This window comes from Meles meles, chromosome 7 (assembly GCF_922984935.1).
Source record: "Meles meles chromosome 7, mMelMel3.1 paternal haplotype, whole genome shotgun sequence".
Classification (NCBI taxonomy): Eukaryota; Metazoa; Chordata; class Mammalia; order Carnivora; family Mustelidae; genus Meles; species Meles meles.
In genome coordinates, this window is record NC_060072.1 from 116,351,657 (window position 1) to 116,474,729 (window position 123,073).

General features: G+C 36.0%; 1 protein-coding gene across 4 annotated transcripts; it reads left to right on the top strand.

Annotated features, from left to right (window-relative positions):
* The first annotated feature begins 11,177 nt into the window (after nt 1-11,177).
* CUL2 (cullin 2) lies at nt 11,178-119,600 on the top strand. 4 transcript variants are annotated; one of them, XM_046013326.1, is made up of 21 exons: nt 11,178-11,317; nt 34,985-35,125; nt 45,900-46,002; nt 49,172-49,266; nt 55,774-55,879; nt 61,710-61,792; nt 94,044-94,140; nt 94,234-94,344; nt 97,206-97,368; nt 100,838-100,962; nt 102,610-102,717; nt 103,522-103,581; nt 104,312-104,440; nt 104,545-104,631; nt 105,631-105,783; nt 106,104-106,181; nt 111,104-111,170; nt 113,937-114,139; nt 116,048-116,149; nt 117,303-117,419; nt 118,442-119,600. In XM_046013326.1, exons 2-21 carry the CDS (start codon nt 35,007-35,009, stop codon nt 118,571-118,573), a joined length of 2,238 nt encoding a protein of 745 aa, XP_045869282.1. In that variant the 5' UTR covers nt 11,178-11,317; nt 34,985-35,006; the 3' UTR covers nt 118,574-119,600. The 4 variants fall into 4 exon arrangements, with proteins under 4 accessions (XP_045869282.1, XP_045869283.1, XP_045869280.1 ...); XM_046013327.1 differs by having other exon boundaries at nt 11,178-11,313; XM_046013324.1 differs by lacking the exon at nt 11,178-11,317 and adding an exon at nt 11,396-11,565 and having other exon boundaries at nt 118,442-119,599.
* Nucleotides 119,601-123,073: the final 3,473 nt, after the last annotated feature.

A 123,073-nucleotide genomic window follows, 5' to 3' on the forward strand; every position in this document is an offset into this window, starting at 1 on the left:
GCTAATCTAATCCAACTTAATCATGTCACATGAAATTGTATAGCAAACTGAAGAAAGAAAATGGGTAAGGTTGAAGCTTTAGATATACCCAGAGGACACATAAAAGTTATACAAAATCCAAACCTACCCTAAAATCCTCACTGGGAGTCAGGGGCATGGGTGGGATCCTTTGTTTCCAAAGCAGGTAGATGATAACAACAAGAAGGGCTAGTGTGTTACTGTGAACTAAAGCAGAATCATCCTGGGAATAGTCTTCTGAACCCACGAGTCCAGAGTCTCTGATTATAAGCTAACTCTCCACCTGTGGCACAATTCTGAATCACAGACAGGATGACCTTAGCAAGACAGACAATGCTACTGCTCTTCTAAGCTGAGAAAGTGACTTTGCAAGCCCAGGAAGAGGTAGAAATAAAGTTAGAAATGTAGAAAAAGTAAAAGTAAATTAATGCCATGGTGTTAATACTTTATTGCTTGGTTTAAGAATAAGCTTTATTACAATTGTAACTTGTCTGTGTAATTTTCATACTTTAAAATATTTAAAACTGAGGGAATATAGTTTTAATTTGACATATTGAAGAGAATGTGATCATAAGGATCTGATTTAGTTAACTGCTATGTTTAGAATAGGTTTGTAAAAGTATTCATGTCCTAATGAAGATCTGTCATTATTGTTGTAAAGTTGGCATTGCTTTGGTTACTGTGTGAAACACCTGAACAATTTTGTGAACAAACACTGAACAATTTTGATATATGGAATTTGTGATGGTGGTTTAAAAAGTTAATAAATTATTAAGAGAAATTATTATAAATAATGATTTTTAAGAGAAATAAATTATTTATTAAGAGAAATTACTTAATAAACCTTGTATATGTTTGGGAAAGATTTAGAGAACTTTAGTCTGTCAAAATTATCAACTAATTGAGCACTAATAATAAGTGAGGGTCAGTATTTTTAAATTTTTAATACAAAGTATACTTGATTTATAAATGAACTAAAATTTATAAGTTGAGCGTAAAGCCTTCTGACAAACTCTGCTGTTGATTTCAAGGTTAGTAAATTGAATATGAAGTTAAACACAAATAGCATAATGTCTTCTCCATTTGCCTGGTTAATGTCTATTTAGTTTTTGACTTTCAGGTTATGTATTTTTCCATAAGGAAAGCATCTGTGTTGGTTAGAAATGCATTTGGCTGGGAGTAAAATAAAATCAACAGCAACTTAAGATGTAATTAGTTTATTTGTCTCACAAAATAACCAATACAGGGATGGCATAGTTGCTTAAGATTTTTATAAGGACCCTGGGTTCTCTCTTTCTGCTCTGCCATCCTTGGGGTGTGCCTTTTGTCCTTAAAATCACTAGTGGGAAGCTGCAGCGGGTGTCTAAAAGCATTGTGCCCCACTTCAGGCAGAAAGAAAATGATAAGAGACAAAGGGCAAAGAACAAAAGCCTCTTGTGAGACTTTGTCTTTTTTATTCAGGAAAGATAATGTTTCCCTTGGGACTTTTGCCTGCCTCCTCATTGGCCAGAAATGTGTCACATGGTCTTCCGGAGCTGCTAGAAGAAGGCAAAGGGGGGGAAGAGATTTGGAGTGGGTGCTGACTGCCTCTGTATCTCTGATCTCTGAGACTTGCTTAGATGCCCCCTTTTTTATTTTCCTCATAGCACTCAAGTAAACGAAGAGACCAATTAGAATACCTTTGAATGCTATAATCAGTGCAGATTTGAAGAGTGGTGGATAAAATAATACAAAGAGTATATTCTGTCTATTATATTTTTATCAACTTAGGCGCTGTTCATATGTATTAATAACAGTGACTAGATTGAAAACTCCTCGAGAGCAATATATTGCATATATGATGGTTGCCTAGCCCCTTTTCTTTTTTGTTGCATTTTTTGAGGTATAATTGACATATAACATTATATCAGTTTCAGATACACAACAGAATGATTTGATTTTTTTTTTTTTTGTGATGAGAGGATTTCTAACATTTACTTACTTCATGACTATCCCAGCACCGCACCTTTCCTTTTCTTTCCTTTCCCTTCCTTTCCTTTCCTTTTCTTTCTTTCTTTTACATTTGTTTCTTTGAGAGAGAGTGCACATGCTTGAGCCAGAGGTGGAGAAGGGAGGGGCAAAGGAAGAGAGAGATCTCAGCCAGCCTTCACGGGCTCAGCATGGAACCAGCACCGGGCAGGAGTCCAACACGGGGCTGGAGCCCAACATGGGGCTCCATCACATGACCCTCCAGTCACGACCTGAGCCAAAATCAAGAGTCAGATGCTTAACTGATTGAGCTGCCCAGCACCTTTTCCAGCACTTTTTTTTTTTTTTAAGGTTTTATTTATTTATTTGGCAGAGAGATAGAACCGGAGAGCACAAAGCGGGGAATGGTAGAGGGAGAAGGAGAAGCAGGCTTCCCGTTGAGCAGGGAGCCCGACATGGGACCAGTCCCAGGACCCTGGACTTATGACCTGAGCCCAAAGGCAGACGCCCAAAGGACTGAGCCACAGGGGCCCCACACCTTTTTTTTTTTTTTTTTTAAATAAAGACTTTATTTATTTGTCAGAGAGAGAGAGAGTAAGTGAGAGTGAGCAGAAGCAGGGGCAGGGGGAGAGGGAGAAGCAGACTCCCCTGCTGAGAAGGGAGCTTGACATGGGACTCAATCTCAGGACTGTAGCATCATGACCCAAGCCAGAGGCTGCTGCTTAACCGACTGAGCTACCCTGCCACTCCTTTAGCACCTTTTCTTGAGGAGCTTGCTACTCAAAGTGTGGTCATGGACCAGTAGTGTCAACATCAGGGGCTTGTTAGAAATGAGGGGCCTGTTGGAAATGTAGAATATCTGGCCCTTCTCACATCTATAAATCAAAATCTGTATTTTAGAAGATCTCTAGGTCATTTGTTTGGACATTTGCTCTCTGGACTTCAAGTTACATAAGCCAATACATTCCTTTTGTGCTTAAACTTGTTTCTTCCATTTGCAGTTGAAAGAATCCTGAGTGATCTAGACAGTTACAGTATATACCAGTAGGTGCTTTATTCTTTACTGTGATTCATACATTATTGTTGATTATATAATGGAATCAATCATTTATATGCTCTTGATCACAAAACAGATACATAAAGAATAGCAAACGCATTTTAATACTCATGCTAACCTTGGTCAATTGTCCATGGCTCCCTGGCCACACTCATTGTGTTTGCATAAAGGGACATTGATGCCACCTTTCTTTTTTTAAAAGATTTTATTTATTTATTTGACAGAAAGAGATCCAAAGTAGATAGAGAGGCAGGCAGAGAGAGAGAGAGAGAGGGAAGCAGGCTCCCTGCTGAGCAGAGACCCCCGATGCGGGACTCGATCTCAGGACCCCGAGATCATGACCTGAGCCGAAGGCAGCGGCTTAACCCACTGAGCCACCCAGGTGCCCCCACCTTTTTTTTTTTAAGGTTTTATTTTTATTTATTTGACAGAGAGAGCACAAGCAGGCAGAGCAGCAGGCAGAGGGAGAGGGAGAAGCAGGCTCTCTGCTGAGCAGGGAGCCCAAGGTGGGGTTCAATTCCAGAACCCCAGGATCATGACCCGAGTTGAAAGCAGTTGCCTAACCGACTGAGCCACCTAGGCGCCCCTGATTCCACCCTTTATCTCAGGGGCAGATTCGTATTTCATAGTGTAGTGAGGGGTGGTAGTGATAGGTTGGCTTCAATGTTGCTCCTCATTCATGGATTCATTCAACAGTTCATATATTCTTGTCCTGCACAGACAGGTAAAGCCTGTGTGTAGAATTGTAAAATGTGAAATCTGGAAGTAAACTTGGGACTCTTCTAGTCTAGTATTCTTCTGCTACCTGGACTTAAGTGTTCTACCACTAAAAGTAAAAAATAATTGTCATAATAAAAAGCATTAAGCTAGTAGTCATCATCTTTCAATTTTATGTTTTTCTTCCTCCAAATGTTTACACAATTTGTGCTTCCTATTTAAATAAAATAGAATCTAGATAAGAGAACATCTGAATTAGAATAAAATTACATATTAACTGTTAAAATTATAAAAGAATTCTTTTGGTGTTCCGGTAGGAACATCTTGATTTCCAGGTGCCGTGTCTCTTACATAAGTTTTAGCTCTCCAATTCCTGACTTTCATGGGTAAGGAGGCTGAGACTTCCTTGGTTATGGGACTTGTCCAGATGGAAGTCTGTAAACTTGTTCTGAATATGTTTCCTGCTTTTCCACTCCCAGAGGGCTTCCTCTCCAACCCTCTTTTTCTTTCTTTTACTGCCAGATACACATCCCCAGATACAGACGTTGTCCTTTACCATATTCTTTGCTAGGGTCAAGTGGTCAGAAAACAGAGATGAGAGAAAAACTTAATTGAGAAAAGACTTGGATGAGAACCCAGGATGACATGGAAAGAAAACAAAGTGATGTAAAGGAATAACATGAAAGCTTGTTGGGGGTGATGGAACTCTTCTAAGTTCCGATTGTGTTGTGGCTACACAGATACTACAGGTGCTAAAATTATTAGAACTGTATACCCCTCCCCCAGTTTTACTGTATGATAATTTAAGATAGAAATAAATAAATAAAATCAGAAAACAAAGTGTTGGGGCACCTGGGTTGCTCAGTTGGTTAAGCATCGGCCTCTTGTTTTCAGCTCAGGTCATGAGATGGAACCTGCTTAAGATTCTCTGTCTCCCTCTTCCTCTCCCCCTACCCAGCTCTCTCTCTAAAAACAAAAAAGAAAAGGAAACAAAGTGTCAAATAGTGCAAAGAGGCCATGCCTTCAGTCTTTCCTATCTTCCTAAATAGTCATAAAGGAAACGTGATGAGGATCTAGGCTACAAGATGAGTAACTAATTATAAATAGTATAGGTTACAAGGCCTACTAAATTTACACACATGCTGATTTCTAAGACTATATATTGTGAATGTTTCACTTTGTTTTTTTCTTTTTTTTACTACATTTTTTTGTACCAAAAGTACATCTTTTTGGTAGAGAGAGATTGGTAACTTTTTTTTAGTTTGGTGTGATACATGAATTGTTTTTACAGCATGTTTTATTAAATAGTAAACTATTGTGCAATTCTTTTTTTTTTTTTTTTTTTAGATTTTATTTATTTACTTGACAGAGAGAGATCACAAGCAGACAGAGAGGCAGGCAGAGAGAGAGAGAGGGAAGCAGGCTCGCTGCTGAGCAGAGAGCCCGATGCGGGACTCGATCCCAGGACCCTGAGATCATGACCTGAGCCGAAGGCAGCGGCTTAACCCACTGAGCCACCCAGGCGCCCCTATTGTGCAATTCTTACTATAGTATTACTCTCATTTGCTTTCCACAGAGATCTAGCCAAGTAAATAATATGTTAATAAGGGGTTTTTTTTGGTTTGTTTGTGTCTTTGCTTACTTGACTCATGTATGCTATTTATTGGAAAAGGCATTGATGCCCAGCTAAGGCTCTTAATCTTGCCATACCTAAATACTCTATTTTAGAAATCTGGTTGCATAATCTTGTATCGTTCCTATTTCCAACATTGATGCTGAGCATGCTTCAAGATTTAGGACCCACTTGCACAAGTTAACACTACTGATAAACCACCTTCCTTTGCCTGAAGGCTGTGTCGTTTAGCCCGTCTCCGCTTTCTCTAAATTAGCTTGCTTCCAGACTTGCCACCTTTGATTTTCTCTGCTTTCTTTGTCCCTTTGTCCTCAAATGGGATGGCCTACATTACTTATTTTTATTACGTTGCAAGTTCTCTCATCTCCATCTCACTTTTTTGGGGCGGATCATGATTCATGTTCTACTCTTAGTGACATACGTATTTTTGATATGAGCTAACACTTGAGGAAAATGTCACCTTTCCTTCTTTCACCTATCACATATTATTTACTGTTATCCATTACTCAGATTCACTCTCCAATTCTGAGAAATCACCTTCTTAAATGTACTATCTCAAATCATGATATTGAGTATTTCTTTAAAATGAGCTCTCTTTTAACACAGCTTTGTTCCTATTAAATTACTTGTCCTAATGTGACTGCAAAGAAAATATAAAGGATTTAAGGGCATTTTTTTTAAATTTAAAAGAGAATGTTTTTCTTTTTTCTTTTAATAGCTTTCAACCAGAATCATCTAAGAAAGACAAAGATATAACCTGTTCATCTGGATCCATCCTCCCATACAGAAAAATCTTACAGGCTCCTAGCTTTTCTGATTAGAAACCCTGTACCTTTTTTTTTTTTTAAGTGTACAGTTGTATGAGGTTTTTTCAATTGACAGGCTTTAAAAAAAAGATTTTATTTATTTATTTGACAGAGAGAGTGTGCACAAGCGGGGGAGAGGCAGAGGGAGAGGAAGAACCAGGCTCCCCGCAAAGCAGGAGAAGCCCAATATTGGGACTCAATCCCAGGACTCCGGGATCACGACTGGAACCAAAGGCAGTGGCTCAACCAACTAAGCCATCCAGGAGCCCCATAGGCTTTTTTTTTTTTTAAAGAATAGTTTTAGATTTACAGAGAAACTGAGCAGATAATAGAGAATGCCTATATAACCTCTTCCCCTTCAGTGTTCCCTGTGAACATCTTACATTGGTATGGTATGTTTGTGACAATTAATGGATCTATTCTGATAGACTGTAATTAACTAAAAATCCATATGATTCTGATTTCCTTAGATTTTCCCTAATGTATTCTTCTGTTTGAGGATCATATGCATGATACCACATTACATTCAGTGGTCATGTCAACTCTTGGCTGACAATTTCTCAGCCCTAATTTTTTTTTTTTTTATAACCTTAACAGTTTTGAGGAGTACTGGTCAGGTATCTTGCAGAGTGCCCCTCTAATGAAATTTCTTATAATTTTCTCATGATTAAACTAGAATTCTGCATTTTGTGGAAGAAAATCACAGAAGTGTAGTGCCATTCTCATCACGTCACTCCAAGGGAACATACTACCCACAATAAGTTATCTTGTTAATGTTGACTTTAATCATGTGGCTATGTGACATTTGTCAGGTTTCTCTACTGTAAAGCCATTCTTTATTTTTTGGAAGGAAGTCACTTTTAAGGTGCACAGCCAAAAAGTGGGGAGTCATGCTCTCTTTCTTTTAGGTGGAGTATCTGCATAATTTATTTGGAATTCCTGTATGAGGTAAGATTGTTTCTTCTCACCCACTTATTACTTTATTCCATCATTTTTTATATTAGTATGAATCCATGGATATTTATTTTATACTTTGTGTTATAATCCACTAATACTTTACTTTCTTGCTCAAATTGTTCAGGCTTTGGCCATTGGAAATTCTTTCACTTGGCTCTTGTGCCTTTGACATACTCCAGTCAATGTGGATGTTTTTATTTTTGAGTACTTCCTTACTTTCTGACATGACACGGTGCTCCAGGCTCATCTTGTGTATTTTCTACCCCAGTCCTCCAGTCAGATATTTCTCCAAAGGAGAGCCTTGCACTTTGTAAGCACAAAGTAGCTCCTTAATCAGCTACTCCAAACTTGAAAACTGTTCTCCAAGATCTCATTTTTTCTTATTTACTAAAAACAAAAGGTGTAAAAATATTTAATAAATTATATAACCAGGAAATGCAAATTCCCAGTAAAGATTTAAGGAGGGATGATTCAGATTGAGTTTATAGAATGTAAAAATGAGAAAAATTGTTTGAAATAATAAATGTCCAGGATAATAAGGCCTCTTCGGGTTTTATGTTATAAAGGAAGCTTATAAAGATAGAAGATGATTCTGATTGGGCTCCTCAAATACTAGGCGCAGAGGGATTAGGAAATGAACTTGGAAAAAAAATTTTTTTTTTTTAAAGATTTTATTTATCTATCTGACAGACAGAGATGACAAGCAGGCAGAGAGACAGGCACAGAGAGAGAGAAGGAAACAGGCTCCCCGCAGAGCAGAGAACCCGATGCGGGGCTCGATCCCAGGACCCTGGGATCATGACCTGAGCCGAAGGCAGAGGCTTTAACCCACTGAGCCACCCAGGCGCCCCGGAAAAAAAATTTTTTTAATATTTTATTTATTTATTAGAGAGAGAGAGAGCACAAGCAGGCAGAGCAGTAGGCAGAAGGAGAGGGAGATGCAGTCTCTTCACCAAGCAGAGAGCCCAATGTGAGGCTTGATCCCAGGACTCTGGGATCATGACCTGAGCCTAAGGCAGCAGCTTAACCGACTGAGCCACCCAGATGTCCCAGAACTTGGGAAATTTTGAAAGAGAAAATTATGTACACTCACAATTGGGAATTGAAATAGACATACTTTTTTTTAAACTGATTTATGCAATGACATTTTAAGATATTCTACCTAAAATATTTTTCATTAATTTTCCTCTTTAAATACTAATTTATAAATCACTTTGTCCAAGAATTATTTAATGTTCTCAGACCAAAATCACAAAGATTTTGAAGTGAAATAGCTGTCTACAAAATAGCACATCTATAATATCTAATTTGCATAAACATTTTACATTATATTCATGGAAAACATTTTGAAGAGTATTTGTCAACTTAAATATGGTCCTCTATTTCTGCAGTATTGATAGGGCTTTTTCCTTTCTCTCTCTCTCTTTTTAAACATTTTCTAAAAATTTTTAGAAATCAAGAAAAAAATAAATGAATTCAACAAACATTTTACAAAGCCAAAATACATTTTTAGTGATATATGTAATTTCTGTTAAAAATTAAAACAGAGGGGCACCTGGGTGGTTCAGTGGTTTAAGCCTCTGCCTTCTGCTCAGATCATGGTCTCAGGGTCCTGGGATCGAGCCCCACATCCGGCTCTCTGTTTTGCAGGAAGCCTGCTTCCCACCACCCCCCTCTCTTGCCTGCTTGTGATCTCTGTCTGTCAAATAAATAAATAAAATCTTAAAAAGAAAAAAAAAACACTAACCTTTAAAAAAAATTAAAACAGAGAAAGGATTCACAGATGAACTAGGGTTTGAGTTAGGTTTGAAGGTAAAGACCAACCATTGGTTGGCCAGAAACAATATCTTTTTTCTGGAAGGAAGAACTAATCTCAATTTAGTATTAAAGGGTTTAGGTACTATAAGTTTTTTTCAAAATGTATTTCCCTATTATATAGGTTGGAAAGCTCTAAAGGATTGAGAGGTCTCGGAATTCAGAAATTGGGAATGTTAGGGGTGCCTGGGTGACTCAGTTGGCTAAGCATCTGCCTTCAGCTCAGGTCATGATCCAAGGGTACTGGGATCGGGCCCTGTAGGGAGCCTGTTCTTCCTCTCCTTCTGCTGCTCCCTCTGTTTCTGCTCTCTCTCTGTCAAATAAGTAAATAAAATCTTAAAAAAAAAAAAAAGAAATGGGGGTGTTATAGTGATTCGTGTTTGGCACTCTTCATGATAATTCATATCTCCAGCTAGAGTTTAAAAGGAAAGTGGCAGGACGGGGAAGTTCATAACTTAGGGAATCTGTTCTCCATCTTTTTGGTCTCTGGACCTCTTAACACTCTTCAAATTATTGAGGAACTCAAAGAGCTTATATTTATGTGGTTTATATCTGGCACTAGTTACCATGTAAGAAGAAATTTTAAAACCCCAGTTATTAACTTAAAAAGTAGTAAATGCAAACAGTTTTACATACATCATATGTTTATATGAAAAATAACTATTTTGGGGCACTGGGTGGCTCAGTCATTAAGCATCTGCCTTCAGCTCAGGTCATGATCCCAGGGTCCTGGGATGAGCCCCACATGGGGCTCCCTGCTCCCTGGGAAGCCTGCTTCTCCCTCTCCACTTCCCCTGCTTGTGTTCCCTCTCTTGCTGTGTCTCTCTCTATCAAATAAATAAATTAAATCTTAAAAAAAAAAAAACAGAAAAAGAACTACTTTAAGATATTCTACTTATCTTGACATGGCTTTACATTTTTTGCATATGTCTTTAATATCTGACTTAATAAAAACTTCCCTATGATTCAAGAATATGAAAAAAGTAGGAGGCCTTTAATAGTCTTTCCTGTTAAATGTGGATATTCTTCTCTGATGTTACAGAACATTTGTTAAGTGGTAATTTCTTAAAGGTTATTTGCAATGAAGAATCTGAATCATATAAGGGAATCTTTTGTACTTTGTTTCTATGTGTGTGCAATACGCATACACACATGCATATATTGATCTATCCATTGGTCTACCTGGCATTTTGAATAAATCTTTTATCCATGCATGACTTTTTAATGGCCTGCATTGGTCATTTGGAAAATATTGGTTCACTGTGTCATGTAGACCTTTCGTATGGTGACATATCTCATCATACATTATCAAAAAGTCCCATTTATTAATAGCACTAAAGTCTTTAAGCGATTGTTTATCTTACAACTCAAACTGCCAGTTATTTTACCAGTAAAAGATAGGTTTATTTGAGAATATCAGAGAGATGCAGTCATGGACAAGCAAGCAAACAGGATTTTTAATGGACCTTAAAGGGTTGGTACAAATAGTTTTTAAAAAGAGGGTTGGAAGGGAGAAGGTTTGTTGAATAACAAGATTCTTTCACATCTTGTGGATGTGAAAGGCAAATAAGGAATAAATCCAGGCTTTTGTTCTCTGTGGCTCTGTGTATATGAGGAGGAGATAGGTGAACCTACATTTTTGTGAACATTACCTGTTAAAATTAAGGAATTAACACCTTTTAGACTGATGTGGTGGGGGCTTTGGAGAGGTGGGGACTCAGTGGTGAAGACTGTGAAGAGAAGTTCCTTTATTTAAAATATATTTATGTCTCAGTATTTATCTATAGAGAAAAACCCACTAGAAAAGATGTATGTCAGAGGGGAACATAGTTTTGCTAACATATTTTTGACAATTTGAAAAGCCCATGGTAGTGTTGGCAAGAAGATTGTAAGTCTCAGAATATTCACATGGATTTCAAACAACTCAAAGGGAACGTACTTTTGTTGAAAACACCTTTCTGACATATTGTTACTAGTAGTGCCAAAACTTGGTAGGTACTGAGTCTCTTGGGCTCAGCGAACCCTGATTGTCTCCTCAACTGGGAATACCGCAAGGAGTCACTTTGAATACTGATTTCCGCGGCCCTTCGCAATTACACTAAATCGGGCTCTCTGCGCTTGCCGTAACGCGGACTCTACCATTGCTTTCTGAGGGGGGATTTGGAGGTAGCGGAAGAAGGAGCCCGAAGGGTGTGAGTGTGGGGGGGAAAAGCCGGGTCCAGAGGCCGGTTGTTTTACGGATTCCGTAACCAGCCCGTCCTACTCCCCTTTCCCCTCTCCCCGCCGCCCCTGTCCCGTCCGGGAACGGCGGCGGCCTTGAGCTTTGCTGTATTCCCGCTGTGGTAGGTGAGCGTCCGGCGCGCGGGCTCCCCGGGCTTCGCTCCCCACCCCCCCGTGTCTCCTGGGCCGGTGGCGGCGGCCGGCCGGGGAGGCGGCCTCGGCGCACAGTAATGGCAGCGCTGTGAGCAGGGGAACGCGAGCTGACAGCCGCCGCCGCCGCCGCCCACCTTCCTCGCCGGGGGCTTCGTCCTTCACTCCTTCGGGCTGCCTCCCCCTCCCCTTATCCCCTGTCCCTTGTCCCGCTTCTGCAGAAGGTAACCCCGCTGAGGGTCGGGGAGCCGGGCTGCAGGCTCCGGGAAACTTCCCTTCCCGGTTAATGGGTGGCGGGGATGGGGCGGAGGAAAGGAGTTGGGGGCGAAGAGGGGGGAGGGGAGAGGGATGGAAGGGGGAGGCGGGGGAAGATGGTGTCCCGTAAGTGACCCCGGCTCCCCGGAGCGCTGACCCCTAAGCCCAGCACCCCCTGGACTGGATCCCGGGCCTCCCCTACCCGGCCTTGGCCGCCCCTCCCTCGGCCCCATTTTCTTCTGAAGGAGGGAAGGTGAGAGTGCGTGTACTCTTCTGCTTGTTTACGAGCTCACACGCATACACAACTCTGTGTTTGGGGGTGTGTGTGGGGGCATCAGTCTCTTACATCCTTGCCACGAGTATTTTCACTTTTGTTTCCGCAGACAGCGAAGATTGATAGCTATGGGGAGGAGTAACCTACGTGCACTCCAGACCTGTCTCTACACTTAGGGTCTGGTGAAATAAGATCCTTAGACTTCTCAGAGCACTTACACACTAGGGAGTCTGGACCATTCCCTACAACCTCACCGATATGGGCATGTAAATAAAATATCCGTGAATTGCACACTGTTACTGTCAAATCATCTCCTTTCCCTCAGGGATTACTATCACCAGTTGATGGGTGGTACCCTGTAAGTTTACATTTTGAACATAGTTAGATTAGGTAACTAGAATAGATAAGATTTGAAGATATTAACTAACATTCACTGTGGGAGCTTTGACTAGACAGTATAAAATTCTTTGAACTAGATCTGTCCCAAATGTACATTCAGAGTAAAATATGGTAAATAATCACTTTGTTCTCATTGACTACTGACTACCTAATAGGTATTTAAAACACTCAAAAGGCTATACCCTATCCTTTAGAATCTCAGATTCCTTTCCAGGGCAGACAGATTGATTATACTTTGCCTCTTTTACCCAAATACAGTGTTTGAAAGATCCTTCGGAAAGACTCAGAGGTGAAATTACAGATGTACACAGTGTTTTGAGTTACCCTTTTTTTCTTTTCAGATGCTGTGTATAATTTAGGGAAACAGTGGTACAGTGTGCATGCACATAGTGTGTGGAAAATACCTTTTCTATGTATTTGAATGTTCAGAAGCATCTGAAATAATCTTACTTTACTCTTCAGCCTCTGTTGATTTTCGGTATTTTATGGAAGCTAAGATGGTTTATCCATGTCTTTTATCCTCACCAGTTTGTTATTAAATTACATATTGTGGACCTTCTTTAAAGTCAGTTTTGCCTTCTTTGTCAGTTAAATATTTAAGTACCTGATTCATATATCAAGTATTATTGTGGGCATTAGGGATACAACAATAAGCAAGACGTGTGAAGTTTCTGTCCTTGTAGAGCTTCAATTCTGGTGGAGGAGGGAGAGACTGATAAGACATAGGAATAAAAATAATTTCAGAGAATCATTAAGTGCAATGAAAAATAAAATGGGAAATTGTGGTGGTGACTGAGAGAAGACTACTTCAGATGCTGTGGTTGGGAAAGACCTGTCTGAGGTGAGCTTTGACCTGATACCTGACAAGTCAGAAGGGTTTAGCCTTTGGAAGTCTGAGGGGAGAGTATTCCTTTCTGAGGGAACAGCACAGGGAAGTTCTCAGAGGTGGTGTCAAGCTTGGGGTCAGTAAACTGAAGAAGCTCAGTGCATGTGGACCCAATGGGGGGATAAGAAGTTAGGTCATAGCCAAGGGCCAGATCTGGTGAGGTCTTATTGTCCAAAGGAGTTTGGATTTTATTCTTAAAGTACATGGAAAAGCTATTGGAATTTTTGTGAAACTGAAATTGCTCTGGTCTGATTGACAATCTGACTGCAGGGAAGACTGGATAAGAGGAGAAAAGAAGCAGAGAGACAGTTAGAAGGCTATGGTAGATTAGTGACTAGCGTATTAGATCAGGTTAAAGATTTTTCAGGTACGTTTTGGAGCTAACGGCATTGATTGAACTTGAGGCTTGCATGAAAGTGCAGTTGGTTGGGACGGGTGATTCCTCAGGTTTGGACTTCAGCTGGTGGGTGGTGATGCTTTGTATGGAGATGAGAAAGCAGCGAGGGAAGCATGTTATATGGGGAAAAGGTTAGATAAGATATGTTAAGTAGGACATGTTAGATGTTCAAGTGGAGGTAAGAAGTAGGCAGTTGGGTATACCATCTGGAGTTTACTGAAGAGATTAAGAAGTCGTTCATTCAACAAATGTTTTTCAAGCACCAGCAGTGGACCTGGCAATGGGAATATAGTAGTGAAAACATAGACAAAATCTCTGTCTTCATGGGACTTAAATTCTGATGAGGAAAGGAAAAAGAGATGCATCATCAGCACTTATCTGTTGGTTTATTTATATTTTGAATAAAAACTACATTCACATGATTCAAAACTTAAAATGTTTGATGAAGTACAGAGTGAAAATCTCTTGTTTCGTGTATCCTGTAACACCCAGTTTCTGTGGTGCTGAACAGGGTTCATGTTTTCTTACATACCTTTCCAAAGATATATTTTATGCACATATAAAGCAAATATGTGTATATTCTTCTCCCCACTTTGTCAGAATGGTAGCATACTTCACCTGCCTTGACCCCTTGTATTTTTTAGAGTATGAAATGGTGTTTAAGTTATGAAACAGGTTGAGACCACCTAAGAAAAGAATGTAGAGAACAGTGGAGAAAGCCCTGGAATATGCAGCATTTTCTAAGTTGATCCCTGCTGAGTTTTGGACCTACAGATGTGGTGGTGTTTAAAGAGCTGTTACTTTTTATGAGACTTTTTACAAAAGTTTGCACTGTTTCTTTTGTGTTCCACCTTTCTTATCTGCCTGTTCTCTTTATACACTGGAAAATGTCTGATTATAATTGAAGGCAGTGTTTTCATGTATCTACTGTCAATTAAATTCAAGAAAATCGATGACAGGATCAGCCCTGGAATCTTAATATTATAAAGACTTTTAACTGGCTGTTGTTATATCTAGGAAAAACAGGCAGAAATTTAGAATGTTAGGAGATTTATAACAAGTTATTGATACTTGAGATGTATGACTGAATCCTTGCTCAGTAATCAGTTAATCATAGTATCTGTTCAGAGTGATCTGGCTCTTTGCCTGGGTTTGAATCTTAACAGTAATGTTTCTATTATATTGCAGATGTTAGCATAATCCTTGTATTATTATCTTTAAGAATATTTAGAGTCATCCTCTTGTTACCACTTTGTGTTTGGGAAGGCTTATTGGAGAGACTAAAACAGTGTAGGTCTTTTGATCCTTAGAAGTTTTGAGACTGATAGTGTTAAGATCATTAGCGTCTGCTATAACTTTTGGGGTGCAGTTGAACCCTCTTGATTGACCTACCCAGAGGAGGAGAGAGGGAACATTTTTTAATGAATATAATTATAATGCTTCATATATTGGCTGACATTTTGATTTTCAGTTAGCTGTCTTTATTAGCCAGTCACTTGGTATATAAATATATCTGTTTTTTTCTGAGTTTTTTTTTTTTTTTTTTAAGATTTTCTTTATTTACTTGAGAGAGAAAGAGCACAGAGAGGGAGGGAGAAGCAGGCTCCCCTTTGAGCAGGGACCCGCTCATGCAGGGCTTGATCCCAGGACCCTGGGATTATGACCTGAGTCAAAGGCAGGTGCTTAACTGACTGAGTCACCCAGGCGCCGCTGAGATTGTGCTTGATTTAAGAATTGTTTTGTTCAGTTTGATTTTTGTGGTCATTTTTGTTATCTTTACTTCTCTTGTATTCTTATTTGGTGGAGATTAAAGTAAGCTACTAGCTTTTTAGGTTGAAGAAATATAATCTTTAATGGAAAATATTTAATAGTACTTTTTGAAGCATTAGACACTAATTACATATAAGACTACCATTTGAAATATGTGTAGTGAGTGTGTTAGGCTAACTTAAATTCTGTAAATGTATAGGTGTTAATGTTTTATTTGAAGATTTTAGTTATCTAAATGATTTTCATTTATATACTTTAACATCATAAATGATGTTACTCTTGTTATTTAATCATTGGATTGTAGCCTGATTGTGTGTCAGAATTTTTTTATCAACGAAGTTGACAATTTTTTTTTCTCTTACCAGCTATAAGTTTCTTGAAGATAGCATCTCTAGCACCTATAAATACCTAAATATCTCTTAATGACTAAAGTCTTGTTTCAACATAGGTTGCTTTTCAGATATTGAAATGTTGGATTTACTTACTCTATGTAAATACTTCTTGAGTTTCTCAACTTTGTTTTAACTCACTTGAGGGAGAAAATGTATAAGATACTTCAACAATTTTTTAAAAAAATTTTCAAATCTGTACCTTCACTCAGGTACTTTTCACCCAGCTTTCCCTAATGTTAATAACTTATGCAACCAGAGCACAGTGATTAAAACTGGAAATTAATATTGGTACAATAGTGTTAACTAAACTACAGACCTTATATGAATTTTACTAGTTTTTCCAATAATGTCCTTTTTCTGTTTCAGGATTCAGTCCATTGCATTTAATTATTGTGTCTCCTTAGTCTTATCTATCATAGTCTTTTTTAGACCTTCACACTAGTGATGAGTGTGTGGTCATTTATTTTGTAGAATGTCTCTCAGTTTGGTTTTGTCTGATGTTTTCTTGATTTATTGAAGTTTTGCATTTTTGACAAAAATACTATAGAAGTAATGTGCAGTGTAATGTTGAGTCCTACATTCAACATTATTGATGTTGAGTACAGGATGTCAGTATATCCTATTTGAGGTGATGTTAATTCTCATATGGTGGATGTCATGTCTGTCAAATTTCTCTACTTGTAAAGTCACCATTTTTGTCTTTGTAATTACAAGGTATCTTGGAGAGATTCTTTGAAACTGTGCGTTTATCCCTTTTCTCCTCAAACCTTTGCCCGTTTATTTTCAGTATTCTTTGGTAGATCTTGCCTGTAACAATTACTATAATGGTGTTCACCTGATAGTGATTTTGTTTTTCTCATTTCCTTCTACATTTATTAATTGGAATTTTTCTGTAGGGAAGACCTGACCCTTCTTGTTTATTTAGTAATTTGTTTATATTGGTATTGAGTCATAGATACTTGTTTTATTCTATGGTTTATAATTTAATGCTGTCATTATTTTGTTGTCAGATCATTCCAGGTATGGTCTTCAGGTTGACTCTTTGTTTTTTCACCATGTCCCCATTCTCTTTTCTTTAGGAAAGCATTTTTTTCTGGCATGATATCATTTTCTAGGTTTATCTTCCATTTCTCTGCTGAGACCGAGATCAGTCATTTGTCCTAGGAGCTCTGGTTCTTTCTATTGGAGATGATATTTAGAAACCAAGATCTGGATGTGATGTGTGCTTATTGCTACTGAGGTGTCATTGCTCCTGTTAGGCCTTCTTAGCAGACAGAGCTAGAAATATATGTATATACGCACATTAACTCACACATACATAAACATCCATGTTTATTTGTGTATCCTTTTAATCCATGTGTGCATTTATTAAAAACTATGAGTTCATACCGATAACTCTGATTCCAAGCACTATAGAGTTTATGCTAGCTGTCCCCTTTTGTTTATAATTACTATTTTCTGGCAGTGAGAAATAGAGCATACTTTGGTATGAAGTTACTAGAATAATGAATTATAGTGATGTTCAGGAAGATCTCCAAATAGTCCTGAACCTTAAAAAACATGTTAAGCTATCTTTCAGAATATTTCTTTTATTTGATAAAAGTCTGTATAAACCAAAAGTAATCATATTTTATCTTTGTAGTTCTAAGTATTGTTTAATTACATTTAAAAAATTTTTAGAGATCACTTTGCACTGAGATTTAGATATTTCTTTTCATCAGAACTTTGTTGTCCATATGATCTGGATTTTAAACACTGAGAAGGATGATACTTTTTTTTTTTTAAAGATTTTATTTCTTTATTTGACAGAGAGAGATCACAAATAGGCAGAGAGGCAGCCAGAGAGAAGAGGGGGGAAGCAGGCTCCCCGCTGAGCAGAGAACCCAATGCGGGGCTCAATCCCAGGACCCTGAGATCATTACCTGAGCCGAAGGCAGAGGCTTAACCCACTGAGCCACCCAGGTGCCCCAGGACAGTACCTTTTTTTGTATTATTTTTTTTTATTGTGGCAAGATATACATAAGAAAATTTCCCATTTTAACCATTTTTAAGTGTACAGTTCACTAGCAGTAATTGTACTCACAGTGTCTTCACAATGATCACCACTATCTGTTTCTAAAACTTTTTCATTATCCCAAATAGAAACTGCAACCATTGAGCAATAATTCACCATTGCCTCTCCTGCCAGCACCTGGTAATCTGTAGTCTGCTTTTTGTCTTTATGAATTTGTCTCCTTTGTTACCATATAAAGGGAAGATCATATAGTATTTGTTCTTTTTTGTTTGGTTTATTTTATTTGACATACTGTTTTTGGGGTTCATCCATGTTGTACTATGTACCAGAATTTACTCCTTTATTATGAATTATTAATACTCCTTTTATGTGTATTGCATTTTGCTTATCCATTCTTCTGTTAATGGGCATTTGAGTTTTGTCCATCTTTGACTATTGTGAATAATGCTGCCGTGAATGTTGTAACACAAGTATCTTTCCCATTCCCTGCTTTTTGTTTCCTTTGGGTAAATACCTGGAAGAGCAGTTGGTGCTCATATGGTAATTCTGTAGTTAGTGTTTTGAGCCTACTGAAATGTTTTCCATGGTGGCTGCACCATTTTACATTTCCTACCAGCATTACACAAGGATTCCAATTTCTTCACATCCTCACCAACATTAGTTACTTTCCATTTTTGGCTTGTTTGATTGCTGTGATAATAGACATCTTACTAGGTGTGAAGTGGCATCTCATTGTATTTTGGATTTACATTTCCCTAATGACTTGTGATGTTGAAGATCTTTTTATGTGCTTGTTGGCTATTTTTGTATCTTTCAGGGGAAATGTCTATTCAGGATCTTTGCCCATTTCAAAATTTGTTATTGTTGTTAAGATAATCTTTATATAGGATATTAATCTCTTTTCAGACATATGAGATTAAATGTTTTCTCTCATTCTGTGGACTTTCTCACTCTTGATAGTGTCTTCTAATACATGAAAGTTAAATTTTGATGAAGACCGATATCTGTGTTTTGTTTATGTTTTTGGTATCATATCCAAGAAATCATTCCCAAATCCGATGCCAAAGCTTTCCCACTGTGTTTTCTTCTATGAATTTTCTATTTTTATATGTTTAGATCTTAAGTATAGGCCTTTGTTCCATTTTGAGTTAAGGTTTGCATGTAAGTAAGGACAGTGTATTTTGTGTGGATTATCAATAGATGGCTTTATGTTGGCACTTAGTTATGTCCAAACTTTGGCTAGTTTGGAAGTTAAATTTTAGAGAGCTAAAAATTAGTTATAAAGAGGTTAATAGAGGAAAAGGAAATGGTATGGCATTATGATGAAAGGAATTGCATTTTTTCCTGTGTGAAATAGGTGAACATTAAAATGAACTGCTTATAAGAAAAATGGAATGAAAGAAAGCCTTTTTAATTGATATATGGGAATAAAGTATGGGAAAGAGTAAAGGCATAAAGATATCAGTAATGGTACAGTTTTGGTCTTCATTAGATTCAAAAATATGGATGGAAAACTTAAATTACAGAAAACAGTAGAGAATAATACTACCTAAACTTAGCATTACCCAGCAAACTTGGAAAGTATTTATAAATATTGTCTATTTATGTTGTGCAGATGGAGAAAATGAAATAGCAACTAGCCTGGGATCACACTGTGATTGACAGAGCCAGTTTAGAATACTAGTTTCTTGATTCACACTTTTTCATTTTTGAGACCAGTGTTTTCCTTCCTTCCTTCCTTCCCCTCTTTCTTTCTCATGGATGGCGTGTTTGTTTTGTTTTGTTTTTTTTAAGTAAACTCTACTCCCAATGTGAGGCTTAAACTCTCAGCCTGAGATCATGAATTGACCCTGAGATCAAGAGTCACATGCTCTACTGACTGAGCCACCCAGGTGCCCCTCTTTCTTAATGTTTTGATATCTGGCAGAAACTTCCTCCGCCATCTTAAGACATTCAGCCTTTTAGATGGGACTTGCCTACTTCTAGAAGGCTGAACTATCATCTCATCCGCTTCCTCTGAGCCAACTCTAGTTTCTACAATGGCAAATAATAAATGCAGTAGAGGACAGGGGTAAGAGCTTCATCTTAAAGCCAGATGGATCTGGATTCAGATTCGGGGGTTGCTAGTTAATAGTTATGTATGTATTTTACCCAAATTTTCTAAATCTCTGTCTCTTCATTTTTAAAACAGAGAATAATAGTCATTTTAGAGTTATTCTGAGGAATTGATGAGATAATGTATAAAATGTGTTTAGCATGGCTTCTGGAATATATGCAAGCCAATAAAGATTTGCTATTATTATTATAATAATTATTATTATTAACAACTCTGTAGTTAGATGCTGTTATGATGATTATAAGTCATGGGCAAAGTACATCCTGCTCCAGGTCTCTCCTGTAGGAGAATTGGTGTCAATTTTATTTCTTTTTTTATAATTTGTGTGTTGGGTTGTCTTTATTTTTTTTTAATATTTATTTATTTGAGAGAGAGAGAGCAAGCATGAGCAGGGGGAGGGGCAGTGGGAGAGGGAGAGAGAGAGAGAGAGAGAAGCAGACTGCCCACTGAGCACAGAACCCGAAATGGGGGGCATGGGCATGGGACTGAGTCTCACGACCCTGCAATCACAACCTGAGACCTGGGTGCAACTGACTGAGCCATCCCGGTGCCCCTGGATTGCCTTTATTCTTTACCTTAATGGACAGTTAAGTGAAAGAATGGGATTGTAAGAGGTTGTGGTGTCCATGCTGTTTTTGGAATTTTAAACAGGAGGTAGTCAGCAAAGTTGATGTGTACCAGCTGTAGCTGTATCGCCTTTTGTTATTCTCTCATGCCTGTGTCTTCTAGAGCTGTCAGGATTTAAGTGGGAATTAATATATAGCAGCTCCCAGGTATATTAATTTGAATGGAAAAAAGGACCAGTTGATAAATAGTGATAAAGTTGGTAGGAATTGGAAGAGAAGCAAGGAATCTGAATTTTATTACAGCCAATAATAAACCAGTAGAAACTGCTTAGTATGTGATTCCATCCTCCATAAAAACTATGTAACTCATAACAAACAACTCAGAAAAGCAAATTACTATCAATCTTAAAATCTTAGCCTGTATTTGTGAGAAGAGATTTAAATCCAAGATTTTTAAATGTATGTGATTTAATTTAGCTCTCGAAGAATAGGATAACAAATATTGCAGTTCTTTGGGTAGTGCAAAGACAATGATTAGGGTAACCCTTTTTAATGTTTGGGTAGAAGGTCAGGCCTAGGAAAAATTGTGCCCTGGATCATTTAATTATTTGTGAAAAGGCTGGTTGGTCACAGCTTTGTCTAGCATGCATGGCAGTGTGTGAGCTTGCCTGCCTTTGAGGGAGTTAGACAAATTCAAGTTCTGTAACTCATTTGAGATAGGTATATGAGAATGGTTTTCTTTCCCTTTTTTTTTTTTTAAGGCTGGTTGGTGTCTTAAATTCCTTGCCTGAATATTAAGAAAAAAGAGAAAGCAGGTAAAAGGGACATTAAACTGCATACTAATGAGAGCAATGTGAAAACTTGAGAAGTACAGTCTGTAGAGACTTGGGAGAGAATCTCAAGTTTGAAGAGAGAATGGTCTTTAATTTTGGTCAGGTGGGTTTATTTTGGAAGCATTTGCCTTCCCCAATTTACATGTTGTAGTATAAATACATTCCTTACTCCCCACTGTCCTTCCTTTTCTTTGAGACTTAAGGGTTTTCTTCCTGCAATATACTTTTTGCCAACTGAGATTGATGAGAGTCTACTGTATTTCTCTTTACTGTTTTTCCCCTACTTCTGTCTTGTCTTTTTCTTTTTTAACATATGATGGAAATGACATTTGTGGAGTATTAAGAGCTCCATGGATCAAATCTTGTTGCAACAAGCATTGTACCCCATGCCTCATCAGATAACAAAGATATCTTTTGACTCTATTGGTTCACTCATTTGAATACAGTAAGATGAAATTGTTTAGATGCAACCTTGGAGCTTATTTTTATATGAAATGACAGAAGCGTTTTCAGTCAGTGTGTAGTAGAGGTAGCGTTTCCTATGCAAATGGAAAATACTGCAAGTTAATAATGTCCTGTATGGGGTCTTAATATTTTCTTTCAAATTGTATTAATTATAATGATATTAATTAGAATATAACCTGCTCTAAGCCCACTAAATGTCATTTGAAAAGCTAATTGTGATATATTGAGTACCTGAAATTAATTGAGGTCCAAGAATTTTTGGACTGGCCAAATTTTTGGACTGGCCAAATTTTTGGCAGTAGTGATCAATACTGAAATAAAAAGTCATCATTTGGTAGTTTCATTTCTCTCTCTCTCTCTCTTTTTTTTTTTCTTTTTTTGCTGAAAAGAGAGTTACAGGGCGCCTTCGTGACTTAGTTGGTTAAGCATCGACTGTTGCTTTTCACTCAGGTCATGATCTGACGGTGGTGACCTCGAGTCCTGCATGGAGCTCTGCTCTCAGTGCAGAGTCTGCTTGAGACTCTCTACCTCTCCCTCTGCCCCCTTCCCCCCCTGTATGTGTGCACGCACGTGTGGACTCTCTCTCAAATACATCTTTAAAAAAGAATCAGAATATTAAGTGTTTAGCCTTTTACATTATTCATAAATCATACTTCAGGAAGTCAACTGAAATGTGGCATACTAAAGCATTTATCAGTAATTAAGGTGTAGTTACCTTCATCAACATGTTAAACATGGTTATATGTTTTACTAAAATAGTTTATACTTCAGGTAAAATATTTATCTAATTATGTATATCAATTCTCTACCTAAAATGGAAAGTTGAGAATCTGTTACTGCTTTACCTGCTGAAATGTGATTATCCAAATGAGTTCTTTATATGAAAATGGTCATGGGTGCCTGAGTGGCTTGATTAAGTGTCTCTTTGGCTCAGGTCATGATCCCAGGGTCCTGGCACCAAGCCCTACATCAGGCTTTCTGCTCAGTGGGGAGCCTACTTCTCTCTCTCCCTCTGCCTGACATTCTGCCTACTTGTGCCCTCTCTCATCAAATAAATAAGTAAAATCTTAAAAAAAAAAAAAAGAAAGAAAAATGTCCAAATGAAGAACAGTATTGCTTCAAATTAAGATCCACCCATCTTGGCAAAGTTATGTTTTTTATTTCTGCTGTTATTTGTAAATTTGTTTTTAAAACAGTTTCATCAGGCTGTGTTAACACATCATACTTTTGATAGTAACATGTTCTTTTGGAGCCCTCTTTTAGCCTCAGAAACCTAAAACTCACTGGAAAGTTAAGTGACAGGTCAGCTTTTAGTGTTCTGAGGAATGAGGTACGTGTAGTGAGGAGAAAAACTTAAAAGAGATTTAGAACATTTTTTTTTTCCTTTTAAGATTTTATTTATCTGATAGAGAGATGGAGAGTGAGCACAAGTAGGCACAGCGGTGGGGAGAGGGAGAAGCAGACTCTCTGCTGAGCAGGGAGCCTGATGTGGGGCTCGATCCCAAGATTCTGGGATCATGACCCAAGCTGAAGGCAGACACTTAACTGACTGAGCCACCCAGGTACCCTGAGATTTTAGAACATTTCGATTGGAAATCTAGACAGATTAACAGTTTGATTTTCCTGATTACTTTTTTATTCTCATTTTTACCATAGGCTACTTAGCTTTTCTCTTAAAACTGATAACTTTGGGGGCACCTGGGTGGCTCGGTGGGTTAAAGCCTCTGCTTTTGGCTCAGGTCATGATCCCAGGGTCCTGGGATCGAGCCCCACATCTGGCTCTCTGCTCAGTGGGGAGCCTGCTTCCCTTCCTCTCTCTGGCTGCCTCTCTGCCTACCTGTGATCTCTGTCAAATAAATAAATAAAATCTTTAAAAAAAAACTGATAACTTTGTCATCAGAATATTATTAAAATATTTACCAACTTTTATGGGAAAGATGACAGAGTGATAAATTAGAGAATTTTTTTGTTAAACAATAAAATATAAGATACATGCTAAAGATTATAAATTAGAGTCTTTGAAGGATTTTAAGCCGAGTGTATGAAATAATCAGATTTGTGTTTTGGAAACTTTACATTGGTCATGGTATGTGACATGTATCAAGGGATAGAAAGAGGATACGGGCAGGTCACTTAGGAAGCTATGGCAGTGATCAGGCAAGAGGTCGTGGGTTGGATTAGGGTGATGTCAGTGGAAATGGGAAGAAGTGCATGAATTCAAGAATTGGCTAGAAGATAAAGGACTTATTGATTGGATTGATTTGTAGAGGAGAGTCAGAGAAATCAGAAAGAATAAAATTTCTGGCTTGAGGAACTCTGGATGTTGATATTTGCTGAGATGTGGGATACTGTGGAAGGATGAACATCTTGAGTTTGAGGGGTTGGGTTTATGGAAGAATAACAGACATAGAAAAATGTTCTTTGAATTTTGTGTGTGTGTGTTTTTTGAATTTTGACAAATTTTTATGGTCCTATAAGTAGCATCACAATTAATATCACCCCAGAAGTTTTCTAATGCTCTTCCGTAGTCTTTCCTGAGCCTCTGACAATCAGTGATCTGATGTATGTCCATGTGTTTTGCCTTTCCCAGAATGTAATGTAAATTGAATAATATAATAGTTAGTCAAATGAATCCTCCTTTCACTTAGCTAAAGCTTTTGAGAATCATCTATTGTCCATATATCAGTAATTTATTCCATTTTGTTGGTGAATAATATATCACAGCGTGGAGGTGTACCGTATTTTGTTTTTCCATTCACCAGTTGCTGGGCAGTTGGATTGTTACAGTTTTGCACAGTTATGAATTAAGATGCTATAAAAATTTGTGTTTATGTGGGGTTTTTTTGGTAAATTTATATCTTTATTTCTAATGTATAAATACTCAGAAAGGGGATTACTGGTTAAATGAAAGGTGTATATTTAAGAGAAATTGCCTAAGTCGTTTTTTATTTTAAATTTCCACTTGCACAAATGAGAGTTTTTGTTGCTCCACATCCTCATCAGCTTTTGATTCTGTCGGATTTTTGATCCATTCCAATAGTTATGTAGTAGTATCTTGTTGAAGTTTTAATATGCATTTTTCTAATGACTAATAAAGTTGAACATCTTTTATGTACTCATTTGCTATCAGTATTTCTCAACTCTGGCTCTTTTGGCTACTTTTTATTTGGATTGTGTGTTTTGTTATTACTGAGCTTTGAGCATTCTTTATAGAGTTCTTTGAGAGTTCTGGGTAGTAATCCTGTGTGTGTGTATTGTGTATCTGTCCTGTATCAGATCTGTATCTCACAAATATTTTCTCCCAGGCTGTAGCTTTTCATTCATTTTTTTTTTTCTGTTGAGGTATAATTGCCATATAACATATTAGTTTCAGCCTTACAACATAATGATTTCAGTATTTGTATATATTGCCAAGTGATTATCACAGTATGTATAGTTAATATCTGTTATGTAAGCAGAAAATTTTTTTTCTTGTGATGAGAACTTTAAGATTTACTCTCTTAGCAACTTTCAAATATGTAACATTTGGTATTATTAACTGTGGTCCTCATGCTGCATATCACATCCCCAGGACTTATTTATATTATAACTGGAAGGGTGTACCTTTTGAGCCCCGTCAGTCATATGCTCACTCTTTACTCCCCATTTCTAGTAGCCACCAGTCTGTTCTCTGTATCTATGAGTTTGTGTTATTTTGTCCATACAGATTTTAGCATTGTTTTTCCTATTTCTGTGGGGAAAAAAATGCTGTTGGAATTTTGATAGGGATTGCATCAACTCAGTAGAGTGCGTTAGGTAGTATGGACGTTTTAACACTATATATATATATATTTTTAAGATTTTATTTATTTGACAGAGAGAGACACAACAAGAGAGGTTAGTAAGGGGAGTGGGAGAGGGAGAAGCAGGCTTCCCACTGAGCAGGGAGCCTATTGCAGGGCTCCATCCCAGGACCCTGGGATCATGACCCTATCTGAAGGCAGACACCTAACGACTGAACCTTATCCTTATTCCTAGGTGTTCTTTTTGATGCAGTTGTAAATGGGATTGTTTTCTTAATTTCGATTTCTGGTAGTTATTGATGTATAGAAATACAGCAGATTTTTGTATACTGATTTTGTGTCCTACAACACTACTGAATTAGTTTATTCCTTCAAATGGGTTTTTGGTGGAGCCTTTAGGATTTTCTGTATATAATATTGTTACCTGCAAATACTGACAGTTTTACTTCTTTTCTAATTTGGATGCTTTTTACTTATTTTTCTTGTTAAATTGCTGTGGTTTGAAATTTCAATAGTATGTTGAATAAAAGTAGTAAGAGTAGATATCCTTGTCTTAAAGCTTTTAGCTTTTCACTCTTGGTTACAATGTTAGCCATAGGCTTTTAATATACGGCTTTTATTGTGCTGAGGTTCATTCCCTTTAAGCTCACTTTGTTGAGAATATTTTATCATAAATGGATGTTAAATTTTGTCAGATGCTTTTTCTGCATCTATTTTGATGATCATATAATATTTATCGTTGATTTTGTTAATGTGGTTTATCACATTGATTGAGTTGAGAATGTTGAATAAATTCCACTTGATCTTGGTGTATGATCCTTTTGTATTGTTGAATTTTGTTTGCTAATATTTTGTTGAGGATTTTTGCATCCATGTTCATCAGGGATATCAGCTATAATTTTCTGTTCTTCTGGCATCCTTGTCTCATTTTGGTATCAGAATAATACTGGCCATATAAAATGAGTTTGGAAGGTTTTCCAAACTTCCTCTTTTGTTTTTTGAAAGATTTTGAGAACAATTGGTATTAATTATTTGAATGTTTAGTAGAATTTACCAGTGAAGCTGTTTGGTCCTGGGCATTTGTTTGCTGGGAGGTTTTTGATTACTCATTCTACCTCTTAACTAGTAATCAGTCTGGTTAAATTTTCTATTTCTTCATAATTCAGTTTTGGTAAGTATTATGTTTCTAGGAATTTATCCATTTTTTTAATATGTTGTCAAATTTGTTTACATATTATTTGTTCATAATCATTTCTTCAAAATCCTTTATGTGTCCATGGTATCAGTTGTAATATCTTCTCTTTCATTTCTGATTTTGAGTTTTTTTCTTGGTGAGTCTAACTAAAGACTTGTCACTTTAGTTTATTTTTTCCAAGAATCAGGTCTTAGTTTCATTGATCTTTTCTATTATCTTTTTAGTCTTTATTTCACTTTTTTCCACTCTGATTTTTTCTGTTTTCTTTCTTCCACTAACTTTGGGCTTCCTTTGCTCTTTTTTTCTTAGTTGCTTGAGGTGTGAAGGTAGTGTTTGAGATTTTTCTTGTCTCTTGGGGTAGGCATTTGTTGCAGACTTCCATTTTAGAATTGCTTTTGCTGTATCCCACAAGTTCTGGTATGTTGTATGTTCTGTTTTCCATACCTTTCAGTCTCTTTTTATTTCACTTTTGATTTCTTCTTTGACTCTGGTTGTTCAATAGCATGTTGTTAAATTTGTGAATTTTCCAGTTTTCTTCCAGTTACTGATCTCTAGTTTTATGCCATTGTGGTCAGAAATAATGCTTGATAGGATTTCAGTCTTCTTAAATTTATTAAGATTTATTTTTTGGCCTAATATATGATCTGTCCTGGAGAATGTTCCATGTGCACTTCAGAAGAATGGATTCTGTTGTGTTTGGGTGGAATGTTATGTATATATCTATTAAGTCCACCTGGTCTAACATGTGTAAGGTTGATATTTGCTTATTGATTTTTTTTCTGAATTTAACTATCCCAGCTTTCTTTTTGTTTCCATTTGCAAGGAGTATCTTCCATCCCTTCACCTTCAGTTTGTGTGTATCCTTAAATCTGAAGTGAGACTCTTGTAGGCAGCATATAGATGGGCCTTGTTTTTAAATCCATTTTGTCACTCTTTGTCTTTTGGTTGGAGAGTTGTGTCCATTTACGTTGATAGGTATGCACTTACTGCCATTTTTTGGTAAATTGTATTCCAGCTATTTTGCAGCTCCTCTTTGTTCCTTTTTTTCCTTGCTCTCTTCCTTTGTGGTTTGAGAATTTATTTACTGGTGCACTTAAATTCCTTTTCCTTTATCTTTGTGTATCTTTACCATTTGTGTATCTTTTGTTTTGCTTTGTGGTTACCATGAGGCTTACATATAACAACTGTATTTGTAACTGTTTAAGTTGATAACAGCTTAAGGTTGAGTGCATTCTAAAAAGCTTTACATTTTTACTCTCCCTCACATTTTATATTTTTGAAGTCATGTTTTACATCCTTTTATTTTGTGTATTCCTTAACTAATTATTGTATTTATAGTTATTCTTACTACTTTTGTTTTCTACCCTTTGTAACTAGGTTTATATATATTTATTATATTTACCATTTTCTTGCCAGTATTATTCCAAGACCAGAAGTTGTTAATTTTGAGGAAGTCCAGTTTTTTCTTTTATGATTCAGGCTTTTTGTGTTATAACTAGGAAATATTTTCTTAGTTTTTAATTTAATCTACCTAAATTATTCCCTGATTCTCCACCAGAGCTGCTAACTCCAAGCAGTGTCCAAACATGTTATGCAGTGAGAGGAGGGGTGAGGAAGGAAGGAGTCAAGGCAAAATATGGCCCAGGGGCCAAATCTTTTCCTCTCCCTGTTTTTGTAAGTAAAGTTTTATTGGAACACAACCATGCTCATTCATTTGTTATTGTCTGTGGCTGCTCTTGTGTTCAAGAGTTAGTTGTAACAGAGGCTGAATGGGTTTCAAAGCCTAAAGTATTTATTATCTCCTCCTTTACAAGAAAAGTTGCCACCTGAGACAATCTATTAGTTCCTCCTTCCCCTTTTCTTGGGGCAACTCTCCTGCAGCCCTTTATTCTTAAGTGTCTTTCTGGACAAATTGTTTTTAAGCTCTATATAGTAACTATTCTGAAAAATTCCTATTTCTCCTTTGTTAGATCCTTCTGTTTCTGGGATCCCAAGTCTTTCTTAATTTGTTTCATTCCCTCCTGATAGAATATATCTTCTATTTCCCTGTTTAAAAAGGCTGCATGGGAATAAATTGATATCACTCTTAATAGAGAATTCTAGGTGGTTAGTCAGTTTCCTTGAGAATTTTGAAGGCGTAGCTTTATATTACCTTCCACCTTCCAGTGTTGCTCTTGATAAATCTAAAGACTTTCCAACTAAGGTTTGCTGTAACCTGTTCTTCTTTTCTGAAAACTTTTGGAATCTTTTCTTTTTCCTCAATGTTTTAATATGGCAAAAGAGGTGCCTGTTATTTATTTATTTATTATTTAATTTTAAAAAGATTTTTATTTATTTATTTGGCAGACAGATCACAAGTGGGCAGAGAGGCAGACAGAGAGAGAGATGGGGAAGCAGGCTCCCTGGCAAGCAGAGAGCCCGATGTGGGGCTCGATCCCAGGACCCTGGGATCACGACCTGAGCTGAAGGCAGAGGCTTTAACCCACTGAGCCACCCAGGTGTCCCGCCTGTTATTTATTTTTAAAATCAAATATTCTGGGTATTGTGTAGACCCCTTTTAATTGGAAAACTCATGTTCTAAAATTAAAAACTGAATTAAAAACTGAAGTTTTAGGGTGGTTTTTTTTCCCCTTTGATAATTACTCTCCTTCTGATTTTCTTTCTTTTTTTTTTTTTTTAAAGATCTTTTATTTATTTGACAGAGAGAGACCACAAGTAGGCAGAGAGGCAGGCAGAGAGAGAGAGGGTGGAAGCAGTCTCCTTCCCTGCTGAGCAGAGAGCCCGATGAGGTGCTCGATCCCAGGATCCTGGGATCATGACCTGAGCCGAAGGCAGAGGCTTTAAGCCACTAAGCCACCCAAGTGCTGCTTGTTCTGATTTTCTTAGGATGCATATTGATTACATGTTGGATCTCTTAGATTAGTATCTCTCAGAAACTGAGTTTTCTTATTTCTTTTATGTATTCCTCTCACCCCATGTTTATGTTGAGGAGGAGAAGGATTTTTACCCCCCTTCCTTTGGAAAATTGCAAATATATATAGAAAAAAATGAATAGTATAATAAACCTGCTTGTACTTGTCACTCATCCTAAATATTCATAAACAAGCTGTTAATTTTTTAATTTTTTATTTAAATTTTTTTTTGTTTAAAGATTTTATTTCTTGTTAGAGGGTGCATGCAAGCAGCAGGTAGAGGGAGAAGCAGACTCCCCGTTGAGCAAGGAGCTTGATGTGGAACTCCATCCCAGGACCCTGGGATCATGACAGGAGCTGAAGGCAAATGCTTAACCGGGCGAGCCACCCAGGTGTCCCACAAGCTGTTAATTTTGAAGCCTATCTCAGATAGCATTTCATTATATTCATAAATATTTTGGAATATGACCTAATAGGGACTCTCAATTTAAAAAAAACCTCATTTTATAATTATCATTATAAAAAGTTAAAAATTGCTTATTTAAGGTTATCAAATATCCCATCATTGTCCAAGTGTCCAGGGGTGTCATAATTTAATACAAAAGATCATCTGCATCCAAACAAGTTCATTCATACTGTAATTGATTAATGTGCTTTTTAGTCTGATTTAAATTCCTCCTCTGTATCTCTTTCCCTCTCTCTTTTTCTTTTCTTTCTTATATGTGTGCATATTTATTGAGAAATCTGATTATCCAGTAGTTTCCTACAGTCTGGATTTTGCTGACTTGTAGCTTGAATAATGCTTGAATATATAATATATATAGCATAGAATGCATTCAGATGACCTCTTTTTTTGAGCAACTTCATTCACTAAGTCTGGTTTTGATGTTCATCCATTTTGTAACATCTGTCAGTAGTTCATTCTCTTACATTTTGGAATAATAATCCATTGTGTGGATATACTTTATCCATTTATCTGTTGATAGACATTTGAGTTAATTTCTTCTTTTTGGCCTTTATGAATAATGTTGCTGTGAACATTCGTGTACAAGTTTTTGTGTGGCCATGTTTTCTCTTGGGTATATATGTGGGAGTGGAATTTCTGGGTCATATGATAATTCTTTTTATGTAAATTACTTTTGTAATTATTTAATTTACTGTTGATAATCATACATATTTACAAATGGTTCTGAGAAAATCTAGTCTAAATTGTTTTTAAATGTAATAAAAATTTTGTAGGTATTAAAATTAATGTTGACATAATGTTATTTGGAAATGTAATAACACATGAATATTTTTTGCAATGTTTTCTTTCTTTCTTTCTTTTTTTTGGTATTTAGAGCCTGTGATTTGTTTTTAGGGTTCATAACACTCATGTGTCTTAGGCATAGTACCTGTGTACTGCCTAAGTGTTAAAAGTCCTAAGATTGGGGTACCTGAGGGGCTTACTCGGTTAGACATCTGCCTTCGACTCAGGTCATATCTCAGGGTTCTGGGATTGAGTCCCACATCAGGCTCTTTGCTTAGTGGGGACCTTCTTCTCCCTCTGCCTGCCACTTACCCTGCTTATGTTCTCTCTCTCCTGTATCTCTCAAATAGATAAACAAAATCTTTAAAACAAAACAAAACCCCAAATCCCTAATATTGCCTGGGTGAAACTCAGGAAAAAGTTAAGGTGGTAATAGAGAACTTTGTGGACACTCAGTGGGAAGTAATCTAAGTGGGAATGGAAATTGGCTTGGCAGAATGTCAGGCATAGGACCATGATGGGGTCTTTAGTAAAGCACAGGGATGAAGAAGACTCGTTTATTTTTACGAATTATCAGACAGCTTGGGAGATGTAGAAGAATAGTGAGGTGATCATGGTCTTGTTTCTTTACTTGCTCTGTATCATTCTTATATAAATTCTTCATGAATAATTACATTAAACAATTTTAATAAGACAGAGGAACTTAGATTTTTAATTATATGAGCTTTCTGTTTTGTAAGCAGAGAATTAAGTAGACAGTTTCAGCATACTTTCAGCTCTTGGTTCATTAAATTCTAGTATGTTTCACTAAGCTAATGTTTTTCTCACCTTGACTTCCATATTTTCCATCCATCTAAAAATGGATTATCACTGCATATATACCCACTCTACCATAAACCTGTTGTTTTTAGCAAAGAAGTCAGTGTCACTCTAATTCTGTCAAAATTTGAATAAAGGTAAAAGGTAATCATGTAGCCGCTAAATAATTTACAGGTAGTGGGCATAATACCATTTTTATAAAGGGAAAAAACTGTTAAAAAGGGGACATTGACAACTTTTTAGTATACAGTACCAAAATAGGCCTTATCTTTTTTTTTTTTTTTAAGGATTTTATTATTTATTTGACAGACAGATCACAAGTAGGCAGAGAGGCAGGCAGAGAGAGAGGAGGAAGCAGGCTCCCTGCTGAGCAGAGAGCCCAGTGCGGGGCTTGATCCCAGGACCCTGAGATCATGACCTGAGCCGAAGGCAGAGAATTTAACCCACTGAGCCACCCAGGCGCCCCAAATAGGCCTTATCTTTAAGAAACACTCCAATAGGGGTGCCTGGGTGGCTCAGTGGGTTAAAGCCTCTGCCTTTGGCTCAGGTCATGATCTCAGTGTACTGGGATGGAGCCCCGCATCGGACTCTGTTCAGCAGGGAGCCTGCTAACCTTCCTCTCTCTGCCTGCCTCTCTGCCTACCTCTCTGCCTACTTGTGATCTCTCTCTGTCAAATAAATAAATAAAATCTTTAAAAAAAAAAGAAAGAAAAAGAAAAACACTCCAACAATTACAGTTCAGGTTGGGTAATGCTCTAAGAGTGGTAAGTCAGAATTTTCTCAAGTACTACATAAAATAGGGCACCTAACCTGGTTTAACTGGGCCCAGGGGAAGTTTTTATTTATTTATTTATATGTTTAAGAGAGATAGGAGAGAGTTGAGCACAGAGGGAGAGTGAGAACGAGAAGCAGACTCCCCGCCAAGCGAAGGGCCTGATATGGGGCTCGATCTCAGGATCCTGAGATCATGACCTGAGTTGAAGGCAGATGCCTAACCAACTGAGCCACCCACGTGCCCCCCAGGGAAAGTTTTTTAAAGGCAGGTATACTACACCAAGACTGTGATATCAGTAAGAGTTAGGTGAATGGCTAGAAAGAGGGAGGAAGAAAAAGAGAAGAATTTTAGGTAAAGAAAACAAAGAGTAAAGGCTGGGTATGTGAATCAGCCTGCCCGAGTTCACTAACCTCAAAGCAGAGAGAAGTTACTGGATTATGATGTCAAGGAAGGGAGTCCCATGAGAAGAGGAAGCTGAAAAGATGCTTATACTAATAAGGACAAATCATAGAAGCTTAGTATGCCAGGTTGTCAGTGAGTTTAAACCTTGTGTTATCTATAGTGGAAAATATCAAATGGCTTTTAAGTATAAGAGTGACGGGTTAACTTTTTGGTTTAGGTAGGTTATTTTTGTCTTTGAGTGCCTGTTCTGAGATTGTAACTTTGAAGGTCACGAATTTTATTAATTGACTGCTGTATCCTCAGAGGCTAGAATGGTGCCTTGCAAGTATTTAAGATTCACCAAAGATGCTAGTAAGGCAGTATAGTTGCATATAGTAATTAAGAGGAAGCGATCCAGCACAGGTGTGAATCCTTTTGAGGCCACCATTAAATAGTGCTGTGACCTTAAGCAGGTTCCTTAATCACCCTATGACTCAGTTTTCTTATGTGGAAAATGGAGAGAATAGTTGGACCTACCTAGTCAGATAGTTCTGAGAATTAAATGGGTTTGTATAAAGTACTTCGAATAGTGCTTGGCTCATAGTAAGTACTATATAAATATTATAGGAATAGATAAATTTAAGAAGTAATTCAGGAACACAGTTGGATAGGATGTGGTGAATAGGGTGTGAAGTGGTTAACGTTGATTCCCTTTGTAGAGCTAGCGCTTTAGGTCCTCCCTATTTCTCCCCTACACCTACTCACAACATACATACACTCAAACTCACTCACTCTTACTCTCACAGATAACTGCTCATCCGTTCTAGTTAGTACTGGAAGTGTACATAAATCCTGGTGGTTAGTCTCTGGTATTTTGAGGAAAGACTGTTGATTCAGGGTGGCACATCCTCTTGGATTTTATTTGGTTTCTCTCTGATTCCTTTTCTTTCTCTTTCTTGAAATCTCTTCCTTGGACTCCTTGAGTTCTTTACTTCTCAGAACAAAAATGTAAGCAGGGCTTCAAGCCACTTCCAGTTGGTGGGCTGGTGGTGTGTAGCCACTTTCTTCCCCTTGTCTCCTTTTTTTCTTTATGCTTCTTCCCTTCTCCCAATTGTTTTCCTACTCCTTATTTTCCTACACAGTAGGAGACAAGAGAAAGGATTTCCTCCTTATTTGGCCTTGCCTACAGGCTAGCTTGGTGTTCACAGTTCTGGTAATTATGGAAAGCTTTGGGGAGAATGTTAAAACACATGTCAGAAAAGTACTCCCTTCTTCAGTTAAATTTAACTTTAAAAGAGTTCTCTTTTAGTCTGTTTTTCTGATGTGATATTGTGAAGCATTTGGAATCTAGCACTTAAGCCAAGTTTCTCTACCCTTTTGTTTCAGAAACTGGCTGACTTCTAGAATATAGCTTGTCTGCTAGGCAAAGAAATCTTTGAGCTCACTTCTGGGCCGGTCAGGGTCACCAGAATCAGAGGTTTCATGCAAGAGCCTTGCTTTCATTAGGTGCATGGGACTGGATACTCTGAGAATCTAAGATGGAGCCTTAGCTCTCTGCTGCAACCCTGATGGTCTTTGAAATCTATACATTGTTTTAATCTTTTTAGGTTCAAGTGGATTTTGTGTTCTACTCTATGGTTCATTTGTTTTGATAGAAATGTAAATTTCCTCCCTAATCTTTTACTTAAACTGAGGCTCTGGGAAGATAAACCCTTTAACTTTCTCGTGTCTTCTCATATTCCCACCTATCTCATTCCCTAGTTTAAAGAGTACATACAAGGATTGGGAGCCAAAACCTTTTTATTGAATGTCTCTTGCATACTTCTCATGATGGGAGTTGGGTTTTTGGCTAATGGGGCCCCAGCTTTTTTCCCTCGACACACTGAGTCTTCTAAATACTTGGAACAACACTCTTGATCATAAATAACTTGTAGTAAAATCTTTCCATTTCCTAGAGTTTGTAGTGAATGTAAATATTCTGTGTAATTCCTTGTCTGGATAGCCATGAAAAGATGGTGGCCAGTGTCTATTGTGTTTTTACTGTGCGCCAGGTTCTGTTCTCACCCCTTTTGTCTATTGTGCTGGTGAATTTTGTGATGCTTTAAAAACAAGTAACTTGTTTGTAGAATTCTTGCTAATGTTACTGTTGTTTTTAATTAACAGATTTCAACACTAAACTTGCACAATGTCTTTGAAACCAAGAGTAGTAGATTTTGATGAAACATGGAACAAACTTTTAACGACAATCAAAGCTGTTGTCATGTTGGAATACGTCGAAAGAGCAACATGGAATGATCGCTTCTCGTATCCTTTTAGTGGCACTGATAAATGTTCTTGTATTGATAGTGATATTGTATTAGTAACTCTGTCAGTGAACATTGGTAAATGTCCTAAAACTGATAAACTTGTTGAAAAGTGAAAACAGTTTTATGCTTATGTAAATGGAAGAGAATGCTGTGTGACTGCTTTCACATATATTGTTTACATTTCCAAGTTCACCTATATGTGTCAATCAACAATTTGAGAACCTTTCATTTGACCGAACTAATTGAGCACTTCTGTATATATCAGGTACTACTGAAGGCTTTGGGAATACAGTGTATACAAAACCACTTTCCTTTCATTCTACTAAGGGAAACAGACAATAAACAGGTATTTTTAAAAAATCTAATGCCAGTGCTTCTACTAGCAGGTAGTGATGGACTTTCTAGGGAAAAATAAAGCAGGGTAAGGACATGGAGAATGGTTAGAGTATGTATGTATGCAACTATCTTTGGTGGGACGGTCATGGAAGATTTCTCTGAGGAAGGTGGTGATACTTGAACAGAGACTGGATCAAAGCGAGGGAGCAAATCCTACAAATATCTGGGGGAAGAATGTTTCAGGTAGAGAGTTTAATGACTTGACAGCTAGAAATATGTTTTTTAATTAAGTTTTCTATATTCGTGAATTAGCAGTTTTATATGAAAATACAAATTTGTGGTTTGTCTAGAACAATCTGAATCGTGGTGTTCTGCATTCCCATATGACAGCAACCCTTTTTCAAGCATATATATACTGTATATATTAATTATACTGTGTGTTAGGGCGCCTGGGTGGCTCAGTGGGTTAAAGCCTCTGCCTTCGGCTCAGGTCATGATCTCAGGGTCCTGGGATCGAGCCCCGCATCGGGCTCTCTGCTCCGCGGGGAGCCTGCTTTCTCCTCTCTCTCTGCCTAGTTGTGGTTTCTCTCTGTCAAATTAAAAAAAAAAAAACACAACACACTGTGTAACCAGGGCATTATGGTTATAAACTGTGGCACACCAAGAAAAAGCCCCCCAATATTAAATACTTCAGCTTCTTAGTATTTGGGAGGTTAAAGGGGTCTCTAGGAACCCTCGGCCACAGGTACCTGGGGCAGAGTCATGGATGGCAGTCTTACCAATTCTACCATTGTCTTCCAGGGACCAAGGCTGGGTGGGCATGCGGACAGTATAGGCACATTGGCACATGTTCACTGGCAGACTGCCACAGGACACACCATACATGTCCTTTCTTAGGGTAAAGAAAGGAGGTAGGGTTGAGGCCTGGTGTCTCTGGGTCCAAATGGCAAGATAGTGCCAGGGCCTTGCAGGAGGCCTTGAGTACTGGCTGGATACTGTAGGAACCAGAGATTCTTTCTCCAGAAAGGGAAGTTAAGATGTGAAGATATTAACCAAAATGTATATGGAGATTCAGTTTTTTCCAACTCTGTGCTGCCCTCTAGCAGTCTTCTGGGACTAAGGGATGGCTACCCTCATCATGTGGGCATATACTCTTTAGAAAAGCTTGGATTTTGTAAGTGACCCAACTTGTTCTTAATGCCTAATTCAGTTTTGTGGGTTTTTTAAAGATTTTATTTATTTATTTGACAGAGAGATCACAAGTAGGCAGAGAGAGAGGAGGAAGCAGGCTCCCCGCTGAGCAGAGAGCCCCATGTAGGGCTTCAATCCCAGGATGCTGGGATCATGACCTGAGCTGAAGGCAGAGGCTTTAACCCACTGAGCCACCCAGGCACCCCACCTAATTCAGTTTTTAATATTAAGCTGACTGTTGATGTAAGAATGGTGAGGTTCTTTTAGACCAACAGCAAACCATCTCATTCATTACATTTGCAGTCATTACTAAGAAACACGTTAGGCTACCTATGTTCTAGCCACTAAAGATAAATAAAATGATAGTAACATTTCTGGAAGCCTTCATAGTTTGCAAGAGTGTTTTATATTTTTTTATATTACTTGGTACCTCAAATAAGCCTGTAAGATTGATGGAGCAGATACAGTTGTCTTTATTTAACAAAGGAGGAAATTGATATTCACATAATGCAGGTAGTAATTGAAGTAGCACAGACTTGAATATGAGATTTCTAACATCTAATTCCCTATACTTGCCAGTATATCTAGAAGATAATTGATATAGATTCTGCCTTTGAAGAACTTACTATTGAATTAGTCTAATTTTTTTTTATGGAACATCATTGATTGTTTTTGCATAGGACTCTTTTTCTTTTTGGCATAGGAATCTTAATAAAATGGAAAATGTTAAATTTACTTGTGTGTTAATGAGGTTTCACTAGACAAGTACATAGGTAGTTTTAAGGCTATTTCAACTGAAATATGAACAGAGAAAGGAGTTGGTCGTAGAAATACCTGGCTTCCTTGGAAAGTATTGCTTCAGTCACTGTTATTTCTAAGATGTTTATTGTTTGATTCATCTGAGATGGTCCAGTTACCTGCTCATGAATTTTTTTCTTCCCTTTAAAATAAAGAATATCTGCAAAAACAATAAAATTAAGAATGGAATTTCTTACTTTAAATTCTATTTTGAAAAATAAAGGACTGTGTTACTAATTATTCTGAAGTAAAATCCTTTTCCCTGTTAATTTGTCCAAGAATACGAGGTTGACGTCTGACCCTTAGGTATCTTAGATAGAAATTTTAGAGGCTATAAAACGTTAATCTTTTGAAAATGAAAAGAAGCCCCCCCCCCATTGTGTATCACCGTATGTGATAGTAATTGATCTTTTTTTTTTTTTAAGATTTTATTTATTTATTTGACAGAGAAATCACAAGTAGGCAGAGAGGCAAGCGGGGGAGGGGGGCAGGCTCCCTGCTGAACACAGAGCCCCATGTGGGGCTTGATCCCAGGACCCTGAGGTCATGACCTGGGCTGAAGGCAGAAATTTAAAGCACTGGGCCACCCAGGCACCCCAGTAATTGATCTTTTATAAAGCATTTTTTTGGGTGTGTGAAATGTAATGTGGTTGACCCTTGGACACAGGTGTGAACTGCGTGTGTATAAAAAAGGTGTTTTGGGGGTGCCTGGGTGGCTCAGTGGGTTAATCCTCTGCCTTCGGCTCAGGTCATGATCTCAGGGTCCTGGGATTGAGCCCCACATCAGGCTTTCTGCTTGGCGGGGAGCCTGCTTCCCCCCCATCTTTCTCTGCCTGCCTCTCTGCCTACTTGTGATCTCTCTCTCTGTCACATAAATAAATAAAATCTTTATTTAAAAAGGTGTTTTGTTTGGAAAGATTTATTTTATCTATTTTAGAGATTTTAGGGAGCGAGAACTGGGGTGGGGAGGGACAGAGGCAGGAGAGTAGAGAATCTCAAGCAGCTTGCCCACTGAGCATGGATCCTGCCGTGGGGCTCTATCTCAGGACCCATGAGATCATGAACAGAACCGAAATGAAGAGCCAGATGTCTGACCAACTGAGCCACCCAGGCACCCTTTTTTTAATCAATTCAGTACTGAAAATATATTTTCTCTTCCTGATGATTTTAATAAGATTGTCTTTTCTCTAGCTTACTTAATTATAAGAATACAGTATCTAATATAATATACAGAAATGTGTTAACTATTTATGTTTCAGGTGAGGTAAAGTCAACAGTAGGCTATTAGTTGTTCAGTTTTGGGAGAGTCAAGTTATACGTGGATTTCCTTCTGCTGGGGGTTGGGCACCCCTCACTCCTTCATTTTCAAGGGTTAACTGGTACATATGTGGAAAAGTTGGTAAGGTGTACATGTGGGGTTGAACAGACAATTATAAAGTAGACACCTATATAATCTGCACAGGTTGAGAACCAGAACACTGTGAGGATCCACCAACTCTCCCCCCACTACATGTCCTTCTCAGTTCACAAGCCCACTCCTTATCTTGGAGGGAGCTACTATTGTGACTTTTGCACCTATTATTTCCTTGTGTTTTTTTTTCTTTAATAGTATAACTGCTTATGTATACAGCCCTAACAATTACTGGTTCTTTCTGTGTTTGGAACTTTATATCAATTGAATCATGCTGTGTATGTATTTCTGTGTCGTAATTTTTTCTTTCAACATATATATGTATGTGATTATTAACTAGTGACTTTGTAAAATATGTATTACTAATCCCATTTTATAGCTGAGGATGTCATGGTTTATTGATGGGATAAGATGACTTACCCTTGTAGGACTGAATGCTGAAGTAAAATGCTCAAGTCTGCTTATACTCTTGAAATGGACATTAAGCTTGTTCTGTCATTTGAAGTGTTTAACATGTGTAAGTACAGAATTTATGGAACCCTGTCCACAACGTTTTTACTAAATATAAATTCCATAAGGGCAAGGCTTCTTACCCATTTTGTTCACTGCTATATTCCTAGCATCTAGCACATGTAGGTATTCAGCAAATACTTGGGGGAGTGAATAGCTACTTTCAACTAAATGTCATTAAGCATATTGTACAGGTGGAATAAGATTAATATTTAGCTAGGTCTCTTGTGTTGATAAGCAGGTTTCTTAACACTGATCCTTCATAAACGTACTGCATCCAGCTACAATGCAAGGCATTCTGGTTGATAGGTAATGTAAATAAAAGACATCAGTTTTATAATACATAACAAATTACCACAAATTTTTTGAGAGATATCCTTTTATTATCTCACAGTTCTGTGGATCAGAGGTCCATGGTGTGACTGCATTCTCTCTTCAGGATCTCATAAAGCTGAAATTAGGAGTTGGCTGGCTAACTCATCTAGAGCTCAGGGTCCTCTTCAAAGCCTGTTGCTGTTAATTGGGAGAATTTAATTCATTGCAGTTACGGGTCTTAGGTCTCCATTTTCTTGTCTCTTGGTTGTGAACTGCTCTTGGTGACTTGGTATACCTCAGTTTTTGCATGTGACTCCCTTCCATCTTAAGTGCCAGCTGTGGTATGGCAAATCTTCCTGTGTTCTCAGACCTCCCCCTCTGCAATTAGCGACAGAGGACTAGAAGCAGATGGGGATCTGCTTTTAAGAGGCTCATTTGATTGGGTTAGGCCCACCTGGAAAGTCCAGGCTACTTTCCCTCTTGCGGTCAGCTGATGAGTAATCATAATTCTGACTTTTTGCTCTGAGTTCCTTTTGTCTAAAGTAGCAGTCCCAGGTGTAGGGTGGAAAATCTTAGGAGGCCATTTTTAGGATTCTGCCTAACACAGGTAATAATATTTCTAACAAAAGCTTTACAACAGCTTAGCGTTGTTTGGAAGTTACCCTTTACTAAGGATTTCTATGAAGTGTAGTGAGGTTTGATGTAGATCTAGATTTACTGTTGTTTTTTTCTGGGTTGGAGTTCTTTGACTGTTTTGATTTACTTTTATTCATGGTTTTCTGCTTTTTGGCAGCTGTAAGGACAATTCCCAAACCCTGCAGTATAATGTAGATGCTCTCCTACCTTAAGGGCAAGCTAGATTCTAAATAGTTTTATGTAAGTCCAAAGTGATTAAATGAGGGGAAATCTAAAATGCCTTCATGAATGTAAAACCAGGTTTTAAAACCAGTTGTACCATTGTCCTCACTTCTAATATATACTCTGTTAGGCATCTTTTCAAACATAGACCAAACATAGACCAGTTTTGACTACATTGAAAAATATTAAAGTAGGTCATCTCCATCCCTGACGATCCTCACAGATTTTAGTAGAACTTATTAACCTTGGTGCCTGCATTAGTAGCCCATCATTTTTTCTTTGATTGTATAGATTGGGAAAGGTTTTATCTGTAGTTTTCTCTGCTTGAAGCATCAGTAACATTTTCACTCTGTTCCAAATGAAATCAGACGAATATTTGATTATTGTAATTCTGTAGCTATACACTTTAAAGTTTTTCCATTTAACCAATAATTTGTACCTTTGCTCTCTAGTTGATGATTTCATAGATACTGCATCTTTTACATGTTGCATGTTTATTCTTTTTCTTCAGAAATGTCAATAAAGATCTGTATTTTTTTATTGTCAGTACTGTTTTGGTCATTGTACCATTTTCAATTTTAAGATAACCTTTCCTTTTTTTTTTTTTAAACTTACCAGCACTGTTTAAAATTTGTTTCCTGTTAGATGTAATATACATAACTTAAAAGCACATCCATATAAATCTCCTACAAGCTATCCCTTCATAATAAGAACCCATAAAGACACAGTGTATACTTCTTTTCCCATGGTTTGGTTTTCTGCCTTTTTTTTTCCCCCCCTTTTTTCCTTTTTTGTTTGTCTTAAAGATTTTATTTTTAGGTAATTTCTACACCCAACATTGGGCTTGAACACACAACCCTGAGATCAGGAGTCTCATGTTCCACTGACCAAGCCAGCCAGGTCCCCCTCTTTTTCTTGTTTCTAATGAGAGTCATCTGCAGTGGCCCTCAGCAGGACCAGGACACACAGGATGAAGGCCTAGGGTAGTGGAGGGGAAGATGAGAGCCCAGACAGAAAAAGACTAGACAGGAAGAGTTGAGGGACAGCAGAGACAGAAGAAAAGAAGGTGGATTTTGCAGCCCAGTGTCAAGACACCCAAAATAATAATACAGTGTTACTTCTCATTTCCAAAGGGGGAGATTTCTTTCTTAGAAAATGGTTGATGGTGTGTGTCCCACTGCTGTGGATAATCTTTACATCCCCATTGTAGAACTCATTGTTTTAGACCCACTATACAATAAAATTGATAGCGTTAATATTCAAAATTAAGCCCAAGCATAGGTAACATCTTTTTTTTTTTTTTTAAGATTTTATTTATTTTTTGACAGAGATCACACGTAGTCAGAGAGGCAGCCACAGAGAGAGGAAGGGAAGCAGGCTCCTTGCTGAGCAGAGAGCCCGATGTGGGGTTCGATCCCAGGACCCTGGGATCATGACCTGAGCCGAAGGCAGAGGCTTTAACCCACTGAGCCACTCAGGCGCCCCTAGGTAACATCTTTAATAGAGAAAATAAATGATTTTGCTTCTGGCCAACACTGTCTTGGTTTTAACAGAGTATAGAACTTTTGCTCTGGAACAGTTTTGGTTTTTGGCTATGAGAGTTTTTATGAGTGGAAAGTTCATAATAGAGGAATTTTTATATCCTGGCTCCCTAAAGAGTGACTTAAGGAAAAGATGACTTTGGAGAAGAGAGTGTTTAAATCTAGAACTGGCCTTCTCCAGTTATTTCCCATTTTTTGTTTTTTAAAGTGCCTTCTCTAAAACCAAATCATAATTGGATCGTAGAGGGTTGGGTGCTCTTCTCAGGGCTTAAGTATTTCCAAGGTGGTTAGATATTTGAATAGGTTAGAGAAAAATAGCACATTTAGGAATATGTTTTAGTTAGTTAAGTGACATTATACAGTGTTAACTGAGACCCCAAACTATGGTGAGTTAAAAAATTGAAAGATTTATTAAGGCAGACTCCATTAAAAAAGACACAAGTACATCCTCGTTGAGGATGTCAAACAGTATATAAATCCTGTATATGGATTGAAATGGGAAAGTCTCCTTGTATTCCTTGCCCTGCACAGATCCTTTTTCCCTAAGTGAAAGGAAGGTAAGTCCTGTAGCCTGAGTCCTTTTAGCCAATTTTGTTTACATGTGCATGCAGTGGATATTTTGAGATACTAGATTTGGTGACACAGAACATTTGGGCACATAATTTAGCATATCATACTGAAATTACAGTATTGAATCATGTTAATTTTTCAATATCAGGTTGTGTATTTTAGAAATAATTGTATTGTGACTTCAGGGGGAAAAAGATGGAGCAAATATGATAGATGAAATCTCGAAGTAGGTATTCAGAACTTAAATATCTTAAGTGCATCACACCTTTGCCAAAGGAATTGATCTAGATCCTGTCTAAATTTAGTCTTTATTTTTTTTTATTTTTTTTTTTTTAAAGATTTTATTTATTTATTTGACAGATAGAGATCACAAGTAGGGAGAGAGGCAGGCAGAGAGAGAGAGAGAGAGAGGAGGAAGCAGGCTCCCCGCCAAGCAGAGAGCCCGACGCGGGACTCGATCCCAGGACCCCGAGATCATGACCTGAGCTGAAGGCAGCAGCTTAAACCACTGAGCCACCCAGGTGCCCCTAAATTTAGTCTTTATTAAAAAAAAATACATTTAAGTGTAGTATACACACTGACATAGTAACATACAGGTGAATTTTCATAACATGAACATACCCATGCATACCCATGTACCCAATAAATAGCACTCCTAGCATCCCAGAAGTACCCTACATTCCCCCTCAGTCACTAGAGGTAACTACTCTCTTCTAATATGTTTAATTCTGACAACACTTTTATATCTGTTTTTACTGGGGTAAGATTGTGATGAGTAATTGAAATTGAGTATAAATGTATGATAAAACTCTTAATGTGGTGAATTAGGACTCCCACCCCCACCCCCACCCCCGCCGAGGAGTTTATAGCTAAAACCTCCAAGCCGGATCCAGGAGCTCATTTAATACATTATTTTGGAGCACCTTTCTTCTGTATTTATACCTTGCTCCTTCTCTCCCCAAACTATTGTCAGTTCTCTACAGAATTTCTGTCCAGATAAATTTCTAAGTTTTTTCTTAGATGATGTATGTTAAAATTTCTATTTTCTTTGTAATATAGGTTAATACTTTTATGTTATTGTTAGTAAATAATTCTTATATACTATTTTACTTAATCTATTTTAAAGAGGTTCATTATATCTTGATTGATTTAAAGTAATCATAAGTGTGTTTCTTTACTATATATTTTTTTTCTACAAAAATACCTGGCACAGGAGCACCTGAGTGGCTTAGTTAGTTAAGCATCTGCCTTCAGCTCAGGTCATGATGTCATGGCCCTGGGGTTGAGCCCCGAGTCGGGTTCCCTGTTGAACCAGGAGTCTTTTTCTCCCTCCCCTCTACCCCCCCACTTCATACTCTCTGTCTCTGTCTCTCAAATAAATAAATAAATCTTCAAAAAACAAAAAACCTGGCACAGCAGTATTATACTGTATGGATATTTTTGCTTCTTTGTGTTTTTTTAACTGTAAAAAATTTTTTTATATTTAGCAGTAGTATATTGAAGAATATATACATTAAGATTTTATTATTTACTAATTATGTGTAATGAAAACAAATAAAAGGATTTAGAAGGAACCTGGAAAAGTCTGACCAAAATCTACCCATCCATGACCTCATAATGGAGAGGGCTGCTTATTCTTTCTGGAGTAAGGATACTAGGTAAATAGAGCACATGACGTTGATTCCCTACCTCATCACCAAGTGTTTGATAAGTGCGTCTTATGTATCAGGAATTGTGCCTTGGATCTGTGAACCTAGAGATGATTAAGAACAGACTAGTGTGGATGACAAAGGTATTAATAATTTCTATTGTATAAAAGTACTATAGAAAAAGAATATATCAAGTGTTATGGAGATATAGAAGAGGAACCGTCTTCATCCTACCTCTATATCTTTTTATAATGAAAGTTTGTTTCTTAAAATTTTTTGTTTACTATTTTTTTTAAGATTTTTACTTGTTTATTTGACAGACAGAGATCATAAGTAGGCAGAGAAGCAGGCAGAAGGAGAGGAGGAAGCAGGCTCCCCACTGAGCAGAGAGCTTGATGTGGGGCTCGATCCCAGGACCCTGGGATCATGATCTGAGCTGAAGGCAGAGGCTTAACCCACTGAGCCACCCAGGTCCCCCACTATGATCATTTTTAGTAATCTCTACACCCAAGGTGGGTGTAGAGAACTCACAACTCTTGAGATCAAGAGTCATATGCTCTTCCAACTGAGCCAGCCTGGCGCCCCCCGCCAACCTCCGTATTTTTAAGCAAAATTTTTATTTATCCCAATTCTTATACTAAGTATGCTGAATTTATTTATAATATAAATAAAAATATATTAGTATATTAAATACTTGACTCCGTCCCAAATAATCAACCTTATTTTCAGTTTTTATTTGCATCTTTAATGTTCTCAGCTTGCTTCATGTATGCTTCATCTTCAACATCTGGTCAGTGGTGCACAGTTTATGAAGCACTTCAACATTCATGAACTTAATTTGGGTCTTAAAAGGATTCTGTAGAGATATCAAGAGAGGATTTATTATCTTTAACTTAGAGATGAGGAAATGGCAACACAGAAGGGTTAAGAGGCTTGGTCAAGATCACCGGCTAATAAAACTAAAGTCTCAATCAGATCCCATTTCCTTTGACTTCTGTTTAAGGACTGGCTGCTACAGCATATCTCCCCCTTGTGATACTTAGCAAGGTGGTACTCAAAAACTTAATTGATAAATTGATATTTCTTTCATTGTATAATTCTTCTTATGGAATAAATACCAAAGGATAGTGTGTGGGTTATAGGATGTTCTGATGAGTGCTATGATGTGGGAAACTGTGTCAAATGAGTAATTTCTGTAATTGTTTTGTTTCTCACAATTGTATAGACATACCTGCTTGTGATATTCCATAGCCCTTTGTTGATATTATGCTTATGTCCATTCTTACATAAGCCTTATTTTGTAGGTTTCTGGGTAATTTGATTTTACAGAATGCTGCCCTGAATTTTAAGCTCTTTGAGAAGAACCATTTTCCTTACAATGCTGTCTAATAATTCTCAAGAAATATTTGCTGAATGAGTAAGTGAATAACACAGGGCTTTTTAAAGTAAGCATGGCTATATATATTTTACTTTTTCTATATCTGTATAATCTTAAATTGCCTGAAAAACCTTAAATTGCAAACTTGAGTTAAATCTCTTGTTTTAAAGTAGTATCTCCAATATTGAATATGAAAACCTTAACAATTTATCTAGAGATATCTATGCTTTATGTGTGGCCTATCCTGAACCCCTTGGAGAAAGACTTTATACAGAAACTAAGATTTTTTTGGAAAATCACGTACGGCATTTGCACAAGGTAAGAAGTGGTACATACATGATACAAATATGTTTGTAGCTGGGTAGTTACTATTAGGCTAGTTTACTGTTTTCCAGTGCAGAACTTATATCATCAGGTTAAGGTTATTTGCTTTGTTTCCTAAATAGCATTTTTTTGATTATATGTATTTAAGGTTTGTGAGTTAAGCATTATGTTAGATTCTCCAAGGGAAATCAATTTAGTTATTCAGGATTATATAACTAGTATCTGAAAATAGTAGCGTTTCAAATCAAGGTTTGTTCAACTTTAAAATTTGCTTATATGTCCTCTGGATGGTGTTTATCAGAACCAAGTTTTCTCTTACTCTTGCTTCCCACCTCTTGGTAAATCTCTGTCTTTATTATTTTCAGCCATTTAGCTGCCTCTTCATATCCTACATAAAGTCTTACAAAAACCTAAAATGAAAAAGGGAAATGGTAAATTAAAAAGCATGATAGAAACTGTTCCTGTGACCACTTATTTTAGTTAGTATGCCACATGTACAAGGGCAACATCACAGACTTGATCTGTGTATGAACAAAGAATTTGCGGGATTTGGCTGTAGACAGTATTTCTTATTTTGGACTACTGATCTGATCAGGAACTGGAAGAGATCACTTACTGTCTGGGCTAGAAACGACTCTGCCCTTCATTAGCTGTGTGACCATGGGCAACTCAATCTTCCTATGGATTGAAATTTAAGTTTCTTTATCTTTAAAATGGAGACACACTAGAGGATATTATGCTAAGCAAAATAAGTCAGTCAGAAAGACAGTTATCATATGGCTTCACTCACATGTGGAATTTATGAAACAAAGTAGAGGATCATGGGGAAGGGAGGGAAAAATAAAATAGGATAAAATCAGAGAGGTAGATAAGCAATAAGAGACTGTTCTAACTCTAGGAAACAAACAAAGTCGTTAGGGGGAAGGGTAGGGGAATGGGGTAACTGGGTGATCATTAAGAAGGGTATTTCATGTAATGTGCACTGGGTGTTACATGCAACTGATAAATCCCTGAACTCTACCTCTAAAACTAATAATGTTAGTTAATTGAATTTAAATAAAATAAAATAAAAATTAAATGGAGATATAATAACACTGTATAATACTACGTCTAACCTTGGATGTGGCTAGGTGCAGATAAATTTTAAAGTGGTGATAACCCCAGAGCACAATTGATCATGTGATGTTTCCCTTTTAAAACTTTCGAAGGAAATGCTTTACTTTTTATTATACATAGCAGATACATTTTAGTGTTCTAATATGTGCAATAATTTATCAGCTCATGAAAGCAGTTTTGATAATAGGTACTTGAAATTGTTCTTATAATGTTTCATAATTTAGTTTTAAAGTTCTGCTATGATAATCTAGTGAATTTTGGTTATCTCATAATTGTTACCTGTGTAAGGCACTTAGAAATTTTGCAAGTTTTATATTTTAGCATGGGTTTGGGTTTTTTTTTTAAATGTTTTATTTTGAAATACTTTCAGACTTACAGGAAAGTTGTAAAAATAATACAAAGTTCCTATATCCTTTTTACCAGCTTTTTAAGGTTAACATCTTGTATAACAGTGGTACAATTATTAACACTAGGAAATTAACATTGGCATGATTGCATTTTAAAGTAATGTGAAATAGTTTTATGAAAGTTTAGAATACTTGCATAATTGTATACCATATGTTTTCTCAGATCCTGTGACAAAAAAGAAGTTGGCTAATAGTTGGTGACAAAGTAAATTATTAACATAGCTAACAGATTTGAAGCAGTTTCACCTGTGAGAAGAAAATTTTGTTTGGGGGAAGGAACTTTTTTAATTACTAAAGTATTGCATTGCCATTTTCAGAATTAACTGCTGTGAATATTTTTGAATATCTATACTTAAATACATCTGTTTTGGCATATGTTGATAATATATCTAATTTGATACTTGTCTTTTGTCTATTTTTGCTTTGTGTAGACTTCCATTTTTATTAGAAAATGAAATCATATTATACACTTTATAATCTTTTTGATTTTAATAATATTATAATACTCTTTGTCATTAAATGGACTTTTATAATCCTGACAATGATTGTAAAATTTATCATTGTGTGGAGATACTACAATTTGTTTAAATATTCTCATACTGCTGGGCATGTGGATTATTTGCAATATATATAATTTGTTTTTATAAGCAGTGCTTTTGTGAATATCTTGGTAGCTAAATTATTTTTGTGTAGCCGAGTTTTTATAGGATAAATTCCTGGACATAGAATTATTAAGTCATAGGTCATGAACATTTTTTATTGTTTTGACATACAGTAACAAATTGTTCTCATATTTATTCACCCAGCAGCAGCAGTTTCTAAGTGTGCTTTTTTCCCCTAGTGTTAATAATAGTTGCTATTTTTAATTAATTTGACAGACCAAAAATATACTATTTATAGGTTATTTCTTTCTCTTGAGCCTTAATTATTAAAATTCCACATTTAAAAGCATAACATTTCAGCAGAGAATTAATTAGATGGAAATTAAGGTCATGACTTGCTTAAAGTCCTATGGACAATTTATGAAAGAACTGAGATAAAAGAACCTGGTATCTTTTGAATATCAGTCCAGTGTATTTTTTACTGTTAGACTAGATTTCCTTCAAAAATAACTTTTAAAAAATTAGATCTCAGGTTTGATTTTTTATTTTTCAAAAAGTAATAGATTTCTGTTAAGTAAATATAAAACAACTTATTTGGGGAATATAGAAAAGGTGTAAATTTTCATAAATAGTCTTATTAACATAAGTGAGTAATTCAGAGTGATGATATATTTATATAACTAGCAGGATGACCAAAAGTGAGGGATCTGAGGAAGCACACAGATATGTGGCAGTAGAATTCCATCCTCTTTTAAACTGATCTTAGTATAATATTGTAGCCTAAAGATACCTCACACCATTACATTTTATCCTTTAAGAGAATGGAACTGTTTACTCTCTAGTGTGGATACTTTATTTTCATATCTAAGACACATTTTTTTTCCTGGTCATTTAAGTTTTACTAAAAGTAGTTAAATTAGAATGTAATTGTAAATATAATTTAGAATACTTTTAAAAATAATTTTTGATAAATTTCATAGCTTACAAATGAAAATGATCAGCGCTTTCCAAGTAAAAATGCATTTCTTCTTTATATAGAGAGTTCTGGAGTCTGAAGAGCAAGTACTTGTTATGTATCATAGGTATTGGGAGGAATATAGCAAGGGTGCAGACTATATGGACTGCTTGTATAGGTAAGTATACCTTTAAACTCTTGACAACCCAAACAGCGTTGCGGGTATTCAGTAATTGAAGGACTTTGGGTTTTGGCTTTTTGTTTTTAAATTTTTAAATAAATGAACAAAACTAAAGCATTCTCTGCTCAATGGACTTTGTCTGCTATGGGGAAAGGTCTGTAGTCTGGGTCATGTGGGTCTTTGGAAGCCAGGCAGGGTATGGAAAGTTACTCTCTAAAAACCAAAACTATATTTAATTTCATAGTTCTTTTTTTTTTTTTTTTTTTTCATATTGTCTGGGACTCTCTTTCTCTCTATATATAGCACATGTTAAATCTTGACAGAGTTCCAAAGTGCAACTTCAGCTTGGATGAGACTTGGTGAAATAAATCCAAGCCCATGTTCCCCTCCAGTATGTTCTTATTTGACTGTAAGATCCAGTATTTTATGTTTCATGGAAATACTGCTAGTTAAAGCATTCAGCAGTTGTTCTCTTGAAGTTCTACTTATCCTTTAGGCATTATATTAAATTACCTACAGTGTCATAATGCCTTCTCTTTTTTCATATTTTCCTGTTTCTCCTTGTAATCCGGTATCTGTCTGGATTGCTTGTCTGAATTGCTTGTCGTCCTTTCTCTAAGTGACTAATTCTTAAGTGTTTTTCTGCCATTCCTGTCTTTGAACTTCCCTCTGCCTTGTTCTACCCAGTCTCCTACTTAGATCTTTTGTGTTAACTGTCACTCTGGCATATTTCTTTGGTACTCTGCGCTGATCCTCTCTAACCCGTTCACATAGAAAATGGAAATAAATTCCTGGGTACATAAGGCAGAAACCTATTTATTGAAGAATAGTCGATAAATAAGGAATAGTATTGTTAAGTCACCTGGGCTTTTTACCCTTGGAATGAGAGTGACTACTCTTGAAATTGTTGTGGCTTATGATGGAGGCGATAATTTTGGCCTATGCATTGTGACCTGGGCAGAGATGGACCCCTGCCTCAGTTTCTCACTGGGGAGAAACTCCTCAGTTCTCCCCAGTGAGAACTCAGGAGTGAAGCTGGCTGGCAGAGCATTGTCTGTATAGTTACTCCATGCATTGCTGGAGTACCACAGTGAGACTAGGGCTTGGTTCTCTTGGCGTGTTTGTCCTTTTTCAGTGGTTCATGTTCCTGTAGGAAGTTTACTTTAAGTTGCCTCTATTGGAAACTGGAGCTTATTTCAACCACCATTAGCTTTTATTTCTTCTTAGAAGAGCCAAATGTAATAAAATCAGAAGCCAGCAGTTTCTGACAAGCACACGGTTTACTGTGGCTTTGGCTTTTATAAAACAGTGTTTGCCATACATTAAACATCTTGACATTTCATGTTTTTTTTTTCCCTCCTTCATCCATCAAAGTAAGATAGTCGTAAATAGAACTTTTAGGACTACCCTAGATGAACTGTGGAGAATTAGAGGAATCTTAAGGATAAGAGTGAGAACACATGCATGCCTTTGTCATTGCTGAGAAGCTTGGGGCACTGTTATATAGATGTCTGAGAGAGTAGTTAGACTATATGCCAGAGCAGTATGTGCAGTGTGTTCCCTGAGACATTCTCATAAAGATTTAAATGTTTTCTTGTTTTCCTTGTTTTGTTTCCTAGGTTCTCCTTGGATCTGTCTGTATCTCTTATTTGCCAAAATCAGTAATTTGGTACTATTTAAATCAATACTAATATTAATAATAAGTTGGTACTATTAGTGAGCTTTTATTAAATACATATGATATATACACAAATGTATGTGTATATATAAACCGTATGAGGTAGTTGGTGTCACCAAATTTGCAGCGGAGGAAACTAGGCTCAGAGAGGTTTAATGACTTTGCTCAGCGTTACTCAGCTACAACAAAAAAAAATCACAATTTTAACCCAGATCAGTCCAATTAAGCCGACTTAACTTCTTCATTTTACATTAGTCTCATTCTAAATACACTCTTGTAGTCATTTAGATAGATTCTGTTCTCATAACTTATCTTAAACTATGCATTCTTTCTAGAATGATTTCAATTTCTCCTGTATACGACCTGTATACTGCTAACCACCAAAATATGGGCTTATCCCAGGTGGCCCAAGTTTCAGAGGAGTATTTTTTACTTAGCCTGTCTGTACCTTCAGGGTATTCCATGGGTACATTGTAGTACTGCAGCTTTCAAAACTGAGCTTATTATCTTTTACATCCACACTGTCCCCAGTATTATTAATTTTATTATTTATTATTATTATTTTTTAAGTAGGCTCCATGCCCAGCGTGGGGCCCAATACAGAGCTTGAACTCACTACCCTGAGATCAGCACCTGAGCTGAGATCAGGAGTTAAGACACTTAATCAGTTGAGCCACCCAGGCACCACAGTATTACTAATTTTAACTGGAAATAATACTGTACATCCAGATGTAGATGCCTGAAGCTTCAGTTATCCTTTCTTCACTTACGGTTATCCTCTCTACCTGATCCCTATTGGTCAGGTCCTCCAAATGTCTCTTAAATTCATTATTTCCTTTGCGTTGTAAGCATTTTGTTGTTTCTCTTATTAATGTCCCTATAAGCAGTCTTCCAGCCTTTGATTTCAAATTTTTTCTGTTTACTGAACTCATGTTATTTTTTCTAACATGCAGATTGTATCACTCTGAAATCACCTAGTAACCTTCCACTGTCTGTAGCAAAGACTTAGAACTAATGGCTCATGGGATTCACTTATAGAGAATTTTATTTGACCACTGTGGCTGATCATCATTTATTATTATTGGTAGAATAGATGGTAAGATCCTTTTTATAGAGGATATAGTTGGCAGTTATTAGATGAAAACTGCTTAACGATAGTTTTTAATTGTGGGGTACTGAGGTTATCAAGGCTAGCTATCATTTTAGTCATACTCTGTAAGGAAATCTGTGTAAAGAAATAAAAAGGGAAAATTCATTTTTGTTTCAAAAGTATTTTTAATATTTTTATCAAGTAATTTCTAGCCTCTTCTTTATTCTGACTGATTTATAAAATGGATATGCATTAGCATAGGTAATTTAAGGATTCTGACTTTAAAGAAAATAATGATATTCCTGCCTCACGTTTCCCAGTACTACATACCTCTTTAGATCCTGCTGGCTCTTGAAGTGGAGTACATAAGATATTAACTGGAGAACTAACAACTCTTGAAATCCAGTAGGTATTAGCATGAGAACAATTTTGTAATGGAATTTTCTAAGACAAATTGAAATGCGTGGTTTCTCTGAGGCTTCAAAGTTACTTTGGCTATTCCTTATTGTCAAGTACTATTTTTAATTTTGTCAGTGCTAATATTCCAGGAAAGCAAAGGATACTTACTAAACACTTTGTAGATGAAATAAATTATAAAAACATTATAAAAATTATAAAAACTACTGCATTATATGTGAGCAGAACAGCAAGGTATTGCCTTTTTAAGATTAAAATCTTAAAAATATTTTAAGAAATTATTGGAACCTGATTTCTTTTATGATTTCCTAGAACATACGTCTTTATTTAAAAACAAATATGTGATGAGTAAAATTGACTGTAAAATACTCCAGTGACAAAAAATAAGAATTGTATCCACACATCAGAATGAAAAGTGCTGTTTACATATTGAGTTAAATCTTTAAATTATTTTAAAAGCTTATCGTGCTCGCTTCGGCAGCACATATACTAATATTTTAAAAGCTTATCTATCAAGCTTAAACTTAACATCAAGAGTAGAAATCTGGAATGAGAAAGATAGAGTTAATTGTAAGTTTGTTTTATTCCATGAGGTAAAGAGAATAGTGACTTATCCTGTCAGATATCAGACATAAAGCTTCTCTGAAGCAGTATGCTGGCTCAAGAATATACATACAGATCTTTGAAACGGAATAGTGATTCCAGACCTCTGCAGATCTAGCAGCTGGTTGTTCAGCATTAACAAATTGCTATCCTAAGAAGTTTATACTTACTCTATAGGTATAAAGGAGCTTCTCAGGATTCTGAATAGGTGAGTAATTTTTAGATGAATTGGAGATGGCAGAAACAGGAAGTAGAGACTAGTCATGGGAGTGTTGCACATGATCCAAGCAGAGAGGCATTGGAAGAGAGAAGGAAAGTAATGGGAGAGCATGAGTAGCAGTTTAGGAGGACATGAAGAGCAGCTGATTAAAGGAGTGAAATGTAAGGAAGAGAGGTAAATGTTTCTAATCTCTTAGTGAGATTACTGGAATGGCATGGTACCACAGACCAAAAAAGAAACCTTTTTGGTGTTGGTTTGGTGCAACAAACTTGGTTTGCTGTGAAGGATGCATAAAGGAAGGCACATACAAATGGTAAAGATATGACAATTAAAGTCCCACTACTCAGGGAACACATGTCACTGTTGAAATATTTGTTTACGTTTGTATATTCTACCAGATGTGTAAACTCTGTGCAGGAAGCCCACATTTTTGTTTTTCATCTTTCTGTCCCTGGGGCCTGGCACACTACCTGATTTAGAGTTCACGCTTGGTCATTACTTGTTGAGTGAGTGAGGGAAAACTTGTGAAATTTCTGTGCCAGCTCTGCCACTTGCTAGCAGATTTACCATCGGCAAGTTCTTTAAGCTCTCTAAGCTGCAGTTTTCTTACATATAAAAGGAGGATCTTACGATAATACCACACTTGTCTAGCTCATAGTATGCAGCCATATAAAATGCTTATGGATATGTCTGACACATGACACAAACTCAGTAAATGTTAGTGATTACTTTTATTTCCTGGCATTTGTGTTTTTGTGATCTGGCTCCAGGCTGCTTTTCTAAGTTTGTATTCTAATATTAGCTTTTATTATCCCTGCTGTCTGGAATGTTATCCATTTATGTATGTATTCAGTAATTCATCAAGGAAGTATTTTTTGAGGACTTCATATTTACCTGCCACTGGTTCTGGATGCTATGTAAGCAAGGTCTTTGCTTTGTAGTTCTTATATTCTGGATAGGCAACAGATGTACAGAGCAAGTAAGCAAATGAAAGAATTGGATTTATTTCACAAAGTAGTAAGTACCGTGAAGAATATAAAACAGTTATATATAGTTACTTAAATCAGAGTAGAAGTTAAAGTTCATTTGGCTTGGTATCATGTCAGGCCTGAGAGAAGTGTGTTTGAGCTGAGACCTGAAAGACAGAGGCCAGAGGTTAAAATATTTCTTCGATTTATATATCCCTATTTCAAGCCAGGTAGTCCAGAAGTTCTTTCTGTCTCAGTCCTGTTCCTTTTCTTCAGTTGAAAAACATGGTTGAAAACCCAACATGAAATTAGGAGGATGTACTACTAGAGAGGATGGAAGGAAGGATGAATTGGCATTTTGGAGTTAAAATGTAATAGGACATTGTAACATGGGTAGAGGAGACTAAAATGTCCAAGGGAGTACCAGGGTTTTAAGCCTTGGAGTCTAGAGGCTTGTAGTCAGTCAGTATCGGAGTGCAACTTGTGTAAGTGGTTGTATCTATACAGCTTTGGGGTTAATTCCAGGAATTATGTTTTTCATTGTCTCCTAGAGTTGTTTGTGAAGTTATGCAGTTGAAACTTTTGTTGTCTTTGTTTTTAGTTTCATTTGTCTGCAGACATGAGGTAGATTTCTCATATTGATGCAGTGAACACTAGAAAGTTTTACTTTAGAGATTTTGTGGTTATTGCCTATTTGTGTTGTCTATATCTGTTTACACATGGCAGCACCTTTCAAATCAGTACTTTTAGGTGGTGAGCATTATAGGCATTATAGTGAAATCTAAGATTGCAAAAAGTGAGTGCTAGAATATTTTGAGCCCTTTCTACACATTTTATTTCCTATAAAGAACTCTATATTCAACTCAGTAATTTGTAGAGTTCAATACAGCTATTAGTCTTAGAATATGTTGAGACATTGTAAAGCTGTTTTCCTCTGGTAGATGAAGTGATCTTACATTTGTCAGTTTTGCCCATACTTCTTACTGTATATAACAGTTTATTTCATTTTCTTACTTACTGATTGTGATCTCTTTTTGTTGTTGTTTAAAAATGAGAAGTTACATCTTTTCCTGGTGATAGATATAAATTTAAGAACTGACTTGAGTTTTATCTTTAACTATTTGTTTAATTCTTTGCAAAGTGAACTATCCTGACTTACCAAGAAGAATCTGGGAAGGTACAAATAATATTGCAAAAGGGTTGTAGAAGCACCTTGGGTAGGAGCTGTTCGGTTAGATGAGTACTGGAAATTTTTTAGAGCAAAACCCTTGAGTTTTTTAAAGTGAGACTGAAGTAATAGGCTTTTCCTCTCCTACTCTAGATGTTATTCTTTTGCTCTTAGCCTTCGGCTGATACTTTTGATCCTTTTAAATTATATTTCTTACTTCTGCATAATTTCTTTGGATATGTTACCACACTCTTCTATAGTTGGTTTATATAACCCTAAAATTGTTATTTTCAAGTTGCAAGTTACTTGTTTTCCTCCTGATTTTAATATAGTGTCCATGGTACTTTATTTGTTTTTCAGGTATCTCAACACCCAGTTTATTAAAAAGAATAAATTGACAGAAGCTGACCTTCAGTATGGCTATGGTGGTGTAGATATGAATGAACCACTTATGGAAATAGGAGAGGTAGGAAATTCTTTACCTGACTGGCAGACGTGAGAGTGTTTTCATATATATTGAGGGAAATTTGATTTTCCTTTATTTTAAGGGCACCATGTTGACTATCTTAAAATTGTCAAGATTTAAAACATCATAAATGTTAATAAAACACTGCAACGATTTCCTAAGAATCTTTACATAGATGAGAACAGAAGAGATATGATTAGTATTACTTTAATCATTAATGATAGATGAATAAAGACAGGTTAATAGTTCCACTATGTGGAAAGTTCATGAAAAGTCTTTAAGAAAATATTTTCCAAGATTATTTAGAAAATACTCTTGAGATTCTTGTAGTTAGAAAGTGCAAAGGTCAAGGCGCCTGGGTGGTTTAGTTGGTTGAACATCTGACTCTTGATTTTAGCTCAGGTAATGATCTCAGGGTTGTGGAGTTGAGCCCTGTGTCAGGCTCCATACTGGGTGTGGAGCTTGTGTAGGATTTTCTCTCTCTCTTCCCCTCTTCTTCTGCCCCTCCCCCCAACTCATGTCCTGCATGCTCCCTCTCTTTAAAAAAAAAAAAAGTGCAAAGGTCCTAGGCTTAAAAGAGATCCTAAAAGAGAAGAAGTACAGATTTATGGATATAACAAATTTATTTTAACTTTAAAAAGTAATTAAAGAAGTTCAGAGTAAAACAATGAAGTGTGGAGATCAGGTAGTTCTTTCAGATTCTTGAGGTAGAGTATAAATTTAAATGTGGAAAATTACAAAAAACATATATTGGTTGTAAAAGAAATACTCCAGTACAGTATTTGTTTATTCATCTGTCAATAAATCATCATCAATCAATAAAGATGTGTTTATTGAGTAGTCACACACTGGTGATGCAATGGTGAACAGACAGAAGGTCTCTGTCCTCATGGGGAAGTAATGTAAGATAAGTACAGAAATTAATGTGAAATTGTGGTGAGTGTTAATGAAAGAAAGAAACAGCTAAGATGTGGCATTAGTACAAGTTTTACTTAGAATAATCCTGCTGGAAAGAAATTCGTCATTGTCTTTTTTTTTTTAAGATTTTATTTATTTATTTATTTGACAGAGAGAGAGAGACACACACACACACACACACACACACACACACACACACACACAGTGAGAGAGGGAACACAAGCAAGGGGAGTGGGAGAGGGAGGAGCAAGCTTCTCGCTGAGCGAGGAGCCTGACATGGGGCTCGATCCCAGAACCCTGGGATCATGACCTGAGCTGAAGAAGGATCCTTAACGACTGAGCCACCCAGGTGCCCCTGTCATTGTCTTTCAGTAGACTTTAAAATGTGCAGTACTGGTAACCAAATGGTCCCATATCTGGTAATCTGTACTGTGAAAATAATAAATAATGGGGGGAAAAGTTTAAATATTTAGAAGTATTCCTTGCAAGGCACCTGGATGGCTCATTTGGTTAAGCATCTGCCTTCAGCTCAGGTCATGATCCCAAGGTTCTGGGATCGAGCCCCACATCTGCACCTTGCTCAGCAGGGAGCCTGCTTCTCCCTCTCCCTCTACCTGCTGCTCCCCTGCTTATGCTCACACTCTCTCTGTGTCAAATAAATAAATAAAATCTTTAAAAAAAAAAAAAAAGTATTCCTTGCAATCATTGTTATTAATAAGGGTGACTAATGGACAGGCAGTCTAAATGTCTAATATCCAATAGTAAAACCTATACATAGATGAATATGTACAATATGATTTTGTTATGAAGGCAAAAAATAGTTCACAGGAACTTTAATAAAGGAGAAAATATTTGATGAAAAAATTTGGACACAGTACATGTTTAATAGGAATAAAACTATAAGGGAAAAAGGATATAGAGTAACAGTTCAGTGGGAAATAATAATTGCTTTAGTTTGTAGGATAATAAGTGAATATTTTAATAATTGTCCCTTATCACCAACACCATCAAGTTCACTCTTCCTTCCAGAGGAAATCACCATAAACAATGTCTTTCCTGAATTTTGCCTGTGCATTTGCATATAAATACTTATTCTATGCATGTAATGGTTTAATTTTGTATTTTAAACATTAGTGGTATCATGTCCTATGTACCCTAATGATAGCATACCATATATCTTGCAACTTGTATTTCTTGCCTGTTTTGTTTTGTTTTTTGGTTAATGTGTCTAGTTCTTTGCACATAAGTTTATTTTTCTGAGAGTTCAGTATTCTATAGTAGGGATGTAGAATAATTTCTTAATCATTTATTAAACTGTTTTTCTTAGTGTTCAGTTCTTTGTTGTTACGAACAATACTGCTGTGAATATCATTGTTCATTTATTCATTTATTAAATATTTTTTTAAGCCCTTTGTGTTGTAGGCACTTTTCTGTATGCTGAGAATACAGTAGTGAACAAAGTAGACACAAATCTTAATGCCTAAGGAGTTAACATTTATGTATAAATCTTTGTACATGAGCAGAAATTTTCTTAGAGTGAGTACCCCGAAGTGGATTTTCTGGGTCCGGCACACACTGAATTTTGATAGCCCCTCCAGCTTGCTTTCAAAAGGCTTCTTATTCTTAGTTTGTTCTCCTACTATAGCGATAACATCTCATTCTCTTTTGTATCACCTTTTTCCTTGTTTGCGCTATTTAAAAAACAAAAAAATAAGGGAAAACTTGAAGAATGGACCCTGTGGGAAGGCGGATGCTTTTACTTATTTGAAACGGAATTACCAATTGATCAGAATAAGGTTACCCAGGGAAATAGAATAAAGAGGCTAAAACCAGACTAATGGCTGTATAGATGCAATTATGTTGGAAACAGAGGAGCAATCAATTTTTGATACAGTAATAATTTGTACTCTTTATGGGAAAATTATATTGGAGTTTAAATATGAAAGGCAAAACATAAAAACTTCTGGAAGGCAATATAAGAGCACACACATCCCTGACATTAGGGTAAGGAGGTTCTTAAAAGACAAGAAAAATACAGACAATAAAGGAAAAGATTGATAACTTTGAGACATGAAAATGTAATTTATTTTTACTCAAAAAACACTATAAAGGAACTCACAAGTAAAGTCACAAACTGTGTCTGCAATATATAAAACTGTCAAGGGTTTAATTTCTACAATAGATGAAGAACTCCTAGTTTTTATTAAGAACAAGGTAAATACAACTGAATAATGGGCAAAAGAGATGAATTGGCATTTCACAGATTAAAAACTAAGATGTACAATAAACATATGAAAAGATACCCAGCCTCAAACAAGAAGATGCCAGTTAAAACCACAAGGATATACCAAAACAATCTATAAATTCATTGTAATCCCTATCAAAATACAAATAGCATTTTTCACAGAACTTGAACAAATAATCTTAAAATTTGTATGGAACCACCAAAGACCTGAAATAGCCTAAGCTGTCTTGAGAAAAAAGAACAAAACTGAAGGTATTACAATCCTGGATGTCAAACTACCTCACAAAGCTGTAGTAATCAAAACAGAATGGTACTAACACAGAAATAGACACAGAGATCAGTGGAACAAGATAAAGGACCCATGCCTACAAACCCATGCTTTTATGGTCAGTTAATGTATGACAAAGGAGGCTAGAATATGCAGTGCAGAAGAATCTATTCACCAAATGGTGTTGGGAAAACTGCACAACTACATGTAATTGAATGGAACAACCCCTTTCTTATACACAAAAATCAACTTAAAGTGGGTTAAAGATCTAAAAGTGAGACATGAAACCATAAAATATCTAAAAGAAAATGTAGGTAGTATTCTTTTGGACATCATCCTTAGCAACATATTTATGAATGTATTTCCTCAGACAAGGGAAGCAAAAGCAATATTAAACTATTGGGACTATGCCAACATAAAAAGGCTTTTGCTCAGCAATGGAGACCATCAATAAAAAAAGGCAACCCAGTGCGTGGGAGAAAATATTTGCAAATGGCATCAAATAAGGGTTAGTATCCAGAATATGTATTTATACAATCAACATTAAAAAAAACCAAATGATTTAATTAAGAAATGAGCCAAGGACCCGAATAGACATTTTTCTTTTTCCAAAGAAGAGATACAAATGACCAACAGACACATGAAGAGATGCTCAAATCACTAATCATCAGGGAAATGCAAATCAAAACCACAATGAGATACCACCTCACACTAGTCAGAATGGCTAGTATCCAAAAGACAAGAAATAGCAAGCTTTGATGAGGATGTGGGAGGGAACCCTCATGGGCTGTTGGTGGGAATGTAAATTGATGGCCACTACTATGGAAAACAGAATGGATATTACTCAAAAAATGAAAAATAGAAATATCCTATAATCCAGTAATTCTCCTACTGGGTATTTACTCAAAGAAAATGAAAACAGGAATTTGAAAAAACATATGCACCCCTGTGTATATTGCACCATTATTTACAATGTAAATTATGCAAGTAGCCCAGGCGTCCATTGATAGATGTATGAATAAAGAGGATGTGGTCTATATTTACAAAGGAATATTACTCAGCCATAAAAGAAATGAATCTTGGCATTTGCAACAACCTGGATCTGGAGTATATAATGCCATGTTAAATTAGTCGGAGAAAAAAACAAAAGCAAAAAACCAGATTTAATTATAGGGAATGAACTGATCATTACCAGAGGGGAGGTGGGTGAGGGGATAGGTGAAATAGGTGAAGGGGATTAAAAGTACATTTATCTTGATGAGGACTGATAACATTTAGAATTGTTGAATCACAGTGTTATACACCTGAAATTAGTGCCGTGTGTTAACTATATGGGACTTAAAATTTTAAAAAATGTGGGGATATGTACACATTTGGTAGAACTATAGGCAAGGGAGTGATTTAACACAATATTTGGGGTTGTGGTAACCTCTGAGGGGAAGGTAGGAGGACATTCGGAGCAATGGTAATAGGGAAGTTGTGTTTCTTTTTCTTTTTTTTTTTTTTTAAAGATTTTATTTATTTATTTGACAGATAGAGATCACAAATAGGCAGAGAGGCAGGCAGAGAGAGAGAGAGGAGGAAGCAGGCTCCCTGCCAAGCAGAGAGCCCGATGCGGGGCTCGATCCCAGGACCCTGGGATCATGACCTGAGCGAAAGGCAGAGGCTTTAACCCACTGAGCCACCCAGGCGCCCCGGAAGTTGTGTTTCTTAAACTGGGTTGTGAATACAGGGATGTATTTTATTCTTTTAATTGACTTACCCTTTATGTTTGTATGAGAGGTTTTATAATTTTAAAAATCAGCCAACAGCCAAATTACTTTAACATAATTTTCTCTTAGTCTTAGCATTTATACAGCCTTTCCGTAATATCAGCATTTAACAATCAATAAATTATGATTTATAAAAAACAAGTCAAGTATTTCTTTAAGATTTTCAATTAATTCAGTTGAATTCAATTCAATTTCAATTCGTTCAAACCTTAATTCTGTTCTTTGTACAAGTTTGATACTCATTTTCAGTTTGGTTTTTTTTTTAAGATTTTATTTATTTATTTGACAGACAGAGATCACAAGTAGGCAGAGGCAGGCAGAGAGAGAGAGGAAGAGAAGCAGGCTCCCCACCAAGCAGAGAGCCTGATGCGGGGCTCAATCCCAGGAACCTGGGATCATGACCTGAGCTGAAGGCAGAGGCTTTAACCCACTGAGCCACCCAGGCGCCCCTCATTTTCAGTTTAAATTAGAAATTCATTTTCTATGTATATTCAATTTTCATTTGACTTTTGAAATATTAGTTTTAAATACTTGATGTGTCTTTTTACTTTAAAAAGTCCTTCAACATTTTAGTAAATGTTAAAAACAGATGCTAGGTAATTCATCCTTGATTATTTTTCCTGGCAGCTAGCATTGGATATGTGGAGAAAACTGATGGTTGAACCACTTCAGACCATCCTTATCCGAATGTTGCTCCGAGAAATAAAAAAGTGAGTACTGACATTTGTCTTCTTGAGTCAGTTCTAATTTCCTATTTGAAATGGTTTTAAATAGTGTACCTGTGCATGGCAGTTAACTTGGTTTACTTAAAGAAGCCTCATTTTCCATCTTAATGCCAATATTTTAAAATTATTTTATAATCTTTTTTTTGACAGGTCTTTGGTCGTTAGCCCAATATGCTTAGTAAATAAGTAAGTCCCTGAAAGAAAGTGACAAGTCATTTGTTGTTGAAAGCCTGATACCTCTTAGATCTTCTAGGTCATAGCTGAATTGTTTGGACATACTCATTCAGTTTAAATCTTAATAAGGATTACCTACCTATTTGGGAAAACAAATGACCTCTTAGCCCCAGTGTTAAATTAGTAACTTCCCTGTATGTAAGGTTTGTTTGTGGGAAAATGGCTTTGCATTCTACTCATAGCCCAGTGTGGTGGACTCTACCTAACTTCTGTGTGAATAGAATTTAAGATAGTAAGTTTTCCTGCAGAGTCCAGAATAGAACATCCTAAAAAAGTTCTTACTGGACTTCACTTTTGGGTAATTAGAAGAACTAAAAGTCAGTCATACAAGTGTGTGTAAAATAAATGTCATTTTACTGGAACTGATGTTGTAGGAGTTATCTAGACCAGTGAATTGCAGTGTGATAATGGCCACTCCATCTGAAAATGCTTCCCTTAATATGAGTTTTTTATGTGAGGGGAAAAAAGGGAAATCATTGTTTTTTTCTATGGGCTCCTCATAGGACATTAAAAAAACCAAACAAACAAACAAAAAAATAAGCCACAAAGAGGATAGGGGAATATTTTAAAAATTTAATGTTAATACTAAATAGTAGAAAGTAGATGGTAGCAAGTAGTAACTTGGTTTTAAAAGCTGTTACTCACCGTTTTAATGATTCCATTTTATCCAAAGATAGAGAGATGGAAAAAAAAGGATAGTGAACCAGTAGGGTAGGACAATTTTTTTTCTTTCTCTTTTCTTTACTAAACCATAATTAACTGAAAGAACACTCCCAACAATATTTGTAGGTTCTCATATATTTATCTTTGCTGTGAAGTATTGTTTCTTGACTTGGAATTGAGCTATTTTACATTAAGTTTATTGAAAATACTGTTAAAATTTTCTAAATGAAGTTTTTTGAAATGTCTCTTTTAATATGTTGCTCCCAACCTAGTAAATTTTAAGTGTGATTGTTAGCTTGTTAAAAACGAATTTGATGGTGTTTTAAAAACGAAAATGGTGGTGTCGATGGGCCGGAAGTAGGACATGATGGTCAGGAAATCCTCGAAGTTGATCTCATCGGCCAGGCCGCTGGACCCCTTGCGCAGGTTCCTGTTGTCGAAGAAAGCACGGACGATTTTGGATCGGATTGGGTTGAGCTCCAGGTCAGGGACGTTGTTGAAGTTGAAGGGGCGCCTGGGTGGCTCAGTGGATTAAGCCGCTGCCTTCAGCTCAGGTCATGATCTCAGGGTCCTGGGATCGAGCCCCGCGTCGGGCTCTCTGCTCCGCAGGGAGCCTGCTTCCTCCTCTCTCACTGCCTGCCTCTCTGCCTACTTGTGATCTCTCTCTTTGTCAAATAAATTAAAAAATAAAATAAAATCTTTAAAAAAAAAGAATTTGATGAAAAATGAAAGAAAATCTTAACTGTATATGAAAAATAATAGAAGAGTAATAAAACAAAATTAATTAAAAAATAACACAACAATATAGGATAATCTGGAAAAGACAGATTATTTGGTTAGAGATATTAGGACAACTTGTCTTAATTTTGTTATTATAATCAGCTTCCATGAAAGTTATTTGATATGCCCTAATATTTTATTTATTTTTCATTTATACTCATATTAAGTAGGTATTACCCCACATTTTACAGCAAAAGAAACTAAGGCATAGCAACAACAACAATAATAATAAAATATGGGAACTATGTGTCAAAAAGTGTTCTAAAAGCTTTACCTGTATTATCCTATTTAATCCTCACAACTCTGGGATGTTGGTGCTACTTCCATAACCATTTTACAAATGAAGATGTAGGTGGTGCTCTAGCAAAGCTAATTTGACTCCAGCCCCATCTTCTTAATTCCAGGGATTCAAATGTGGCTTCAGCTAACTCTAAAGTGTCTGTTAGTTTTTACTTTCTTAAATTTTAAAATTATTATTTATTTATTTATTTTTAAAAAGATTTTATTTATTTATTTGACAGAGAGGGAGTACAAGTATGCAGAGCAGCAGGCAGAGGGAGAGGGAGAAGCAGACTCCTCACCGAGCAGGGAGCCCAATATGGGGCTCCATCCCAGGATCCTGGGATCAAAACCTGAGCCAAAGGCAGCCGCTTAACTGACTGAGCCACCCAGGCGCCCCTTTTTTTAATTTCTTAAAGATTTTATTTATTTGACAGAGAGAGACAGCGAGAGAGAGAACACAAGCAGAGGGCGTGGGAGAGGGAGAAGCAGACTTCTCGTTGAGCAGGGAGCCTGATATGGGGCTTGATCCTAGGAATCTGGGATCATGACCTGAGTTGAAGGCAGATGCTTAATGACTGAGCCACCCAGGCACCCCTATGCCTGTCTTTTAAATTCACAGAACATTTCTTCCATTCCTAGTTCTAGTATTTGACTTTTATATACATTTTAGTTTTATAATGCTTTGAATATTCTAGTAATTTCACACATAGTTCTTTATTTGATCTCAAGAAAACAGGGCAAGTTTTATTCATAAGTAAATAAATTGAACTTCAAGAAGTAGAAATAACTTACTGAATTTGAAATAGCTAAGGAAGGAGATTCCATGCCTACAAACTTCCAATTTGGGTATTTCCACTGCATTGCTTTAATATCTATTTAAGGCTTATAACTTCCATTACAAGGACAAGTGGCTCTGGTAGGTATTCCCCATTGGGAAAACTGGCTGAGCCTTATAATGGTACATGATGGTGAATATTGCCATAGGCTCATTTTACAAATGGGGAAAATGAGGCTTGAGAGAATAGTCAGCTTACTCAGATCACATATTTAGTATATGGCTTAATGAGAATCAGAAGACTGGTTATTCTGGTCCTTGAGTTGTGGTCTTACCCATGTATTACATATTCTTAGCAGTGGTTTGTTGAAGTTGCATCTCATTGCCATTGCTGCTAACAGAAAAGTATTTTACTATATGGACCTACAACTTCTTTGTGGAAGGAGGTCCACCAAACTTAGAGAAAAAAATCTTGGATCTAGCAGAGCATATGACAAATTTGATTTCCTGTCAATTTATTTACAATTTCCTTTCCCTGCTTTCATCCCTAGGTTGCTAGATATTCTCTACAAGTGTCTAAAGGGCATTACTGTGAACTTGTGGTTTCTCAAATCTGGCCACTGAAAATCAAGCTTACACAAAGGATGTTTAAAAGCATTATCTTTAGGGGCGCCTGGGTGGCTCAGTGGGTTAAGCCGCTGCCTTTGGCTCAGGTCATGATCTCGGGGTCCTGGGATCGAGTCCCGCATCGGGCTCTCTGCTCAGCAGGGAGCCTGCTTCCCTCTCTCTCTCTCTGCCTGCCTCTCTATCTACTTGTGATCTCTCTCTGTCAAATAAATAAATAAAATCTTTAAAAAAATAAAAATAAAAGCATTATCTTTCTACAAAAAAATTACAAAAGTAAAATGTGTTGATTGTATACAATTAAAAAAGTACAGAAGGTTAAAAAGAGAAACTAAAAGACTTTTACTTTTCCCTTGATGCCTTCAGTTCTGTTATTTGAAGCAAACCCCTATTAAGGATTTAAAGTATTTTCTAATAGAAATTATCTGTGCATTTAAGATTGTATATATGCACATATATGTGTGTACATATATTTATATGGATGTGCATATGTCTATATCTACACACATATATTACATATAATATACACATATGTCAATGCACTTGGGGAGTTTATGTAAGTATTAAGAATACTTAAAAATATATTTTTCTAAAAAACTAGAACAGATTTGTGGTTGGTGTGAGACTATAAAGTGGTAGTATGAGGGAGTTGTGTTATGGTTATAAAGTAGTTGTGTATCTTGAATATAGTGGCAGTAACATGAATTAGATGTGTGATAAAATTGCATAGAATTACATATATACAAACAAATGATTGTGTATAAAAACTAAATAGGGTAAAAAATCTGAGTAAGGTCTCTAGGTTGTATCCATGTTGATTTCCTGTGATTAATGTATCATAATCATGTAAGATGTTACCACTGGAGAAAACTAGATGAATGTTTTCAGGACCAGTCTGTATTATGTTTGTAGTTTCCTATGAATCTATAATTATTTCAGAATTTAAAAATATATTTTTTAAGTTTAATTGGCACATAAAATGTGAATATCCGTTTTCTTCCTTTTAGCTGAAACTTTTTTTCTCTTCTCAAGTACCTACTGATGATAATTTGTCATACCTAAATATTTGTTTATTTAAGTATAGTGGTTTTTATTTATTTGTGTGTGTGTGTGTGTGTGTGTGTGTGTATAATCTTTATGGTCCTTTAGGAAGATAATGCAAGCTCTGGAGCCTCCCCACATAAAAATACTGAATATGTATATGCACTTAAAATTTTACATTCTTTTTATATTTTTATTTTATTTTTGTAAAGATTTTATTTGACAGAGTGAGAGAGCACAAGCAGGGGGAATAGTAGAGGGAGAGAGAGAAGCAGATTCCCCGCCAAGGAGGGAGCCCGATGTGGGGCTCGATCCCAGGACCCTGGGATCATGATCTGAGTCAAGGCAGATGCTCAACCAACTGAGCCACCCAGGCACCCTTTACATACTTTTTAGAAGGTTTATGGATTCCTAGGATCAGAACTGCTGCTTTAGCATTTACATGGTGGACTCCTTTATCCCCAAGAGAATCATTTGGCAAATTATAATCTGCAATAAGGTTCTATGCTTAGTATTTGTTGAATTGGAAAAGTTTTTATTTATTCTGAAATTACAACTTAGCAGGAAAGCAGTCATGACTTTTTAGCATCCACTCTCTGTTATAATCATAAACAAAGACAGGTGACAAATGGAAAAAAAATTTTTAACTTCATAGCTCCTGGTTTTTTGTTTTTTATTTTTTAAACTCTTGTACTTTCACCATTATTCTTACATCATGCCCTATTAGATACCAAAGTTTCCTCCAAGTGTGGCTCCCTTTCATGGTTGTTTTCTGTTCCATTTGTTTGTTTGTCTGTCCTTGGGCCTATACCTCACTGTGTTTATTATTGTAGCATAATAAATCTTGATATCTGGTAAGACAGATTTGCCCTTCATGAGCCAGAAGTGTTCTTGCTGTTAGTTGGTCCTTTACTCTTTCATATACAGGTCATAATCGTCTTTTTTTTAATGTGATTATAAGTTACCTAGAAGAAATTTTCTGTAGGATTGAAATTCAGTTGAATATATAAGTTAGTTTGGAGAGAATTTATATCTTTATTAAATCTACCTATTAAATTATCCCTATTAAATCTTCCTATTACCTCCTAAATAGTTTTTATATATTTATTTGTAAAGATTCTTCATGCTTTTTGTTTGATTTCAAGATACTCCATATTCTCTGATACTGTTATAAAGTTTATCTGTATAATTAGCCATTCTATTTGTTTTCTGCTAGTGTATTGAAATACAACACTCTTAATATATAAATCTTATATTCAGCCACCTTGTAAATTCCATCGTTTTTAGCTTCATCTCCAAGAGAAAAAATTGTCATTTCTAGTTATTTGTGCTTATTTTTGTGTTTTCCATGTAAGCTATCATAATCTGTTAATGATAGTTATGTTTCCTCTGTGTGTGTGTGTGTGTGTGCGTGCACACACTTGCTGTGCACACATACACACCTCCAATGACCAGACTTCCACAGCAGTGTTGAAGAGGGGTGATGGGTAATGAGCATCTTTGTCTCATTCCTAATTTTAAAGATTACACATATAATATTTCCTCTTTTAAAATGATGCTTCCTCTGATTTTTTTTATTACATTCTCTTTATCAGAATGATGAAATTAATTTGAATTTAGTATTGAATTTTATAAAATGATTTCTATTTGTATTGAGCAATCATGGTTTTTTCTATTAATCTGTTAGAGTGGTGGGTTACATTTATGGATATATTTTTTAATTTTTTAATTTTTTTATGAACATATAATGTATTTTTATCTGCAGGGGTACAGGTCTGTGAATCACCAGGTTTATACACTTCACAGCAGTCACCACAGCACATACCCTCCCCAGTGTCCATAACCCAACCCCCCTCCCCCCCCAAGTTTGTTTGTGAGATTAAGAGTCACTTATGGTTTGTCTCCCTCCCGATCCCATCTTGTTTCATTTATTCCTTTCCTACCCTCCAAACCCCCCACATTGCATCTCCACTACCTCATATCAGGGAGATCATATGATAGTTGTCTTTCTCCAGTTGACTTATTGCGCTAGGCATAATACCCTCTAGTTCCATCCACGTCATCGCAAATGGCAAGATTTCATTTCTTTTGATGGCTGCATAGTATTCCATTATATATATATATACCACCTCTTCTTTATCCACTCATCTGTTGATGGACATCTAGGTTCGTTCCATAGTTTGGCTATTGTGGACATTGCTGCTATAAACATTTGGGTGCACGTGCCCCTTCGGATCACTATGTTTGTATCTTCAGGGTAAATACCCAGTAGTGCAATTGCTGGGTCATAGAGTAGCTCTATTTTCAGCTTTTTGAGGAACCTCCATGCTGTTTTCCAGAGTGGTTGCACCAGCTTGCATTCCCACCAACAGTGGAGGAGGGTTCCCCTTTCTCCGTATCCTCGCCAGCATCTCTCATTTCCTGACTTGTTAATTTGAGCCACTCTGACTGGTGTAAGGTGGTATCTCATTGTGGTTTTGATATGTATTTCCCTGACGCCGAATGACGTGGAGCACTTTTTCATGTGTCTGATGGCCATCTGGATGTCTTCTTTGCAGAAATGTCTGTTCATGTCCTCTGCCCATTTCTTGATTGAATTATTTGTTCTTTGGGTGTTGAGTTTGCTAAGCTCCTTATAGATCTTGGATACTAGCCCTTTATCTGATATGTCGTTTGCAAATATCTTCTCCCATTCTGTCAGTTGTTTTTTGGTTTTGTTGACTTTCCTTTGCTGTGCAAAAGCTTTTGATCTTGATGAAATCCCTATTGGGATTTGATTTCATTTTTGCCCTTGCTTCCCTTGTCATTGGTGATATTCCCAGGAAGGAGTTGCTGCGGCTGTGGTCAAAGAGGTTGCTGCCTTTGTTCTTCTCAAGGATTTTGATGGATTCCTTTCTCACATTGAGGTCCTTCCTCCATTTTGAGTCTATTTTCGTGTGTGGTGTAAGGAAATGGTCCAATTTCATTTTTCTGCATGTGGCTGTCCCAATTTTCCCAACACTATTTGTTGAAGAGGCTGTCTTTTTTCCATTGGACATTCTTTCCTGCTTTGTCGAAGATTAGTTGACCATAGAGTTGAGGGTCTATTTCTGGGCTCTCTATTCTGTTCCATTGATCTATGTGTCTGTTTTTGTGCCAGTACCATACTGTCTTGATGATGACAACTTTGTAATAGAGCTTGAAGTCTGGAATTGTGATGCCACCAACTTTGGCTTTCTTTTTCAATATTCCTTTGGCTACTCGAGGTCTTTCCTGGTGCCATATAAATTTTAGGATTATTTGTTCCATTTCTTTGAAAAAAAAAAAGGATGGTATTTTGATAGGGATTGCATTAAATGTGTAGATTGATTTAGGTAGCATAGACATTTTCACAATATTTGTTCTTCCAATCCAGGAGCATGGAACATTTTTCCATTTCTTTGTGTCTTCCTCAATTTCTTTCATGAGTACTTTATAGTTTTCTGAGTATAGATTCTTTGTCTCTTTGGTTAGGTTTATTCCTAGGTATCTTATGGTTTTGGGTACAACTGTAAATGGGATTGGCTCCTTAATTTCTCTTTCTTCTGTCTTGTTATTGGTATAGAGAAATGCAACTGATTTCTGTGCATTGATTTTATATCCTGACACTTTACTGAATTCCTGTACAAGTTCTAGCAGTTTTGGAGTGGAGTCTTTTGGGTTTTCCACATATAGTACCATATCATCTGCAAAGAGTGATAGTTCACCTTCGTCTTTGCCGATTTGGATGCCTTTAATTTCTTTTTGTTGTGTGATTGCTGAGGCTAGGACTTCTAGTACTATGTTGAATAGCAGTGGTGATAATGGACATCCCTGCCGTGTTCCTGACCTTAGTGGAAAAGCTTTCAGTTTTTCTCCATTGAGAATGATATTTGCAGTGGGTTTTTCATAGATGGCTTTGATAATGTTGAGGTATGTGCCCTCCGTCCCTACACTTTAAAGAGTTTTTTTTTTTTTTTAAGATTTTTTATTTATTTGACAGATAGAGAGCACACGTGGGCTTAGAGGCAGGCAGAGAGAAAGGGAAGTGGGCTCCCTGCTGAGCAGAGAGCCCAATGCGGGGCTCGATCCCAGGACCCTGAGATCATAACCTGAGCTGAAGGCAGAGGTTTAACCCACTGAGCCACCCAGGTGCCCCCCTACACTTTGAAGAGTTTTGATCAGGAAGGGATTCTGTACTTTGTCAAATGCTTTTTCAACATCTATTGAGAGTATCCTATGTTTCTTGTTCTTTCTTTTATTAATGTATTGTATCACATTGATTGATTTGCAGATGTTGAACCAACCTTGGAGTCCTGTAATAAATCCCACTTGCTCATGGTGAATAATCCTTTTAATGTACTGTTGGATCCTATTGGCTAGTGTTTTGGTGAGAATTTTCGCATCTGTGTTCATCAAGGATATTGGTCTGTAATTCTCTTTTTTGATGGGATCCTTGTCTGGTTTTGGGATCAAGGTGATGCTGGCCTCATAAAATGAATTTGGGAGTTTTCCTTCCATTTCTATTTTTTGGAACAGTTTCAGGAGAATAGGTATTAATTCTTCTGTAAATGTTTGGTAGAATTCCCTGGGGAAGCCATCTGGCCCTGGGCTTTTGTTTGGAGATTTTTGATGACTGTTTCAATCTCCTTACTGGTTATAGGTCTGTTCAGGTTTTCTGTTTCTTCCTGGTTCAGTTGTGGTAGTTTATATGTCTCTAGGAATGCATCCATTTCTTCCAGATTGTCAAATTTGTTGGCATAGAGTTCATAATATGTTCTTATAATTGTTTGTATTTCTTTGGTGTTGGTTGTGATCTCTTGTCTTTCATTCATGATTTTATTTATTTGGGTTTTCTTTTCTTTTTGATAAGTCTGGCCAGGGGTTTATCAATCCCTAATAATTCTTTGAAAGAACCAGCTCCTAGTTTCGTTGATTTGTTCTGTTGTTTTTTTGGTTTCTATTTCATTGATTTCTGTTCTGATATTTATGATTTCTCTTCTCCTGCTGGGTTTAGGCTTTCTTTGTTGTTCTTTCTCTAGCTCCTTTAGGTGTAGGGTTAGGTTGTGTATTTGAGACCTTTCTTGTTTCTTGAGAAAGGCTTGTACCGCTATGTATTTTTCTCTCAGGACTGCCTTTGTTTTTGTTGTTTTTTTTTTTTTTGTTTTGTTTTTTTTTAGGACTGCCTTTGTTGTGTCCCATAGATTTTGAACCATTTTGTTTTCATTATCATTTGTTTCCATGAATTTTTTCAATTCTTCTTTAATTTCCTGGTTGACCCATTCATTCTTTAGAAGGATGCTCTTTAGTCTCTATATAGTTGGGTTCTTTCCAAGTTTTCTTTTGTGATTGCATTCTAGCTTCAGAGCATTGTGGTCTGAAAATATGCAGGGAATGATCCCAGTCTTTTGCTACTGGTTGAGACCTGATTTATGACCCAGGATGTGATCTATTCTGGAGAATCTTCCATGTGCACTTGAGAAGAATGTGTATTCTGTTGCTTTGGGATGGAATGTTCTGAATATATCTGTGATGTCCATCTGGGCCAGTGTGTCATTTAAGGCCTTTATTTCCTTGTTGATCTTTTGCTTGGATGATCTGTCCATTTCAGTGGGGGGGAGTGTTAAAGTCCCCTACTATTATTATATTATTGTCAGTGTGTTTCTTTGATTTTGTTATTAATTGGTTCATATAGTTGGCTGCTCCTATGTTAGGGGCATAGATATTTAAAATTGTTAGATCTTCTTGTTGGACAGACCCTTTGAGTAGGATATAGTGTCCTTCCTTATCTCTTGTTATAGTCTTTGGCTTAAAGTCTAATTGATCTGATATAAGGATTGCCACCCCAGCTTTCTTCTGATGTCCATTAGCATGGTAAATTCTTTTCCACCCCCTCACTTTAAATCTGGAGGTGTCTTCCGATCTAAAATGAGTTTCTTCTAGGCAGCATAGTGATGAGTTTTGTTTTTTTATCCATTCTGCTACGCTGTGTCTTTTGATTGGGGCATTTAGCCCATTAACATTCAGGGTAACTATTGAGAGATATGAATTTAGTGCCATTGTATTGCCTGTAAGGTGACTGTTACTGTATATTGTCTCTGTTCCTTTCTGACCTACTGCTTTTAGGGTCTCTTTTTGCTTAGAGGACCCCTTTCAATATTTCCTGTAGAGCTGGTTTGGTGTTTACAAATTCTTTCAGTTTTTGTTTGTCCTGAAAGCTTTTTATATCTCCTCCTATTTTCAATGATAGCCTAGCTGGATATAGTATTCTTGGCTGCATGTTTTTCTCGTTTAGTGCTCTGAATATATCATGCCAGTTCTTTCTGGCCTGCCAGGTCTCTGTGTATAACTCCGCTGCCAATCTAATATTTTTACCTTTGAATGTTACAGACTTCTTTTCCCGGGCTGCTTTCAAGATTTTCTCTTTTGTGCTAAGACTTGTAAATTTTACTATTAGGTGATGGGGTGTGGTTCTTACTGATTTTGAGGGGGGTTCTCTGCACCTCCTGGATTTTGATGCTTGTTCCCTTTGCCGTATTAGGGAAATTTTCAGTAATTCTCTTAAATATACTTTCTGCTCCCCTTTCTCTTTCTCCTTCTTCTGGAACCCCAGTTATTCTAATGTTGTTTCGTCTTATGGTGTCACTTATCTTTCAAATTCTCTCCTTGTGGTCCAGTATTTGTTTGTCTCTTTTGCTCAGCTTTTTTATTCTCTGTCATTTGGTCTTCTGTATCACTAATTCTTTCCTCTGCCTCTTTTATCCTAGCAGTAAGAGCCTCCATTTTTGATTGCACCTCATTAATAGCTTTTTTGATTTTAACTTGGTTAGATTTTAGTTCTTTTATTTCTCCAGAAAGGGCTTTTATCTCTCCAGAGAGAGTTTCTCTAGTATCTTCCATGTCTTTTTCGAGCCCAGCTAGAACCTTGAGAATTGTCATTCTGAACTCTAGATCTGACATATTACCAATGTCTGTATTGATTAGATCCCTAGCCTTTAGTATTGCCTCTTGTTCTTTTTTTTATGGTGAGTTTTTCTGCCTTGTCATTTTGTCCAGGTAAGAATATATGAAGAAGCAAATAAAATACTAAAAGGGTGGCAAAGACCCCAGGAAAATGTGCTGTAACCAAATCAGAAGAGACCCCAAATCAAGGGGGAGGGGGGGAAGGGGATAAAAAGAAGTTCAGAAAAAAAAATTTTTTTTGAAGAAAAGAAATAAAAAATATTAAAAAGGAAGAAATATATATATTAGACTGGTGACTAGAACAGGGTCACCCACTTAATTTTGGGAGTATTTTGGTCTCTTAAAGGAAACTACATCCCAAAATTTTAAAGAATGAAAAACATATAGAAGGGTAAACACAATGAAGGGATGGAATATGCCTAAAAAGATGAAAAAAAAAACTTTTTTTTAATTTCTAAAAAAGGAATTGATAAGTAAGTTAGTTGAGAGAATAAAGAAGAAGAAAGTGGAGAGATTTTGCTCGGGCTGGGGACTAGAACAATCCTGGAGCTAGATTTAGGGTATATTTTGATCTATTAGAAGAAGTTTTACCCCAAATGTTTTAGAAGAAAAACCCTATGTGTACACAAAAAATAAAGTTATATACAATGAAGGATAAAATATGACTATAATAATGAGGGTTCAAAGAAGATTATTATTTTTTAAATAAAAGGTATTGTTAAGATAAACTAGTTAAAAAATGTTAAAAGAGGAAAGGGTAAAAGTTAAAAAAAATTTAGAAGAAGAAAAAAAAATTAAATTAACTGCAAGACTAAAGAATCACGGTGAGAAAGCCATGAATTCCATGCCTTGCTTTCTCCTCCTCTGGAATTCCGCTGTTCTCCTTGGTAAGTGGACTTGGTCTTGACTGGATTTCTTGTTGATCTTATGGGGGAGAGGTCTGTTGTAGTAATTCTCAAGTGTCTTTGCACCAGGCGGAATTGCACCGCCCTTTCCAGGGGCCGGGCTAAGGAATCCGCTTGGGTTCGTTTTCCGGAGCGTTTGAGAGTTCTGGAGGACGGGAATGAAAATGGCGGCCTCCCAGTCTCTAGCCCAGAGGAACTGAGAGTTTTGGGCCCCACTCCTCAGTGCGCCCTCAGAGAAAAAAGCGTTCAATCACTCCCGTCTCTCTGGCCTCTGGCTGCGCTCGGAGCTCACCCAGCCTGTGACCAGTTCAAGGTAACCCCGAGTTGAGAGCTCACTCCTTGGCTCTGTCTCTGTAGCCGGCTTTCCTGCTCTGATACCTGCAAGCTCTGCGACACTCCGACACCCCTGATCCTTCTGTGACCCTGCAGGACCTGGGGCCACGCTGACCCCACATGGGCTTCACCCCAGTTTAGCCTCTGGAGCAATGTCCCTCAGTGTAGCAGGATTTTTTTTTTTTTTTTAATTTATTTGACAGCGATCACAAGTAGGCAGAGAGACAGGCACGGAGTGAGCGGAGAGTCCAATACGGGGCTTGATCCCAGGTACCTGGGATCATGATCTGAGCTGAAGGCAGAGGCTTTAACCCACTGAGCCACCCAGGCGCCCCAGTGGAGCAGACTTTTAAAAGTCCTGATTTAGTGCTCCGTTGCTCCGCTGCTTGCCGGGAGCTGGCCCCTCCCCCCGCCGTCTATCTTCCTGTCGCTTTAGATTCAATTCTCCGCTGTCCTTCCTTTCAGAAAGTGGTCGATTTTCTGTTTCTAGAATTGTTGCTCTTCTTCTCGTCAGTCTCCTGTTGGATTTGTAGGTGTTCGCAGTGGATTGATAAGGTACCTAGCTATCTCCTGCTACTTGATGTAGTCTCAGCCTGCTACTTCTCCGCCATCTTGACTCCTCCCCTTGGATTTTTTAATATTAAACTATCCTCATATAACTAGAATAAAACCCAGGTTGGTGGTTGTTTATAGTAACTTTTATAACATTTTCGCATTTGATTTGCTAAATAATATTTTATTTAGAATTTTGAATGTATATCCATGAATGGAATGAGTCTATAACTATTCTTTCTCCTATATCTTTGGGTTTGGTATCAGGCTTATCTTTGTAGGATGGATTAGGGGCTGTTCCCTCTTTCTTTTGAGGAAAAGTGTTTTAAGTGTTTTAACTGGGGCAGTCTTTTAAAAAATTTTCTTTAAATTAGTTAATATATAGTGTATTATTAGTTTCAGAAGTAGGGTTCAGTGACTCATCAGTCTTATAACACCCAGTGCTCATTATATCACGTGCCCTCTTTAATGTCCATGGGGTGATAATTTTTTGTTGTTTAGTAAACTCCCTGCAAAACCATCTGGATCTAGAGTTTTCTTTGTAAGAATTTTTTTTTTCACATTTACAAATTAACCTTTGTTTTTTTTTTACTGAAGTATAGGTGACATACTTTGTTATATTCGTTTCTGGTGTACAACATAGTGATCTGACAATATTATACATTACTCAGTGCTCACCACAATTTAGTATAGTCACCATCTGTAATCATACGTTATTAATATTATTGACTATATTTCCTATGCTGTACTTTTCATCTCTGTGACTTATTTATTTTACAACTGGAAGTTTATAGCTCTTAATCCCCTTCGCCTATTTTGCCTGCCCCCCCCCCCCCCAACCATATCCCCGCCAGTAGCCACCAGTTTGTTCTCTGTATTTAAGGGTCTGGGTTTTTTTGTTGTTATTTGCTTTGTTTTATAGATTATACGTCTAAGGGAAGTCATGCGGCATTTGTCTTTTCCTGTCTGACTTATTTCACTTAGCATAATACCCTTTAGGTCCATCCATGTTGTTGCAAATGACAAGATTTCATTCTATTTTATGGCTGAGTAGTATCCATTGTGTATGTATACTGCATCTTTATCCATTCGTTCTATCAGTAGATGCTTTGGTTGGTTCCCTCTTTTGGCCATAGTAAGTAATGCTGCAATAAATACAGGGGTGCAAATATCTTTGTGAATTCATGTTTGCATTTTCTCTAGATAAGTACCCAGTAGTGAAATTACTGGATTATAGGATATTTCTATTTTTCACTTTCTGAGTAATATCCATTCTGTTTTCCGCAGTGGCTGCCATCAATTTGCATTCCCATCAACAGCCCATAGGGGTTCCCTTCCACATTCTGACCAACGCTTACTATTTCTTGTCTTTTGGATACTAGTCATTCTGACTAGTGTGAGGTGATATCTCATTGTGGTTTTGATTTGCTTCTCCCTGATGATTAGTGATTTGAGCATCTCTTCATGTGTCTGTTGGCCATTTGTATCTCTTTGGAAAAATGTCTATTCAGGTTCTCAGTCCATTTCTTAATTAAATTGTTTGGGTTTTTTATGTTGATTGTATAAATTCTTTATGTATTCTGGATATTAACCCCTTATTGGATATATCATTTGCAAATACTTCTCCCATTTACTGGGTTGCCTTTTTTGTTTTATTAATGGTCTCCTTTGCTGTGTAAAAGCTTTTTATTTTGGTACAGTCCCAGTAGTTTATTATTGCTTTTGTTTCCCTTGCCTGAGGACATATCCATAAATCTCTTGCTAAGGCTGATACTGCCTGTATTTTCTTCTAGGTGTTTTGTGGTTTTGGGTCTCACATTTAGATTTGTAATCTAGTCTGAGTTTATTTTTGTATATGGAGTAAGAAACTGATCCAGTTTCATTGATTTGCATATAGCTGTCAAGTTTTCCCAACACCATTTATTGAAGAGACTGTCTTTTCCCCATTGTATCTTCTAGCTTCCTTTGACATAGATTAATTGACCATATAAGTGTGGGCTCTCTATTGTGTTCTGTAGATCTATGTGTTTGTTTTGTGCTGGTACCATACTGTTTTGGTTTCTACTGCTTTTTAAAAAAAATTTTATTTATTTATTTTAGAGAGAGAGTATGTGCAAGTGGGGGAAAGGGTAGAGGGAAAGGAAAATAATCAGACTCCATGCTGAGTGGGGGGACCTGATGTTGGGCTCAATCCTAGGACCCTGAGATCATGACCTGAGTTGAAGTCAAGAGTTGGACGCTTAACTGACTGAGTCACCCAGGCACCTTGAATACTACAACTTTGTAGTTTATCTTGAAATCTGGGACTGTGATACCTTCAGCTTTGTTCTTTCTCAAGATTGCTTTGGCTATTCAAGGTCTTTTGTGGTTCTATACAAATTTTAGGATTATTTGTTCTGTGAAAAATGCTGTTGGTAGTTTGGTAGTGATTACATTGAATTGGTAGATTCCTTTGAGCAATGTGTACATTTTAACGAAAGTGATGTTTCCAATCCACAAGCATTGTTTGTGTCATTTTCAGTTCATCAGTGTTTTATAGTTTTCAGAGTGTAGTAGATCTTTCACCTCCTTGTTTAATTTATTCCTAGGCATTTTATTCTTTTTGGTACAGTTGTAAGTGGGATTTAAAAAAAATTTCTCTTTCTGCCCCTTTATTATTAGTATATAGAAACATAACATTTCTGTATATTAACTTTGTATCCAGCAAGCTTACTGAATTCATTTATTCTAATAGTTTGTGGTGGAGTCTTTAGTTTTTTTCTATATATAGTATCATGTCATCTACAAATAGTGATAGTTTTACTTCTTTCTTACCAATTTGGATACCTTTTCTTATTATGTTTGATTGCTAGGACTTCCAGTACTATGCTGGATGGAAGTTGTAAGAGTGGACATTTTTGTCTTGTTCCTGATCTTAGAGGAGAAGCTTTCAGTTTTCATCACTGAATGTGGTATTAGCTGTTGGTTTTTCATATATGGCCTTTATTATACTGAGGTATGTTTCTCTAAACCCACTTTGTCGGGAGTTTTTATCATGAATGGATGCTGTATTTTGTCAGATGATTTTGAGATGATCAGATGGTTTTTTCTTTGTGCATACTGAACCACTCTTGCATCCCTGAAGTAAATCCCACTTGATTGTGGTGATTGTGGTGAATGATCCTTTTAATGCATTGTTGAATGTGGTTTGATAATATGTCTGTTGATGAAATTTGCATCTGTGTTCATCAGGGATATTGGCCTGTGGTTTTGTTTGCGTGTGTGTGTGTGTGTGTGTGTGTGTGTGTGTGTGTGTTGGTTTGATATCAGGGTAACGCCGCCTTTGTAGAATGAATTTGGAAGTTTTCCCTCGTCTTCTAAGTTTCTTGGAATAGTTTGAGAAGGGTCAATATTAAATCTTTAAATGTTTGATAGAATTCACCTATGAAGCCATCTAGTCCTGGACTTTTTTTTGTTGGGAGTTTTTGATTACCTGTTCATTTTCAATACTAGTAATCAGTCTGTTCAAATACTCTATTTCTTCCTGATTCAATTTTAGAAGATTACATGTTTCTGGAAATCTATCTGTTTCTTCTAGGTTGTCCAGTTTGTGAGCATGTAATTATTAGTAGTAGTTTCTCATGCTTTGTATTTCTGTGAGGTGGGTTGTTATTTCTCCTCCTTCCTTTCTTTTCTGATTTTATTTATTTGAATTCCTTTTTTTTGTTTTTTGTTTTGGGTGAGTTTGTCTAAATGTTAGTCAGTTTTATCTTTCAAAGAACCAGCTCTTGGTTTCATTGTTTTCTTTCTTTCCTTTTTTTAGTCTTTAGTTCATTTGTTTCTGCTGTAATCATTATTATTTTCTTCTATTAACATTAGGTTTTGTTTGTTCCTATTTTTCTAGTTCCTTTCGGTGTAAGGTTTTTGTTTTTGTTTTTGGTAAGGTTTAATTATTTGTGATTTTTCTTGTTTTTTGAGGTAGGTCTGTATCAGTATGTACTTCTCTCTTGGAACTGCTTTTTTCTGTGTCCCAAAGATTTTGGACTATTTCATATTTTCATTTTCCTTTGTCTTCATTTATTTTTTTAATTCCTCTTTGATTTCTTTGTTCACCTATTGGTTGTTTAATAGCATGTTTTTTAGCCTCCCTGTGTTTGTGGGGTTTTTTTTTTTCTAGTTTTTTTTTTCCTTGTAATTGATTTCTAGTTTCTTACTGTTGAGATTTAAAAAGATGCTTGATATGACTTCAGTCTTAAACTTATTGAGACTTGCTTTGTAGCCTTACATGTGATCTTACATGGATCATAAAATGTTCCATATGCATGTGAAAAGAATGTGTGTTCTGTTTGTGGTTGGAATGTTCTATATATATCTGTTAGGTCCATCTGGTCTAATATGTTGTTCAAAGCCATTGTTTTCTTGTTGATTTTCTGTTTGGATTATCTGTCTATCTGCTGATATAAGCGGGGTGTTAAAACTCCTTATTTTTAATGTATTATTGTGAATATCTCCATTTATATCTGTTAATTTTTGCTTTATATATTTAATACTCGTATATTGGGTGCATAGATACTTATAATTGTTATATTCTCCTTTTGGATTGACCCTTTTATCATTTTGTAATGATCTTTGTCTCTTGCTACAGTCTTTCTTTTAAAGTCTGTTTTATCTGATGTTTATATTTCTACTCCAGGCTTTATTTTCACTTCCATTTGCATGGAATATTTTTTTCTGTCCCTTCGCTTTTAGTCGGTATGGGTCTTTAGGTCTAAAGTGAGTCTCTTGTAAGCAGCATATAGATTGGTCTTGTTTTTTTATCCACATCACCTTATGTCTTCTGCATTTAGTCTTTGAATATTTAAAGTAATTACTGATAAGTATGTACTTAATTACTTTGTTTATTATTTTCTGGTTGTTTTTGTAGCTCTCTGTTCTTCTTTGTTCTCTTTCCTTATGGTTTAATGGCTTTCTTTAGTGTTATGCTTAGATTATTTTCTCTTTATTTTTTGTGTATCTAGTGTAGGTGTTTGATTTGTGGTTACCATCGGGTTCATATATAACATCTGACATGTATAGCAGGCTATATTAAGTTGATGGTTGCTCAAGTTCAGGTACATTCTGAAAGCATTAAATTTCTATACCCTCCCTCCACATTTTACATATATGATGTCATATTTTACATCTTTTTAATTGTTTATCTCTTGACTGATTTTTATAGATATAATTGATTTTACTACTTTTTGTATTTTAACCTCCTTGTGGTTTTAAAGTACTTAATCTACTATGTTTACTATATGTTTGTTTTTATTTGTGTAATTAGATACCTTTTATTATTTTCTTCTAGTTATGCCCTTTCTTTCCATTTAATTAATTTCCTTTAACATTTCTTATAAAGCTGGGTTAGTGGTAATAAACTCCTTTAACTTTTGTCTAGGAATCTCTCTCTCCTTCAATTCCAAATGATAACCTTGTCAGGTAGGGTAATCTTTTTTTTTTTTTTTTTTTTAGATTTTATTTATTTATTTGACAGAGAGAGAGATCACAAGTAGGCAGAGAGGCAGGCAGAGAGAGAGGAGGAAGCAGGCTCCCTGCAGAGCAGAGAGCCCAGTGCGGGGCTCGATCCCAGGACCCTGAGATCACAACCTGAGCCGAAGGCAGCGGCTTAATCCACTGAGCCACCCAGGCGCCCCAGGTAGGGTAATCTTGGTTGTAGTTTTTTTCCTGTCAGTACTTAGAACATACTATGCCACTTTCTTTTGGCTTGCAAAGTTTCTACTGATAAATCAGCTGATAGTCTTGAAGTATTTCCCTTGTATATAGGTATTTCCTCTTCCTGCTTTTATTTATTTATTTTTTTAAGATGTATTTGAGAGAGACAATGTGTGAGTTCAGGGGTAGGGGAGAGGGAGAGAATATTCAAGCAGACTCTCCGCTGAGTACAGAGCCTGACCCAGGACTTGATTTCATGACTCGTGAGTTTGTGACCTGAGCCAAAACCAGTAGTCAGTTAACTGACAGAGCCATCCAGGTGCTGTTACTCTTACTTTTTAAAAAATCTCTATTATTACTTTTGCCATTTTAGTTATGTATCTTGGTGTGGATCTCCTTCGATTCATCTTGTTAAGGGTTGTCTGTGTTTCTTAGACCTATATGTATGCTTTCTTTCTCAGATAAGGGGAATATTCAGCTGCTGTTTCTTCAAATAAATTTTCCAGCCCCTTCTCTCTCCTTTTTTAGGGATCCCTATCATACGAATGTTGTTAACTATTAATGATGTTGCAGAGTTCTTCTAACCTATTATTTTTTGTTTTTCTTTTTGTTCCCTTTTTTTTTTTTTCTGTTCAGCTTGGTTACTTTCTATTATCCTGTCTTCCAGATCATTGATCCATTCTTCTGTGGTTTCTAATCTGCTGTTGATTCCCTCTAGTGTATTTTTTTCATTTCAGTTATTGTGTTCCTCAACACTTTTTAAATTATTTTGTATCTCTTTGTTGAAGTTTTCACTGAATTCATCCATTCTTTTCTCAAGTATCTTTATGACTGAATCATTATGACTGTTACTTTGAACTCTATGAGAAATGTTGTTGATCTCCATTTTTACTTGGCTCTTTTTCTTGTCTTGTTCTTTCATTTGGGTTATAGTCCAGTGCCTTCTCATTTTGTTTAACTCTCTCTGTTTGTTTCTCTGTATTAGTTAGGTTAGCTGTATCATGGTCTTGAAAGTAGTAGCCTTGTGTAGAAGTCATGTGTTACCCTGTAGCACAGTCTCCCCCGGTCACCAGAACCAGGTGCTTCATTGGTGTGCCCTGTGTGAGCTGTATGTGCCTTCCTGTTGAGACTCAGCCACAGTTGCTTTGGACTTGCTGGTGGGTGGAGCTGACCTTCAGCCCAACTGGCTGTTGTTGGGATACTGGGCAGAATTTGAGCCCCACATGTTGAGAGGCCTAGCTGCAACTTGGTGGTTGTGGCTAGCACTCAGCCTAGTTGTCTACAGTTAGCCTCTACCACCGCTGCAGGTGCACTGAAGGGAAGGAGCTTGCTGTGGGTGCAGCCAGCTAAGAGGCCTGGCTGTAGAAACTGTGGGTGGGCTGATGTATGGTGTTGTCTCCCCAACTTCTTTTTTTTTTTTTTTTTGTAAATATATAATGTCCTTTATACTTCAGTTTTCTTTTTTTTTTTAATTTTTTTTAATATTTTATTTATGTATTTGACAGAGAGAGATCACAAGTAGGCAGAGAGGCAGGCAGAGAGAGAGAGAGAAACAGGCTCCCCACTGAGCAGAGAACCCGATGCGGGGCTCGATCCCAGTACCCTTAGATCATGACCTGAGTCGAAGGCAGAGGCTTAAACCACTGAGCCACCCAGGCGCCCCATCTCCCGAACTTCTTAGGGCAGGAGTCACTTTGGAGTGGTACCAGTTTTGGCAGGGGCAGCCTGATTGGGGAATACTGGGGTGGGTAGCAGTGTAGATGGGAGAATGTTAGAACTGTATCCGTTATCTAGACCAGAGAGTGGAATAGAAATGGCACCTACCAACAGTATAGTTCCTTAAGAAATCTCCTATAGCTCCAGGCCCCTCTAGCATATGTTCTAAGATTAGTCAATAAATCTTCACATATACCCCAAGTGCTTTTCAAACTGCTGCTTCTCTGCTATGTGTCTACCAAGTTACTTAGTGTGCTGGTTCTTTAAGGGCAGGGACTCAGTTTCTTATTGCCTTCTAGCTCTCCAGGGGTAGCTCTGGTGATTTTTAATGTTCTGAAGTTAAGCTGGATAATTTTCAAAGCCATACATTATGGGGACTCATCTTCCTAGTGTGAGTCCCCAGGGCTGGGAGTGCCTGCTGTAAGGTCTGATCCCCTCACTCCTCCTTGCTTGTCATGTCCCTCCCACCTTGTAGTAAGTTGCTTGGTTTTGGTTCCAGACTGCATCTCTGTCCCTTCCACATTTTTTGATGTGGTTTCCTCTGCAACTAGGTGTGGAAGATTTATTCTGCCAGTCTTCAGATTATTTTCAGAGTTAGTTGTGTAGATGTAGTTGTTGCCTTGGTGTGTCTGTCCATGGGATGAGGTGAGCTCATGATCCTCCTACTCTGCCATCTTTCCAGTCTCTAACCTTTTGCCATATCTTAGAGTGCTAGATTCCAAAGCAGAATCTTTTGTCTCAGAGTTTGTTTGTTTGTTTTTTTTTAAGATTTCATTTATCTACCTGACAGAGAGAGATCACAAGTAGACAGAGAGGCAGGCAGAGAGAGAGAGAGGGAAGCAGGCTCCCTGCTGAGCAAAGAGCCCGATGTGGGACTCGATCCCAGGACCCCGAGGTCATGACCTGAGCTGAAGGCAGTGGCTTAACCCACTGAGCCACCCAGGCGCTCCTGTCTCAGAGTTTTTTAAATAAGATTTTTACACTGCCAGTAGTTTTTTTAGTAAGATATTTATTTCTTCTAAATCAGTTGTGGATTATTTTTTCAGAATTATTGGAAGTAGCTCTTGACAGTATTTTCTTTAAAAAACTTACTTGAAAGAACTTTTAAGTTTACAAAAGAGTTGCAGAGCTAGTACAGAAAGTTCCTGTATTATACTCCTGTTATCATCGGACAACCCATGGTGTATTTATAAACATTAGTACAGAACTGTTAACTAAACTACAAATTGTATTTGCATTTCCCCAGTTTTTTCACTTATGTGTTCATTCTGTCCCAAGATTCAGTCTAAACCACAGCATCGCACGTAGCTCTCATGTCTCTTTTGGTCTCCTCTACTTGGTGGAGAATTCTTTTCATTGTCTTTGTCTCTCATAAGTTGACACTTTTTAAAAAAAATAGTGATCAAGTATTTTGTAGTGTGTCAGCTTTGATTTCTTTGATACTTTGTCATGATTAGACTGAAATTATGGCTTAGGGGAGGAATTCCACATGGTGATATATATGCCCTTGTCATCATATAATAGCAAAGAGTAGAGAATATCTATAATACTTTTTAAATTGTGATAAACTTTAATAACTTGGTTAATGTATTATTTTCTTTTTAATTCCCATCTGGAATAGTTTCTTTCATAATATTATGTGCCTCTTTTTTTGATGACTTTTGTGAGAGGTTTGTGTATTTTGTTGCATTTTTTTTCAGAGAATCAATTGTATCTTACTGATCTTCCCTATTATATCTTTTTTTTTTCTATTTTATTATTCTGTTCTTATTTTTCTTTTCTTTCCTTCTTCTGGGAGACAAGAGTGTTTTTAGATTGGGCTGAAATGGACGTGACTTCGAACTCTTTTACCAGAGTATTTTTTTTTACTATAATCTGTGGTATTCATTTAGTTGAGATATGAGTATATAGTATGGAGGTTGAAGAGGGTTTTTTTTTTTTTTTTTTAAGATTTTGTTTATTTATTTGACAGACAGAGATCACAAGTAGGCAGACAGGCAGGCAGAGAAAGAGAGGATGAAACAGGCTCCTTGCTGAGCAGGGAGCCCGATGTGGAGCTCCATCCCAGGACCCTGGAATCATGACCTGAGCCGAAGGCAGAGGCTTTAAACCACTGAGCCACTCAGGTGCTCCTGACGAGGGATTTTTAATGTGAGACAATATGTAGAATTCCTGATACTTAAAAATTGTTTTTCTACATGGTAGTCTCAGTTAAAGGAAATGAAGACATTAATAATTTACTTAGCTTACTGTAGCTTATTGTAATTACTTAGAGCTCCGTTAATAATTTTTAAAAATATTTAGAAATAACAATAAGAAATACTAGTTGAATAACTGCTCATGTTTCCTACTGCAAATAATGAAATTTATGTTTTAAAAAAGAGCGAGTAGGAGTAAGAAGTAAAATAAAATGAAAATTGATCGAAAATTACAAGTTCACCAAATACCAGAGTGGAGTAATTTATTCCCCAGGGAATATCTTTTCACACTTCTGTGATTTAGCTGCCAACTATTTCCTTTGAGGCTGAAAGAATTTTGTCTAAATCAGTTAACTAAAAGAGAGTGTTAACAATACCCATTTTATATTGCTGTTGTGAAGATGAAATAATATGTTTTGTATAAAGTATTTACTACAGTGCCTGAGGCATAATAAGATACAATAAGTGTCAGTAAAATTAGTGTCTAAGTGTAAACTTTGTATGATAATTCTCTAAGGCAATCCAGCTTGTGTAGGTATTCTTTTTCTTTTTAATTTTTTTAAGTTTTTATTAACATATAATGTATTATTAGCTCCAGGGGTACAGGTCTATGAATTGTCAGGTTTACACACTTCATAGCACTCACCATAACACATACCCTCCCCAATGTCCATAACCCAACCACCCTTTCCCTACCCCACTCCCCGCTGGCAACCCTCAGTTTGTTTTGTGAGATTAAGAGTCTCTTATGATTTGTCTCCCTCTGGATCCCATCTTGTTTCATTTTTTTCCTTCCCTACCCCCACACCCCCACATTGCCTCTCAAATTCTTCATATCCAGGAGATCATATGATAATTGTCTTTCTTTGATTGACTTATTTTGCTCAGCATAAGTAGGTATTCTTCTTTAAACAGGTTCTTATGTAGAGCTTGTCAAGACAGCTTAACCTTTTAACACTTGTTAATGGATGCAGAAAACATATATCTGTTATTCTTCAAATGTTATGTACACACACACACACACAAATATATATATATATATATATTTAAGGTTTTATTTATTTGATAGAGACAGAGAGAGAGGGAGAGAGGGCAAAAGAGCACAAACAAGGGGAGCAGCAGAGGGAGAAGGAGAATTGTACTCCCAGCTGAGCAGGGAACCCATGCAGGGCTCGATCCCAGGAACCTGGGATCATGACCTGACCTGAAGGCAGATGCTTAACTGACTAGCCACCCAGGCTCCCCAAATCTGTAATGTATTTATCAGGTTGAAATACCTTTAGGGTGATTTTTTTTTCCTTCATCCTTGGGGGTTATGCTGTTCTACTTTTCAAATTCTTGACAAAATGTTCATAGATGTGTTCATAAAAATGATTATCGACCTCCATGGTCTTATTCTTTCTTGATTTCTTGACCCCCACCTCCTTTTAAATTTTAAGCAACCCTGTCTGAATTATTTGTATGAACATAGATTGGTGATCAGGGCATTCTAATTTCCTTCACATACTCTGTTTCATTGGATTCCTTACCTGTAAAATAAGGAAGGTTGGATCAGCTGACTTTGGAGGCCCCTTTCAACTTGAAATTTCTGTTTTCCAATATATGGTTTTATATGAGGTCTAATTAGATTTAAGCTGTCATAAACAGGATGATGAGAAAGCATGATAATAAATACTCTGTAACAAGAGACTGGTAATTGCCAAGAGCACAAAGAAATGTTGAAATAAACGAGTGCAGCTGAAGAAAAGATTGTACAGAGAAAAGATTTCAGAGTAGAGAATATTAGCGAGCAAGCAATCCTTAACTGATAGAACTGTTTGTTGTTTTTTTTTTCCTGCTTAGATGGTTCTCACTTAGTGCTAAAATTATTTAATGCAGTCTGAAAGGTTATTTTTATCATTATGATGGCTAAGAGTTGCTAAAATAAAAGAACATGTGTTTTTCTTAATTCTTAAATACTTAGTATATTGTTTGCACTTAGATACTCAACATTTATTAAGTACTGGTACTTTAAAACTGTGTTCCAGCAACTGTCTACATTTCATTTTAGCCCTCTGATTCTTAAGCACTGTCCTTTAACTAAAATGCTTGATTCTACCACACAGGTAGTTATCTGATACTAATGGGATAGCTCTTTTCCTACATTTGGGTTAGACAATCTCCACTTCTGTTAATTTTATGATGATTATAATTTTTTTTAACCACAGTTATGTACTTTCTCCCTCTTTCATTAGTGTAGTCTTAAACTCATCAGTAGATAAATAAATTTGAGTGGTACCATTAAAGAGAAGATTACTTCCGAATGTAAGTTTGGTTATATGAAGGTGTATTAGGTGTATTTTATGCTATACCACCACCTATATCTATATCCTATCACCTATATCATTTTTGTATATGATCATACATATAGAACTATCTTACATTTCCTTACTGTAAGAGAAATATATAAAGATTCCCATCCTCAGGGTACCTTCTTGGAGGATTTCAGAAGATTGAAGGCTATTTCAGCCTTTAAAGAAGTTAAAGTTACCTGTCAGGCTAATGGAGTATTTTTCCTTTTGAAATCAGTATCTTCCACTAAGTGATAATTCTAGTGGCGCATGAATGCTGAAATACTTAGCAAACTATAGTTGGGATTTCATGTCTTTTGGAGAAAAGTTGTAATTGGGTGCAGTGGGATTTCTGCAGGAAAGACAAGAAGTCCTACAAGAACACAGAAAGAACAGCAATGTAAAATGATGTAAAGGGAGAAAAGGAGGAGGTCATTGTTAGCTTAAAGATCATGGATCATCTGCTTTTAAGGTATAAACTAGGACTGGTCTCTTTTTGCTTAATTGTGTTCTTGTAAAAGATGGCTTCTCTTGAAATATGTAATCACTATAGAAATAATCCCAGTTTCATGCATTTTGAAAAAAAGTGTTTTAGAGAAATAATAGATTTACAAGTGGAATGTATGTTGTAATTTTTTTTGTTGTTGTTAAGAGGTTCAGTGAAACAGTGGTTAAAAAATTTTTTCATGGTAACACAAAATCTGTACACAAGAAATATAATTGATATTCCTTAAGTAAAGGGTTCTTATATAAGGAAGAAAACACCTGATGTAACCATAGATTGTATATCTGTGTATTTTTCAGTGTTTATTTCACTTGGAAAAATAAAAGTAATTTCGGGGCCTGGGTGGTTGAGTGGGTTAAGCCTCTGCCTTCGACTCAGGTCATGATCTCAGGGTCCTGGGATTGAGCCCCTCATCAGGCTCTCTGCTCGGCAGGAAGCCTGCTTCCCCCTCTCTTTCTGCCTGCCTATTTGCCTACTTGTGATCTCTCTCTCTCTTTGTGTCAAATAAATAAATAAAATATTTTTAAAAAAGAAGATAAAAGTAATTTTATTCATATGCTAACTTACATTAATATAGTAGAATTGCCAACTGGGACTTTCAGTGCAATAACAATCTAAAGTTGTTTATAATTTTAATAAATAAAAATTGTAACTTCATGTATCTAAATGTCACAATGTAAGATTTGAATATTTCCAGTGATACATAAAAAGGCAAGCATAACCAAATAATTGGAAACATAAATATTGTGGTATAAATTTTCTGCAAGAACTTTAGTTTTACTTAAAATTAAAATTGGAGGAGCACCTGGATGGCTCAGTCCATTCAGTTTCCAACTCTTGATTTAAGCTCAAGTCATGATCTCAGGGTCGTGGGATCGAGCCCGATGTGGGGCTCTGTGCTCAGCGTGAAGTCTGCTTGCGAGTCTCTTTCCCTCTTTCTCTCCCCTTCTGTACCTCACCTGCTCATGGTCCCCCTCCCTCTCTCAAATAATAAATAAATCTTTAAAATTAAAACTGGGTATATGAAATTAGAAAAATGAACAAAATAGATATATTTTTAAATGCTGGTAAAAGGCATTGATTAGATATTTAAGGATACTATTGAAAACACTGCATTTTTTTTTTTTAAAGATTTATTTATTTGACAGATAGAGACCACAAGTAGGCAGAGAGAGAGAGAGGAGGAAGCAGGCTCCCAGCCAAGCAGAGAGCCCGATGCGGGGCTCGATCCCAGGACCCTGGGATCATGACCCGAGCTGAAGGGAGAGGCTTTAACCCGCTGAGTAATTCTGTAGTTAATTTTCTAGTTTGAGTACACTCTGAACAAAAATAGAAATTAAAATGAAATTATTTCTTCCCCTTTGAATTTGGAACACTCTGTAACATAGGCTGCTGTGGCTGATTTGTATTTTCTCTGATATATCCATGTGTTTGTTATTCTATTTCTAAATTGTATAGACGTTGGAGATTTAATGAGATTTCATTTCATTCTACAGTCTTAGATAAAGTCTAGCTTTGTAGTCTTTACTCTTCTGTCTCTCAATTCCTGAGAGATATGTTTTAAAATTTCCCAGCTTATTTTTAGATTTATTAACTTTTTTCTTTGCAATTGTTGGTTTTTGTTTCACATCTCTGTTGAATAAATATTAAAATTGGCATTTCCATAGTTCTTTTTATTGCTTTTTAGTACTTTTGTCCATCTTGTACTCTTTTTTTTTTTTTTTATTGTAGCACATATTAATATTGTTATATCAGTTTGCTTTGTACTTTTTGGAGATTTGGGTGTGTGTAACTTTTTAGTGTAAAATATAAAATAGAGAAAACTGTACAACATAATTGTACAACACAGTTGTACAACCTAATGAATTATTATAAGATAAATATTCTTGTTCTTATCACCCAAGTCAAGTAGTAGAACCATGTCAGCCACCCCTGAAATCTTTGCCTGTGTCCCATCCCTTTCCTTTCTCTAAAAGTTTACCACTATCCTGACTTTTAAGGTAATACCTTTCTTCTTTTTCTTATGGTTTTATCACCTATGTGTATATTCTCAGATTCTATAAGAGTTTAGTCTTGTCTATCCAAAAGAACTTTATATGTTTTTTAATCAACAGGTTATAAGTCTTTTAATCAACAGGTTGCTTTTCTGTCCTTTTTCCCTCCTTGTACTTTGTTGGTGAACCCTGATCCTTTGATCTTTTAGACTTTCCCATCCTCTGGATTTTGCTGATTTGCATGAGACACATTTAAATATGTTCCTTTGTCCTCTGTATTTCCTGCAAATTGGTAGCCCAGAGGCTTACTCAGACTCATTGGTTCCCTCTGGCAAAACTGTAGATATTCCATACTGTCTTTTTTTCAGTTTTTTGGATGTAAGCAGCCGCTGATTTGAATACCAACATCTTTTTCTTTATTGTGGTTTGTAAAACTATCATTTTAATTCTGCCATTTAATTTTCATTTTTACCTGGAATTATCTTATAAAGACATGCTTCCCTCTCATCTACTATTTGGTCACCCATTGGTTATACAGGAAGGATAAAATAACCGCTTGTTTCTTTCCTTTTTTTACTTGTCAAGGTAACGAGTTGGTTTCCTGTTATCCTCAGAAAGTGACTAACTCGCTTTTTTCTCCATTATATTGTGATGAACTTATAGATTTAAATACATTTGATTCATTTCTATTCATTGTTTTTATTAAAGTTTAAATTGCCTTTCTTTGTTTAGTTGGCTCATGGTCTTTTTTTTTTTTTTTTAAGATTTTATTTATTTATTTGACAGAGAGATCACAAGTAGACAGAAAGGCAGGCAGAGAGAGAGAGAGGGAAGCAGGCTCGCCGCTGAGCAGAGAGCCCGATGCGGGACTCGATCCCAGGACCCTGAGATCATGAGGCTCATGGTCTTTTTGATATGACCCTAGTCATACTTGCTATCTTCCTTAGTGTCTAGTGTGTCAGGGTGTTCAGACTTATCTTGTACATTTTCTTCCCCAGACCTTATTATTAGCTACTTAATGAAAAACTTAGTTTTAAATACACAAATGACACATAAATGCTTTCTTGAAAAACTTTGAATGAACCAGATTCTTTCCTCAGTCCTTCTCTATCCAGAGGTAATCTCTGTTACTATTTGGTTAACTGTCTTTACAAACCCTTTCCTATGAATTTTTATGTTTACATATAATTATAAGTACAATACAGAGATCATTTTCTTTTTTCATGTGACTTTTTTGTAACTTCAGACAATCATAAATGATACTTACACTTACTAACTTGTTTATTCAATTATATATCTTGATAATTTTTCTGTTAGTACATAGTACATTCTTTTTAAATTGTTACTTAATATTTGATATGGTTCCACCTCATTTGATTAAGCTCTTCTCAGAGTGTATTTGGTTGTTTACAGTTTTACCACTAATATAACTCTTGCTTTTTTTTTGTGCACAAAATGCAGATGTTTGTTTGGAGTTATAAAGTGTGTGCATTTAGAATTTTGCCAGTTTGCCCTCTGAAGTGCTTGTTCTTCCACAAACAGAGTCTGAGAACGCCTCTTTCTTTACCACTCAGCAATCTTGCTCTTGTGCAGTTTTGCCAGTCTGAAGGGAAACCATTACCTTGATTTCCCAGTGCCTTCCTGGCGTGGGAACAGGGGCGAGTAGGAGGTGTTTGTTCTCCAGTGAGGACTGCAGCAGGTGGTCTGGTAGCAGAGGTCTCCCTTCTCTTGGGCTTCACTGCTTCTCACATACCACTTACTGCTCCAGTGGGGACTCACACACAGCTGCTGAGTGCCTTATTTCACAGCCTGGCTTGTGCTCCTGATGACCTAGTAGGTTTGATCATCCTTTGTGTGCCAGCCAGCCTGCAGATTCTGCCACTTCTCTGCCTGTCTGCCTCCACTCTCTTCCCACCCTCTCCTTATCACATACTCTTGTGTATTTTGGTGTGTCGTTTTATTTTCCTACATTACTCAGTCTTCTTTCTATCTTTTTCAATTTCTTTTAAGTCCAAGGGCTACTGTCGACATTGGGGTGTTAAAAAGTGTCCTTCTTGTCATTTCTCAGATTTAGAGTGGGAGCAGGAGACTACATTTAGTTTGCTGGAACCCTACTCTCATTTTAAACATAAGGGGAAAGGAAGGTTTCACTAAGAGATTAAGTTGCACATTGTTATATACCAGTTTCAGGACTTTTCAGAGTTCCAGCCTAACTTTTGATCACTATCACAAATCCGGTCTGCTATTTGAATTAATAGCTCATTTAGTTTTCTTTAAAAGCCTTGATTTTAAAGTCCCAATCAGTGATTGCAGTCTCTTGCTTTATTCTCCTCTGTAATATATTAAAAGTGGTTCCATTTTTCTCCTGTCAGTACTTAAAATAATAGGTGATATTTATTGTTTACTCAGGTACCAGGGACTGTGTTACATGCTTTCTTGGATTATGCTTAGTCTTTACCACATCCTTGCAACCATGAGGTTTAGGTACTTTTATTACCCCCACTTTACAGAAGAGGAAATCTGAGTACCAAGAGCTTAAGAAATGCTTGCCCAAGGTGACATATTAATGCAGCCAGAGCTCAAATCCACGCAGTCTGACTCCAAAATCCTGGCCTTAAGGTCTATGCTAAATATTCCTGTTAGTCCCCATCATCCCAGCTGAGTGGTTTCATTATATTGGCAATTTCATTATGATTGCTCTAGGCATTTTCCACACAGTCCTGTAGATCAAATAATAAACCATATTTCAAAAAATTCTTTATATTCTTTTCTCAAGGTTTATCTTTTGGCACCTCTGTTCTTAGATGAAATTAGAGTTTATTCAGATGACCAGTTTAGTCAGTGCTTTTGTATATTTCTAACAACATTATTTAATGGTTTATTTTCATTATCTGTCAGTCCAATAGAAACGCTGTATATTTATAATGTTTTTATGCAGTTATAAAAATCGGTAGTGATTGAATAATTATGCCACAGAACTTCTGCAGTTGTTAACTTTTTAGGGAGGACAGCTTAGTTATTAAACACTGGGAATATCATTGTTTCTTTTAGACAATATGTTCCCTGATTCCAGCTTATCTGGGCCTTTTGGGATCAGAAACAAATGGCAGGTGTGTTGAGAATATCAGGAATGGAAGTTTTCCTGGTGCTGAGCAACAAGAATAGGATTTGGTAATGAAAAGAATTCTAGGGGTACCTGGGTGACTCAGTCATTGGGTGTCTGCCTTCAGGTCAGGTCGTGATCCTGGGGTCCTAGGGTTGAGCCCTGTTGTCGGACTCCCTCTTTGGTGGGGGGCCTGTTTCTCTCCCACTCCCCCTCTTTGTGTTCCCTCTCTCACCGTGTCTCTCTCTGTCAAGTAAATAAAATTAAAAAAGAAAAAAGAATTCTAGGTAACCTGATTTTCCAAATATTCACGTTTCTCATTCTTGACTGATTTTTATTTGATCCTGCAAAGTTGAAAGGGGAAAAAAAAAACCCAATGTGTTTCAAATAGATAAGATCGGTTAGATCATTATTTCACCAGATTTAATTTGGGTTTGGGAAGGAACTAATAGAAGATGAGTAGAGGAAATGAGCTCACTCTGTGTGGCCTTAGAGAAACTCGTTTTTATTAGTAATATCATAATGTAGACTTTGTATCTGAGATTCTGTGTTCAGAATTACTCTACCCATATTAATTCATGTACAAAAAACTTTCTGCAGGCTATTCAGATAATTGAGGAATGATACAGAGGCAGGGTGGGACAATGTTAGAAAGTCTATATCATACCTATAAAGAACAAGAAGTTTTTACTATGGAATAGTGATAATATAATTCTTGTTGCTCTCTTTGTAAAATAATCATTAATTCAGAGAAAAAAACATTTTAAAATGAAAGATTGCCAGTAGGAAGGTTAACAACTGCATAGTGGTTTGATTAGAGCAATAGTACTGGAGTCAGAAATTCCCAGCTTGGGGCCAGTAGTTTTAGGCAAACTTTTTTCTATTTCATTTTCCTCTTTCTATAATTAGAAAGCCTGATACTCAGGTACATTTCTTATAGTGATTAAAACTTGTGTTACTCATAGTGCCTTGGCTAAATAGGAAGTTACCAAATGTCACATGAATAATTGAGATGATTTTAGGTTCCTTTGCAATACAGAAACATATCTCATTAAATTTCTAAAAAGAAAAATACCTTCATGTTTGAAGCAGCTCAGTGGCTCTAGCAGATCTCTTAAAGAACAACAGGTATTAGTCCCTTCAGTGAGTGATAATATATAAAGTATACCTTTGAGGAATATGTACTGTTAGATTATAGTGGTTCAGACTAAATTCTCAGACCAAATCATCTAATAATAGAGTTTTGGTAAATGAAATTCAGATATTCTTAACTTACTGGACTCATGTCTATTCTAAAATTAAATAAGTAATCATTCTAGTGTCAATATAACCAAATGTATCAGTGTAACAATCAAAGCTATTATTTATTGAAATGACATATGAGTATGTTAACTATAAGTATTATTTTTAAGCATCAAGCATACATTGACCTTTAAAATGCTTTGTAATTTGATTAGATTAGTAGAATAAGCAGCCGTATTTTGGCATACTTTGGTGTTTTCCCATAGATAATTTGTATTCTCAATATTTTTTTTTGTTATATCTTGTTCTAGTGATCGTGGTGGAGAAGACCCAAACCAGAAAGTAATCCATGGGGTTATTAACTCCTTTGTTCATGTTGAACAGTATAAGAAAAAATTCCCCTTAAAGGTAAAAAGCCTCCTATAAAAACATAATCAGACCTATAATTTCTTAAACTACCTGTTCTAATTTTTTAAATGTGATTTTAATTGATTTATTTAGTTTTATCAGGAAATCTTTGAGTCTCCCTTTCTGACTGAAACAGGAGAGTATTACAAACAAGAAGCTTCAAATTTATTACAAGAATCAAACTGTTCACAGTATATGGAAAAGGTGAGAAAGAACATATTATGCTAACTGCATCATCTCATATATAAGACATGATTTTATTTAACATTTGTTTTAGGTAATTTTTTTTTTGTTGGAAAAGGTTTCTTTCTTACTCTGAATTATAGTTAATATGCAATACCTATTGATAAATCATTGTTCTTGCTATGGCATTCTCCATGGGAAAAAGTTCTATCCAATTTTCATCATGGTTGATGCTTCTTGATAAATCCTGATTACTTGATTTGCTTGTCTTTAAAATTAATACTCACATTCTTGGCAAAAGAATAAATGATATCTGTGTTTAGCATAGAGGCTAGGTATTTGGGTTTTTATCTTTCCTTCTTTAAAATGGAAGGAAAAAATTAATAATTCTGAATACTTGGATAGGTTACTATTTTGATCTGTTCAGTTTTTGGAAGACTGAGAAAAACCTCCACAAGAAATTTTAATTACTCCTTAAACCAACACATATTGATTGCTATTTTAAAAATTCCATGTATACTTTTTTTTAGTAAAGAAATAATTCTGTTATAAAGTCAGTCATCGTATAAGATGTATTAAATTTTTAGCCAGGTTTTTTCATTTACAATATTGAATTCCAGGCATTTTATTATACAATGATTTTTTTTAGTTTGTTTAGCCAAGAAGATAATGTGTTTCAAGTGGAATAGCAGTAGAGTGGCCTCCATAGGTCACAGGTCAAGAGATAACAGTACATTGTTATATATTCCACAAAACCCAGATCTAGAAGTCTGAGTTGTTTAATTCTTTTCTGCTGTTGTCACTGATTAGCTCTAGGACCTCAAGTTAAGCCTTCTAGGACATTTTTCTCCATCTATTAGGTACAGGTTACACCAGGTCAGTGGCTCTTAGCTTTAAGCCTTTTTGCTTCTTAGACTCTTGTTAAAGGTTCTAGATCCAGTCCTGAAAAGTGCACATGGATTATCAGTTTTATATATATATACACACACACATACATACATACATACATACATACATACATACATACATTCCATGTTATATTTGGCTCTCAAAAAGAAGCTCTTGACAAAAGTATTATATATTCCACTTACATGGAATTTCTCTCTAGAATATGGAATATCTAGAATAGGTAAAGACAAGAAATTATTGGGAGGAAAGAATGAGGAATTATTGTGTAATGGTTACAGAGTTCTTGTTGAGTGTGGTAAAAAAGTTTTAGAAGTAGACAGTTGCACAACGTTGTAAGTATAATTAATGCAACTGAATCACACACTCAAAAATGGGTAAAATGGTATATTTTGGGTTAGATATATTTTACCATAGTTTAAAAACCACTAATAATGTAACATACCCCAAGCCATTGAATTATATTTTTAAGTGGGTAGATTCTACAATAAATAAATTATATCTCAAACTGTTAAAATAAAGGCCACTGGAAATTATGTTTGGGAAGTAGCATTTGTAAGCGTAGTTCATTTAACAGACTAATGTAGTCTTCCTACTTCTCTTTTTCTATTTTACCTGTACTTTCAGCCTTTTCTCCCCAGCTGTAAGTGCTTTTATAGCTCTTTGAAGCCCCGCATTGAGACACTCCACTCTTGTCTACCTTTCTTTTGATATGCACCCGTCCCCTTCCATTATCATTAATTTTTTTCCTTTTCTCATCCTTCATCACCTCCCGACTCTCATTCCTGTTGCATTTAGTTAATCCATAAACATTAAATCTGTAAATGACTAATAGGCATAATCCTTTTAAAGGATGTTTTTCTTTCAAAAGCAAAAGTTTTTGACAAAAATTACTTTCTTAGTTGATTAAATATGCACTGAACATCTTTCAGTCCAGATACCTTCTTGTCTGCCTTTGGTTTTTGTGACTTTGTCCTAGACTACTGGCTCCACAGGGGAGCGTAGTAGGAAAGATAGGATGGTGAGTCTCTCTTCAGTCTTTGCTTCATTTTCATCAAAAGGTATCTGAGAGGTAACCAGGAATGATGTACTATTTCCCCTTTCAACATCACCTTCCTTTCCAGTATTACCTTCTTATGCCCCCGCAAACTCAGCAATATTCTCTAAGGCTAAACTGTGCATGGTTCTCTGGGACCATTTGAGTTCAGAAAGTCTAGTTACATAGCTTCAAATTGCAGAACCTTTTCCAAGTCTAAACATTTGTATGTATATGTGTTATACTAGCTGGTTTTTATTGTGAATGTTGTTTTGTTTTGAGGTAGAAATTAGCCAGATTCTCTAGATGTTATCTTCATTAGCTCGTTCTTATTAATATTAATCAGTGTATTATTGGTAGCCTGGTGTTTCTTATGTAGGATAAGCTTTACTAAAGCTCTTAATTGACATATTTAACTATGACTAAATATAATTGACTTAAAAAATGTTAATGAAATCTTTAATTTGATAATTATCATGTACATACTGTTTACATTTACATTTTATGAGACAAGGAACCAACATAAAATAGATTAATCTACTTAAACCAGTTGATGTAAACTGTTTTTTAGTTTGCTAGTTAAATATTCATAAAGTGACCACCTGTTCTGGTTTTTTAATAATTTTTACCCACTTTTCCTGTTGCATGTTAGGTTACCTATGTAATAGCATGATCAGGGTTATTAAATGAAGACAAAACGCAGGCCACTTAACTTGAGTTCATGTTCATGAGATTTTGGTAAAATGTAGGTGATAACTAATAGCCTAAATAAAAATTTAAAATGATTTGTGGAATGTGGGTTTAAATTCGTTATATAATCCTTATTTGTTACCTGGCCATCTTTAATTGAACCATTAAAATTAGACTATCCAAGTTACTTACTGGTATTACAGGTTTTTTTCTCATAGTAGTTCATGACTGTAAAAATATATTTCTAAAGGTTCTAGGTAGATTAAAAGATGAAGAAATTCGATGTCGAAAATACTTGCATCCAAGTTCATATACTAAAGTGATTCATGAATGTCAGCAACGAATGGTAGCAGACCACTTACAGTTCTTACATGCAGAATGTCATAATATCATCCGACAAGAGAAAAAAAATGGTAAGTGATATGAAACAATGACTACGAATAGAAATTAAATTATAAATCCACTTTCTATACATCTCCAAGCTTTCTTAGATTTCAAACATTTTTAGTACTAGTCTAAAATATTCGCTATGCCTTTTTATCAATTCTTAATCATCTGTTTTAAAAGACTGTTTTGGAAAGGTATGTTTTCAAAGTGTATTCCAAAGTCAAAAGAAAAACTAGGAAAAAGTGTTTGTACGTTTTTATATATCACAAGGCCTAATTTCCTTAATATAATAAGAGTTTCTACTAAATAGCAGGAAAACAAAGAAGAAAAGGAAATATACATTTTAACCAACTGATCCACCCAGGCACCCTTGAAAAGGAAATACACATTTTAAATATGTGCAGATACTCAGTCTCATTCAGAATAGAAGAAAATACAAAATAAAGACATAGTGAAATACTAGTTATAAGCAGTAAAAGAATGGAACTTGTTTCTTAAAAGATTTTATTTATTTGTCAGAGAGAGCACAGGTGGGGGAGCAGCAGGCAGAGGGAGAAGCTGTCTCCCTGCTGAGCAAGGAGCCGGATACGCGGCTCTCTCTACCTGGGATCATGACCTGAGCCTAAGGCAGACACTTAACCTGCTGAGCCACCCAGCATTTCAAAATGGAATTTTAAAAAAAGATTTTATTTATTTATTTATTTATTTATTTATTTGACAGAGAGACAGATCACAAGTAGGCAGAGAGGCAGGCAGAGAGAGATTGGGGGTGGGGAAGTAGGCTCCCTGCGGAGCAGAGAGCCCAAGGTCGGACTCAATCCCAGGACCCTGAGACCATGACCTGAACCGAAAGCAGAGGTTTAACCCACTGAGCCAACCAGGCGCCCAAATTTTTTTTTTTTTTTTTTAAGGAGAAAATAGCACTAAAAATTTTCAAATAACAGGGAATAAATGTAACAAGATACTTGCAAGACCTACACAGAAAATGAAACATTGTTGAATTGAAAGTATAATTGATTTATAGATCCAGGAGAATCTACTCAAAACTAAAGTCGTTTTTTGTTTGTTTTAATTCTGAAAGTTAAACTCTTAGACTAAGAAAAATCAAGACAATCTTGAAGAATATCTTTGCAGGAAGGAAGACTTTGCAGGATGGCATGACTTAATGATAAAACCACAATAATTAGGGCAATGAGACATTGGTGCAAGGGTAAACAAATAGACAATGGAATAAAATAGCCTAGAAATAACCTGTGCATAATAGGTACTTGATTTGAGACCAACGTGACACAGTAGAGCAGTGGGTGAAAGGTAAGTCTTTTTAGTATAATGCTGAGTCTATTGGATGTTCTTTTGGGAGAAAGTGAAATCTGATCTCTACCTCAGACACCATATACAGAATCAATCAATACATTGTAGGCTTTTGACCTACATGTAAAACAATAACACTTTGAGAAGATAATATAGGAGAGTAACTTCGTGACCTTGAAGTAAGGAAAGATATTTTAAATGAGACACAAAAACCACTGACCACGAAGGGAAAGATTGATCAAGTGGACTGCATTTTAAAGAAAACAAACAACTTTTGGATCATTTAAAGACCATTAAGACCATCAGAAGACAATCATAGAGGTTTATGTCCAAAATACAAAATGGTCAAGAAATTTGAATAGGTACTGCAGAGTAGAGGATATCCAAGTGGCCAGTAAACATATACAAAGGCCCTCAATCTTATTAAAATAGGAGAATGTGAATTAAAAGCCGCACTAAGATACCAGTACTCACATTTTGATATAAAATATAAAAGACCAAGTATAATTAGTGTTGTGAAGTGTATAGACTAGTAAGAACTTGTTATATACTGTGGACTCAGAGTATAAATTGATGCAACTACTTTGAAAACTGACATTGACTCTTAAGGTTGAATGTATGCATATCTTCTGATCCAGCCATTCCAATCCCAGATATATAATGCCCTGCCCAAACTACATGCAAATATATACAAAAAGGTGCAAGAGTGTTTATAGCAGTATTACTTGTATTAGTTCCAAACCAGAAAGAACTCAAATATCCAATAACAGTAGAATAAAGTACAGTATACGCCTATAATGGAATATTATTAGAGAAGTGAAATGAACAATTACAGCTACATAGAAAATGCAGGTGAGCCTTATAAACATGTTCAACAAAAGAAACCAAACATGAAGAAGTTGTATGATTGATTCCATTTTTATAAGTAGTTTAAAACAGGCAAAACTAATCTGTGGGTTGGTAATCATCATAGTGATTACCTGTGTGGAAGAGCAAGAGGAATAGTGATTGGGAGGAGGTATGAAAGGAACATTTAGGTGTGGGAAATGTCTCTTTCTTACTCTGTGTGGTGATGACATGGGTATGTATGTGTTCACTTGTGATAATACATTGAGATATATACTTATAGTTTGTACACTTTTTGTGTATGTGTTATATTTCAATAAAAAGTTTAAAAAGCACTGCACTGAGACATCATTTTCATTTCTCAATGGGAAAGACCAAAATGTTTGATTACATGTTGTTGGCAAGAGAACTTCCTATTATTGGGAGCTATTTTATAAGGATCTGTCTGTACGATGAAGCTCTTGACACAATAGTCCCAGTTCCAGGAATTTATACCACAGATATCCTTGCCCATATACAGGGTTATTAATTGTAATATTTAATACCAAGGATTGGAAAAAAACAAATTTGCATCAATTTTTAAGAAATTTTAATATAGCTGTATAATGGGGGTGCTAATGCAGTTGTAAAACTACCTTTATATGATGACATAAGCAACATGGGGGGGTAGGGGGATAGGAGAAGAATAAATGAAACAAGATGGGATTGGGAGGGAGACAAACCATAAATGACTCTTAATCTCACAAAACAAACTGGGGGTTGCTGGGGGGAGGTGGGATTGGGAGAGGGGGAGCGGGCTATGGACATTGGGGAGGGGAGGCGAACCATAAGAGACTATGGACTCTGAAAAACAACCTGAGGGTTTTGAAGGGTCAGGGGTGGGAGGTTGGGGCAACCTGAGGGTTTTGAAGGGTCAGGGGTGGGAGGTTGGGGGAACAGGTGGTGGGTAATGGGGAGGGCACGTTTTGCATGGAGCACTGGGTGTTGTGCAAAAAGAATGAATACTGTTACACTGAAAAAATAAATAAAATGGGAAAAAAAAAAGATCTTTCAGTTAAAATGTTTTGTTCTGCCGTTGCAAATAATACATAAAATATGCTACACTATTAGTGTAAAAAGGCAGAGGGAAGACTATATTTGTTTGAATGTGTGTGAAACATCTTTGAAATGTTACTAACTATAATATTATTTTCCTGTTGATGGTTGGGAGATGGGTGTAGGGGCCCTTTCTTTGCATTCTCTTGTAATTCTGCATTTTGAACCATATATTACCCAATACTTTAAAATATTTTTTGAACTCTTTGGAAATTTAATAATCAAACTTCTTTTTCTCTTCAGACATGGCAAATATGTATGTGTTACTTCGTGCTGTGTCCACTGGTTTACCTCATATGATTCAGGAGCTGCAAAATCATATCCATGATGAGGGCCTTAGGGCAACCAGTAATCTTACTCAGGAAAATGTGAGTGATATAAGGAACTGGATATTTTTCTCTTAATCAGACTATAATGGAATTTTTCTTGACTTTACTGTTTTCAACAATGCCAGAAAAATCCTGCCATGATAGCAAATGAAACATCTTTTTTTTGTTTGTTTTAAAGTTTTGTTTATTTATTTGACAGACAGAGATCACAAGTAGGCAGAGAGGCAGGCAGAGACAGAGAGAGGTGGAAGCAGGCTCCCAGCTGAGCAGAGAGCTGATGTGGGGCTTGATCCCAGGATCCTGGGATCATGACCTGAGCCGAAGGCAGAGGCTTTAACCCACTGAGCCACCCAGGCACCCCAGCAAATGAAATATCTTTATTAAAATGTTTTAAACCTCATTCTGGAATTACCACATTATTAGGAAATCATTGAATGATTTGAATGAAATAGGCTTTCTCTTAGTCATATTGATGTGTTCATTGGGCAATTGTTAAGTAACTTCTCACAGAAAAATATGTTTGCTGTTTCTAAATGATTGTATTTCTATGTAATTGGCATTAATAATTGTAGTGGTAATGGTATTAATCAGTGGCAATATAGGCAAGTTATAATTTGCTTTCTTTATATATGCTCCAAGTTTGGTAGCCCGGGAAACAATTTTAATTGAAACAGTTTTCCCTAAATATATGCTTGCTACCCAAAATATCCAGCAGTGATCCTCATGTCCCTTATACTCATCTTTCTGAAGAGTTCCCTGCCAATTAAAGGAGTATTTACAGCAAAGTGTCTTTCCTCTCAAAATGTGTTACTATCGTCAAGTCTTGCTGTATCACCTTCTTTGTTATTACTTTAGTGATGGCTTAACCAGTAAGATAGACATGACGTGAAATGTTACTTCTCTTCCTGAAGTAGAGCTTTGGTTCTTCATTTCAGTAATTTCTATATGGACATCATTGTTCAGGAGCATTTATTAAATGCTGATCACTTCAGTGATTTTATGTTCTGCCACAGTAATGCATAAATAAAACCATTAGTTTATGTTATTAAGTCTTTTAGTTTATGGTGCTGAATGATACTGGGCAAAGAGGCATAGGGCGTGGTGTCAAGGACAGGGGGTGGACATGTAAGAGAATACATTTGTAATAGACTCAAATAATTTTATGACATAGTTCCCTCCATTAAGTTCAAAAACTCACTTTTGCACTGCTAGATACTTCTTACCTCTGAGATGTGGGAGAATTGTACTGCTTAGGTCAGGGATCTCTCTCTGTTTTCTCAGACTCTGGCTATTTAACTCTTCTTTCACTCTCAGCCTTCAGTAGCTGTGAAGGCAGCTTTGGTTTATATAATCCTCTATGAAAGTGGTAGGCCTGGTAGTTCGTTCAGAGGCTGTATCTTGTTACCCTGAAGATACGGTGTTCCAGTAGAGAGGAGTGTTTTTAGTGGGTTCTTCTGGCAGAAGAACTCCAGTCCTGCATTTCTTATGTTGAATGACAGACTGATTTCAATATTAAAGTTTTAGATTTTTCAGGTCATCTTAGCTAAAAGCATTTTTGAGGGTTTGTGTGTGTGTGTGTAACATTAATTTGGGGAAACGTTACACATAAACAATTTTTTAGTAAGCCTCATTTTATCCTTGAACTTCTTAAAAGGTGATCTTGTACTTTGTATTTCATATTTTTAGATGCCAACACTATTTGTGGAGTCAGTTTTGGAAGTACATGGTAAATTTGTTCAACTTATCAACACTGTTTTAAATGGTGATCAGCACTTTATGAGTGCATTGGATAAGGTAACTTTTTAATACATAAATACATACAATTTTGTTTAGGCAGTTTCAGAATGAGGGCTCCTAATTGTGTATATGATTTCTAATCTAGACAAAGTCAAAATAGAAATGCAGCTTTTAGATTAATAACTGAGTGATTAAGTTGAATCCTTGAATTATATGGCAATTAAATTTCCCGTGAGTATGCTACGTAGGGGGGAATTGCTAATAAATTAGTATCTTCTAAAAAAATGCTTGTGTAATTTTAGTATTCCTTAGTGCTGGTTTTTCCTTTAAATATAATACTAAGGTACTATACTGAATAATATTTGAGAGCTTGTTTGGAGGTTCTAGCAGGGGAGTGCAGCTACTCGTATACCCTTGACCGAAGAACGGTCCTCTCCTCTATCGGGGAAGGTCGTCCTCTTCGACCGAGCGCGCAGCTTCATACTGAATAATATTTGAAAAAAATAAGTATGTTTTCTAAATTTTTGGATTTTGGTATACTTTAAAATAAATTTTTTACATGGTTATTGTAAGATTTTTAAAAATGTAGTCTTATTTTATCTGTGTTCAAATACCAGTAATGAATTATAGAGACTGTCTTTCGGTAGGAACAATATATACAATTTTTTATATAATTATGAGGGATACAGTTAGAAATTTAACCTGCATTAAATATGAAAACAGGAACACACTACCATCAGAATGCTGTGTTTTGTGTAAGAAAGTAACTTTTAGATATACAGATTATAGCATACTATATTGAACCAACTGCACTTTTACCCCATTACTGGGGCATAATTACTGGTCTGTTTTTTTATTTAGGCCCTCACATCAGTTGTAAATTACAGAGAACCCAAGTCTGTTTGCAAAGCACCTGAACTGGTAAGTTTTGATGGTTGCTTAAAAGTAATCTTATGGAAAATCAGTATTAGAAAAAGAAAACTGAGGAGAGCATCAAATTAATTTGGTTTTGTGTATCTTTCAGAAAAATAGATTAAAATAAATTATTAAAAATAAAAACGATTGTGTACCTTGTGTATAATTTGGCATTTATTTAAGGAATGCAATCGACCATGTACTAAAACAACTGACAGGGAAAATACTCCATTTCACAGTGTTTGGCATTTAAAATATGTTTGCTTTGGAATAATTTGCATTACTTCTCCTAGGGATTTTACTGATTTTACCTGAAATCTAAAGGAAATTGTATGGTAAATTTTTGATAGCCTTTACAGGAAACTGACATACCAAGGTTGTTTTAAGATTTTTAAAAAGTACTTATTTAATATAAAAAACTATCAGAGCCTCTCAAAACTCATCTGGGTGTTCTTTTGAAACTTTTATTACTTATATCAGTGCTTTATTGGGCTCTATACGTTGATTAGTTTTTTTTTACTTATTTCTAGTTTTTTGTTTTGTTTAGTTTTGTTTTGTTTTTACCTTATAGAATCTATTTTGAGTTCTTTGGGGCATGTTTGTAATTTTTAAAACAGCTTTAGGATGGCAAAGACCCTATCCATTGATCTTATTCTGTATTGTTGCCACTTTGCCTCCTTTGAGGCATATGTACAGAAGGGCCCTTTCTAAAATTTACTGTCAATTTCTACTTGAGCTTGCTAAGTACTGTGACAACTTATTAAAGAAGTCAGCAAAGGGGATGACTGAGAATGAAGTGGAGGATAAACTCACGAGCTTCATTACTGTTTTCAAGTATATTGACGATAAAGATGTTTTTCAAAAGGTAAGTTGTTAATAGAAAACTTTAATTGTGTTTCAGTCAGCTTTGACTTAGTTTTGAACTCTAAATCATCAAAAAGTAATCTTTAACAAAATTTTTTAATGCAGTTCTACGCAAGAATGCTGGCAAAACGTTTAATTCATGGGTTATCTATGTCTATGGATTCTGAAGAAGCCATGATCAATAAATTAAAGGTAATTTAAGCCTTTGATCTGATAATGTCCTAGAAATTATTCCATGAGCACATAAAGATATTCATATTACATTACTAGGTGACTGGTTATAAAATATAGAATGTATATTCGCATGGTGGGATTGCAAATACTGAATTGAAGACAAAATCTCTCTCTATATATTGATTTAGAATCATCCACAAAATATAAACTTGTTAACTTTGTAAAAGACTTGTATTTACTTAATGAATGAATACACCTAAATTATTCCTTTCACGAGTTTTAGAGTGCATTTGAATTTCAGGTCATTTTTACATCATTTTAGTGTACACACTGATAAGAGAAATAGTAGTTGATTCATATTTATCCTGAGTTACTTAGTAGTTGATAATTCCTACATAGTAGTCATTGAATATACTATGTGGTCCTTTTTAAATATACCATTCAGTAGTTACCTTTTGATTTTTAAAAAATAATCTAAACACAAAACATTTTCTATCCCAAGATTAAAGATCCAGATTTTCTGACCTGGTGATGATACAGTTTTGAAAAATTTTTAAGGAAGTGGATTTCTTCATTATTCAGTAGATCGTACTAAAAATATGCCTAAGTCATCCCCTCCTTTTGAAACTGACTAGTGATTCAAATATGCCTGGTCATCTTTCTAGGTATTTGATACTATATGTAAACCTCATAAAGTATCTTACTAACAGTAAATAGAGCATTTTGTAGTGTTGAAATAGAAACATGGATTTATAGAAAAGTTTTTGTTTTAAAGGGAAATTTACTGTTTTATAAATCTGTGTTTTCATTTAGTCTGCATTGAAGAAGAAAAAATCTTTGTAAGGTTTTGTTTTGAATAGCTGCTTTGGATTATGAATAATATAGGCCTTTGGAGTAAATACATAAGCAGGACCTTTGACCATAGGCCTATCAGTAGAAACATATTCTTAATAATCAATATGGTTTTTTATTTTTCTTTTTTAATCATATACTTTTGAAAACTTTTTTCTTTTGCAGCAAGCCTGTGGTTATGAGTTTACCAGTAAGCTACATCGGATGTATACAGATATGAGTGTCAGTGCCGATCTCAACAATAAATTCAACAATTTTATCAAAAATCAAGACACAGTAATAGATTTGGGAATTAGTTTTCAAATATATGTTCTACAGGTATGAGTATGTGTTCCATTGTGGGCACTTATTAACCATTTCAAATACTCTGAGGCAGAAAATTAATGAATAGATACCTGATAAAATATCAATCAGTGGATGGTAGCTTCTAAAGTTATGTGTTATATTGAATTGGAATGAAATGTGTCATGTTAGAAATATTGATGGGTTTTATTAACATTTAGAGGAAGGTAAAAAAAAAAGGTGCTTTAGTCACTTAAATCATTTTACAAATTTTTACTTTTATTTATTTATTTTTTTTTCTAACAAATTTTTACTTTTAATTTAGATATTTACCTGTTGAACTTTTTTCCTTCTAGGCTGGTGCATGGCCTCTTACTCAGGCTCCTTCGTCTACATTTGCAATTCCCCAGGAATTGGAAAAAAGTGTACAGATGGTAAGTTTGCAGGAAATATGTTAGAAGACCAAAGAAACTTTAATAATTGTCTTCATGTTATATTACTTTAAGTGTATTTCCAAAGTCTTAAGGACTCATATGATGTAAAAGTATATGCACAAATGATAGTTTGTCTGCTTGTAGGAAGAATGTATATTGTAGTTCCTTAATACTAAAACTACAATGCTAAGGGTGTCATACAGTTCTTTGTCAAAGTGTGTCTCTTATTTTTATTAAATCTGCTCTTAAGCAGTTTTAAACTACAGAAATTATTAGAAGAAAGTTTAGAACTCAGTACTTAAAACAGTCATTTTCTAATTTTTCATTTGAATTTGGAGCCATTTTTATGCCTCCACATTTATCCCTTATAATAGTTATTTTTATTTCTGGCCTATAGTTTAGGTAAGTATATATGAAATGTGAAATAATCTAGAAAAAATGCTTTAAAGTGCAACTGAATATAAACCTTATAATGCTTACCATAAAACTTTTAAAGAGACTGTATCTTTACAGTTTTATTGGGATATGATTAATATATCAGATGTCCTAGTCTGTTCAGGTTGCTCTAATAAAATACCACAGACTGGGCAGCTTATAAACAACAGAAATGTATTTCTCACAGTTCTGGAGCTGGAAACCTGAGATCAGGATGCTAGCATGGTCAGGAGAATGCCCTCTCCAGGTCACAGACTTCTTGTGTCCTCACATGGTAGAAGGGGCTGTGGGTTCTCTTTTATAGTAGCACTAATCCCATTTATGAGGGCTCCACCCTCATGATCTGAGCACCTCCCAAAGGCCTCACTTCCTACTACTATCATATTGGGCATTAGGATTTTAGCATATGAATTTGGGAGGGACACAAATGTTCAAACCATGGCATTATATAACTAATTCATTTAAAGTATAGTTTCAGTGGTTTTTTAGTATATTCACAGTTGTGCAACCATGAGACACACACACAGTATCAGAACATTCTTATTGCCCCTCGAAAACCCCTACCCATTGTCATTCTCTGTTTTCCCCCAACTCCCTTCCCCACCCCTCCCAGTCCTAGGCAATCTACCTTCTTTCTCTATAGATTTCCCTATTCTGGGCATCTCACATAGAGTCTTAACATTTATAACTAACTTAATTCACTTAGCATAATGTCAAGGTTCATCCCATGTTGTCTCGTGTATCAGTAGTACATCACGCATAGATGTACCACATTTATTTGTCCATTCATTGGTTGATGGACATTTGGGTTGTTTCCACCTTTTTGGTATATGAAAATGCTACTGTGAACATTCATATACAAATTTTTGAGTGGAAATTTTTTCATTTCTCTTAAAACTGACCCTTGATTTTCTGACTCACCAAAAGAGTTTTCTTATTTCTTGACTTGATGGAAGTTTGAGTAGCAGTTTTTCTAGAGAAATTTTCATTATCGTATTTGGGCAGTAAATTGAGGTTGTGATCCAGTGAATTATGCATACATTATGAAGTTTAAAATGAAAATGGCATTTCATTACACTGTTCCCTAGAGAAGTTTGCAGTTGAGTCATTTTTTTAAAGTGTGTTCTTTGTTTGTTTTAAAATAAGGATTATAAAGAAAATAACACAGTGTAGACTCTGAGTCATCATTTCTGGTTTCCTATGTCTATTCTGCCATTTTCTATGCTCTGTGACTTTGGGCAAATACCTTTCTGATATTTCTGATGATAGGACTACTCAGAGTGTTGATACAAAAATAAAATGAAATAATGTAAAGCACTTAGCTTGGTATATAGTAAGTACTCAATAAATGGTAGCTGATAGAGAGGAAGTAATAGTTATAGTAGTAGTGGTAATAGGAGAGTACAGAAGTATAAACAACCAGGTAGATTTCAAGATACCAAGCATTAGACTTTCAGACCAGGGAGTCTAACTTAAGGACTTCTTGGGTCTTCTTTAGAAAGGCATGATAGCATGACCATCTTAAAAACTATATGAAGAAAAGCACTCTGTTGAGTGGGCAGGTTATTATGGATTTGCAAAAAGGATAGATGCAAGCTAGGGGTAGGAGATGGAGTAGCCAGGTAAGGCATTTTGATGTACTCACCTTTAACAGTGCTAAAACTTACTTCTTAAGAGCCTGAGTTTTTGAATTGCAATTAAGGCAGAGAATAGTTGCTGCCAGAAATAGTTTCCTTCTAACTTTATGTTGCTGTTCTCTTTCACCTTGAAATAATCATTTTCCAATAACACTTTTTTTAACCCCTTCAACTTTTATTAATGTATAAACCTTCATCGGGATTCAGTTTCCTCATTTGCAAACAAGTAGTGGGTTCTGTTCTAACTATGAAATTATGATTCCAAGAGTATTATCCTCTTCATCTGGATTTTCTCTAATTACCAGTAGAGGGAGTTTGTCCTTCTATTTTTTCCTAGTAAATCCAAGTGTTCAGTTACCTAAGACTCAGAATCCGTTAGTGTACTTAACAGAGTACATTTCCACATGTAAATTAATTCATCTTGCCTTAATGATCATTTATGTATCTTATATCTTAAATATAGCTGTGTATTAAAAATTACTTTTATTTTACACATATGAATCTTAAAACTGTGGAAATAAACTTTAATTAAAAGTAATTTATTTTGCATATTAAACCAATAAATCTTCATAGTTGTACTTCCTTTGTACCTGGTCTACAAATCTGAATAATACCGAAGAAATATAAAGTATTATATATTAATGCAGCTCTTTATTAGAAGTGAATATGAATTCTTTACTTTTTAAGGCCGTTAGAGTTTTTTGTTTGTTTTTTTTTTAGATTTTGTTTATTTATTTGACAGAGAGAGAGAAACAGCAAGAGAGGGAGCACAAGCAGGGGGAGTCGGGAAGGGAGAAGCAGGCTTCCTGCCAAGCAGGGAGCCCAATGTGGGGCTTGATCCCAGTACCCTGGGATCATGACCTGAGCAGAAGGCAGATACTTAACAACTGAGCCACCCAGGCGTCCCTCAGGCCTTTTGAGTTCTAATTAATACCCTTACATGGTATTTAAAGGATGGTGTCCTAGCCTGACAATTATTTATTTTAAAATGAGAAGTTTAGACAAGATATATATTTTACTAATAAACTTTGGTAACAATTGTTTAATGATCGAATGAAGCAAGGTTTTATAGCATTTGTCTTTGAATACCAGATGAATTTATAATGTTTCCATTTGGTGCTCAGTCTTTTGTTCTTGAGTAGTTAATAGACATGAAAATCTTTGTAATCAGATTTAAATTTAATGGTAAAGGAATGTTTTCTGTTGGCTTATCTATATCATTATCATTAAAACTTTATTAATAGAACTAGTTGCTAGGAGTAGAAAGAGGCAAAACAGCTTTCACATCTTAGAATATACATCGTGACACAGGGTTTAATCCCTGAAATATACATCCTTGCGCTTAAATAATTTAGAAAATTTGGTTTTCTCAATTTCAAAATGTTTTATTTTGCTTTTGTCCACAAAGTCATTATAAAGGTTTCATAATTAAATTAGGAGTTGCATAGTAGTAATTGAATTTTATTGATATCCTTGGAGGTTGTTAATTAGAGCCAACTTCTGGGTTAGTCTTATGACATAATTTTGACTTTCATTTGTCTAGATTAGAACCACGCAGAAAATCCTAAGTATTTCAGGTGTCAGTCATTTCCTGTTTATCATGCAAGGGGGTTGGTGGATTTGCACCATTTTTTTTTTTTTTAAAGATTTTATTTATTTATTTGACAGACAGAGACCCCAAATAGGCAGAGAGAGAGGCAGAGAGAGAGGAAGGGAAGCAGGCTCTCTGCCGAGCAGAGAGCCCAATGTGGGGCTCGATCCCAGGACCCTGGGATCATGACCCGAGCCGAAGTCAGAGGCTTTAACCCACTGAGCCACCCAGGCGCCCCGGATTTGCACCATTTGAGGGAAAGCATGCTCAGCAAGTTTCAGCTTACGAGGATTAAGCAAACCTGGAATGGACTGCTGAAAGAATTCACCAATTATTTTGGCTGGCAGGTCAAACATTGCTGATTGCTTTATTGAAATTTTGTTATGGGAGTACAGGAGGTTAGGTTTGATACATAATTAAAAGCTTTAGTTGTAAATATTACATGTGGCACATCATTCTGAAAGTATGTCCACAATTTTGAATTGTGACATGATGTGTTTGCTTATTTTTCGGTTTTACAATGATATCGAGTGTTTCGGTTTTTTGTTTGTTGTTCTTGTTATTTTACATTTCAGTATCATTTTCTCACTATATATTTATGTACTGACTCTTTAAAAGATATGTTTTGGATTGATGTCCTACAATTACACATTCAATTCAAGGAAGGAGTTTTTTTAAATTTCAAAGCAACATAAATAGAATGTTAAATTTTTTACAGTAGTATCAACAAAAGATGATACAAAGATGAATACTTTGAAGCTTTGTTTGTATTAGTGTTTGGCTGGATGTGGAAATTAAATTGTTATCACCTTATAGGTAATCACAGAAATATTAACCTGTCACTTCAGCAAGGGCATATGTTGGCAAATAGGAAAATAAAAATGAAGGTATGATTTGCATTTTCATATTGAAATTTATATGATGGTGTTTTGGGTCAGTAATTAGTATTTATAAAGTCCAAATTGCTGTCATTCAAAACTGATAATTAATCATTGACTGTCATTTCTGAATTTATACATAAAGTCAAATGTGGAGGGTTGTGATTTAATGGAGAGAACCCTGGACAAAATTGTAAGTGAAAAGAGCTGCACTAATATTTGTATGATCTTGGTCAGGGACTTGCATGGGTATGTTTTCTCATCTATAAAATGAGTAAGTACACCAGATGGGTCTTTTCTAACATCACCTTTTTTGGTGTAGTAATAGCTAAATAAGTTATGTTACAGTAGCTGAAAATACTTTTTTTTTCTTTTTTACAGTTTGAATTATTTTACAGCCAGCATTTCAGTGGAAGGAAACTTACATGGTTACATTATCTCTGTACAGGTAATACACATTTAATTATATCTAGTGAAATTTACTGATATAAATATCTTAATAATATAGGAAAGGATTTCTTACAGCCTAATGATAGTTTTTTTCCCTAATGATGGCTTTTAACCTCTTTTCCTCTGTCTACCCTGCTGGTTATCATTAAAGCAACTATTAATGAAGTTTAAGTTCAGCACTTTTTTTTTTTTTTAAGATTTTTATTTATTTGGGAGAGAGCATAAGCAGGGGGAGAGGGAGAAGCAGATTCCCCACAGAGCGGGAGCCCAAAGCAGGGCTCAATCCCAGGACCCCAGGATCATGGCCCAAGTTGAAGGCAGATACTTAAATGACTGAGCCACCCAGGCACCCCAAGTGCAGCACTTTTTAGTAGTGCCTTATAAATTTATGCTGCTTATATTACTGCTTATTAAGAAAGTTTCTGAATTTTATAATAGTTTATTACATTTCTGTAAGACACCAGTTTATCTAGACATTAGAAATTTTATCTAGAAACCAAGACTTGACAAGTCAGATACTCCTTAAAAAAACCGTTTCCCTAAATATGTCAGAAATCCTCAGAAAAAAAATTTTTTTTGTCATCATTAATCACCTTTATTCTTGGCTCAGATTTTTCCCCCTCAAAGTAGTATACATTTTTCCATTCACTTTTTTTTTCCTCACTATAGCACATACCCTCTCCAATGTCCATCACCCAGACACCCCATCCTTCCACCTCCCTCCCCTCTAGCAACCCTCATTTGTTTCCTGAGATTAAGAGTCTCTTATGGTTTGTCTCCCTATCTGGTTTTGTCTTGTTTCATTTTGCCTTCCCTTCCCCTGTGATCCTCTGTCTTGTTTCTCAAATTCCTCATATCAGAGAGATATGATAATTGACTTATTTCACTAAGCATAACACCCTATAGTTCCATCCATGTCATTGCAGATGGCAAGATTTCATTTCTTTTGATGGCTGCATAGTATTCCTATACACACACACACACACGTATGTGTGTGTGTGTGTGTGTGTGTGTGTATATATATATATCTCCCATCTTTTTTATCCATTCATCTGTTGATGGATATCTAGGCTCTTTCCATAGTTTGACTATTGTGGACTTTGCTGCTATAAACATTGGGGTACACGTGCCCCTTCAGATCACTACATTTGTATCTTTAAGGTAAATACCCTGTAGTGCAATTGCTGGGTCAATAGGGTAGCTCTATTTTCAACTTTTTGAGGAACCTCCATACTGTTTTTCAGAGTGGCTGCACCACGGAAATTTCTGTAACCATTATAGCATTGTAAGGAGATGTGATTTTTATTTATGGTGCTATTGTGCATTGTAATAGCAGATGCTTTTCCCGAAATGTCACAATTAATTTCCAGTAGTTTCTAATTTTAGAAAAGTTTAGTTAGAATCCAGTCCTTTGCTTCTTTCTGGAACCGTTGTACACTTATGTGATAGTAGGATTACTACCTGAATGATTGTAGACTGTGTGCACTTGCTCTGAGTTGCCTGAAGATGTTAGCCAAAGCAAACACTCAAATTCTCTATCCTTTTGTTAAAGCTGTGCTTTGAAAATGCATTGAATCAACTTTCCCTTTGTATAAGGAAAGGAGGGTATATATATCTCTTAGAAATGGTATAAGAAAATTTGATCAATCAAGTGCCATAACCTTTATTAGGAAATTCTCTTCACTCACCTAAGAGAAATTTCATTACGAGAAACTTAAACTAATTTCTTTTAAGTGCCATTTATTTGACCAATTTATATTTGTAATATAATGTGTCATTATGTTGGTAATACATATTAGTACATAATTGGTACATGGTAATACATACTTATACAAGTTTATCTGTATTAAACAAGTTGGACTTTTACATTTTTTCAGCAGTTGGTGAAATAAAGAGATACGATATTCTTAATAAGCAGTCAGTTTGTACTTGACCTTTCATTTTACATCTGTTATGAATTTTTTCTACTCTCATTTATTAAATATTATTGGTTTTAGGGAAAAAACTGCTCAAACAGTTTTATTTGTATTTATTTATTTTTAAAGATCTGTTTATTTTAGAGAGAGAGAGAGTGCACAAGTGGGAAGAAGAGAAGAAGAGAGAATCTCAAGCAGATTCCCTGATAAGCAGGAAGCCCAACACAGGGTTCAATCTCACAGCCCTGAGGTCACGATCTGATCTGAAACCAAGAGTTGGACGCTTAACTGACTGCACCACCCAAGCACCCCTCTCACCCAGTGTTTTAGATTAAAAAAGAATTTCTAATACATCTTAATGTACTTTAATTTAGTTTTACTTCCCCTGAATGTCTTGCGGAGTTTAAACTCTCCTTGTTTCTCTAATTATCTCAGCAATAATCAGCCTGTCTCCTAAAGTATTTTGTGAGGGGCTCACTTTTTTGGTGTTCAGCAACTAATTGTATATAGAAATAAAGAAAAGGGTATGTATATAGTTTTTGCCTTTGGAATTTGACCTGAAAATTGTTACCATTAACACCCAAATAGGAAAGAAATCAACATTCTTTTCTTGTTTTTGAACAGTACTAAATTCCCAAGCTGGTCCATAATAACCAGATTTTTGGAACTTGTTGTTTGGTCATTTTTTGGGTCTTTATTGCTAGCAAGAATGGCTTCATAACAATTTAATAAGTCCTTGGTTCATTCTTTCAGGAGAAAGTAGCTGAAATAAACAGTTATTACTCAAGTAATTTTGAAATGTTTCTTTGAACGATCAGTTTATTGTTACAATTTTGTTTTAATTGTAGGTGAAGTTAAAATGAACTATTTGGGCAAACCATATGTAGCCATGGTTACTACATACCAAATGGCAGTGCTTCTTGCCTTTAACAACAGTGAAACTGTCAGCTATAAAGAGCTTCAGGACAGCACTCAGATGAATGAAAAGGAACTGACAAAAACAATCAAATCATTACTTGATGTGAAAATGATTAACCATGATTCAGAAAAGGTATGGGGTGGTATTTCAAGGAATTTAAGCATTATAAACATTATATCTTTTTCATGAGATGTTCTGAATTTTTAAAGTGAGGTTATAATTGGTAATGCCCTTTGTACTTTGGAAAGTGCTTGAGTCAGCTAACAATACTGCAGGCTCCTTATAGCTATGAGTTTCTGGAATCACAGAGAAGTTGGTGCCTATGTGCACTTTATAGTTTGATTTCATTTGTCCTGTACTGTGACAGTGTACTGAAAATTGTGAAAGAATTGCCATCAGGTGGATTCTGGTTAACTGATGTTAAAAACTAGTGTTTCACTTTTTCATGTGTTTGATATTTAATTACATAATTCTGTAATAGGAAATGACCACCTATTGATATTTGTATGCATAGTTAGCTTGTGTGACCATCCTAAATGCTCTCACTCTCCTGTCCCTTCATTCCAGGATTCAACTAATAACCACCATGTATTTGTACTACCTGTCACAAGAATAGCAAGCTAGTAATATACTTCTTTTCTTTTTAGCTTTTTTTCCTAGTAACAAGTTTTTGTTATTGTTATAGTATATCTTGGATAATTAAGTGGTTCAGAAGCAGCAGATGTGAGTTAAATCTCCTAAACCAAATTGTGCCTATAAGAAAAAATTCTTGTAAATGAGGTGTCATTTTTGTTTTGGCGAAGTTAATAGCGTACTATTTCTGTCCTCAATTCATTTAATTGATGATATTTTTTTTAAGATTTATTTATTTGAAGGGGGTGGGAGGGACAGAGGGAGAAGAGAATCCTAAGCAGACTCCCTGCTGAGTGCAAAGCCCAACATGGGGCTCAGTCTCATGACTCTGAGATCATGACCTGAGTGAAACTAAGAGTCAGACACTTAACTGCTTCACCCAGGTGCTCCTAATTATGGTATTTTGTAGCCTATAACTGAACAGCTTTAAATGGCATATATTCTGAAATTCAAATCAAGCTTTTCTTAATACTGAGAAATGATTAATTTTTCTGACTTCAGAATCCTAACAAAATACTAAATTCTTAATATTAATATTTTAATTAAGTCAAGTAATTATAAGTTAAGCATGATTTTTTTAAAACCTAAAGTTTGTTTAAATTTGTAAGCTAAATTAAGTGTCTAAGAAGCTGTATAGTTTTCTAAAATGTATTACTTTAGCTGCCCAGGAATGTACAAAATATATTCTTGTTTGCACGTTAAATTTTAATTATGAATCTGCCGTTCCTTAGCAGAACTTTGTATTTTATTATTGAGAATGAGTTCATTTGCCAAGTGCTTTTTGATCCTGCTGATAAGAAAACTCACTGTATGATTAGAGTGGCTTTTTTAAGCCTGATAAAGAAGTTGTGATTATAAAAATTAGCTTAACAACTTTAACTTGAGAAAAGACCACTTGCTTCAGGTAGACTGAGTAAAACATGAGTTCAAGGGTAAGCTTCATCAGAACCATACAGGATCACATGTCACTCTGGAAACTACTTGCTTCTGTCATCCGCTTATTTATAATCTGTATTTTGTTATTACAACACTTTAAAAGACATTTGGTTGCTCACTTTTTCAAAATGGGGTGATAGAAAAACTATGACCTAGTAGTTCATAAGAATTAAAATGTTAAATTCTGTTTAAGCCAATGAGCTATGACTGTTTATCCAATGCTTATATATAATAGGGCCAGGAAATAGCTTATTTCTAAATCTAAACAGATTTAAATTCAAGTGTAAAATTGGAATTGTTTTTAGCTTCTTTCTTTCTTTGACAGAAGACAGTTACTTTTCTCTTAAATAATTCTTTATAATGTGAAATTAGTCTTCCTTAGTCATTTAAGTTTATGGCACATTATTTGCAGCAACTCTTATTTAATGATTTTAATTTTTACAAACATAACTGAATTATTTTTAATTATAGGAAGACATTGATGTAGAATCTTCATTTTCATTAAATATGAACTTTAGCAGTAAAAGAACAAAATTTAAAATTACTACATCAATGCAAAAAGACACACCACAGGTAAGTGATTTTTAATGTCATTTCTTTTGGAAAGATTTGAGCATTGGACTTCACAAGTGGTAACTGAGATAATGCAAAACTTTGCACATCAAAATTAATAATGCGATGCATTTTTTCTGGTTTATTCTCTGAATTTATTAATCTTGCAAACAAAACTGCTGCCAGTATCTTAGATTATAAAAATAGTAATATAATAGGTATCTAAGGAAAAAGATGTTACACTATAGTCATACTTACTTTTAGACTATATTAAAATGTGGAGTGTTGCTTGGATTCTTCACAAAAATTTTTACCTTGAGTAGTAATATAATGTCGCATATCTTTTATTTGTAAAATAAGGGAAAGCTTTATCACATTTTTTCAAAGAAAAGTCGTTAGAAATGCTTCTCAGAATTTCATGTGCAAATGAACCACTTGGGATCTTGTTGATGCTCAGAGTGTGACCTAGTAATGTCCAGAGTAGGGTTCAAACTACCAGATGAACTGGTTTGCAAGGTGAACATCTGCTGTTGATCTTTTAACTCGGTAATGATTATTGCTTTGTTATGGGATAGCCTGGTAATGTCACTTAAGTTTCTTGATTACCATCTATGTGCCACCCTCTCCAGGAGCTTACTCCCTCACGGGGAGACCAGTGTTAGCTAATTGTTAATTAAATTTGAACCCTAAAATGTTTGCAATCCCATTTTTCTCTACACTAGTGAATACTAATTTGTAATTTGTAGATTGTATTTTATCTTTTCTTTTTAAAAAGATTTTATTTATTTATTTACTTATTTGAGGGGAGAGCAGCAGAGGAAGAGAGAGAGAATCTCAAGGAGAAATTTTGAAAATTAACTGTTCTGTGTCATTTAGGTTCTACTTTATTGCTTGTTTACATGACATACATTTTACAAGAGTGTTAATTTTTTTTAATAACCTTCCAACTTTAACCCAAGAAATTATAAATTCCAACTTTAACCCAAGAAATTGTAAATAACTCACTGTAGATACTCATTTGGTAATGGTTATGTGATAATGGGCACATGATAAGTGTATAATTTGATGCTCGGTATTGATGGGAAGTTTGTGTAAACTCACTGATAAAATGAATTATGAAAGGTTCAGTGACTTAATGTCTCATTTGCTTTTTATTTTCCCCCTTGTGAAACAGGAAATGGAGCAGACTAGAAGTGCAGTAGATGAGGACCGGAAAATGTATCTCCAGGCTGCTATAGTTCGTATCATGAAAGCACGAAAAGTACTTCGGCATAATGCCCTTATTCAAGAGGTAAAAGGAGGGGAAGCCCTCAAAGCTTTTTGGGATAACCAATATTATCAATGAGTGGATTAGGAATGTTTCTTTATCAAATGATAACATAAATAATAGGATTCCAAAAGAGAATAAAGAAATGCCCCATTACTTAATGAAAACAGTACTTATAATTTCAGTATTAAGTTCAGGTTTGCTTTGGCTCAGATTTAGAGGCCTGAAGTTCACCAATATTTTGAGTCTTTTGTCCAGTTATTGGAGGAAATTGATGATTTCAAATATTCATTCATTCCATAAATACACATGTGATATAGTGCTGTGCTAGTCATTAGGGGTGTGATGCAGTGTAACGCAAGATGTGGTTCCTGCCTTTTTGAAGTTCACCTTCTAATAAGGAAGAACTACATTATTGAAATAGTATGCAAGCAAAATATAAAATTACATTAACGTGCACCAAAAAAGAGCTACAGTAGTATAAGAATGTACACGAAAGTATTGACTCAGGGGATGTTGGGGAAATCTTTCTTGAGAAAGTGTTTAGTTCAGCTAGGACCTGGAAGGTAAGTGAAGTTAAGTAGGAACGGGAGCGTGTGGATGTGTATTTAGATAGATGAATTAATTTATAGTTTAATTTAGTTATGGATGAATATTATTGGATTTTGCTCTGTGTTCTGCTTTGTAATTCCTTCACAACAGAAACATTAGGCTTTTTCCTTATTTTGCATTAAATTCTTTTTGTCATCAAACCTTGAGCTCATTGTTTCCTCTCTCCTTGTGCACTGCCATCTGAGCTTAAAAAATTCAGGACTGTTCATGAGATTCATTTGCTTGATGTATCACATCCATCCATTTAGGATGATTTTATTCATTTTAATCAGTATGATTTCATAACTACTTTAAGTACATTTTTCCCATATGGGTTAGGTCTGTTTGATGGGACCTCAGTACATCTGAGGCATTTTCACAGCTGATTGGTTAAAAGTAATTATTTATAGCTTACTAATTAGCAGTACTTTGACATCCATGTCTCTCTTACACAGGTGATTAGCCAGTCAAGAGCTAGGTTTAATCCTAGTATCAGCATGATTAAGAAGTGTATTGAAGTTCTGATAGACAAACAGTACATCGAACGCAGTCAAGCGTCAGCAGATGAATACAGTTACGTAGCGTGATGTCGCTCTCCTCTAGTATGGGTGTGAGAAGATCATTGCCATCACCATTTGGTGTGTTCCTGTGGGAAAAAGCAGGCCTGTGCCTCCATAATTTGGTTATTTGGCAGCCCCTGTTTTTCTGCTGTTTACAACATCACCAGTGCCACGTCATGAGCGTCAGAGAAAATGCCTAGAGATATTTCAAGCTCATGTCATTATGACATTTCTTAAAACTTTATTAAAAGAATGAGTGAAGTATTGCTGAAATGTGGGAATTTGGTTGGGTACCATGCTTTTTCTCCCCTTCACGTTTGCAGTTGATGTGTTTTTTTTTTTAATGTATCTTAAAGAACATAAAATAAAAAACTTAAATATTGTAATATGACAGATAACATAATAATTGTATCTACATTAAAATGACAAACATGATATTGCTGCTTGTCAAATAAAAAAATAAAGAAATCGAATGCCTTTTTTATGTGGAGTATCACACATAATAGTATATATATAAATGTTCTCATGAGTCATCAAAGCAGCTAATGCAGCTTTAGTTGCATTTTTATCTGAATGGTTTAATTCACTTTTACTCCTACTTAAGTCCTACATGAAAAATGTCTAGATTGTTGTACTGGAGTACATAAAAATGCATTCAACATAAAGAATGTTTTATTTTCATGGATTGGAACTGCATTGGATATGAGTGTTTCAAATGTTGAGGATTTTATTCTATCAGTTTCTGGTGATACACTAACACCACAGAAATAAAGGATGAGGAGAATATGTGGTGGTCTCAGGTCTGGCATACAAAGAGTTTCTCACTCGAAATTTGTCTTCTGTTTTCATAATACCTTAATTCTAATATAGACAGGTACTCCATTTCTCTTACCTCCCCTTCTACCTTTCTCTGAGTTGTAGGAGATCCTGGGATACCAGTGCATTCTTTCCATTCTCCGACCTATATATTATACACCCCCTAACATTTTGACACTAGATTGACTCTCATAAGTCACAGGCATGCTTAGCAGTGCATAACCTAAATACTGTTTGGGGGTTGGTGGTTTGTTTGTTTTTTGTTTTTTTTTTTTTTTTTGGTTTGTATGGTGCATTACACCAGGTGCCACTTATATAGAGACATGAAATTCCGCTATTTTGTTTTTTATATATATATATATATATTTTTTTTATGATTTATTTATTTGACAGATAAAGATTACAAGTAGGCAGAGAGGCAGGCAGAGAGAGAGAGAAGGAAGCAGGCTCCCAGCTAAGCAGAGAGCCTGATGCGGGGCTCGATCCCAGGACCCTGGTATCATGACCTGAGCTGAAGGCAGAGGCTTTAACCCGCTGAGCCATCCAGGCGCCCCTATATATATATATATATATTAACAGCAGTATTAGAATACTCTGGTCTACCCCACCACCAGTATGACACACGTAATGTGATTTTTTTAAGCTGGAATATTTTAATGCATTTCCACATGAATCATTTTACTTAAACTACTTAAGTTTGTGTCTCTGACCATTAAGATCTTTTTTTAAAAACAACAAAAACACAACTATAATGGTGTTTTTACACCTAACAAAAATAATAATTACTTAATATCATCTAATATGTGGTTCATATTCAAATTTGTTGCAAAATGACTTCTGCAGTTGGTTTGATTGCACTTTTTCTGACTTGTGTCTCTTTAAGTATTGAAAAAAACTACCGAACTTCCAATGACTGACTTCTATACTGTATTTCTCATTTTACCTTTCTTTCTAGAGAGGAAGTAATGGCAAACCATAGAATATTGTACATGCAATGTCAAAAAACAAACCTGTGTTTTGATAACTTGTTGATAAAGTTTCCAAATTGATTTTTTTTCCTTAAACATTTATAAATGTTAAATTTAAGTCTTATCTTGGTATCTGAATTGTCGAGAAAATATATTATATTGAAAAATGGACAAAATAGTTGTGCTGAGGTCTACAGAAATGACTGACAAGAGTTTTCTTGACATCCTTTGCTCATTTTACTTGAAAGAAACAGTAAAGATATGCTTGTGCATGAGGAGGAAGAGGCCAGATACATTTGACCAAGTCACCATCTGAAAGGGGCAGTGTTTCAAATGAATTATAGCATGCAACTTCTGCTGAGGAGAATGAAGGGAAGGGTGCAGTTTGGTCAAGTTAGGTCAAGCATTTGAAGTCATTACTGCAGAAGACCCTAGCACACAGCCCAGAGCACTAACCTGGCAGGCCCTGTGTGCAGTACCTACTGCTCTCGTAGGCAGAGAGGGTCAGAGCTACAAAGGGAAAGAAGAGGAAAGAGAGGAAAGGCTTCTCTGTGCTTGATCTTGGAAAACAAAAATAATGTGAGTAAAACTTTCAGAAGCTTTAAAAAGATTAGTATTAACACTGAGATAGTTAACACATACGAGTCTGTGATAACCTTTTCAGCCAGAGAGCATGCAGCTTTTGTACACACTCATTCTCTTTGAAGCCAGATTATTTTACTTGCTGCTGTAGGTTTACTCTAGGGGTTTAGGGTTTATGACAGTTTGCTTTAATATAAACAAGAGATACTCTGGGGTTTGTGTTTTATTTATAACTAAATACCTTTATAGGATTTTATAACCTGTATATGCTACAATGCTATAAAGTTTGTTAATTTTTTTAACCTTTACCAAGTGCAGACTGTGACTGGTGCTTCCTAATATGTTACTTTGTTTGAACTTCAGATAGTCCTGTTAACCAGGCAATGCTCCTCTCTCCAGATGAGGAAACTAAATGAGTTTTCTAGGAGTCATTGTCAGAAACTGCAGAACCTGAATTTAAATCCCAGTCAAAATTGTGGACCTAATAAATACAGTGTCTCTCTCTCTTTCTCTCTCTCTCTCTCTCTATATATATATAAAATAGCCTATAAGAGGTTACCTAGAAGTAACCTCAGTTTTTACATAAAGAATAGTTTCTCCTGGCTTTAAAGAATAAAAATTTGTTTCTAGGTGATTGTGAGAATCAGTGCTTCATGTTTTAGTTTCTTAAGATACTTATTTAAGAAGTATATATACATTGTGAAAAACTTGGCTTGTAGCTGATCCATGGCAAAGGATACTTGTAAATTCAATATTTTACATTCACATTTACAGCTATAGAATATTTACTTAAAGTATATATACTTAACACAAACCTGTGTTCAGTTAAAATTTCTCCAACTATATATATAGTAGCAATAGATAATTTATTGAGCTCTTAATTTTGGTTCCCAGTACACCTTCTTGGTTGAGCGAGGTCAAAGTAAAGATGTGAACTTTTAAAGTAATAGTCCTAAAGGCAGTTGTGCATAGACTGTAGCTAAATGAATAGAGATAATATGGAGAGGCCCACTGGTTGAAGTTCATGAAGCATGTCTAAAGCTGATGCAGTCAAATTAGGCAATTCTTATGATACATATACTACCCCATGGGCTAGAATTCATTAAAGGTAGGATTCACTGATGGGGAGAAGCCCCTTTCACATGAAATGACTATTCCACACAGGAAATTCTAAGGATTTTTCCTTCCCCTGTTCAGGGGAACTTCTGAACTTCTCCATAGTTCAGCCAATTCACCTTTCATCATCTAACAAACATTTACTGGTGCCAGCGTATTACTTGGGTACAGTCGTTGCAATGACAAGCAAAAAAGATTCAATCTGTGCCAACATGGAGCTTTTAGACTTGTAACAATCAGTCATAAATATGCCATTTCTAGTGTAAGTGCTTGTGAAGGAAAACCCTGGGTACCCTGGGGAGAGTTGTGTAAGAGAAGTTAGGAGGGCAGAAAATGAAAGCAGGAGAGCATATTTAAATAGTAACAGCAAAGATCTTCAGGTAAGAAGTGGCAGCCATAACCTAAGAACCAAAATACCTCTGTGGATGAATTATGTGGATTTTATGCAGGGGAGTTACATTTGCCACCCTCCCAAAAAAAAGGTGGTAGGTGCATGAGTAAAATGGAAATACTCATTTTATTATGCTTTATAGTGTATGCATTTATTTTTTTCCTTCGGTGTTTGTGAACTATTTCAAAGTACTGTTTGCAAATTTGAGTGGAAAGTGAATAACCTGCATTAATGTGAAGAATAGACTCGAGAGGGTTGATGGTTTGTTGGTTAGTGTGGATACTTAGGAGACCACGGTGAGGTGAGCAGTTGTGGTGGTGGCAGCGGCCATCTCCAGAGTAATAAAGTAGATAAAGCTGGTACGACTTGATAATGGGTTGGGCTAGGGTGAATGAGGAAAGGGGTGAGTCAAAGATGGCTTGTAGATTTTTTGCTTTCACTACTAATGCCATTTAGTGAGTTAGAGGAAGCGTGGAACAGGATGAGGATGGAGGAGGAATGTGATGAGCTTGGTTATAACACCTTGCATTCGATGTGCTTTTGAGATAACCAAATGGAACAGGTAGTTGGTTCTACCGTCTGAAACCGCTTTGTAGAGGCTCCTGCCCTGAATCTTAGAAACCATTCCCTAGAGGCTTTTTGATGCATTCTCAT

Coding starts and splice junctions, on each gene's coding strand:
- CUL2 (XM_046013326.1), top strand. CDS start 35,007: ATGTCTTTGAAACCAAGAGTAGTAGATTTTGATGAAACATGGAACAAA. Junction 102,718..103,521: donor TTATGAGTGCATTGGATAAG/GTAACTTTTTAA, acceptor TTTTTTATTTAG/GCCCTCACATCAGTTGTAAA. Junction 111,171..113,936: donor GTTACATTATCTCTGTACAG/GTAATACACATT, acceptor TTTTAATTGTAG/GTGAAGTTAAAATGAACTAT.